This window comes from Mercenaria mercenaria, chromosome 11, assembly GCF_021730395.1.
Source record: "Mercenaria mercenaria strain notata chromosome 11, MADL_Memer_1, whole genome shotgun sequence".
NCBI lineage: Eukaryota > Metazoa > Mollusca > Bivalvia > Venerida > Veneridae > Mercenaria > Mercenaria mercenaria.
The window spans coordinates 13890135-14014292 of record NC_069371.1 but is presented as its reverse complement, the minus strand read 5'-3'; the positions used below and the strand labels follow the sequence as shown (position 1 = coordinate 14014292).

Here is a 124158-nt window from a genome sequence, read left to right as displayed (position 1 = left end):
CCAATTTAATAATTATTAACTGCACAAAAAGCTTGATAATAGTCCCGCTTACAAATATGACTACAAAATAGTACCTCTGAAAAAATAATTAATGTCAAACGCGGTGTCTGGAATATTTTAAACAAAATAAATAGTACTTTTGTTTGCAACCTGAAAGATCAATATAGCATACTCATGTAAAGCACCAATTTAAAGACCTTGTTTGGTGCAGGTTCTATTTACATTGCAAAAAAATCAGACCAAATCCTATGAAGAGCAAATCTGAGATCACAACGCTGTATTTGCTGCGCCACCTCCGTTATACGAGATAGGTGTATTTTACTCGACGTTTTGACGGTACTTATGAAGTATAAGTCTCATAGTCCATTTCGTATTAAAAAACGACAGCATTAGCTCGCACATCTGAACGAATTGTGGGAAAAGACGCACTGGAGACACAATGAATATTTCTTCTTAATAGAAGGAGTCGCATTTGAAAATATTGCGACGAATTCGTTGAATAGATTGACCTATGAAAGTTTAAATATGTATTTAGGAGGTAAAGTTACTTGACACAGCTGTTTTTGATATGCATTCGCATTGCTAAGAACCTTTTAAAAAGACTTGTTGGGTGAGACGAATAAGTATGTACGTATATACAAATAAATGGATCGAGGCAAAACTTTGGGAAAATATGAAACAGTTTATGTTTTATGGAATTAAAAAAAAAACTCTTTCTTGTGCAAAATTTCAACATTTAATGGAATAATTGTATACTGAAAGAGCATAAAGGAAATACAAAATTGAAACATCTTTAAATATTTAAAAAATATCTGTGATCTTTTCAATTTGGAGAAACATAAAAATATGTTTGAGCTATTTGTCATTTCTAGTACAGAACTGCATGGGTAAAAGGCTAGTCCTTAAAATTATATCAATATTTGTATTTCGGATGACAGATACATACTTCCACATTTTTTCAGAGGATTTAACAGGCAAACTTTCTCACAACAATATCAAAGAGCTGAAATAATAAGATTTGAATGAACAGTGTTCAACTTATGCTAAAATTGTGAACACTTTTTCGGTACCGTGATAACTACAAACATATTTTTCTTCGGTTCGTATTATATTATAGATGCAAGGGATACAGCTAATTCATTAGTACAGAATGTTGTTTTTCATAATATCGAGTGGAACAAAATACGTCAGAAGCTAAAATATCTAAAATGTTCTACCATTGCAAATAATACCTGTACAAAATAATTACACTGTATCATGCGGTGCATAAAGTTCTTGACAAAAAAGTAAACAACAATTAGTTATAATGTATTATTTCATATATAATTTGAAAGCAGTACAAAATTGAATTTTAGCAAAAATTAATCCCACTTTACCAGGTTGCTCTAGTCTGGAAACCGTGAGTAGGTTATCAATTAAAGTTCTCTACATTTGAATTAACGTTTTTAGACCATGTAATTAGATTTCCTAATTTCCAGCTGTTCTGCAGCGTAATTGGGCTTGGTTTTCTAACGATAAAGATCTTAATTTCCCCTCACACTGAGAAGGAAATAAAAGCCTGTACCGTAAAGATAGATCAGCTATCTCAACATTTAATATAACGTTTCTCAAAAAAATCGATTGGTAGATTCTTTAGACAGCAATGCAATTATAAAAAAGTAAATTTCTAAATGTATTGTTAACGCAATATTTGCCAACATGAATTCAATTGATTATGCGAATTAACTACGGTGGCACAGAGAGTGACATGCACTACTCTTTTTTTTTTAATTGCACTTCTCTTTCTTTATGTCGCTCCCACGAGATACTAACTCAGGGGAAAGACTTAGTATGTCGTGGTAACGAGTTACTAAGTCGTGGGAACGACATAAAAAAGAGAAGTGCAATTTAAAAAATGTTTCGCATTGAAAAAAAAACCGAGTAGCGCAATAAAAAGAGTAGTGTAATATAAAAAAAAAAGAATAGTACAATAAATAAAGAGTAGTGCATGCTAGCTATGTCGAGGGAACGACTTAGTAACTCGTGGGAACGACTTACTATATCGTTTCCACGAGATAGTAAGTCGTTATCACGGCATAACCATCTCGTTCCCACGAGTTAGTCAACCAATCAAATTTTGCGTTACATGCATAATTTATATTTATTTGCTAAAATGATAAGTTACTTCCCTTTTAAAGTAAACCCTGGGAGAGAAAATACCAAGGTCCCTTAGCTATCATAAGAACTGTCCCTACTCCAAGAATGGTCAGCAGCCCAACACTTACCATAAAGCAACCTTTAGTCAAACAAGCTGCTGACCCTTACCCGACACAGTTGCTTCTACCTGAGCCTAACAAAGGGCCTAGGCACCCTTACTGCTAGTACAAGCAGAGCTCCGGTCTCTCAGTCTGTAACAAGACCTTGCGGTGCCTGTCCTGTCCTACTAAAACTGTGAGGCCATACTTTCTCGTCTAAGGTCTCTTGGACGAGGCTTCACCGGATTAATCCATTTCAGAGTCCGATGTCCCGGAGAGGTAAGGATATGACTGAGTGCAACAGGCTTTTCAGGAGACAAAGATGAATTTCATCTTGACCTAAGTCACACTGACATAAAACACAATCTAACAAAAGAAACTGTTCCTTGTTTCACCGATTTGACTCAGCCGCCGGACTGGCACGAAACAGATCGGACCATGTCGGATCTGTCCTACCTCGTTACCAATCCAAACCAAACAGCAATTTCTCATCCTGTTTCGGCGCATCACTCAGCTTCACTACTGAGAACCACCAACCACACAGTCCCCTATTGTCCCCAAAGGTTCCTAGATCTAATACCAAGACAGAACCCTGTGGGCCAGACCTCAGACTAAGTGTATAGTCAGAGATACCAGTCATACCCAAAGATCCATTAGTTACGTATGGCTTAGATGAATCCTTCCAATCAGACGGTCCGCCTTTACAGACGACTGATCGGACGGCACAACAGGCCCTTTTGGTTCATCCTACATGGAGGATTGAACCAAAGACTGCGTGCTTGGCTGGCCCCAGCAGGTTCTGAACATGACTGTCCAAACGTGACTGTATTACCGAGGCCCAAAACAGCCTCAGCCTCAGCCTCAGTCCTTGTGGTCACCTTGTTCATGCTTACAAAAGCATCTTTAAACATATCTACCACAAAGGAGCTTACTCACACAGTGTAGTCAACATCCATACCAGCACTGGTAGGCTACTTTTCTCAGAAGGGTCATCTCACTTCTGACACCATTAAAGTAAATCCTGGGAGAGAATATACTAAGGTCCATACTGGGGCTCAAACCCCGGGCCGTGTGATCTGTAGGCGGACACATAACCACGTCGCGAAAGGGTTAACCCAACAGCAAGGCTGTTGTAAGTGGTCTATAAACCTATTATCACTACACTTCTCTCCCTTTACTTTTCAGATCTTACCAGCTCTCCAGAATGACACTCCATGCCCACTGCATTGGTCCGTCAAACACTTCTGACACCATTATTAAAGTAAATCCTAGGAGAGAAAATACCAAGGTCCCTACTGGGGCTCGAACCCCGGACCTCGAGATCTGTGGGCGGCGGACACTAAACCATGTTGCTAAAGGGTCAACCCTTTAGCGACAGGGTCAACCCTATAGCGACGTGGTTAGAGTGTCCGCTTTAGGATCACAAGATCTAGAGTTCGAGCCCCAGAAGGGACCTTGGTATTTTCTCTCCCAGGGTTTACTTTAAGTTGGAAGGAACTTATCATTTGTAGCAAATAAAAATAAATTATACACGTAACGCAAAATTTGATTGGTTGACTAACTCGTGGGAACGAGATAGCTATGTCGTGGAAACGACTTACCTGTGCCACCGTAATTAACGGATAAGGTACGCGTAAAGTAGATTGGATGCGAGGGTATAGTGCGTTTTGTTCGACCTGGCGGGGCGGAGTTAATCTCTGACTTATGAAAATAATGATTATCTCAAAAAAAAAAACGAGCAAAGTAGGTAGAGCTACATTGGTAACAGTGTCAGGTAGATGACCAGTGAATAAGAAATCAAGTTGCCGAATATACTACATATCCTGCACAATAGTGAAGCGGACCGTCGCGAAACCCCGCCCCGCCAGGTCGATTAAAACGCACTATATCCGTGTGTACTTGCTAGAAACTGGTAGATATGAAAATCTTCCACTGGTTTGTACCCGTTCTGTGATACAATTGAAACATTTGCGTTTAGAATGTAAGATGTATCTCAATTATAGTTCTGTTTTTTAAGAACCATCGAAATGAACCATCGTCTCATGCGTACGAGTATGTCAGATAAACTAAGATTTATACTCTGCGACTATTCTATGTTGAAATTCTCAGCCCAAACCCGTAACTGTATATTACATTGTCATTTTAGTCAGTATATAAACTTTCCCCTATATTTAAGGCTAAATCAACAATTTTATTTTTAGGTTATACCTGTCTTACTATAGTTATTCATATAGATAAGACAGGGAAGAAATTGTCATTTGTGGGGGTAGATACAATTACTGGTCAAGTAATTTCATTTTATATGTCATGCAATTAACTTTCAGGCCACATACTTTTACCCAAGCATACATCAGTGACTACTAGATACTGTCCTTACGCCAGTTATCACTCAGCACACATACACCACTAGCAATATTGTATGCTTTTTGCATCATTCATTTTTCGTATATACCTCTTTTATTATATTTGATGTATGATAGTTTTCTTTAATAACTGATATGTATAGCTTTAGTGCTATGTTTTTAAATAGTTTCTAATAATTCTTATGAGAATGGTCATTCAAATGTTTTATTGGTGTATTATATACTGTTATATTTTGTGTTTTGTAAATGAATGAGACTCTAATAAATAAATAAATCTAAATCTTGGTTCCTGAAATAAATGGGTTTTGAAGTACATGTACACGAAAACAATTACTTATATCTGTTTGCCACATGTTTTCATAATAAAGTATTCATATTTGCTTATACATTAATTCAGAGAACAATTGCTAAATTATCCCGAAAATGTAAAATTAGCAAATTTTTAACCAAAGTGATGACAAACCGCATGAAAATACCTTTGGATTAAAATTGATTTTTTCAGATACCTGTAACTCTTGAATTAACAAGTCTTCAACGTAGCTGCCATAGCTTTCTGTCCAATTTCTAACTAATGTTCTGTAAATATTTCATGTATTACTGAAATAAAATATGTTTAAACTAAACTAAGTCTTCAACGCTATTCATATATTAAGTTGCATATTTCAACAAATATCTATATTTTACATAAAATTAAGTATTATTGTGCCATATATATCCGGCTTAACCCTTATCATGCTGGACGCGATTGATTCTGCATGTGCGACCAGTAAATATCATTATCAGCCTGCACATCCGTGCAGTCTGATCAAGATCTTCAACGTTCACCATTCAGTCAGTATCTTCTTGATAAGCACCCCTTTAATTAACAGTTAATGGTATTGTCCTGATTGAAAGATGGACACGTTCATTTTAGAAATTTAGCAGGGTAAGGGTTAAAAGTCAAAATGCAAAAATAGCTTGTTTCTGCAAAACATTATAAAATGTACATTTCCAGTCTCGTTATCTTTAGACATATGACTAATTGCATCATTTGTGTATTGTATGACAGATAACGACAGTAAACAAGTGTGTGAAGTTTCAATCCATTCCCATCAGTGGAAAAACTGAAATACCAGCTTACTTACAAAACCTCAAGCAAAATTTTCTAAGTTGAAAGTTAGTATTTTTCCGTACAATTGAAGAAGAAATGATAAGCTACCTTGCAAGTATATAATTTAAGTACACCAATTCCATTGCACATACTAAAACAGCCATCTGCAGACATGCTGCTTCTAATTTAGCGTTTTTTGTGATTTTAAAACAAAACCTGAATTCCTGGCATTTTTGTTAACCTCATGTTTAAAAAAAAACTGAGCGTACTTTGGTTCCGTTCACTTTGAAGTTCAAACATCAAATAACAGACAAAATTAGGTTGATCTTTATCAGGTCAGAGCATCTTCTGTTTTCCTTTACTTCTATTAACCGACATTAGATCATATTTTACATTGATCATACACTCTTTTTAATTATTTAGCGGTTTCCACAAATCCTCATTACCTCTAGTTGAATTTGCAAAGATGGCTGGTAGTTTGTCACCTCTTGCTTTTATTTCAGTAATTACTTTATTTTCATTTGGATGGTGCATGAACTTCGATGACATTATTGAAGACGGACTAAGTAAATTAGAGAATACTTCTGAAATTAATTTATCTGTTTTAGAGCGAAAAATAACAGATGAATCTATCGAAATCCAGGAATGGCTCTTACGTATAGGCGAGTTGGAGAGACATGTGAATGTTCTTAAAAAGGATAAAATGGAAGGTGAGTGTTGTATCTTTGTTTTGCTAGATATTAAGTGTCAGGTCAGATGTGATTTTTTACAGCGTTAACAAAAATATAGCAAATAATCATAAACAAATTCAACGTAAATAATACCCTGAATAATTCAATCAATAATACCTTGAACTACTCTTTGAATAATACGCTGAGTAGCATCGTGGATAAAACCATAATGGTATCTGTTTTCAATTGCTATTCAGAACTGTTATTCGCCCACGGCCATTGAAAAACACGAACTTTGCATACATCATTCTAATGGCACGATTTGACTGGCAGTATAAATGATGAAGAGGCGCGGACCGGTGAGAGAACATTGTGGGGTCAATTATGACGTTAAATTGTTGTATGTCGTCAGGTTAATTACTAATCCATCATGATTTTTGCCCGCTTAGCTCAATGTGAGAGCATAGATCTACGTATTACGGGGTCGTAGATCCACCAAGGAATGAAATATTTTCTATGTATTTTTATTTGTAGGCGAATTCAACGGAGAAATGACATTCAGATTCTACCGCATTAGGTTTCAAAACATCTGTCAAATTTGAACAATTCCAACAATAATTAAAATATGTTAATTTCATAATTGCCTCTTGTTGCATTAGTAGGCACTTCATTAAGATAATTTGTATAACAGACATCTGATTTTCAATTCGTATTCTCTTAGACGTATGGTATATAAAACTTAAAGTTTTAAAACAAGTTTACATTTGTTTTATCTTGAAGTGCAACTAGCAACTCCAAATGGCGGGAAATGTTGTATATAAATGTATTACTTTTATAAATATTCAGGACATGAAATGCATTTTGTATGGATGTTTTGCGAATCAACAATTGCTTTATATTGTAACAAAAAAATCCTAACCTTCCCTCATATGTACTCTTTTAACATCAGAATGCTATTATGGACTGGATGCATCACGTTGGTATCTTGATAAATCTCCGCCAACAATATATATTAACCCTTACTCTGCTAAATTTCAATAATGAATTTGTCAATCAGTACCATTAATTGTTAAAAGGGGCGTTTACCAAAAGGATACAGACTGAATGGCGAACAGTGCAGATTTTGATCAGACTGCACAGATGTGCAGGCTGATCATGATGTACACTGGTCGCAAAGGCAGAATCAATCGTGTCCATTATAATATTAAGGGCTAAATGGCGTACATATAGAGAACAATATCAACACAACTTTTTTGAAGACTTAAAACAGCTTAGGAAAATAATAAGACCCCCTCTTCTCAAGAAACTTTGGTTCAGTACAGTGTAATAATACAGCTAGAAAACTAAATTGACTTTGTCTGTATTTAACGTTCTGGTAATTCAGGCGGAGTCTGGTTTAGACGGGCGTTTCTGGACAGTCTGAAAGATCTACAACACGTTTTAGCCACGTGTCGTATTTTTGATTTCAGCGTAATGCCTGAAAGTTAGTTAACATAAAACGCATGTCAAAATATTTGACAGATATAAATGCAATATATTTCATTAAAATATCTTGCTAGTTAAAATCGTTTAATTTCTCGCAAAGATAAAGCTTTCTTAATTTACTCTTATTTGCATATCTATGCAATGTTATGAAAAATTCCAAAGACAAAAATAGCTATTACGAATTATCTGATTTTCTTGTGCACTGCAATTATCAAGAAATTTTCTCTTTTCAAACCCAAATGATTACACTTTTCTGATGCATAGAGCATTGCTCATCTAATTAAAAAGAAAAAAAAAAAAGTCTAGATACAAAAACATGTATCTGTGCTCCTAGCATATTGAGTTTCAGATGTTTTCACTCGTGCAATATAATAATGAAGGTTGCCTATAATGCTTAGTGACATTTATTCGCTAAAATGTTCAAAGATTTTCATTACATATAAAGTATATAAACCTACATATTTTTGAAAAGATCTTACAAAATGCCTAACCAGTCGTCAGTTTTTGAACATGTCTTACACTTTAGCGGTAAATCCATATACTTAAAAGTTTAATTACTTTTATGCACCGTCTCCTAGCTTGACAGAATTTTAGAAAACTTAGTTGTTCAATTTCATTTCCTTTTCATATATGGTTTAGCGAGAATGACTCTCAGTACCAGCACATACAATCGAAATTCTGTAAAAGGGATAGGTTCTCTCCAGCAGGAAATACTATATAAAACGCAGTAAGAACATTGTACATGTTGTATAGGGGGTCATTTCTTGCTGTTAAACATGTTCAAAAATTAATGATTTTATTCTTTTAAGCTGTATATCTCTTTGTAGTAAAAATCTCAATTAACAGTTTTGTTTGATCTTTTTCTATTTCCAAAAATACAGGTTTACTATTTAGTCTTCCCTAGTTGTGTAATTTTTTGCTTAGAAAACTACAATGTCGTTCTGCATACAGGGTCATTTATGTAAAAGTAAAGTTAATACCTGATGATAAGATATTTTAGTGAAAAATGCGTGTAGTATATTCAGCCTCTCATGCGCACGCGCGTTAACGGTTAGCCCCACATTTTGAGAAAAAAAATCAAATAACACCAAATCATAGAAAGAAAGGGTTGTTTTACATGAACACCTAATACATTACGTGTGTGTTACATGTTTTCTACAAAACAATTGTCAGTTAATTGTGATATACATTGAATTCCGGGACAAGGACCGCATATAGGGACCACACTATTCGACAGTCCGACGCCTTTAAAACTCTCCATTTTCAAAGAACTGATGCATTTGCAATAATTCCCAATGCTGAAATTTCAAATGTCTAGGTGCAGTGTTGTTTTCAGCAAGTGTGTTCTTTTAGATTTCTTTACAATTGGCATTCCTTTTTGAAAGAGGACAACATTTTTATGAAGAATATTTAAGTATAGTGTTGTGGGATCGTACAGTTGAACATGTAATGGACTGGTAGATTGTTTGAATATATGTTGCTCGTTTACCAATTGATTCTGTATTTTGATAATAAACTTCTAAACCTTAACCATATGTACTTATAGAGACAGTAAAATATAATCCCTTGATTATAGATAGAAAAGAAATGTTACGATGTTTACCTTGTATTTTGGTCTAGAAAATAAAGAAGAAAGATTCGCAAGGTGAGGTATAGAAATACCGATTGAAGAGTCTCGCGAGTGGTTATAAGAGTTTATACAAATATTAGTAAGAAACGAATGGATCAGCAAACTTGAGATGTTTTAATTAATTTTGCTAAAGATAATTGCTGAACAACGTGACTGAAATACGTATTTTAACCACCAATAATAACTCATGGCAGATGTCATGTTCTCAGCCTAAACCTTCCCAGTCTTTACAAAGAACTCAACAGTATTAAAAAATCAGACAATGTCTGATACAAATCGTTTTTTGTTGTCAATAACAAAGGGAACCTTCTTCGCAATACTTAAAACATAACAGAGGAGCAATCGATAAGAAAACGTAGTCCTGTAATATAGGCCGTTGTCCTCGTGATAATATTTCGAGACTGAGGTCTCATAAAATTGTTCTAAGTCCGTTTAAACTGTAATATCTACCTAGACCGAACATAAATGTTGTAATCTATAGTCTAATATGCTTGTCTCTGTTTAAACACTCTTACGCAAGAATGACGTCACGCTAACGTGCGATGACGTCAGTGTTTTTGTTGCGACCCAAAAAAAAGTGCGCTACTATATTTGATCTACATTTTTAGATTAATGGTATATTAGAATCGAAATAATTTATACCAAAAACCGTATTTTAACACAATTTATGCACTCGGGCGGTTATACGTCGTACAAATAATTTTGCGCGCTCGTGAAAATATTACGCCCGATGCATAAACGCCCATCGTGCATAAATAAGTGTTAAAACACTCTTCAGCTATAGATTATTTCTTAATTGATCGTAGGGACTTCTATCCTCTTGGAAAAAAGACTTCAGTGTATGAGCAGTCTTTAAGTGTACAAGGAGACATCGAAACGCCTTTAAGCCGCTTCAAAATCTGAAAACAATAAGAATCTAACAATCAAGAGTTACTACAAATTAAATCATAATTTCAGTATATATTCCTTTTTCAGCATTGCGGCGTAGGAAAAGAGCGTTAAAAGGTCCACGACTTGGCATGTTCGTTGGAAAACCTGGACACACAGGTAAGACTTGTCGGCCATTTATACTATTAGTAAAATGATCGATAACAGTACATGCATTTGTATGATTAATTGTTAGTAGTTAGAATTTTATTCCGTAACCAAGATGTTTTAAAGTAAACATTTACTTAATAAATTAGTACTTTCAGGGTACATGTACTTGTAACAGATTGTGAAATAAATGCAAACTTTAAGTTCAGTTTAAATGCCTATTTTCAAACTCATGCCGTGTCTATTTTCTTTTGCCCAAACGACACCTTTTAAGGGACTTAGCTCTTATTAGACCCTAAAGACACATTATATCACACGTGCATTGATTGATTTGTCGGCTAAGATAAAAGCTAACAAATAAAGAATTCGGTTTAAAAAAATAATCTCATTAAGCGTGTAAGTGAAATTTGAAATGATGCACTCTGTTTGAAATCTACTTTGCTTGAAATATTATGAAAAACAGTTGTATGTATTTAAAAAGGAAATATGTTATCTTTGTTTAGGTCGCCCTGGAACTCCTGGGAGGCCTGGAACTATGGGTAAACGTGGCGAAAAGGGTCACAAAGGTATTGCCGGTCCACCCGGACTACGTGGGCCCATAGGGCCGTATGGACCACCAGGATGGATAGGCCCTCCGGGATTCATTGGTGCAAAAGGAAATAAAGGTGAAAAGGGGGAGAAAGGATTCGATGGTATCACTGGTTTAACAGGAGATGTTGGATTGATTGGGTATAACGGAGAGCATGGTCAGATGGGTCCACCAGGAATGATGGGTCATATTGGCTTCCTCGGTATGCCAGGCCCGCCAGGAATAAGTGGAGATATGGGTGAAATTGGAAGCATTGGTAACCCCGGTGAACCTGGTCGACCTGGAGTTCCTGGTCCAGTAGGGATTTATGGAGAGCCTGGACTGATGGGTGAAACTGGGTTAATGGGACCACCTGGTGAAATAGGATATATGGGCGATAAAGGGGAAATTGGAATGCCAGGAGATATTGGGCCATGGGGTCCAGTTGGACTTCCTGGTCCTGTCTATGATCCGTATGCAGCTATGATGGCTCCGATGGTTGTTATGGCAGAGGGAGCGCCTGGAGCAGAAAACTGCTCAGATCTTGATGGTGGTGTACGTAATTGTTCATCTTTTGATGGAAAATTGGCAATCCAGTACAACAGCAAATCTTTACCAGCCTTCTACCATCCACCACCTGGAGCCCATGTGATGCCTGCTGAGCCGATGATGGAAAAATCTCAAATGGCGTATGGACCGCAAGCTGGAAAATCCCAGGCTATGTATGGACCCCCGGTCTATGGTAAGTACTACTCAGCAGCATACGGACATAACATTGAGTACTTTGATGAAGCAGATAAGGATATTTTGAATGAAAAAGATTTTAATGAGCTTATCAACAGTACAAATCCAGATCTCAAGGGTAATGATGATGATAATGTAACTGAAAGTGGTAATCTAAGTACAAGTGGCAAGGAACAAGCTCTTCTAGATGATAATACTATAGAAGATGAAAACAACGGCGAAGTTGCCAACGTAGTAACAAGCACCAATAAAACCATCTTCACCTCTGATGAAGTAAGCTCGGAAGAAGAAGAAGAGCAGACATCCGCAGAAGACAGTGAGCAAGACTCTACAGAAAACTCTACAGAAGAAACCCATTCAGAAGAAGATATTTCAAAAGAAGAGAGCAAAACAGGGTTAGAAGAAAATAAACAAAACTTAGGAGGAAATGGTTTGGAAACTTCAGACGAAACTGGGCCAGAGATTGTACAAAACGTTAAGTAAGAATATAAGAAGGAAATGTTGACTCCCGAACAAATGATCAGAATCTCTACCAACAGAATTTGAACAAAAACGGGTCAGTAAATCATATGAGGATATTCAAGGCACAAAATACCGATTGTATCAAGCATTGTAGACTGTATGAGATGAAACAAACAAAAATGCTGTACGAGATTTATTCATTTGGTACCGTAAAATAAACAAAATCCCGAATTTTCGTGATATATTTATTTTTTGCTATTTGTAAAAGTGCATTACTGTTGTAATTAGTTTATATCCTTCCTCGCGAACTTTCTCTCATTTTATAAAATAGCGAACTTCAACGTCGCGAAAATATCTGCTTTTACAGTTCATTTGAAAAGACTTTGGTAAAATTGTTTCAACTATTCTTCCTATATACATTTCAACGACACATAATTATTTTCAACTGATAGTAACGCATTATTTTGTGTTAACCCTATTATTGATATCAGTTAATTGAGTTTTATTACATGTTTTTTTGGTAAATTAACGAAATATTAGAATGAAATATGTCTGTTATTTTCACAGTACAAAAAAAATCAAATCAAATTTTCACTAGTAAGAAACTATAAAATGGGTACATATAGTTAAAACTTGAAATCAAGGAGAATTTGTTTCTTTTTTATGTAATTTCAAAATATCAGTCACATTTGAACACCATACCTTACATGTTCACTCGTGGTTATGCAACTCATGACACTATTGCACCTTGTGTTCACTCTGGAAAGACATTTCAATCCTACCCTGGTACAAACTGATATCCTCTGTATCTATCCATGTTTAAAAAGAAAAACTGGTATAACTTTCAGACTTTCTTTTCTTCTTGTTTGTATCTTATTTTTGTATCATCAGTCATTACTAGTGACGATATTTACGAGTATAGTCTGGTCGGCTATTTCAAAATTTTATTGACGTTTTAATTATAGCGACCATCAGGTTTCATATTTTACAAATTAAATTGTAATTTATCGTAGTCAGAAAAGTATATATGGTTTTCTACCTTTGCTTTGCCATAATCACAGTGCATCATCCAATAAATTCAATTTACCGTTTTTTCTTTTATTTTATGTCATTTACTAGTTATTACACTTACATAATACGTTCTTCATTTAATACAATTTTGTGCACTTGTGTATGTGTCGGGGTGGAGGGTAATTAGTAATTAAAAATAATGTAAGTTTGAATATCAATATTCCATTAATGACAGTGGATTTCTAAAAACTTGCTTTTTTATTCTTGGATTTTACAGAATACCGTTTATGGTGTCCACTTAAATACCGTAGCATTTACCCAGTTACTCTCAGAACGATAATTGAAAATTGAAAAGATATGCATTTTCTTCAAAAGCGTACCAAACCAAATGAAAGAAGCTTTCGTTGTTCAGTATACGTTACGGTAAAGATCGACTAAATAAATGCAAGCTATAAAAATTAAAAGGTAAGTGTAGTTTTTCTAGAAGCACTGATCACAGTTAACACAGCTAGAGCCATATGCCGCAAAATATGACCTACCAGAAAAACGTGGGGATATAAATGGACCGTTTTTGGATTACCAATGAGGGTATACAGTTGTTTTCTGATAGTGCTGGGGCTGAAGGTTTGGGCTTCGGAATTTATTTTAAAGGTCACTGGGGTCATGCAAAATGGCCGGACATACATGCGGCATAACGTCTGACATAATTGTTCTAGAACTATTCCCCATTTGGGTTGCGTTATACATTTGGGGTACCGACTTGACGTATAAAGAAATCAAATTAAACTGCAATAATATGTCTGTGGTTCAATTTTAAATAAGCTGTCTTCTAAGTCGAGTCAGGTCATATGCCTTGTTTTTAACTCTAAGGTGCCTTCACTTAAATATCTTAATCAAAGCCAATCACGTGCCCGGTCGTTCTAATGACATCGCTTTCAGCTGGAAAAAGGGTATTTGAACTATTTAGACAGTCATATAACCTGTTGAAAGTATGGTCTATACCTTTTGAACACGTCATTTTATTCATGACGTATGGTTTTGTGAAAGGGTTCTCATCAAAATCTATCATAACTTACATTGCCGGTTTGAACTATTTTTCACAAGCTATTTGGATGTCATTTCGTTTGTTATAAGTAATCTATTAGAGGGTTGTAGAAACAGAATCGAATCCAATTAGATGGCGGTATGTAATGTTTTATCACACATTTATTATGACAACTTCGAATCAAGCCTGTTTACCTGTCCAGAATAAGTGAGCACTGGCCGGGTCGGGATCACCTAAAACCCGTGACAATCTTGAATTCCGTGATGTCCGTGACGACATAAATACGTGACATACACGTAATATCCGTGACACATTGAATTTTCCGTGATGGACTACTTAAAGTACTTAACACCGTGACGCTATCTATTTTTAGAAATACGATCGTATTCGGCAAACTACGGAACGCTCCGTATAACAATAGACGGACAAGACTCGGTGATTTACGGAACGTTTCGTAGGTTTCCGGTGATTGGTTTCTTTATAAGAGAATTTTTTGGTTTGATTTTTCCATGAATTTGCATTCATTCTCAAGGTACACCTATTTCACAATGATTCTGCTTTGTTTTGGTGCAAACTATTGAGAAAATGTAGAGAAATGACAATTCATTACAGGTCACCCCCATCCCCAAAAATATGCAAAATCTAGCCCTGTGCAAGCAATATTTCAATTAATTTTACCTTATTCGTGGAATTTACATTTAACATCCATTTAATCGTTACGATGTTTGTCATTTTCATTCAGAAACATGCTAATTTCAATATTATTTAGAAAACTGAAGTGCTAAAATGCGAGAAAAGACATTTACTAGGCCCTAAAACGAACCAAAATAGTGCCACCTGGTCGAAAATTCGATCTAAATTCCAAAAACACAAGAAATTTAAGCGTTTTCAGCCATTTGTTACCGTTTTACATCATAAAGAATAGATTAATGGCATTTCCATTCATTTTCGAGGGGTTTCAGAAAATAACATGTGTTGCCCCTTATAGGCTGAATACCACTAAATCCAGCTGTTCTTTATTTCATATAAAATCCACTCACTTCATAACGGTGTTTCGACATTTTCTAGCATATCAGATTTTCAGAGACTTATATTCCCATAAAGAACTAGATCGCTACTTTAGAAAAACAAAAAGAAAAGGGGGTGTTAACTTTTATATAAGAAAACTACAGTTTGTTAAATACAACCCGCTGATTTTACTACTTTTCGTTTCTTTCAATTTCTCTTTTCGTGACATTAAATTCTTACGCCGCCATTTTTATCTAGCAGGCAATAGGAACATGCCGATTTCATTAGAATGCAAAGTGATACATACTGAAACGCGGTAGGGTAAAAGTAAGCACGTTGCTGCCGAGAAAATGCACTAGGAAAGGAAAAAAGATTAGTACTATTTATATTTGGACTACTTGTAACTAGACCTGCGGAGGCTTACATTCTATTTGGTAGTGATCAGCCTTTATATCTGGTTAAACATTGACCACAAAATCGTGATTATTGACATTTTTATTAACAATAACAAATCTTAGAATATACAATCATTTTCTTTTCGTGCGTTTTCTATTTGGCTTTTTGGGGTGTGTGCATTTTTTACAATAGTAGGGAACGTCATCTGCTGGTATGTCGTCTTTTTGTAGTCCCTCGCATTCAGGGTGGTACCATATTTTACATTTATCACAAACATCTTCAGGCATTCTACATGAACAAAATACTTTTAGATAAGCGGTGTATCTAACACCACTTGCATGCTCAAGAGTCCTAGAACCGGCAGGAAATGGTGTTAGTTTACCTTTTTCTAAACAATGAATTAAATGACCACGTTAATGTTCTACATTATATCTTTGAGTACATTGGTCTATTCCGTTTGCTTCTGCAGTGGCATTTGCAATCGCATACAGACCGCAGACATTCCCGTTTTCCTGAAAAGCACAGTCCATGAATTTTAACAAAATTTTGTCAGACTTCTTTGGTGGGGTATCCTTCCTAAGTAAATTACACACCACTTGTTGAACTGGAAAACTTAAAGATGTAAAGCTGGAATCGTATATTTTTATTTCCGATTTATTGTTCGCTTTCATGGTTGACAAAGTAAACCAATGGGATCCACCGTGCTCTGGAGGTCTGTTAACAATCTGGATAAAATTACCATATGCACGGGGAAAAGTCAGATTGACCGCATTTAAACAACTGTCCAAACCCCATATATGTGGAAATTGTCTCTTCAGGAGAATCACTGCTGCGTCTATAATCCGATCATTAAGTATTCTGTTGGTGAATAAAGAATTTTTTTTTCTTCGTCCTTAAGTTTAAGGTTTCCAATATCTAACCAATCAGGTCCACTGACAGATGTGTTTGACGCAACTGGCTGTCCAGGTTCTATGTTTTCTTCAATATATATAGTGCATAAAGGTTCTGCCACGGATGACTACATTCCGTGACGGGTCTTTTGTCACGGGTTTTTCATGTTCGCTTATGACCGGTTCCGTGACGGAAGAATCTAATATCCGTGACGCCTCTCTTGTCATGGATTTTTCATGTTCAGTAATGACCGGGTCCGTCACAGAAGAATCTAATTTCCGTGACGCCTCTTTTGTCACGGGTTTTGTCCGGGGAGCTCTCGTAGTCGTAGTCTCCTACCCTCGGCCGTTTCCTTCCCGCCTTTTTCTTTTCATCAAGGCCGCGTAGGATAGTCAGGTTTGGCTTCGCTTTTGAGTTTAAGTCCATGCCCAAAGACTTCTTCACAGCTATTAAATGACAGCATTTTGTGCATCCGCATGAACATGACTCTGGGAATATTGTGACTACTCGAGCCTTGTCATCCTGGCCGGGTATTGTAAATGTTCCTTGTCTTGGAGCAAAATCTATTCTGTCATTGTTTATGAGTTCATCGGCTCGAGAAATGTTAATGTCAACCCTTTGGGTATGGGCTTCTGGTAGCATTGGTTCTATTGAACAGACAGACCTGTCTTTCACTGACAAGTATTTGGTTATACGTTTAAGACATTCTTAAACAAACCAGAAAGGGAACCCTATTTTGTTGAAAATACAAAGAGAAACCAAGTAAGTGCAGTTATCTTGTCAATTATCAGGTTACAAATATATTGACTGTAGACCAAGTGTTGCGTTTCTAGGTGTACTCAGTATATATTTTACACTTACCGCTTGAAAAGACGGATTAGGCTGTTGACACCAGTTCCAAATACCTTTTGATGAGAGGATGGCGTTCGTTTGAGTGAGGCCAGGTTCGAGATTTGCATCGGTTACTTAAAAGATGCTTTGGTAGATAAAATCGTACGTCTTATTCTTCAGTCTGTTGATTTTGGGGTATAAAGTTTTGCAAAATTTATTGTGGCGGAAAAATCAATTGATCGAGAGGAGATGGGGCGCCTGACGCTTGTCGAACAGCTTTGCAGCACTGAGTGTTTGGCAGTAGCCCTTGACTACGTGGGTAGCCGTTGTAAGCCGAGGTCTACTTTCATACATGTGCTGGGTGCCGTCTGCGGGTTTTTAGGGTCATCGCATCGCGTGTTGTTTCATGCTTGCGCCTGGTCTCTCACTTGAAGATACAGCGGCCAAAAACATGCCAACGTAACCTTTCAGGTTTTCTCAGATTTAGTGATAATGCTAACTTAATCTTTCAAAGTTTTCTCAGATTTATTGATGCATTTACCTTAGCAGATGTAGAATATATTAGTTAAAAATTAAGAAATTTAAGTTATTTGTTCGTCATATGTATGTATTACGTTATATGATCTTAAACTATTTAACAGTGTAACATTGAGGTAAATAAAACAAAGAATAATACATGTTCTTATTTTATATCGAGTAATATGAAATAATGGGATTTTCATACTATCCTTCTTGGGAAAATTCGAAAGAGATATTATGTACCTACAGTTTTACAGGAACATTTTGTTTTTATGCAGAGCAAGATATTCTGAGTGTAAGGATCCGATCACAAATGGAGTCAGATTTACATTATTTTGTATTTTTGTAGCTAAAAGTTTTCACATCAAAATATTTTCATACTTTACTGTTAGAAATATCTGAAGTTACTGACAGTGTCAGATTCGCCGTGACATGACCAAGCATTCTTAACCTTAGAAAAAAAGATTATCAGTCATGCCGTCAATGACGAGGTTGCTTTCACACTTGTACGTGTACGTTAAGTATCAGTTGTGTTTTTCAGTAAGCGCTTGCGGTATCTAAATAACAGGTCAATATGGTATCTGAAGATTTACTTGTAACGCGCAACTCAGTTAAAACTCTCGGAGATATTTTAGCTTAGCAGAGACGTTATTATTATTGTTATTATTAAACCTATTATCATTATTATCCGGTACTGTATATTGAACCGAGACTGCATTTTGAAATGGAGGCTATTCCTGGTAACGGGTCAAATGGCTGTTTTGTTATGTAAGTAAACGAAATAGAAAGTAAAAATGTAAGTAAATTTAACTACGTCGTCTGATTGGGGCGTTTAATTGCTTAGACGGTGCGCATGCGTGTAAAACTGGGATAAAACATACACAAGATATATCGGTCCATGGTTCGAATCCCTCTCGAATAGTTTTCTGGTAATATTTTGACCCTATACTTACATTAAACAGACAGCTCTTGTTAGTTGGAGAGTAAATGCTGTCAGCTTAAAGGAATACAAGATGTTGGAAGATGTTAAGAAAAAGTGGCAGTGGGCGTGTATGACTGCTAAGATGTTGGAAGCAGCTAGGGCTTCGTTAGTAGAAGAATTGAAAGACTGGCAGAAGATTGTGAGTGTAACACTTTCTCTGGGGCTTTTAACCTGTATCAATCTTTCATGTTTTAGTTCTTCCTTAAAATCTTTTAATGTGTTTACTTTTTGAACCATTATTTTCTCATGAAGCATGAAGCTTTTAAACCTGCTTGGAAAATTGAAAAAGCATTGAATTAATTAATCAGTTAACATTTCAATAGTTTGACTGAAGGAGTTACAGAAATATAATGTTTAATGAGACTTTAGTTTTTTTTTTGTGCTATGACAATAATCCTCTCTATACCATTGTTTGTGTTCATGCTGTCTGGTGCAAGCATTAGATTTTGTTTGGCAGCCAATTGGGATCAACAATGGGTCTGGGCAGATCCAGCATTCATGTTACTTGAACTGATATGATAGTTATCTAGGCCTTGGAACTAAAATTGTATTCCCAGTATTCACTCTTTAAAGTAAAAGTATGTGTTCAATATTTTTAGAAATAATGACAAAATCATTTTCTGAAAAGGAGTTATTAGAGACTGGTACATTTCATATTCTACAAACTTTGCAGTGCTTAGCTCATCTGTGCAAATAAGGCTTGCTGAGTTTTTTTTACATCACTTACTGTCTGTGGTCACCACTTTCTTAAACGAAATCATTAGATAGAAGTTGATGGAATTTATGGCTTGGATTTTCCATTAATAGTTCTCTATGAAAGGTGTTTACAGAAATACATCCATGTGGAATTCTGGTTGTTACTGAAAATCGGATCGGAAAGAAACCATTTGCTTGTGATATTTCGAAGACAAAAATGGTGGATTGTTCAGAAGATAACAGGTAAGGGTAGATTTCTCGGAAGCACAGAGCACTAAAACACAGCCTCAGAGCCACACATTTGCAAAGTAAGCCCACAACAAAAAGAAGCTGTAACGGAAAATATATCAGACGGGTTGCTTCAAAAATGTAACAAGTACATATAAATTTATGTCAAATATAGATAGAGAAGGGGGGGGGGGGGGGGGTGAAGGGGCAAGGGGTACAAAGTGGGGACGGAGGTTGAAGGGGAATGTAGAACAAGGATGATTATACAAAGGGGATGCTACGTTCCTCAATCACAGTACACTACAACGTAAACCACAATAGTGCAGACATTCATGTAACAAAGATAAACACACAGCCACAGCCAACATACTAACATAGAAAAACAGACAACAATACTGTAGGGCACCGCTTTAGACACACAAGCACATAAACGCACATCCATAAGCAGGAAAAAACAAACGTGTACCGCCTTAGGATTCCGGCAGCCAACATAAAGCGGGGCACGAAAACTAGTGAGTGAGTGACTTGGGTTTTACGGCGAATCAACACAAAATGAAATGGTCATATATCGCCGAGAAGAAGTCATATTGCAAACGCCAACTGTAAAAAACAAAGACAAATATGAAACAGGGAATGCCACGTACCAAAAACGCAGCCTCCCTAAAACGAAACCTACAGCACGCAGACGTGCACACCACAAACACACACACATAAACGCGCACACACACAAAGCCAACACATGAGGACAAAACGAACAAACAAAGGAACACAGTGGGGCATCGCCTTGGAACGGTCAGTGGCAAAAACACCATTGGGGAGCTTAAACCGGTTTATGGTGCGCACCCAACCTCAGTCTTACCCCCACCATGTTCCAAAGACACGGGACAGTGTAAATAAAAGTAATCCCCTCTATGTGAATCTCTAACACACGTTATGGAAACAGAAAGGCATGGCATGTAAAACACAAAATGCCCGTGTATAAATATATAAAAAGCAAACCTTTAGAACCAAAAACGTATGTACTCAGTGCCTTTTCAGAAGACAGAGCAACAAGAGAAACACCCTTAAGGGCCCGACGAAACAGGCCAGAAGACAGATATCAAAACAGTTCAGTCCCAGTAGGATTTAAAAATTGCTTGTCATAGAGTCCCCCCCCTCTTCCGTCAGACACAATCAAAGAGGGAAGCGTAGTGTCCAACTGTAAACGGGTTGAACACTAAACATGAGGTATATCTCAAAACAGTTGGGTCGTAACCTCTTTTATTAAAACGTTTTATAATTTTACCAAATACATTTGGAAAATTACCATGACCCAAGATCTTACGAAGTTTGTAAACCACATCGCCATAAAAACGGGTTTAGAAATACCTTCTCGCAGAATTGTCTTTAAATTAGTATTGAATTTTAAAACTAAATCAGAATTACGATAGTAAAATTTAGCGAAATATTTACGCAATTTGTAATAACGGTAGCCTTGCTGAAGAAGTTTACTTGTAATATATTGATTACGTTCATTGAAATGCCTGTCATGACTACACGCTCTGGCAAACCGAATTAATTGAGAAATATAAACCCCATAAGATGAAGCCTGAGGTACATCCCCATCCAAATGGGGAAAATTTACAATACTAAAATTAAAATCATCCCTCTTGTCATAAATGTTGGTATGTATAATATTGTCATAAATAGAGAGATGTAAATCTAAAAATGAAGCATCAGTATCCGAATTGTTAGTTTTTATTAACTGAAGCTCCCTAGGAAAAATAGTACCCACCAACTGACCAAAAAACGGATTATCCATATTAAGAATATCATCCAGATAGCGTGATGCATTATTAAATGCAGTTATAATATCTGCCTGCGTATCTGGAGAAAGGCTCAACATAAAGTCTCTTTCATAACAATATAAAAACAGATCTGCAACAAGGGGTGCACAATTTGTTCCCATGGGAATACCAACTACTTGTCTAAAAACTGCATTCCCAAACCTGATGTAAATGTTGTTCAATAAAACGGAAAGGGCTTTACAAACTTCGTCACAGGTCCACATTGTATAATGTTTAACAATATTGCTAGTAAAAAAAGCTTTATCAAAATTGCAAGCGAGAAATGTAGCATTCTCTCTGGCAAAAGACTTTTGAATTAGGGCAGTTAGTTTGTCATTTATTAAGTTATGCACAGACACTTGGGGTTCGGACCTCCACACACCCCATTCTCCTACGCCCCTGGTTAAGTTTAGCCAATATATGTTAGCATTTTACCATGTATTGAGCATAGGCGACGATCATAAAACGCATTTTGTAACATTTCAGCGTGTTTTTAAAAAATGCATTTTTACCATCAATGCTCTCAATACTAGAAGACATGCAACTTCTCACGAACAATGGGAACACTTGCTTGCGCTGGACCCTCGCTTTGTGTAGTGCATATCATAAACCGGGAACCAAAATTGTTACTCTTACGGCTATGTTAAACCAGATCATCACTTCTTTATGTAAACAAACCTCGTGTATTGTCCGTAAGTATTGATCTGGCACTCATTAATCTTCGCCAATATTTTCGGGCGTTTTCGTTATTTCACGTGATATTCGTGTACTGAAAATGTCTAGATTTATCAAAATAATCAATTTAGAGAACCAACGGCACAGTGGTGTAGTGGTAAGCTCTCCGACTTGAAAACACGTTACCATGGGTTCGAATTCTTTTCTAACCATTTTTTAAAATATAATTCCTTGTGTTTGTATTTGTATCTATGATTATATATTTTTTCATGAAACATTGCATTTTGTATCGCTAACAACAGTTCTTTGAATTGTCCGTGCTTGTCCGGTCCTGAAGATTTTAAACGACATTTTGTAGAACGGTTTTATGTATGTAGAAGAATGGTAATCGATAGTAGAGTATTTCGTTGATAAAACATGACAAGTGTGACAAGTTTCCGTCTTTTACAGATAAAATCATAAAAAAATAATTTGGTCAGTCAGAGGACTCGAACACTCAACCCTGAGATTAGTGGCAAAACGCTTTGTCCGCACAGCTATATCTGCACATGATACGTGATGGTATATAATTCGCTTTTCAATAGCAATATCATTGTTTGGGTTCGTACACCGAAAATTAATTTACGGAAACATACGGAATATTCATGAGTGCCAGGTCAATACTTACGGACAATAACACGTGGTGAAGCGATAACCCGGTATAATGCGTCGAAACGGTATCAATTTTCACACCCTGGTACCGGCGCTCCCAAGTACAGGTGGCACTCACACATTCAGCGCTTGATAAGCAATTTTGGAGGAGTGGCGGTGTAAGTATTTCTTATTGTATCTCCGGTAATTCAAAACTTTTTGTAAAATGAAAGATATCTGAGCCCTGGTGAATAATTGATGATTATGTTCCGTGAGTGTCACAACATTTCATCTTAAAATAAACAAAATACGGCGAGTTAAACGTGAACGTTTGACTCAAAAATGTCAAATGTAAAAAAAAAACACGTAAAATACTCAGTAAATACTCCAGATGTATTCATTTTGATACATCTTCATATAGTCATATCTTCCTACAATAACCAGTTCAAATTCTAAGACTTAATTTGTTATATTTAAAGAATGACTCGTGTTTAAAGAAGGTAAGTGGTTTCAAAACGGCACTCACATCGCACAGGTGTGTATTTTTTTGACGCTCACCAAGTACAGCTAGAGACAGTTCTTCAGAAATGTGGAGAAATCGTCAGCTCTAAGGCAACTACAACGGAAAAGAGATGAATCGGACTGGTTAGTTATGTGTGGTAGATATTACACCACCAAGAACAGTTTGATGTTGGATTAAACAGTAGTTAATGGAACTAGTCATTACGTCTCATGTCTGCTATTAAATCGGAATGACTCACATCGGTTCCTGAGAGAGCCAAACAAGAACTCATTAATTGATAAATTCATTGAATTAATAAGATATTAAAATATGAGAGTCTTTTGTACCGAACAGACATTTTAACAAAATTCTTTGGTGGCTGATATATGCCATTCCGCTAATTTTAGGCGCCGATTTATAACGTAAATATCGACTTTTCGCTCAGCGCCCCCCACTAATTATCATGTTTTCAATCTACGCTCCCGCCCTTTCTTATTCCTAGTATTTTCTGTATGGAAAATCGCAGACAAAAAGTTTAGATTTAATATGTAAAACGTCGTGGGGAGTCGAGCGAAAACTGGCTGATCAGCGGGCTCCGAGCAAGAAGTTGAGGTTTGAAAGGCATAACATTGGTGGGCACCCGGGCACCCAGCCGCTTTACATCTTGAATCTCACTCAACGCCAGCACCCACTCCCCCCTCCCTCCCCCATCCCCATAATCGTGTTTTCGCTCCGCGTCGCCACATGTTATCGGATTTTTGCTCGCTAACCACTCCGCGTTTAACTTTTTTTAATTCTCGTGTTTTCGCTCGACGGGGTCGCGTGGCAAATTGATGAAATGGTATAAAACATCCACTGTAAAAACCTATTTTTCTGTTATGAGTGTTTACTGAATCTTAAATCTAATGAAACAAGTAAAATATGTTTCGTAAAAAGTTCAACATTTATTATACATTCAATGTAGGCGTATGGTAAGTTGTTAAAATTAAAGAAAATAATAGAAAACTTGTCAGTCCGTTATAAATGAGTTTTACTAACTCTATGATTAAACATTTATTCCACACCCCAACAAAAAACGTATCGACCTGGCTCTATATATATCATACGGATGCTCATGGCATTATACTGGTACTCAAAAACGTTGAGATTGACCTGAAATATTGTTTAGTAACGGCGTTTAACCAAACGCAAACGCACGCACAAACGCACGCAAGCACACACATATCTTCTTGCAAACCTCACCGTCCACTGATCCCACTGAGTCATATGAATGTTTTGAAGCACGTTTTTCATTTTTCAACGAAATCCTAGGACATATCAAATTTTAGCATTAATCAGTTTTCAAGAAGCTTTTTAATAACAAAAATAATGTTGAAATATTGTCGCTGTAAGTTTTAACATAGAAAGGTCGACTTCTACAGTCAGTTTTTTAACGGTATAAAGATTTATGATCATACAGGCACCACACTGAGAGTAAACAACAACAAGGTCTACGTTTCTGAAGACTTTTCTCTAGCTGTACTTGTTGAGCGCCAAAAAAATTAACACCTGTGCCATGTGAGTGCCGTTTTGAAATCCCATACCATCTTTAAACACCAGTCATTCTTTAAATATAACAAATTAAGTCTTGGAATTTGAACTGGTTATAGAAGGAAGACATGGCTATACGATACTGTATCAAAAATGAATACATTTGGAATATTTACTGAGTATTTTACGTGTTGTTTTGACATTTGACATTTTTGAGTCAAACGTTCACGTTTAACTCGCCGTATTTTGTTTATTTCAAGATGAAATGTTGTGACACTCACATAACATAGTCACCAATTATTCATCAGGGCGCAGATATCTTTCATTTTAAGAAAAGTTTTGAATTATCGGAGATACAATGAGAAATACTTACACCACCGCTCCTCTAAAATCACTTATCGAGCGCTGTATGTGTGAGTGCCACCTGTACTTGGGAGCGCCGGTACCAGGGTGTGATTTTGGTACCCGGCAATGATATGCGCAGTTCAAAGCAGGGATCTATTCGCAAGGAAGTGTTCCATAGAATTTAGATAGATTGATTTATATTATTTATTGATTTCTCGTCGGAATTCAAACGACAGTTGTCGGGACCGGTGTCATTTAACAGAATGGTAACACATCTGACGATTGATACCAGTGATTCATTGCTAGGGGTTCATTTAAACGTTTAACTGGCTATTGTTTCCCTAGTGTTCGTGAGAAGTTGCATATCTTCTAGTATTGAGAGCATTGATGGTAAAAATGCATTTTTTAAAAACACGCTGAAATGTTACAAAATGCGTTTTATGATCGTCACCTATGCTCAATACATGGTAAAATATATTGGCTAAACTTAACCAGGGGCGTAGGAGAATGGGGTGTGTGGAGGTCCGAACCCCAAGTGTCTGTGAAGTTATGTGGTAAAGTGGTAGAAAAATCGTATGTACTGACTGTAGATACCTTGTAATTATTAATTTTAAACTTGTCCAGGATTTCGCCAGAATTTTTAATCGACCAAAATAAGTGTTTACCAGAGCTTTCGTATACTTTATCACAGTATCTTTCCACGTGGGCTTTCACAGCAGTTAGACATGATATTAATAGTTTCGAAATATTTGTAGTTGTACAAGAGCTTGGATTAGCGATGACGCGAGCTTTAAATGGTTGTTTATGCAATTTAGGAATCCAGTACATGGTTGGTAGTTTAATTTGTTGATCGTCTATACGAACTTTTAAATTAGAAACTTCAGTGATGTGATCAGTGACCAAATTATTTTCAACAGAGGGACTCAATGTATAAGTTTTAGTGCTATTTAGTTCGTTTTGTAAAACATTAATATAATGTAGGCGTCAACTGATGATAATATTGTTGACCGCCTTGTCTGCTGGAACTAAGGCATACTTAGAATAAAATTCTTGGATTTCCTTTTTCAAATGACTTAAAGTAAACTTGGGTTTTGGTGGAAGTAGGTGTTCATTAGTTTGATAAAATTTTATTCGAGAATCAACAATGTTAAAACTATTTCGTTTCCAAGATGTTAATGCATTGGGATCAGCATTCTCACGACGACACCATTTAACACAAAAAGTTTCGATAGATTCCGCAATCTGACCACGACAAGCATCAAAATCAATAGTTGAAGAAATTCTATATTTAGGTCCTTTAAAGAATAAATTACGAATACGTTTGTCTTTAATAATATCAAAATTACCAGTGATGACATGACCGGCATCTGAATAGCAAAAGTTTGAGTTTTTACATTCGCAGTAAGAAGCGGTATTTGTTTGAACATCTAAGTCGGAAACAATTTTATTGTAATTGAATATAACATTTCTAACAGTTGTTTTATATTCCTAACAGATAATAGGAACTTCGGAGTTTCTGAAATATTTAGGTAGCAAAGTCCACACAGTCGATTAAAATATATTTAATAGTTACCGGTGTTTGACATGGTACTAATTTGACTTGATCGTCTTTATTCAAAAGATAAGAATGAGTCAAACGGGTATGACCTATTGGACAGCAAGAAAGAACGACTTCCTCTCTGCGAACAGATCTGTTCCCTTGGTGTCATTCCCCCAGAGTAGGTTTGATATCCTGAGGTTTATTGAATGAAGCATCCTCTCGTATCTTGACAAATCTAAGATTATTTGTTCCTTGACGATTGCCATTTAGATAAAATGTATTTCTTTATACTGGACCTAAAATCGGTATGTGGTAATTTTAAATTAGATTGCAGTATCAGCATCCTCGTTTCCATGAATACCCACCTGACTGGGAATCCAACAAAATATGATAGACTTTTATTAAAGATAGTTCATGAAACCCGAGAAGAATATTTTGAATGAATGGATTTTCCATATTTCGGTTATGAATTGACTGTAAAACAGAAAGCGAGTCAAGTTTCTGATTTTTATTATGAGCATTCGTGTATGTGTATCACATTTTATATATATCTCCGATTCAGCTTGTTTACTTTTTATAGTGTCTTAAGTTACTTAGTCTTGTATAATCAATGATATACATAAATCAAATTTGCCATTCAGCTATCTGTTTGTACTTATTACATCATTCAATCATGAATCAAATTTATCTGTTTAAACTATTTAGATATATATGTTTTTTGCATGTTATCCACGAATAAAACCGTTAAAAGATAATCCTACCGTGTAAGCTCATGGAAAGCATGCAGTCATAAATGTTTTTTTAAAGCTTGGATTTCATTTCTAAAACAGACATGATATTGCACGTCTGCCAATTTCACCCTTTCTTTGCACAGTTTGGAAACCATGCTGCATCTTTTATTTTTCTAACGGTTGCATAGTAATGCCTGTTTTGCGTTTCCAGTATTTTAAGCTAAATTTTATGGCAGTTTTTTATCTACAAAAGATTAACGAAATGGATTCAAGTTTTAATTATGTAAAATATATCAAATATGCATAGATTTAGATTACAATAGTAGATGTAAATAATACATAGGGGATTGGATTAGAGGGTATATGTTTATCCTTTAATATAATAGTAATAACCCTTTTGTGATAGCGTACAATATGGGTTTTTTACAAGTGCAATATAATGTGGAGTTTGTTTTATATGATATAATCTCTGATATAAATTATATCATGATATATAGTCTCAAGTAACTCAGTATTGAATGGCAGCATTAAATATGTTTTAAGATATTATATGTAATACAAATATGTACTGTGATTTATGTATGCCGGTGAGACTTGAATAAAATAATATGTAATTACGTACAATATAAGAATACCCAAGTTCTGTAGATACGTTGCGCTGAAATCATTTGATTATGTCAGTACATTGTTTGCAAAAATAGCTTCACTGTCTCAACAATGAATCGATAAAATCGAATGATGCTCCCCGATTCAAGTGTTTGTCCCAATATAAGTAAAAACAAATAAGAAGCAAACAAAAATGGCCTCTATCATTTTGTGAAGTTTCAATGAAATGTCATTAATAATTTCCACGTAATGCTCCGGACAAGCCTTATTTTGTATAATAAAGGGAGATAGGTCAAACACTAGATAAGATAGAGTCATGATTCTTTGACACTGCACTTTGTCTCAATGATTATGTGAACTTTCAATCAAATACCATTAATACATTTCAAGCTATACTCTGGACAAAAGTATGTCGGACTAACGGACGGACTGAAGGACGGACAAAGCGGCAACTATATGCTCATCCTTAAAATCTGCAAATTATGAGTAAAACGCAGACTGAGGAAACTTAAAACATATTTTTAATGAAAAAGGATGTTGATATTTCGTTGAAATATGCCATAATTTAAATAGTTAAACTTATATGTGGATGCCCAATGCATCATTAGCTAGACTCTCTTGAAGAATCGTATGTTAATAAAATTCTAAAAGATATATGAAAATAAAGTTACCTGTTAATGACATGTTTCCATTTGACATATTACCTTGCGTATGACTATCGACAGATACTTCATAGTTTGGTAAATTTAGGTCACCAATTTGTACACTGTTGTCAGACCAGTTTAATATGATTTTGTCCACGGTAAAAGCATCTGTAAACAATAAATCAATGACGAATCATAATGCGTTGGTAATGGCTTTACTGTGTCAAAACTAAATTAATTTAAGATTTGAATTTCGTACAAGTGACATTTGTTAAAAGGGACATTATGGAATATAGCCCGGCTTATAAATCCTAAAATATGGCCGAACCTTGCACATTTTAGTACAGACTTAAGATAATATATTTCTTGAAGAACAATACCAGAAGATAAATTCTGGATATGGAACACTCGAATCAGTCAACCATGAAAGCATGGGCAAACTGTTTTATGACGTCATCTTTAGGACTATTGAATTTGTAAAAATAATTTGAATATTTTCAGCAACGTTAAGAATTTTATCGCCCTTTTCGAAATTTCTAATAATCTGGTGACAAAACACTTGGGCTATGTAGAGCTTCTCAAAGTTACATTATTTTAAGAATTATCAAAGCAAGGTTACTTTTGAAATAATTTGTACGAACAGGGATAAATCATCTAAAACGACGTATCACATTTCTTAAACTTTACATCCTGTTTTCAAACAATGACATTTTTTTATAAAACAGTGTTATGAATAAGAGGAAACATGTGTTTATAATTAGATTATATCGCTTTAGAATTTTTCTGACTATAAATGTCTTTTCGGGTCATTTTAAACTTGTCCAAACATACGGAAGAAATGCCTCATATTTTGCTCATTCTAAATGTTGTACATTTCTTTCTTGTGGATACGAACTAAAACTCGTATTTATGTAATAATCAATTCATACGTAACAATAAAATAACAGTCGATCTTGATACAAGTTTTAAACATGTACATTTTATTTTCTAAATGTATACTTTTAAAAATTTAACTGTCTACCTCTCGTTCTTGGAATCTGCAGGAAAAAAGACCGCTCCTGAAGCGTGGGCTGTTCATATATGGGGTAAAATGTAGTGGGCGGTTCTAAATTTTTGAAACGGATTATTTGATTGGATCTTGGGAACCATGCGGTCGCGTGCAAAATAAATGTTGTTCACGTTATATGTCGTAAACATTTTATTCTTACTTTGAATCAAATTCTTTTCTAAACTTTTGCAGCGATATATTACTTTATATGATATAACGAAGAACAATGCAGAGTGGTTAGTTTCATGACTATTTCGTAACAGAGCTAGGCTAAGGGAAGGTATATAAAATACTAAGAAAAACAGACCCTTTCTAATTATTAAAAAGCAAGAAACGTATATAAAACTGAAAGAAGAAATATTTCCTTCAAGAATATTTGTAGGTATAGATCAGAGAGATTTTATTCGTACCACAATGTTGCATATAGCTATAAACTGTTTGACAACATACACTCACCAAATCTTCTGGCGTCATACTTCGACTTTTTCAAGTAACTTTCAAATAACTACATGTACATATTTTTACTCATTTAGAAAAGTATATTGTTAGTAAAATGTCAAACTTACAGCTAATTGAAACATGCAATATCAAATACTTCTATTCACATCAATGCCTCAACCCATTTAGAAACGGCTCAATAAAAAACTTAATATATTTTAGTATCTAGCTCATATTTTATTATTTATTATAGTCATTTAAAACATTTGTTTAGAACTCTGTTTTTAAAAGTGGCATGTGAAATAATGTTTTGACACGAACTAATGCAAGTTGATCCAGATAAGATAAAAAATCCGGAAAGAAGGTATGTGTGTTGGTGTATTGCGTGTGTGGTGTGGGACGGGGGAGGTACTCATCTGAATATACATTTTAACTGATGAATAAAACTGAACATTTGCGCATGATTGAAAAGATTTACTTACTAAATTTCAAATTTCATTTTTGGAGTGTTTTACTTGTCAGAGATACATTATTCTATTATATAAATTAATAAGAAAAAATGTATGATGATTGCTTAATATTGTGGCGACTTTGATCTAACATATTTATATCAAACTGCATTTCACCAGTGAGATGATATACTGTGCCAGTCTATCGTATGACTGTAGACAAATTATTTATAAATGTACTTTTACGTATGTTTCTAAGTCAACAAATACATTACAATTTGGACAGTCTACTTCATTAGTATATGTTAAAATTGCTTCTGCATTATAAACCATAAACCTATGTCTTTACGTAAAGGTGGAACAATTGCGGTATGGTAAATATGTATGTTACCGGATGTGACCAATGGGAAAAGTGCATTGTGACACCACATTTATACATTTGCTGTAGGGTTCTCGAAAAGTATAACTCCCAAAATATGTAAAATTAGACTGAATATTTGAAGTAGTAGTTATAAGATACACATCACCATCGTGGTTTACAAATTTATATGAAATACATGATTTTATTTAAAGCGCGTGTGAAGACTACCGCCTTTTGTAAGCTAAACTAAACCTGTCCATACGTTTCATACCCAGATGTGAACCACTAAACCACAGTCTATTTCTTAAATGAAAGGGAGTGTAAGATGAACATAAGCATTTTTACAAAACTTAGTTCTCTAGAACGATTGTATTTGGGATACAAATATCAGACCGTTTGGATGTACGATTGCTTACAGACGTCGCATCGTCACTCTTTTGTGATTACTAGACGTAAGTCATAAGACACTTTCATGATGATGCATGCTAGTATAGATATATGCCGTAAATTGAAAAGTTTATTTATAAAAATGTTAAAATAATGCAAAACTGAATCAGTTTAAACAATGTTAAGACAAATAAAAATGTGCTTATATGATATAAATAGCAAATTAGCAGTTTCCATTTTGGTATGTTCTACATTGATGCGTTCGAAACACGCACTCCTTAATATTTAAAACACGAATATATTTAGCTGATTTTTATTTTACACTTTGGCCTTATACCTATAGGATGATAGTTCAAAAACAACTGAAAGACGATAGGTCAATAACAACTCTCTGAGATTTTTTCATGCTTTGTGTGATTAAATTATGTTCTGATGTCAGTTTTATTTCAATCTAAAACATTCGTTTGTCAGATATAAATACAGTTTGGTTAGCATAAGAAATAAATCGCGACTTCGTGTATGTGTGTGTGTGTTCGGGTTTAACGTCTTTTTCAACAATTTTTCAGTCATATAAACGACGGCGGGACTTCGTACGTTTCATTTGAGTATACCTTTTATTACGTTAGTTTGCAAAATTATACAGAATGATACACAAACCATGCCGTTACAAAAAGACTAAAACGGCATTGCAAAATTTATAGAAACATTTTACTTAAAATATCACATCCATGTCTTTATATAAATCACGCTGTTAAGAATATCGCATTTTATTTTATGCTCTTCAGTGAAATACTGAAATTTATCGATGAAATAAAATTGATATTTTCACTGTTTAAAACAGTGAAAATATCATTTTTTATTTTTGCACTGGTCTACGGAACTACACTTAAATGCGAAATAATATGAATTATCGGTTGTAAAATACATATATTTTCCTACGCCCTTTTTCTATGAGTTTTGGTCTAATATTTTTATTATACACTTTTTAGCTCATCAGAGGATGAAGAGGTCAAGTTGGGCTATTGTGACCAATCATTTTCCGGCGCCCGTCGTCGTGCGTCATACGGCAACATTTGCCTTGTTAACACTCTAGAGGCCACATTTGCAACTCAATCTTTATGAAACTTGGTAAAAGAATTTATTAAACTCGGTTATAAGGGATTTTCTTTTACTTAGAAACTCATCGGAATTAGTCAGAATGTTTGTCTTGATGACCTCTTGGTCAAACATGAATCAGGGTCATGTAGGATCAAAAGCTAAGTCACCCGTTATAATCAAAGGAAAAGTTTTGTTAACAATCTAGAGGCTAAACTTTATCAACTTATCTCTATGAAAATTAGTCTGAATGCTTGTCTTGATAATTTCTATGTCAACTGTAAAACTGGATCATGTGGATTTAAAAACTAGATCACTAGGCTAGATCGAAGGAAAATCTTGTAAGAGTCCACAGTTTAAGTTTGAAAGTAATGAGAATTGATCAGAAATTTGGCTTGATGACCTCTGGGTCATGTGGGGTCAATAACTAGGTCAGTCAATGAAATCTTGTTAAAATTCTCGAGGTCACATTTATGACCCTATCTTCATAAGACTTGGTCAGAACGTTTGTCTTGATGATTTTCAGGTCAAGTTTATATTTTGATTTTTTGGGTCACCTGATCAAATCAAAGGAAACGTTTTTAACTCTAAAGAGGCTAGATTAATGGCCATATATTTATGACCCTTGGCCAGTTTGTTTATTTTAACAATCTCTAGGCCAAGTTCAAAACAGGGTTATGTAGGGTCAAAAACTAAGTCACTAGGTCAGTTCAAAGGAAAGGTTTGTCAACACTCTTGAGGCCACATTTGTGACCCAATCTTCAAGCATCTTGGTCAGAATGTTTATCTTGATGATAGCTAGGTAAAGTTTAAATATGACTCACTTGAGATTGAAAACTAGGTCACATGCTCAAATCGAATAATAAGCTTGTTAACACGCTGTAAGACCAGATTTATGATCCGTTTTCATAAAAAACAAAGACAAATATCAAACAGGGAATGCCACGCACCTAAAACGCAGCCTCCTCAAAACGAAACCCCCAGCACGCAGACGCGTGCACCAAACACACACACACACATACACTCAAAGCCAACATACAAGGACAAAACGAACACCGCATTGGAACGGTCAGTGGCAAAACACCACTGGGGAGCTTAAACCGGTTTATGGTGCGCACCCAACCTCACTCTTACCCCCACCATGTTCCAAAGACACGGGACAGTTTAAATAAAAGTAATCCCCTCCAGGTGAACCTCTTACACACGTAATGGAAACAAAAAGGCATGGCATATAAAACACAAAAATGCTCGTGTATAGATATATAAAAAGCAAACCTTAAGAACCAAAAGCGTATGTACTCAATGCTTTTTCAGAAGACAGAGCAACAAGAGAAACAGCCTTAGAATGTTTGTCTTCATGATCTCTAGGTCAAATTTGAAATTGGGTCATATGGGTATAAAACTAGGCTAGTAGGCCAAATAAACTATGTTTAGCGAACAAAGGCCATTATGGCCCTCTTGTATTTAAATAGATTAGTTTCCGAATAAATAATTTGCAAGAAAAGGTTCCATCGCCTTCCATTAATGTTGCCGAATGGTAAATAACGAACTAATAATTCTAATTTTCGGTTGTAAAATACATAAATTTTCCTACCCCTGGTTAAAACCTTTTAGATACTCCTCATTCATCTTTATATTGTCGTACATATAGATTATATTGTACACATGATACAAAGCATATATTTTTATCGATTTTTTTTTTTTTTTTTTTTTTTTTTGCATTATATAAAGTGTGTGGGGTACATAAAATACCCTGGATTTACGTATTTCTCAGCCTGAAGTATTTAGATTATTTTCCTTTCCTACGGACTATTTCGCAGCGGAATTAATAAACGACATTGAGAAATAAGACCGTTTAAAAAATTATTACTTCATACTATACTTTGTACGTTAAATATTTACATATTGTTCTCTGGTATTTTAAATGTCACTTTTGTAATAAAATGTACAAAAATTAGCACATTTTGCCTATTTTTCAATATGTATATTTTTCACAGTGTCTGCTTTACAGGAATTAGAAGATATTATCATAAGTAACCATTATTTAAATTTGAATTTGATATTAAATGGTGATTTAAATGCTCGAACTGCCAGTGAAAATGATTTTGTTAGCGTATTCTAGAACTAAATGAGTTTGAAGACGTAATTCGTAGTGGTGTATGTACTGTGCGACACATTTTAGGTATCAAAATAAACTACTGATGTTTTGCCGAACACACTCATTCAGTATTTTAAACTTCCGGTTTGGACGCGAGAGCGAAAGCTTTACCTTTGTTAGTCAGAACGGAAGTAGTATTATTGATTATTTTATTTTAACTAATACTATATTTGATATGACCAAGTCCTTTGAAATATTATCTCGGGTTGAGAGTAGTCATATGCCTCTGCTTTTATCTATTAAAGTGCCAATAACACAATATCCTCAAGAAACTCGAATGGATGGTAGTAATAAAGGTGAATCGAAAAACAGTATTTCAGAGAGCAGTAAGGATAAATATAATAGAATTTTAGCCGAGGGCATAATAAATTGTTGTTTTAATTCAGTAGAAGTTATGCTGAACGATGGCAGCAGTGATATAAACGTACTTGTAGGTGAATTTGAGACTGCGATATTAAGAAGCAGTGAACAGTTTCGTCACTGTAAGAAACGCATTACTGGTGGTACAAAGAAAACATGGTTTGTCAAAGACTGTAAAATATCCAAGTCTGAATTAAGGAGGCTTTTAACACTTTATCGTTCGAATCGTTCTGAACAAATCTAAATTAATTTTAAACAGCAAATATTAATATAAAAATATGTGTAAACAGAAACGTAACTTGTATAATAAGGTGACGCTTACAAAGTTTGAGCGGAATACTGGAGACCCCAGGTCTTTTTGTCAGGAGACTAAAAGGCTCTGCGGTAAACCTCGCTCTGCGCCATATATTCCACTGAACAGATGGTATAACCATTTCAGTAGTTTATTTACGGTTGATCCTGATCAAAATAATGAAAGTTTAGATCATGCCACAGTGTATGATGTTGATCTGGATGAAATAGAGCAACTTGTATTTAACTCTAGTATTACGGACACTGAAGTAGTTAGCAGTATAAAATCGTTGAAACTAAATAAAGCTGTAAATGGAGATATTATTCCTCAACATAGTTTATGGTGTCAATGTGTTATTGCCTTTTATTGTTATGCTTTTCAACAGGCTAAATTTCAAAAGGCGAATTCCCGGAACAGTGGACCCAATCAGTTATAATCCCAATACTTAAAAAGGGGGATGTTAATAACCCAGATAACTATCGGGGAATAGCTTTTTTGGAAGCGTTGAGTAAAGTTTACATTTCTGTAATAACTAAGCGTTTACCTTTTTATGTAAATGCATACAATAAAATCTGTGAGTCACAGTGTGACCTAAGAGCTAGCTATTGCAAAATTGATAATGGTTTTATACTCTATTCTATCGTCTCAAAGTACTTTTGTATGAAGAAAAAGCCTGCATATGTAGCCTTTATTGGTTTTCTGAAGGCCTTTGATTCTGTTGATAGGTCTTTGCTGTATCAGATTTTAAGAAGAAAAAAAGGTGTAAAGGGTAATTTATCTAAGTCTATACAAGCGATATACGTTTCAGTGAAAGCATGTGTTAAAACAGATAATTGTGTTACTCGTAATTTTTAATGTCCAATTGATGCAGCCTGAGCCCAATATTGTTTGTAATGTTTATTGATGAATTATACATCCTATTTAGTGAAAACAATATCCGGGGAATTCAGTTATTTCCAAGTATTGTAGAAATATTTTACTGATGTTTGCTGATGATATTGCGCTTCTCTCTGATACTATTTCAGGTTTACAGAAAGAACTGAACTTGTCATACCAATTTAGTAATCAATACAAGTTAAATGTTAATATAACAAAAACAAAAGGTCAAAAGAGGCGGAAGATTAAGTAGAAGAGAGAAGTGGAAATATGGAGGTAGCTATCTTGAAATTGATAATGGTTTTACTTATGCTGGAGTTTACATCTCAAATAGATTATCTTTATACAAAATGGCAGAAAGTATGTCTGTTAAAGCCATAAAAAGTTTTTCTTTATATGTTAAACTCATTACAGCAGTTTCAATTAATGCCATATAAGACTTATTTTAAAATATTTGATATCAAAATTGCACCAATTGTATTGTATGGGGCAGAGATTTGGTGATTGAAAAGGTCACAAAGTGTTGAAAATGTACAAGTAACTGCAAGTAAACGTTTTTTAAACGTTGGTGAAAATGCTTGTAACGATGCAGTAATAGGCGATGTCGGTAGATATCCAATGTATATATTTGCTGCTAAACGATGTATTAAGTTTTGGATTAGGCTTTTAAATATGCAGTCACAGATATATCCGGCTTTGTTATGAAATGTTACTGTACTTGGACAGATTAGGTTATAGTAACTGGGTTACGGAGGTGATAACTAACCTTTTTTGAAAAGGGGTTCGGGTATGTTTGGGAAGAACAAACAGTAGCACATTCAGAAAAGTGTTTAATGATATATGTTCAGCGATTAAAAGACCAGTATATACAATCTCGGAAAGTTAAATGTGAACAAAATGCAAAACTAAATTATTACGTGTACTCTAAAACCTCTCATACTGTTGATAAATATAAACATGTTGTTGATGTTATAGAATATAGAAAGCAACTTGCTATGTTTCGAAGCTCAAACCATAATCTAATGGTTGGAAAATGTAGGCATTATGGTATTTTGACAGAGAATATCGGCATTTTTCCTTTTGTGAAAGTTTACTGGAGGATGAGCTTCATTTTACATAAGTTTGTCCTCTGTATAATGACATCAGAGCAAAATATATCTCAGACTTTTACAGTATATATGCGAATGAAGAAAAGTTTAATATTTCGAACGGAAATGTCTAAACAACCCGGAATCTTTCAATGTATTTGTATTATGCCTTTCAGAAGAGAGAAAAATACCTGTCTATATTAAAAATAGTTTATTGAACACGGAAATAAAACATATCTTTTTATATAGAATGATTGTAATATGCTGGCTTGTAACTGTCACTGTATATTATGATGTTTATACTGTATGCATATTTGTGTATGGGCCGGAGGCCTTATGTACAATCAAAAAAAATAAAAGAACTGAACTGATTTTAGAAACATGATGTCATATTTTGTCAGTTAACCAGACGGTCATGACAACCCTTTGTTGCTCACCTTAGTTATATGAGCTAAATGTATCAAATGTCAAACTGATGCTAAATTATTAAGTAAGTTGGTCAGTAGCTCATATTCATTGTCACTAAAAGTCAGTTTTAAAATCGGTGTACAAAGCAGTACTAATCATCCAAGGCTGTATCTTCAGAAACAAGAAAGAAGGTAAGTAGGTCACATTCACGGTCACTAAAAGTCAGTATTAAGATCGCTGTGACCCGTGCCAAGGCAGGGCCATATTTTACCCTATGAAGATATTTTGAATATAATTGGTAGGGGCCCATAGTTGATAGTACATATAAAATACTAAAGTCATAGGCCCTGTGATTAAGGACAAGATTTTTTCAAAGTTTTTCTCTATATATTAAGTCTATATTAACGACATGACCCCCAGGGTGGGGGTCATAATTGACCCTAGGGAGATAACTAGAAACAAATTGGTAGAGGACTGTTTAATGATGCTATAAGGTATCAAATAACAAAGCACAAGCCCCTAAGTTTTCGGAAAAGAAGAAGTTTCAAGTTTTTCCCTACATATGTATATATAAACCATGTGACCTCCGGAGTCGGGGCCATATTTAACCTTAGAGAAATAATTTGATCAATATCATTAGAGGATCACTAGACCATGTAACATTAAAGTATCAAAGCCCTTGCTACCAGGTTAAGTCTATATGAACAATGTGACCTCTGGTTTGAGTAATCTTGGTAGAGTACCACTAGATGATGTTACATATCAAATATCAAAGTCTTAAGCCCTGTTGTTTTGGACAAGAAGATTTTCAAACTGCCTTCCTTTATAAATCTATGTGAACGATGTGACACCCACCAGGGCGGAGCCATATTGGACCCTAGGGGATAATTTGATTTTTTGTTTGTTAAGGGACGACTGACGAAGACGGGCGATGGACAATCACTGACAACAAAATCTCAGCCTTGAGCATTTCGTTCTCAGGTCAGGTGAGCTAAAAACCTTTTGAATCTAAATAAACTGCAAATATACAGAGTTATTCTCAAGTTTTGCAAAAGCTTTTGTTTTGCAGGCCCGATTTTTCTTATCCGCAAGACATTGTCATTTCATATGTATAGAAGCAGACTATAACATGATCGGACAGGTAAATCAATTTTCCCCTGCCTTTGTTTCCCGTTTTACATTTATAATTGGATGAATAAAGAATAACATGTACTTACAGCTCTGTATTGTAACATCACACGTTTGAACATCGAATGGGTAAAGTTTCAAATCCATGTGGCAATTACTTGTCATCGAAAGCCTGAAAACAAAAGATGCGATAATCTGAATATCAAGAGCATCACTAACCGAATAGAGAGAATTTTATTGCTACGGAAAAGAGCACCGGAAACATATTGCATTACTACAATATTTTTTCGCAGCAATCCACGGTCATTTACAGAATGCCAAACAAACAAAATCATCTAACAAAAATTAAAACAAGAGCTGTCGAAGCACAGCAACGATCGACTATTCAACAGCATTGTTAATTGAATGAATACTAAAGTCGAAAAAAGGGCATACTTTTTTAAATTTCGAAAGTGTGTGGAGTTTCAATCCTTTCCCTAAAGTGGATACTGAAATACCAGTTTACATCCAAAAAATAACCAAAACCTGTTAAGTCGGAAAAGGGGCATAATTTTGAAAACCAAGAGGACCATGAAGGCCCTGTATCGCTCACCAGACCTATTGACCTAAAGATAATCAAGATTAACATTCTGACCAAATTCATAAAGATATGGTCATAAATGTGGCCTCTAGAGCGTTAACTAGTTTTTCCTTTAATCTGACCTAGTTACCTAGTTTTTGACCCACATCGCTCAGAATTGAACTTGATCTGAAGATCATAAAGATCTACATTCTGACCAAATTTCATGAAGATACAGTCATAAATGCGGCTTCTAGATTGTTAACAAGCTTTACTTTTTATTTGACCTGGTGATTTAGTTTTAAACCCCACCTGACCCAGATTGGAACTTAACCTTATGATCATTAAGATTAATTTCTGACCAAGTTTCATAAAAATATGGTCATAGAATAAATGTTGTATCTAGAGTTCACTACTTTTTCTTTGATTTGACCTGATGACCTAGTTTTTGACTCTATATGACCCAGATTCCAACTTGGCCTAAAGATCATCAAGTTTAACATTAGACCAAGTTTCATGAAGATAAATAAAATCTGGAAAGTAGATCCCTCGGAAGCACCGAGAACAAGGCAAATAGTGAAAATTGCAGACTCGGTTTGATTGAGTCTGTTCATGGACAGTAATGGAAAAAGCAACACTGTCCACGCCCCCTAGCACTGGCTTAAGCAGTATTCAATCTTCAAATCTAAATGAGTTGAAAGCAATGATCCCGAAGGACCAGAAAATATAACAACACTGAGATGAAGTCGGGGCGAGTTTTTACGGCCGCCACACAGCACTTAACACCGCTGTTGTGAAGTAAATAAAATCTGGAGAGTAGATCCCTCGGAAGCACCGAGATCAAGGCAAATAGTAAAGTCAGAAATTTGACATCTAATTTGTTAACAAGCTTAACCTTTGATTTGATCTGGTGACCTAGTTTTTACTCCACCTTAATTAGATTTAAACTTGACCTAAAAATCCTCAAGATTAACCTTTTGACCAAGTTTGATTAAGATATGGTCATAATAAGGCCTCTAAAATGTTAACAAGCTTTTCCTTTTATCTGATCTGGTCAGCTGTTTTTTTATCCCACATGACTCAGATTCAAACTTGGCCTAAAGATCATCAAGGTTAACATTCTGACTAAGTTTCATGAAGATATATTCACAAATGAGGCCTCTGTGGTAATAACAAGCTTTTCCTTTGATTTGACCTGGAGACCTAGTTTTTAACCCTTATGTGATCCAGATTCAAATTTGACTTAAAGATCATCAAGATTAACATTCTGACAGTGTTTCATGAAGATACAGCCATAAATGTGGCCTCTGGATTTTTAACAAGTTTTTCCTTAGGTTTGACCAGGTGACCTAGTTTTTGATCCCAGATAATCCAATATTAAACTTCTCCAAGATTTTATTGAGTGTTACATTCTGGTCAGGTTTAAATAAGATTGGACCAAAATTGTGACCTCTAGAATGTCAACAAGGTTTTCTTTGATTTGACCTGGTGACCTAGTTTTTGATCCCAGATGACCCAAATTTATATTCCTACAAGATTTTACTAAGGGTAACATTCTGACCAAGTTTCATTAAGACTGAGCCAAAATTGTGACCTGTAGAGTGTTAATAGTCAAATTGTTGATGACTGACGGACGACTGACGACGGACGGACGACGGACGACACCGGACGACGACGGAAACAAGGCGATCACAAAAGCCCACATTGGGCACTTCGTGCTCAGGTGAGCTAAAAATGTTAAGTTCAACTTTGGGATCTACACAGTGAAGATAATGTTAGATAATGACTGTGAACAAGTGTGTGAAGTTTCAATCCATTCTCATTATTGGATACTGAGATACCAGCGTACATACAAAAACTTAACAAAAAACTGCTAAGTCAGAACAAGGGGCATAATTTTGAAAAATGCATAGTAGAGTTATGGGTCCTATACAGTGCATGTCAGATGATGACAGTGAACAAGTGTGTGAAGTTTCAGTCCATTCCCATTAGTGGGTACTGAGATACCAGCTTACATACAAAATCTTAACAAAGAAAAGTCGGAAAAGGGGCATAATTTTGTAAAAGAGCAAAAACGAGTTATGGAACCTGTGCAGTGTAGGTCAGTTTATCACAGTGAGTAAGTGTGTGAAGTTTCAATCCATTTCAGTGGGTACTGAGATACTAGGTTACATACAAAACCTTAACCAAGAATTTCTCTTCTTCTTCCATTTGTGTACAGGTCCCACTCTGGGGCAACGTCTATGTCGAAAAGGGCGCATAATTTTGTAAAAATAGAAGCAAAAACAGAGTTTTGAAACATGTGCAAAGTAGGTCAGTTTATCACAGTGAATAAGTGTGTGAAGTTTCAATCCATTCCCACAAGTGGTTACTAAGATACCAGCTTACAAACAAAAACCTTGACCAAAGCAGGACGCCGACAAAGCCGCCGACGCCCGCGCATGGGTGAGTTCAATAGCTCTACTATTCCTTGAATAATCGAGCTAAAAATGAATATAATAATGTTCTATTAAGTGTAAGCCAATTCAGCTAACATAACGATAATGGACATTTTACTTGTTCTCAGCTTAATACGTCTTTAAACCATTGGAAACTTTATGGTTTGGACGAACTATTGGTTGGACTGGCAGACAGAGATTGATTTACGCTTGAAAGTTAATATCTTATGTTCTTTTTCCGAGTGTTGTCCTATTAATATTATCGACATACACATTGCTGAAACGATATGTTTTGATATTCTGTCAAAGGAAAAATGTACTTTCTTTGAAAACTGTAATACGATACTGACAATAGAATAATACCGTATGCTAAAGGACACTACTCCTTTTGGATCAATGTAGACAAGCTCCTCGTGTTTTACTAATGAATGAGCATCAGTTTTCCTCTCATTGCTTATATATAGGTCCGGTGTCCAAACCAAGTTGATCATATCTCCTGTTAAATCAAGTCGGCTGTAATTCGCAAGTTGAAAGTAGGCCAGCCTATCATCTTGCCATTGCATTCTCATTAGCATCATAATACTGAATTCCTTTAATCATAAATATCTTTGGTTATACCATTTGAAACATTAGGAAGTGCGATTTTGATTTGAGTTTTACACATTTTCACAAATATCAGTTATATTAACTTTTTCATCAACAATGCCATCAGTATTTGAAAATCGATCTGAAAATGATTCAGCACCCTTTCGCCTGCTATAAGGACGCGCCGATGTTCCGATTAAAAGGGGCCATGATGATATTATGGCGCATGAGGCACGGCTGTGATGATCGTTTTCAACGGCATATTTGTCACTACTTGTAGAAATGTATATATATATTATAATAAGTAAGATATCAAAACTGATTCTAATTATGGGCGAGCGCCTGACATAGACTGAATGATACCATGGTTACAAAACGGAAATTATTTACCATATTTTGATCACTGATTGAAGTCAAATCAAATATGTCCATTTGCACTTTCACTACATTCGCATTTCCTGAAAATTTAGACATAAACGGAAAGTCAAGATTAGTTTGATACAAAATGCCAAGGTTTCACAAAGTTTTAATTAATATCTAATATGGTCATGTTAACACACACATGAAGAAGAAGAAGACGAAGAAGAACAAATTTTTATTCCAGATTCAATAGGCCCACTTAGCTCAATAGGGAAAGCGCAGATCTACGGATCTCGAGGTAGTGAGTTCGTTTCCTGGGCGAGGCGTATGTTCTCTGTGACGATTTGATAAAAGACATTGTGTCTGAAATCATTCGTCCTCCACCACTGATTCATGTGGGGAAGTTGGCAGTTACATGCGGAGAACAGATTTGTACTTGTACAGAATCCAGGAACACTGGTTAGGTTAACTGACTGAAATACTGTTGAAAAACGATGTTAAACTCAAAACAAACAAACAAAAATAATAGGCCTATGTGAAAATCGAGCAATAGCAAGTCACGTAACAAAAACATTGTGTTGATATAAACCAGCTTTAAAAAGAGCATGTATAAACACAAAGGACGTTCTGTGCAGAATAAATAGGAACAGGATATTGTAAAGTAACAAAAACTGTAGCACTAAGTAAAAATGATTAAGGGTTCAGCTGTTCATCTGGTAAGGCACACTATGCGGAGAGTGTCATTTTTATTGTGTTATAACTAGTTGAGTATGAATTTATATGAACACAAAGTTACATAAAAAAGTCATCAGTTTTAATAATGACAGCGAATACAAAAGTAAAATGACAAAGATAGTTTCAATTGCAATATCATCTTTTCATAAGACCTGTATATCATAGCATCATCTGCAACCGCGCTAGAAATATTAGCGAGGCAGATTTTGCATTTACGATATTAAAGTTGAAACATATCTGGATTTAAATATCAAGTGGCAGTTGTATGCTTCACATTTATATACATCACTCCAAGGTCAGTGGAGTAATATCATTTGACCTCAATAGTCAGGCAAATGTTTCTTTTGTGTATAATGAAGCAAACGTGTATCACTTTTCGTTCTATCAAATGATACAACCAAAGTGGATTTAAGTTTAAGATGTTGTTTTTTTTTTCTTTGCTCTATGTATATGTGACGAGTCTTAAGGAACTATTTTACTTTGACCCTAGTATCTTTAATCAATACTGCTCTGCCTTTTAATAGGCTACATTAAAGAAGCCGAAAAGGTTCCTCTATGCTTGCATGTCTCTTTTAAATTTGATAAATGAATGCAAAGTGGATATGCTTCAATTTAGTGATGAAGTTATACATGTATTATTTTTGTATTTATTAAGATATTGTTTAACATCACAAATTATACCTTTATAGGTAGTATTTCACTCGACTCCTAGTCTTGTGTATACCTATGATGTTTTGCACGAATCTGTATATAATGCTATGCTTATTACAAATAAATTATAGAAAAAGCAAAATAATTACAGTAACAACGGTCATTTGAATATATTTATATTTGTTATGCTTTAAACGAGAACCAAGAAAATGAGCTGTTCGTTATTCGTGAACATTACCATCAGGGATGTGCTTAATTATAATTGTAATTTAATTAATTATAATTAATTACAAATTTTGATCTAATTGAAAATAATGAATAATTAAGCACAAACTAAATTAAAGTAATTGAAATTAATTAATTACTGACTCAGATTTGGGTTGTAATTGTCAATTAAATCTAATTACTTTCAATTACTTTGGCTTTTTTACTGATCAATGGGCATGTGAAATTTTTATAGTGACAGTAAATAGCTGACAGGTATTGTTGTATCATAACATAACATAACATAACATATTCTTTATTCGACATAAAATTGCAAACATACAGTTTATAGTCTATACAAACAGCACAATTTTGTAAAGCATAACACATGCCTGTAGTTTCCAAACATTTAACTGAGAAGTTCAGTAGATTAACACCTATTACATGTACACTTCTATATCATAACTCCCGACAAAAAAAGGGTATGAAAGAGAACCTGATCATAATTTACTCTTATCTACACAACTAAGAGCAGGGTAAGGACAAGTAACTTTTGATTGTAATATATGACAACTTGCAGAGGTTATTTCCCCTGCATCGTTTAACTATAACGGGTATTATTGGACCTTGCATTGAGAAAGTGACGCTAAGGAGTATCAACGGCTCATTGTTCGAAATTAATCACTACATAAATAAAATAAGCCACGAATTGCCATTACAATATACATCGGTTTCGAAATCACATTATTTCTTGTTTCATCCTCTAAACTGAATGATGTTATGAAAAGAAATTTTTAATACGAGAACATCCGCAAATAGATTTACGCTGAAGCATTAATCAGAGATTTAGCTACGATATATTAAAGCTAGTTCCTTGACAGATATGTCCAAAAGTCAAGGTGTGGACGATGTTGTAAATATTTTCGGATATGATTTATGTCTATGGACCAAACTTCGGTTGGCCTTTCCGAAAACCAAAAATAAAAGACCAGTTCGTTGGTCTATGTAAGATTAAATCTACTACCTGCGGAATTTATTCAACTTTGTATTAATAACGTTCTCGGATGATGACGTATATCATATACATAGAATACCATTGTATTTATGTAAGGCATTCGTATTTACAAACACAATGTATGAAATCATTTGGCTCAGAAGTCGCCACAGAACACAATCCCGGAAGATACACAAACTAGCAAACACTGAAAGCATCTATCGTTTAGTCGAAGTAAAATGAGTAAAAATATAATCTAAGTTCATTCGTTGAAAGCATGATATAAGTAAGCTGCCAGGTTATTTAATAGCTTAACATTTGTACTTGACATAAGTGATTCAAACTTCTGTATTGTAGACCATCTACAAAAATATGGTTTGAAAAATTTCCTTCGCAGTTCATAGTATTTCGGACATACTAGTAAAAAGTGATACTCTGTCTCTATCAAATTTAAAGGACAATTTCGACATTTCCTATGTTCTCTGGGGATATTTTCATGTCGACCCCTTTCTATTTCTAAATTATGAGCTGATGTTCTAAATTTAGTTAAAGCGATTCTATGTTTGTTATTGTTTATTATGTTAAGATATTTTTCTAGTTCAAATGTGCTATAAGATGAAAGACTATTGGAATTATTTATGTTTGCGTACCAGCTTTGTTTATAAGTATCTAGTATTCTAAGTTAAATTATTTGTAAATTAATATCAAGTCTATCTTGCTGTAACCAAATATTTGACAGACCTATTTAATTTAACAAAGTTTTTATGTGAAAAGCCCAGTTTTTTTCCATTATATGACATGTTATTATCTGCATCTTCTTTAAGCATGTTATATAGTTAAACAAAGATTAACAGATCAATTTATTCAAAATTGGCATAGTAGATTAAATGATTCTAGTAGAGCTTTGTTTTACAAAAATATTGCGTCTTTCAATTTTCAAACATATTTAGACTGCTTTTCAGTAAATAAATTTTGTCAAGCATTAGCTAGGTTAAGAGTTTCTTCGCATAGGTTACAAATCGAGTCTGGAAGATGGATAAAACCAATACGTATTCCTGTAAATGAAAGAAAATGTTGCATTTGTAATGTGCTTGAAGATGAATTTCATTTTGTAATTGAATGTCCATTATACAATGACTTACGAAAACAATTCATACCGTCTTACTTTTGGAAAAGACCAAACATGATGAAGTTTATAGATCTGATTAAGTCTGAAAATAGAATCGTGATAAAGAAGTTAGGAATGTATGTTCACAATGCATTTACCGTAATAAATGAATATGTGTTTAGACGTTAGGGCTAGAAATTGTTGTAAACATGTTTATATCTATATATATTCTGTGAGTTATGTAATTACGTTAGATGTTTTGGTTGTATGGAAATATTACCCCGGTTGCAAAGACTTAGTCATATCGTTTTAAAAATATGTTATTACTTCATTGTCTCTGTGAGACACATCCCTTAAAGATTAATTATACATATGAGAATAGCCAACATGTTAACCTTTATGTGTTTCGTTTTCGATAAAGGTCGACTGTAGTTTGGAGTACTATTCCCACTATACGCTAGATACACCTTTTACGTCATATTAGAATTACGTATTTTCCTGTTCCTTTTAATTTAATAATTTTCTAAAAATGTTAATAACGTATTAGTATATAACACTTTGTTATTGATATGAATGTAACCTTCTCCGACATGCAATGTATGATATATGTATGTACTATGTATTTGCATTTTTCGCTGTTCGTCATACATGTATTGAACTGTTGTCCTCATGGGCTTATGAGCCTAATGGATCTAATAAATAAACTTAAACTTAAACATATGTTTTTTTAAGTATGCAGTTATTGTTTAATTTTAGTATTTTAATTTTAGTATTGTTGTATCAACAATCAGGTGTTAGAGGTGTTAATCCCTATTCAGTTCTGTTAAGTGTGATACATTTTAGTCACTAAACCTAATAATTAGGAATGTACAGAAAAACTGATATTGAAACGTGTCATTCTGTCGTGGTGCACATCATGAATTCATCAGCGCTCAAATAGTTTATCCTTCCAAAGGAGAGATAAAATAATTAATCATAATTAATTACTTTTGGCAAAATAATTGTAATTAATTAATTACTTTTTGAAAATGGCTTGTAATTTAATTTAATTTAATTTAATTAGCAATTTTCTCACTGTAATTGGAATTAATTAATTATTTTTCAAAATAATTAGGCACATCCCTGATTACCATTATATATTTATGTGATACAATGCTTTAAATATATATCTCGCATCTTAACCTACATGAGCTATCTATTATTTTGCTTATTCCATACAGTAAGTAGTGTTAGGAAAAAATAACACTTTTATCATTATTAAAATATTATACCCCATTCATATAGCACTCTTTTCATACAAAATATGTGCGTTCAAAAGTGCTTTACAAAGACATTAAAGAACACATACATACATACATACATATACATGTAAATACATTGGTAAAAGATTAAAGGAATAGAAAATAAAACAAGATCAATCTTAAATTTTGCTCAACGTTAATTCACATTACATAAGCGACCCCTTTCTCAACACGAAACAAACCTGTCATGATTTTGTTATTTTTGTCTGTTTATTTATTTATTTATCTTTTTTGATTTTTTTTCTTTGGTTTAACGCCATCCTCAACAGGTTTTCAGATTTTGTTATTTATATAACATGTGTGAAAGAGATGTGTTTTCAAAGATTTTTTGAAATGCGGACAGTAAGCTTGAACCTCTTGAAGGGCAGTCCAAAACTTTGGAGCTGCATGCTTGAAACTTCTGTCACCATACTTTACTGTTCGACTACTCGGAACAACCAAAGACACTGGGCCATCTGCCGATCTTATGTCTCTACAAGGCTTGTACACGTCTGTACTTGGGGGACTCATTGTGCATGGCTTTGTTTGTAAGCGTCAAGATTTTGAACTCAATTTGCAACTGAACGGAAGCCAATGCAACTCCTTCATGACTGGTGTGATGTGATTGTATCGCGGAGTCTTAGTTATGATGCGGCCCACTGTATTTTATACACATAGAAGATTTTGCTGTGTGTATTTGGAAATTCCATACAGCAGCAAATCACAGTAGTCTACTTTCGATGTAACCAGAGAGTTCACAAGAGACTTGGTAGCATCAGCTGTGATGTACTGCCTAATGTGGCATATTTGTCGAAGTTGTGCATAACTAGCTCTACATAGAGTTAACATGCTGTGTTATGACCATGTTTGAATCCATTCTAGCATCGAGATTCTTCACAAAATGATGGTTTAATCCGAGAGGGTCCTACTTTCCTTTTGGGTAATGTAAACAAATATATGTTTTCAATATTCAATCGTTTGATGTCCAGCACATAATAGTCGGTAAAATTCACTGTTAAAATATCATTCTACTCTAAGTAATTACATGTAACAATGACAACATAGATGTACCTGACTGCATGTTACAATGACAACATAGATGTACCTGACTGTAACTGACTGCATGTTATAATGACAACATGGATGTGACTGACTGTATGTTACAATGACAACATAGATGTAACTGACTGTAACTGACTGCATGTTATAATGACAACATGGATGTAACTGACTGTATGTTACAATGACAACATAGATGTAACTGACTGCATGTTATAATGACAACATGGATGTGACTGACTGTATGTTACAATGACAACATAGATGTAACTGACTGTAACTGACTGCATGTTATAATGACAACATGGATGTAACTGACTGTATGTTACAATGACAACATAGATGTACCTGACTGTAACTGACTGCATGTTATAATGACAACATGGATGTGACTGACTGTATGTTACAATGACAACATAGATGTAACTGACTGTAACTGACTGCATGTTATAATGACAACATGGATGTAACTGACTGTATGTTACAATGACAACATAGATGTAACTGACTGTAACTGACTGCATGTTATAATGACAACATGGATGTAACTGACTGTATGTTACAATGACAACATAGATGTACCTGACTGTAACTGACTGCATGTTATAATGACAACATGGATGTGACTGACTGTATGTTACAATGACAACATAGATGTAACTGACTGTAACTGACTGCATGTTATAATGACAACATGGATGTAACTGACTGTATGCTACCATGACAACATAGACCTTGTTCAGGAAATAATTATAGATCTTCCTTATATATTTACCAAACCAATCTAAAAAAGCAAACTAACATATAGCAGTATGTGCAAGTTCCATAGTGCCTTAAATTTTATTTTAAAGACAGATGAAAAAGCTGGCAAAATACATGATATGCAAAATTACATTAGAAAAGCGCTGCCCTGAATACGACACAAAAAGTTTTACAGTTAGAGCCATAAAGGGAGGTAATCAAAAACAACAGAGTCAATAAAACCTTCTTGTCATTAGTTTTTATCGTTGCCATTAGAGCTATGTATCTTCTGTAAGGTAGAACCTTTCAGGTTACATGTCTACAGCTTCATCCAAGGAAATGTGGGCTGTACATATTGTATTAGTTTGAATGTTTATTATATCATGTACATTTTTGTTTATTATATGGAAAGTGTATAGACCTTTTTACTCTGTACTAATTCCTTAGCAACGGGAAACAATTTTCGCGCATGCGCAATCTACGTACGTAGGGCAAAAAGACATGACTGCACAATGTAAATTACGTTAGAGTTATACTTTATTCTGAGTTTGTTTTATAGTAAATATCCACTAAAAGACAAAGGAAAATATACGTAGCTCTTTGCAAACTCACAGCTGATATAGTTTAACTAATGCGCATTATCTACCTTTGATGATTTTGGATTAATAAACATTTTTTCAGCAAGGTTGTCTGGACAAATTCAGGTCAAGAAAAATGAAAAAAAAAAAATGGAATTTTCCATGAATTAATAAAGTTGTTGGTCTATTTCCTAACATGGTCTCATATAACTTACAACCTGTCGCAATTAGCTTACATGATTCTTCAAATATAATTTATTGTCTCAGTCGTAAATAACAAAGTTCAGCCTTTGATTTTTTTTTTATCCAATCATACTGATCAATTCATTCCGAATTCAAAGAAAAAAAATAAAATGAATAAATAAAAACCATAAATATAATAATCATCATTTTAAAACTGTTATTTTTTATTTCTATTGATTCTTCGAATTTGAAAGTTTTTATATGACACTATCGAATTGGTTCGGACGCGGTCAGATTAAATAGAGATGGTGCGTGTAGCGGGGAGGGGTGTTCTACATTTACATTCTTTATCTGTTCTATTTTTTTGCGGAATTCAAGTTTATCATAATTATTCTATTGAATTACGAATAATGACTTCTGCTCACGATACTTTTTCGATATGAAAATGATCTAGCATGTAAACATAAGAAATAAAATAATTACAGCTTTATATTAGGTGTTTTCCTTCAGTGTGTAGTTATTGTCCTGGATTTGATTCATATCTTACGAATTTAGATTTTTTTGTAACTACACTTTTATAGTTTTAAATGAAAATGTCCATTAAAGTTCCAAGATATATTCTTATAGAACTTAAAATACTAGGTACCTCGTTAAATGTTTATTTTCCGCCACGTGTTATATTAATCCGAGTGCGTTCTTGTATTATGGCATTGATTACCGAATGCATTAAAGTACATCACATCAAAGCGATCTTACATGCTTCAGTAAATTTTATGATCCGCTCTAATAAGGGGACACCCCTGAAAGGATCTTTATTATCATGACGTCCTATGTTTTATCATGTCATTTACATAATAGTTACGTAACGATTTCCGATAGATCACTTAAAACAGCAACCTCAGTGACATGGAGCCGCGCGACCCCCAAGTATGCAGATATCATTCAGGTCGGAGAAAAACATATACAACAACGATTTGAAGCTGTGGGAAAAATAGATATAATGAAAAAATATGACATTTTTAAATGTAAGGAACAAGTTTTATATTAGTATGATGTGTGGAAATGGACAGGAAATGCTTGTTCTCTTCTGTCGAAAATATGAATAAAGCAGGCTTTTCAGGTAAGATATGATTAAAAACATACATGTCTTTAATCAAAGCATACTGTATAATAAATTACTTGACTGAAATCAACCTTATAGTGGCAAAACAATTCGTAATAAAATGATGATTTTGTGTAGGTTTTCTTATCGTTGAGAGTTTTTTTTTTTTGCCACACGTAAAGAGCGCATGCGCGATAAAATCAAAACATCTGTGAAATTTGCATAGTTACCGTAGTTTGGGTAAAAAAGGTCTATTGTTATGTCGCTTATTAACCAGGTTTTCAACGAAAACCTGAGTTATTAGATTGGGGTAGATGTCGGTCGGGCGGGCGGGCGGCAGCGGCGGCGTCAAACTGGTGTTTCCGGTCAATAACTTTTGTTTCGGTAAAGATATTTGAATAAAACTTGGTATGTATGTAGCTTATATCAAGACAAAGGCTGGGATTGATTTTGGGGTTTCTGGGGTCAAGGTCAAGGTCACTGTTACTTAAAATAGAAAAAGGGTTTCCGGTCAATAACTTAACTTAGGAATGAGCTATCATGATGAAACTTGGTGTATAGAAAACTTATATAAAGTTGTAGCTTGGAATTGATTTTGGGGTTTCTGGGATCAAGGTCAAGGTCATTGTTACTAAAAATAGGGTTAGGGTTAGGGTTAGCATATCTTCTACATGCATGGAGGGATTTTGATGAAAGTTGGCACAATTGTTCACCATCATGAGACGGAGTGTCATGCGCAAGAACCAGGTCCCTAGGTCTAAGGTCAAGGTCACACTTCAAAGGATACAAGAATGAAAACTTTGTCCGGAGCATATCTTCTTCATGCATAGAGGGATTTTGATGTAACTTGGCACAATTATACACCATCATGAGACGAAGTGTCTTGCGCAGTTCCCTTCTTTAGAATTACTTCCCTTTGTTGTTACTATAAATAGCTTATATTGTAACTTTTTCATTACTAGACATAGGGAAAAATCGAGACCACTTTTCTGTAGTACAACAGTTTTTTTTTTTTGTTTTTTTTTTCTTTTTTTAAGATTAACTTCCCTTAGTTGTTACTATAAATAACTTATATTGTAACTTTTTTATAACTGACCGTAGGGAAAAACCAAGACCACTTTTCTGTGGTACAACATAGTTGTTACTTTCTAATTTTAGGTGTATTTTAAGGTATCTCTACCTGGTAAGGAGTTTTTTTGTGGACTTAGAAAAACAAAAGAATTACAATGATTACTAAACAACCACAAAATTAAAATTACATCTGCAAATACAGGTGCTAGATTAAAGAAATTTGCTGTGACGGGCGTATATTGTGACATTCTGGCACTCTTGTTTATTCTTATGAAAAGTGTTGAAAACTTGGTTTCGTGGCATTGCCGCGTTTCTTGTTTTTATTATATAGAAGGTTCAGTGTGTGCATTCGTTATCACTTTAAGCGAAAAGTTCATCATATGAGCCGCGCCGTGACGGAAAACCAACATATATATATATATATAATGGCTTTGTGACCAGCATGAATCCAGACCAGCCTGCGCATCCGCGCAGTCTGGTCAGGATCCATGCTGTTCGCTTATGGTTTCTCTAATTGCAATGGACTTTAACAGCGAGCAGCATGGATTCTGACCAGACTGCGCGGATGCGCAGGCTGGTCTGGATCCATGCTGATCGCAAAGCCACTATGTTGGTTTTCTCATGGCACGGCTCATATAATGTCAATTCTTTTCGACGTTTCGGGAAGGTTGGAAACTGTAATAAACCCCATAAAATAACCTCGAACAGTCCTTGGTTTAATCAGGCATTAATTACATGTTACTGTACTTGACTGACTATCAAGATATCAAGCGACTATCTTATTCTCGTTTCAAGTATGACCAAAGTCTGTTTCATCAGTAGCCGAATATTGCAAGGATGATTAGTTCCCCTAACTTGCACAGCGTGAATTTGAAACCGTACAACTGACGATGAAACATATTCAACGTACAGAAGTTCAATAAATCACATCAACCCACGTATGAAATATAGCTGACTGTAAGACTAAATACTAAACGTTTTGCCGTTGCAACGTCATGACGATATTTATTGATCGCGGCCGATTTCATGATGGACCTGTGAATTCTTTACTTGTGGGTGAAACAGGTCTCATAAGCGTAAATACGACTAGCTTCTACTGATTATAAAACATACCGTACGATTTGTTGTGAATTAACTGTTGTTGTACATTTAGTAGTTCAACCACCACCCTTGTTTAAGAGCAACATTTAAAAAACACTTTTTTTTTCATCCTCAAGTAATAAGTAAGTAGACTCGCCCAGTTTAATCAATCTAGACGCATAGGGTCATAGAGCGCTTACTTCACCCGATTTACATTCGGAACATTTTCACGCGTTTCGGGCTTTATCGTATGTTTAACCGTCCAAAGATGTTGGAAATGTTTGTCTCATTGTTTTGTTTGTTGTTTTTTTTTAATAAAAATGTTACTGCTTTCATTTTCTACCACTTTTTTTCCACCCTTGCCTGAAAAAAACAGTAATGAGTTTGTACACTGTTCGGACAATTGTGCTCTGTTGAAAAGTTTACCTGCATAAACAGAAAGCGAGATATGTCACCATGCGCGGATCCAGGGGATGGGGGGGGGGGCGTGGTCCGGACTCCCTCTGGAAAATCTTTAAAAAAGGAAAGAAGACAAGAAGGAAAGAAAATGTTTTTCGAAAAAGGCAACATTAGGACTGCATGTAAAGTATATGCGGCTGCTGCTACATACGGCCCCGCATAATTCATATTATTTATCTAAAAGAAACTAAGAATTTTACCTTCAAGGAAGCTTGATTTTATCATTTTTCCCAAATTTAACAGGTTAGTCCATAAAACTGCCCCAGAATGCAAAAAATGAAGTGTTAAATTTCAAAATTTCCAGGGTGGGGGTGGGGTGCAGGGGATCGGACCCCCTCTGAGAAAATTGGCAGTGTCCGTGCATGGTCACTATACCTGTCTAGTACTGGACATTATGGTAAACGCTTCTTTCCTGCACAAATGACAATTTCGCAACTTCTGTCCGGTTTGTACAAATTTCTGGCCGCGATAAACCATTTGACTTGTCTTTGTAATGAAATAGTTTAGTTCCTTTACACGTAAAATGAAAAAGCGTACATGTACATATTCTTGTAAGAAAGCATTACATATATCTAATAACATGTATACATATGATGATTTTAATTTTAGGCATAAATGTAACTTGAGAGCATGGCAGGTTGAAATGTTGCATGATAAGCAAAGGAAACACCGCTTGCACCAGATAAGCGAGTAAAATTAGCACAGAGGGCAAATAAATGGAAATGAGGTAAAGTAAGAGACGGTTTTTCATGGCCACTACACTCGTTACTATTTCAATATATTTCATTAAAACACGACTACTAATAAATCGCCAGTCCAGAGTTTGTGCTATATGGCCGGTCTTTGTTCAACATATCAAGTCAAATCTTGGAAAAAATCCTCTAGTAATTGGTTAGAAATTATTAATAGAATGTTTCGTGATATCATGAAAATGCTTAATGATATTTCACATACCTTTATCATAACCTGACGGGTAATTCGAGTCATATGTAGATACGTTTGTCAAGTACTTTAGCAGTTCATGTCTATAAAATAAGAAACGTGTTACAATATTTAGTTCTAGATTTAACATATTTATCCCAAATGGTAGACATATATACATTGAGTCATAAACTGAATATGTTGACTCCTGAAAGGATAAGAATGAAACAGATGTTTAAGATATGTTGAATAAATACATTAGTATCAGTATTGCTTACCGAAAACAGATGTATCTCGGTAAAGACCTACCTCTTTTTTCAATTCTTAATTTTTCTTATCTTCTTTTGATTTATTTTGAAACATGTAATTGTAATTGCGTAACGTAGTTCTTAATGAAATGATATTGGACATATTAAGCTAAACGTGTCAATGAGGGACGGGCTAAAATGGCGAATGCAAAAACGTTGCATGGGTCTCAGGTTAGTATAAGATAGTACTTTTGAAACAGACGCCATTGGTTCGAAAATTAAAAAAAAAAAAGACACATTTAAAAGTAAGCAAATCTTTCTTGCTATAAAGATCGGTTATGTCAATAATAAGGTATTTGAAAGTCTACGTGACCTACACAAGAGTAAGTGCAGAGGAGTGGGTCAGCCCATCCCCACCTAAATTTTGCCAAGTTCTTTTTACAAGAAAAGTCAATGAAATGTTTAGTTGGCCGGTCCCCAGTTGCCCCCATCCCTCCACAATGTCGAGATAGCTTCTACATCAATAACCTATAGGCCCACTACTGTATGCAAATTACACTCCAACGTGATAAAATGTAATAGATCTAGAAATTTGAAAACTTTCAAAAAACCTATTTGACAATCTTTCCACATAGATTATCATATCACGTGACGTTGCACAGGTAAATGTTTGTAATTATTTAAAAACATTGAACAGACAAAAAAAAAATTAATTGTAAGTTCTAAATAGGTTTCACTCGCCAACACCATATTTAGCATTTTTACTCGTGGCGCAAAAAAGGCATATGGTGTTCACTCGGTGAAATCTATTTCGATCTTACACAGAAACAAACAAAGAAGTTATCCTCTCAATAGATCTATATATGAAAGCTCATGTAATTTGATCAATGCCAATTATATTTTGACCTACCTTGTAAAATTAGCTGCATGAATTTCGCAAAAATGTACCAGAAGAAAAAGGAACAGAGAAAACTTTGCAATCCTCCCCATCGTGCAAGTTACTCTTCAAAATAAGTAGGAGCAATCATACAAATACGGCCAGTGACAGCTCGAGATAATGCCTTTGATAATGTGAAATGCTTAAGTTGGATTTATCATACACTCATCATAGTTTGTAACCGGCCGTCTGGCTTCTCAAGTATTTGAGATAATCTGATTGATATCTTCATACATCTTAAGAACGTTATATTTAATATATACACAGATGATTTCAATTGAAACAAGCAAATTCGATGAATTGGTATCCCCCGCCGAAAGGGTTTGTGGTGAGAAATGGCAAAAAAATATATCCAGCAAAAAGTTAAGGATGTTACTAAGAAGCAAATAATTTCATTAGTCAAAATCTATTTAACAGAAAACAAATGTTTAATTAAAAAGTACATAATAAATGTATGATACTTTGATCCTGACTAAAGAATTTATTTTGAATGGGATATGCTTACTGTAATTAGCTCAGCTTTTAAAATTAAATGCAGTTAATTGAAATGTGAGCTTGAAGTTTAACTGGAACGAAATATTGTCTTTGAGTGGTTTGGCACCAAGTGTTGCTGTTTAACATGTACATTTTAACTTAAAAGAACAGATGTCCTTAAGAGAACACAATCAAGTAAGATATCTTGAACATGGCTGAGGGCAAGATGTGTGCAGTCACAACTTAACATGTTGAAGGTTTTAACTTTTTTTTTTTAAAGAAAAAAGGAATGGAAATATAATGTTTATATATAAATATGTGTTATATTTAATTTTTTAGGGGGTCGGGGACGGATGAAGAAACAAAATTTCACATGTTGATTATAAATATTGATGGAAAATTAAAAATGAAAAAAAAAAGTGAAGTGGGGGTGGGGGCAGAGGATACATGATCAGTGGTGGGCATGGCTGGGTGGAGGAGCGAGGTGGGGGAATGGTACAACTTACATGTTGATAAATATTCATGGAAAGTTTGAAAAAAAAATAATGAATGAAAAAAAAAACATTTTGGGGGGGGGGGGGGGGGGGGGGGGGGGGGGGGGGGGTGTGACAAAGGCAAGTGGGTGACCAGGTATGGGTGCACAACTTAACTTGTTAATTTAATGAAATTCTGCCAAATGGTAAGTTTGTTATGTACATATATGTGGAATTTTAGACAACTAAAGGGCAATAACTCTGAAGTTACAAAAGAGATCCGTACGAAATTGTGTGTGCACAACCACATCATAGTGCTCTAAATTCTGTTTAAGTTTCATAGTTCAAGGTCAAATATATCAAAAGTTATGATGCAGAAATTACCATATCTATAGTACCCTATATAGTTAACACTAGAAACTTCTAAGGGCCATAACTCTGGTGTTACTTGGGCAATCTGACTGAAACTTAATTGGCCCCATAACCTCATAGTGGTGAACATGTATATGAAGTTGGTTTGAAAAAAATCTAAATTAAAGATGATTTTTTTTGAAGGGTGGGGGGGGGGGGGGGCGGGGATCAAGGTAAGGGAGTGACCAGGTGTGGGTACACCGCTTCACATGTTTACAATAAATGTTCATGGAAAAGAATGAAAGAAATTTAATGAAATTCTATCAAATGGTAAGTTTCTTATGTACAAATATGTGGATTTTTATACAATTAAAGGGCAATAACTCTTAATTTACAGAACAAATCAGAACGAAGTTGTGTGTACACAACCACATTATGGTGATCTAAATTCTGTTTAAGTGTCATAGTTCTAGGTCAAATATATCAAAAGTCATGATGCAGAAATTGCCATATTTATAGTACCCTATATAGTTAACACCAGAAACTTCTAAGGGCCATAACTCTTGTGTTACTAAGGCAATCTGACTGAAACTTGGCGGGCCACAAAATTCATGGTGGTGAACATGTATATGAAGTTTTATATAAATATTCCATACCATTTCCTAGATATGGCTCCGGACGGACGGACGGACGGACAACGCCAAAACTATATATAATATATGTGAAGTTGCATCATTAGAGTTGATCAATAAAATGTACCGCGCTCATAACCTGTGTCAGAAGCACGTCACGACGTCTTACTCCGCCCAGTCTTTTCTCAAGGTAAAACTGCTGCTGACATCGAAACTTTAAAACTTGGCCATGGAATTGCTCTTCACCTGCCAACAATTGTGTTCTTCATTTTCTAGTGATCAAACATTCTAGTCACATTGTTATGGCGGAATATTGTATACGATATCAAAGGTTAGTTGTCTGTGGTGTCACTGATTTTTCTTCGTGCAACAATCCGGCAGGTTCTAATTTCCGGCCTGGACAGGCCTGGCCTGGCCCGATGAGCCCACTTTTCGACTGGGCTAGCCCGGCCAGGCCATAGATTTCAATTTTATTAAAGGTGAAAGTGATTTCTACAGCATCTTTAAAATCTGACTTTTGAACTCGTTAATTGAAGAATATGTTTGGATAATTCAGACATTATATAAATACATTCTGAATTCCTACTCAGCAAAATTATACACCTGGGAATAAGCCTGTAGCTAACAAAACTATTAAGTCTAATTTAAAGGTGATGCCTGGATTAAATGTTACGACTATTTTCAAGGGGATCTCCACCTCAATTCTCTCTTGACTGGTGTCTTGGTTTAATCCCAGTTGAATAACCTACCTACATGTATTTTTTTTATCTATTGAGGATTATTTAGTATTGTCCGAAACTATTGAACTGTCACTCAAGAATATTCCGTATACTTCCGTAAATAAATTTTCAGTGCCCAAACTTAAATAAAATATAAATATTGAAAACCAAATAAAATATAAACATTTCTTTATCACCAGGTCGTATATGCAGATTATAGTTGTGCTGACAAAACGTTCAGCTACCAATCTCGGGGATATGAGTTCGGGACACCTGTTTGACCATTTTCATTTTTTGTTTAAATTTCATCTGTAAACTTAGAATGCAGGAAAACTGTCACACTTATCGTGATTTATTGTTCATTTATTGAAAGAAATACACAAGTTTTTTTACATTCTTCTACGTACAATTTATTACCAAGAGTGTTAGATATATTTGATAAAATGTTGTAAGAATAAAAACAGTATCGATAAAATGACATTATATCTAATTAATGAAAACAGTCTGAATTGAAATCAAACCCATAGTAACGTGCGTGAAAGTCGGAGAACTTATCACTACGCCACTGTGTCATTGGTAAACCATGCAGGTTATTTTGATCAATTTAGATATTTTCGGTTACAAATATGGTGTAAAATAAAGAAAACGCCCGAAAATATCAGCGATGATTAATATACTAATCAAGAATAAAGATTACGTTGCTTCACATATCAACCACTACTTCTCTTTCATAATTTGCAAAGTAAAAACATAAAACAGGACTCATCTAAAAAAAATAATCACTGAAACAAAGATGAGAGGGAGCTGTGAAGGGACATTTAAAGACTAATTGAAAACCATTACTTCCTTCCGGACAGACAGATGAACAGACAAATGCCGGCGCCGGTGGTGGGGTGGGGGGGGGGTGTTCAGCTCTGTTATAGCTCTCGTGACTTTATCACAGAAAGTGAAAAGAAAACTTAGATGCACTATTAATTTTTGTGTTAGAAAACTATCAAATAATCTAAAATGCCAACACCCTGACCACTTATAAGAGGCCCCACAATGAATATTGGTTTTATTACTCATCCATAAATTGAACATAAGCTTGATTAAACCAAACACTCATTAAAAGTTCAACTGAACAGTTAAGAGGTTAAGAGGTCAGCTAAGGATAGTATGGACAAAACCTGTAATTACAATTCCCAAAGAGATGCATTTACTGCATGAAAATATTCAGTTATATTGCAGCAGGTAAACATATTAATGAAATTATCCATTAGTTTTAAAACTAAATGTTATAGTTGACTTTAAATAATTTGATTACAGAAAAAAACCCAGTAGTTATCATTACACCATTTTCTTCAGTGCAAATCCGTATTTCAAATAAGATGAAAGATGGCTAACTAATGATTCTCCAGAGGACTAATTTCTCATTCAGTTTGACCTGCAGCAAGTAATCTAATTGTATATTTAGATTTTATGCCATTCAGTTCTATATGTACAATAAAATGTGGCCTGGCCTGGCCTGGCCCAGTCGAAAATTGAGCTCATCGGGCCAGGCCGAGCCGGGCCAGGCCAGAGATTAGAACATGCCAAACAATCCTTATTTCTTTATGATTGAATTTTGCTGTTCAGTCCAACCGAAAATAGAAAATGTACAGTTATCTTGTAATAATCACAGAAGAGGGTCATGATGGCCCTAGATCGCTCACCTGAGTTTCTCACTATATTGGAAAAACAAACGCAAGGAAAATGTCTGTGAAATCGAGTCAACGGTTTCTGACAGAAGGTGTTTTAAAGTACCAACAATATACATATAGTACGTCAGAGAATTAGTACCAAGTTTATACCACTTGTTAACTCGAAATTATTTCGAGATACTAACTACCATAGTATACGTAGATGTATAGGTGCTGGGTAAAGACATATTTTGGTTGGCCTTAAATCTCCCACATTGAGTATATGCATGCATTGAATGTACACTATTAAACCTATATGAAAGATATCCAATGATTATATGTCACTTAAACATTTTATATTTAGATATTTACTACAAAAAGTGACTCGAATGTTGAAGCCCAAAAGAAAACAATGTCGAGCCCATTGTTTGATGTCACACCACCCGAATGGCGCAAGTATTTCAGCCAAACAAGTTTCATTTCAATATCTTGTCACAAACTAAAGTTATTTAACAGAAACGATCATCCAAAATCAAACTAAATAATTCTAAGTCCACAAAACATCTTTACCACGTAGTGATATGACAGAATACACATAAATATTTGACGTACCAATAATTTTATACCAACGTAAAGTGGTGTTTGTTTTTTCGTAGCCAATAAAAAAAGAGTTACAAAATAAGATATTTATAGGAACAACAAAAAGAAGTAATACTGAAATGAAAACAAAAATTCTCAGTCCAAAAAAGACATCCTTACCAGGAACAGATGTGTCAAAATAAACCTGAAAATTTGAGGTACCATTCAGATTGTACCACAGACACGTTGTCTCTGTTTTTTCCCAAGGAACAAGTGGGATTCAACGTGAGAACTGTTTAATTACTCCCAGTAGTAGCCAACGATTTGAATCAGGTCATTACTCAGCATAACATGAGGATTCCGATACGACACGCAAAAATATTTACAATCCCTGATGAACAGAGATCTAACATTGATGATCACCTATTTCTTGGACACCTTCCAGAACGAATCATCATTGGTATATGAATGGAAGACCTGGCACTAATCCATTTGATTTCAAAAATTTCAATTTTTATAAACTGGAAGCCAGTCTTGATAGTAAAACCATTCACAACCAAGCTTTTCAAACGGATTTTGAAAATGGAGAAGTCTTGATAGTAAAACCATTCACAACCAAGCTTTTCAAACGGATTTTGAAAATGGAGAATGTATGCGATTCTACAGTCATGTCACTCTACCAGGCAACAGGAGCTCTTGGAATCAACCGATCGATTGGATTGACCTTGGCAGGATATAGAAGTGACTACACTCTCTTGGTTTTTGATCTAACCACAGAACAAGGTTGCAAGAAAGGTCAACTTCACCCTGTTACACGGGAAACGAGGATCTTCAGTTTGCACATGCACTTCCTACCGACTACACTAGCAAATAGACTGATAAAAATATATTTCTACATGTTCCCCCTTTTTGTCGAATTCAATTCCATAGAGACAAAAGCCAGTCTATTTTAGAGATTTTCACAAAGGAATGATGTTACAATTATTGGACATAGGACATAAACTGACTCAGTTCACTACATTCAGTCAGACATTAAAAAGATATATCATAGTGTAGGAGCTAGTCTACCTACCGTCGTGATAGTGTATGCAGAATTTGACAATCAAATTGAAATCAACGGGCTGACAGAAGTAATCACAGATTATTAAACATGAATGGTTAGAAGCATTGGAGAAGATGCTGAAAAAGTGAAATATCACGAAACTATATCCAAAAAAAACTGCAGAATATTCGATACACCTTAAACAATTGTGTTGTAGATGAACTTAAAACACTTATCTTCGATGAAGTATATACGAACTATTTTGGGTGTCAAGTGGATCATACGGATATGTACGGACGAGTGGGTGGAGTTGTACATTGAAAAAGCTCCTCAGTCAAATGTTACGGAAAAGTGGTATCCAAAACTATAGCTCATGGAATTCCATGGCGTGAGAATGTACAAGCCTGACATATGTGGTTAGATATAAGGAGGAAGTTAGACCGCCATCATTCAGGAAAGCAATATGAGAATATGGACAGAACAGGTGAAATACGCCTGGAATATTGAATAACCATTAACTTCAGTACATCTATATTGAGAACACTACATGGAGAAGTGCGACCAGATAATCATCTACCAAAGCAGAAACCCTGTCATAGCAGAGCTTACATAGTGAACACACATGACTCAGATCAACCCGGAGACCATTGGCTGGCTATTTACTTAAAGCCTGTCTCACACAGAACACACGGCTTATACGGTTGGCCACCCGTGTAAACCGTACATACAACCGAACCAACCGTGGCCTTATCCGAGTTACACTCGGGCCATTCGAGTGTATTCGTGAAGGCCGTGTATGATTTTTAAAACTTTTAAAAAACTGGCACGGGTGCCATGTCCGTGTATGATCGTATTAGCGATCGTACAAGACCGTGAGAGACCGTGTGAGACCGTACGAGACCGTATATACAACCGCACATGAAGTCCACTCCACGAGTGAGCTCAACCGTGTCAATATCGTATATAAATCGTATTGAATCGTGTGAAACCGTTCCCAAGTCCTACATCCAACACCCGGATTAACACTCGAATGTCACACGATCACCGTACGATTCACACGAGTGTACACACGGTTTTATACGATCGCCATACGACCAATAAGGTTTCATACGATCGCCATACGACCAATACGGTTCAAGTACGAATTATACATGGTCAAGTACGACCAGACACGGTCTCTACGTCTGTACAAAGCTCGTGTATGATCATACAGCACTCGAACACAACAGAAAACACAACTACCTGCTGCCACCTTGAAACAACAGAGTACTTGCTACATAATGCCTCCAAAGAAGAAGAAGGTCCCCAAAAGAATCCCCATGGAAGATTTTCCCAGCGAGAATACAAAAAGGGCCACCAAGGCCCTCCGACCACTTCAACCTGTTGACCCTGTCGACCCTGATGAGCTGCAGGACCCGCTGGCACCACCTGACGAGATACCCAGAGATTCAGACTCGGATGCCAGCTCGATGGGCCCTCCAGGAACTGCTGCACCCTCGAAAAAAAGGTACATTTTACATTGCTTCACATTTTTATTTATTTATATATTTATTTATTTTTAATTTTTATCTATGTAACATGGAGTAAATATTGATATCAATGATTCTCAGTATGTAGATATTATTTTTGACAAATTGACAACTATAATTGTTTTAACTTAAATAAATTAACAGTATGTTTATTCAGTTTATTAATTTTTTTTTTGTCTAATTGCAGAACCATCCAGCGCATCACCCGAAAACTCACCGATGCCGAGGAAGTCGATGTGATAGAGTGGATCCAGGCTAACCCCAGTATTTTCAACAAGGCGCATGCTGATTACAAAAACACGAAGAAGCGGGACCAGTTGTTCGCCGACTAAGCCGACCAGCTTGGAGAGGGGTTGACCGGACAGGACCTATACAAATGGTATCTTGGGCAGCGTACGGCGTTTACAAAGTTGATCAAGCGTCCGGCCAGTGGCAGTGGTACAGTCTTGATGACCGCCCGACAGCAGTTGGTGGTAGAGAGCATGTCCTTCCTCAAGTGGCATTGTACATCGATCCCCGTACGGAAAGGTGTGGATGTGAGTATTTTTTTTTAAATATTTATTCTTTTTTAAATTTTATTTTGTTTATTAATGAAGAATGTAACTGTAAGAATAATGTATGTAACCAACCAGTTTGATTTTTGTTAATAAAATATGATATTTGTCTTTTGCAGTTGACTGCTGCCAGGAAGAAGCGGTACGGCGATGCACCCTCACAGAACATACCAGCCTCAGACCCAGCTGCACCAGAAGATGCACCGTCTACACCTTCTACAGCTTCAGTCCACTCAGATTCAGATCTGCTAGAAGAGAGGGAAGCTGTAAGTATTATTAACCACAGAATGTTTTCAGCAACTTTGAACATATGTAAAATATAAATTGTCGATCGCATATTGTAGCCAAAGTATTAACTGGCCTGCATAGCTCAGTGGATAATGCGCTTGCCGTGTAATCCATAGTTCGATCCCGGGTCGGGGCACACACATATATGCCAGTCATATTGCAGCATAATGCTGACTGACAAATCAAGGCTACGTCCGGCACATTTTTTAAATAAATCTACCAACAAATATTTTAGAATCAATGAATTTTAGAGTAAATTAAGTAATAAATATTTGAGAAAATTATTTAAATATCTTACTTTAATAGCTATGTTTTGATTTCTTTACAGTTGACACAGGAGTTGAGACAACTGAGGCAAGAAAGGACTGACGCGGCAGCTGTCACCACCAGACAACTGACACACCTAATGCGCCAAATGACGCCATCTCTCCGGGATCAGTTCATGACCGAAACCCTTGCCTCCGCCGTGCGTTATGTGGACCTCTCCAGGGAGCAGACCAAGCAGCTGCCACCCCAGCAGCTTCCCTCTGTACCAGCACAGCAGCATCAGCCCATCCTCCAGGACTTCAGGACCCCTCAACGCCCAATGCACCAGGCACAGCAGCAGCCACCACAGTATGCCCAGGACCACGCACAGCAACTGAATCCCCCCACCACTGAGACAGAGAGACGACACTTCTTCACCACACTTCAAGGCTGCTATCCAGATTTTACTGGATCTTCATGTCCACCACCAGCCCCTACCTATGCAACACTAACTGTTCGTCGCACCCCAACAGCCACAGTGACCACAGATGGTATCATTGCAGGTGCTGCTGCTGCTGCAGGAATACCTTCATTTTCTACTACCATCGTCCAAAGTCCCACCGTGAGCACACCACAGATGGCCAGTACACCCACCACTCAGCCTGCTGACGCAAGTCAGAACATGTCTTCGTTTATGAGGGATATGATTCAGGACGGTGACGAGACTACCTCATACTGAACCAAGACACCAAGAACTGTTTCCGGGAATTTGTTATTATGGCAATTTTTAAATGATTTTTAATCAAGGAGTCTAATTTGAAATTATTATAAGACAGTCATTGGAGTCTAATGACTATTTTGTGTTGTTTAAATTTTTTTTTAAATGATTATGCTGACAAACATGATGCTGATGTTGTGATTTTGATTGTCATATTTTTTTCAAGTGGTTAAACTTAAAATAAAGTTTATTGTTGAAATGTAAAACATGTATTTCTTTTTCGTTGAATATTATAAATATTTAGGAAGTAGTTCTTTTATAACGGGGAGATTTCTTTGAAATAAGATTGGCTTTATTATAAATGCACTGCTTATTATTAAATATTTTATTATTATCACTTTGCAAAAATAAAATTAAAGGTTCCCATAGAAAAAAATAAGATGTACCTTTATAAGCGAGCAGTGGTTATTTTTCTTAGATATTTTCTTTGAAATAACATTTGCTCCCTTATAAAGGTACATCTTATCTTATTATTCATTTTTCCCCTTTGAAGAAATAACTACTTTGTCCCTGGTCCAAAAATTAAGTTACCAGTTAGGAAGCTGTACTCTTATCAAACCACTTTGAGCTCAAAAGTGCTATTACACTTTCCAAACACGATATCTAGCAAATGTAACTGTGTATAAAGAAGCAAAGAACATCAAACTGACTGTATATACAAATATTTTATCCCAAGATTACGCGTTGCTTTTTCAAAGCGGTGTTTAATCTGGGGCTTACATATTTGTAATCATGCCTATAGACGACATTGGCATTTAAAGAATTAAACCATATGATGGCAATCATAGAACTTTTGGATTGTTCTTGGCAGGATTATATTTTATACTGGAAAAAGGTTAAATTTTATTTATTGTATAACGTTTAAAGCAATTCAACACTTACTTAACTCTTTTGACACTAATTTATTAAAATCTCTTTGAAGACTTGAAAAAAACCCTGCTAAACTTTCAAATCATGATATCATGATATCTAGCAAATCAAATATGATTGTATGTATAATGAGTCCGAGCAGTTAGATTCCAATATCAATTCATGAAATGATATACAAAGGTTACTAGTCTATATCAACTGCAAAAGTCACCAGTCTATTATATCATCTGTTCTTGCCATGGAACCGAACCAGCTTCCGACATGAAGTAATCCCTGAGGTAGTTTCTTTGTTGCTTTCCAAGGTTGTGGTCTACGTTGCGGCCAGCATGTCCTCCTGCGTCCACTAGTTGACTCTCCTCTCGCCATACCCCGGGTACTAGGGCATGGTTTTGGTCCTCATGGTCGGCATTGGCTGGTACACCAGGGTAACGTATCCTCAAAAGGTTGTGCAACATGACACAAGCAAGGACTAAGGACTTCACACTTTCTGTTTTCTTATAAACTGTTGCATTCAACAGACATTGAAATGTGTTGGCCAATATTCCGAATGCATTCTCCACCACCCTTCTGGCACGAGACAGCCTGTAGTTAAATATGCGCTCATCGTGGCCAAGGCCCATCCTTGAGTAGGGTTTCATCATCCATGTCCTCAAGGGAAATGCTTCGTCTCCCAGGAAGAAGTAGGGCAGGTTTTCCGTCAGGCCTGGCAGTGGCTCTGGATCAGGGAAGCCTAGCTCACCTCCTTCCACCAATTCCCTTAATTCAGATTCGTTGAACACTTGGCAATCGGATGCTGAGCCATACTCCGCCACTGATACCCATATAAACTTGTAGGCGGCATCTGCCAATGCCAGAAGGATCATGGAGAAGAAGCCCTTTTAGTTGTGGTAGAGTGATCCAGAATTTGGTGGGGCCTTGATAGGAATATGCTTGCCATCCAGGGCACCACAAGCATGAGGGAAATTCCACTTGGTGTTGAACCTGGTACTGACTTCCCTCCATTCATCTGGCTCAATAAGTGGTGGCATAACTTCGGCTTGGAATGTGTCGACTATAGCCTCCAGGACTGTCGGTATGAATGTTGAGATTGTGTTGTCTGCTACCCGGAAACTGTACATCAACTCTCTGAATGTAGCACCAGTGGCCATGTGTCTGAGTGTGATTGCAAGCTTCAATCCAGGGTCCAATGGCTCTCTGAAAATAAATAAAAGTAAAAAATTATTAATCATCGACATGTGTTTTACAATTCTCACATTTAGATTTATTATTGAATATGTTGCTATTCCCTGAAAAATAGATATTATTGTTTACCTCCAATTGGTTGTTTTCTTGGTTATTTGTGGCCCGACACGTCTCACAAACTCCTGAAACAAGTCAGCATCAACACGGAGGAAGTTCTTGTAACACCTGGGGTCCTCTCTGTTTAGTTCATGTAACAGAGTATCATATTGACCAAACATGACCCTTCTTTTGAGCCATTCTCTTGTCCAAACTTGCCTCCTTCTTCTTCTCCTTCTGTTGGCTTGTTCTTGTCTCCCCTCACGCCTTCTGGCCAAAATAATCTCAATGTCTATCAGTCTTATCATGATTTCTAATTCCCTTATTCTGTCATCTGCCATTTTGATAACTTCTCTGTTGAAAGTTCGAAAATTTATGAAGCCAAGCCATCAAAACGAGTCAATTTATATCAAAACATACACTAATGTGTGATAATTCGAGCATAACTCCAACAAAAGTCGGTGGGACCGTATGTAAACCCTGTAAGTGTCCAGTTAATCGAGTAAAAGTCGTGTTTAATCGTACTAGGCCGTAACAGACCGTACTATACCGTACTTGGAACCGTACAACAATCGTATGAAAATCGTTTTGCAAATCGTGTTCCAACCGTGACAAACCTTGCTTGACCGAGTATATCCGTGCTTTGTTCGTACATACTCGTGCTACATTCGAGTCTAAATCGTACCAACTCATCCCCAGGCACGGTTGGAGCTCAATACTCGTACCAGTCAACCCGTGTATAACCGAGTATACCGTATTGGAACCGTGTGCCCAACCGTGTTCTGTGTGAGACAGGCTTAAGAGAAAATACAGTCATCTACAACGTGTACTTTGAGCCTTATGGATAACCACCCTTAGAAGAAGTTACTAAAGTATTCGACAATATGATAAGCTTTTGCTCTGGACGCTTTAGTCAAAGGATGTGGTTTAGAGTATATTTTGACTATCAAATTTCGTTTAGAGCCAAGATATTGGCATCTCAAAGACAAAGACGTTGGAACTTGGTTTAAATAATTCTATGGACACTTGTATGCAAAAGCTAAATCACTAGCTAAACTTGAACATTTTGAGTATTGTACAGTAGATCATCTGATAAACTTGTTTTACCTTTGATACAGTTACTTGTTCAGTAAAAAGATTTTACACACAATATTCTTGTTTTGTTATTCTTTTCCCTATCTAGGGGTAGTAGTAAGGTGCCATAAAGTTTCCTGTAAAAAACATCAGCTGTCCTGGTCTTTTGTTTATCAGCTTAACCATGTAGATGTTGGTCTTCCACATCAGGTCAAATTTCACATTATTATTTGTATTTTACAAGAATCTAACTTTAAATTACAACATTTGAAAGCAAAACACGTTGGTGGAGAGATCTATTTGCATCTATTCCCGTCTAGTTGTTCTTTTGTGAACACCCGGGCTATGTATAACATATTTGTAGACAAATCGAGCACGACTTTAAACGGTGTTAATGCCGTATATTCAGGCATAGATTCTGTATTTAACAGCTGTTTATACAGAACATGCTAAAGAACGTTTCTGTTCACTAGATAATTGTATTACATGTACCTGCAGAATATTAAAATATTTCTTTCGATTTTACACTCTGAAGTTTTCACTTTATGTTCGGATGTTAATCTCTAATGATTACGCCTGCTTCCAGACGTGGCTGGGTTGGACGAAGGCTATCAGACTAAAATAAAATGAAAGTGATAGTCACGTCACGAGTTGGGCTAATAATCTATCAGTAACTAAATTTTAAAGCCTTCTTTGGACAGTGGCTTTGGAAATATAACAATAATTTCCTGATTTCGAAAACCTTTTCCCTTTTTTATATCATGCCTTTAATTAGTGGAAATGGTTGAATCAAACAATATTTCTCCATATGTGGAATCTACATTTACTCAAAAATTGAATCAAATCTTTGCTTTCAATAGATTTTGTTAGACTATATAGAACACTAGATGTTATATGACATATACGGAGATGATCTCTTTGATTGGAGAATATAACCAGTCATATTTTTCTATTTATGCGTCTGTATCGGCATTGATATTAAGAGTTTGATAGAAAATGAATGCTGACGTCGATATTGTAGACACATATCAACATAGTAGGCTCTCCATACAATCGTCCTGGACCAGGAACTCCAGATCGACCCGGTTCACCGGGGTTATCAATGCTTCCAATTTCACCCATATCTCCACTTATTCCTGGCGGGCCTGGCATACCGAGGAAGCCAATATGACCCATCATACCTGGTGGACCCATCTGACCATGCTCTCCGTTATACCCAGTCAATCCAACAACTCCTATTAGACCACTGATACCATCGAATCCCTTCTCCCTTTTTTCACCTTGAACTCCTTATGCACAAATGAATCCAGGAGGGCCTATCCTCCTGTAGAATTATATAAAAAGCAAACCTTAAGAACCAAAAACGTCGTCGAAAAGTTGTTCTCGTACTGCCTCTTCAAGTTTTCGCATTGTTCTGCTAAAGAAGCTAAGCGGCCCTCTCTCAATGCTTGTAGATACTAGAAATTCATTATGGTATTGACACAAAATCTGTGAGGACGTGGGCGTCAATGATATGCATAATAATCGTTGATAATGTGATAGATCTCAAAAAGTGTTTGTTCTTAAATAATAAAATCATTGTTTGTCGTTTACATGCATACACATACCACTTTTAATAAAATTCCTCCGCGTCTTACTCCAAATAATGATCTTTTTATTCAACGACAAATGACTGTTTTAGATATATCATTTCTTAAATAAAAGTGACTTGTTATATTTTGTGATTTTGACTAATACCCATATGATTTATTGCATATAAGTTTGATCAGAAATTTAACGGTATTTTTCTAAAATTTTGCTTAAATAATAACAGCAAAAATGCATATGACACGTTCTTAGTCGACGCATATTACTACGCACAGACAACTGTATTGCTTTTGACGATGAATAATACCTAGTATTTATAAGGCCGTATTCAGCAATGTTTAAAGTGTGAAACGGTGTGCCTACAGTCTTAAAACGTCCTGAAACAAGTAAAAACGTCCTGGAAAGTACTTGATTTTTTCCTGACTAGCATTATACTTAAAAGAAAATGACACAAAGAAATAATTACGAATAATTTTATCATTAAGAAAACTCTCTATATACTTGTAACACAGCAGGCTAGTATGTCAGAGATAAAAAGAAATACAAACTAGACTGACTACCACTGTTTTACAGACGCACATGGCATTAAAAACACTCTTTATTAAACACAAGTATTAGAAATGCTTACTGAAATAGCTCTACGATGTTTTCTCTGTCGTAAACGGCATCCTGTATTTTGACTCCTCGGCCTGGTAGACAACATTTAAAATGTCGTTGGAACTTGGTTTAAATAATTCTATGGACACTTGTATGCAAAAGCTAGATCACTAGCTAAACTTTAACATTTTGTGTGTTGTACAGCAGATCAGTCTGATAAACTTGTTTTATTTTTAATACAATTACTTGTTCAATAAAAAATGTTAACACAATATATTCTTGTTTTGTTATTCTTTTCCCTATCTAAGGGTAGTAGTAAGGTGCCATAAAGTTTCCTTTAAAAACGTCAGCGGTCCTGGCCTTTTGTTTATCAACGTAACCATGTAGATGTTGGTCTTCCACTTCAGTTCAAATTTCACATTATTATTTGTATTTTACAAGAATCTAACTTTAAAGCAAAACACGTTGGTGGAGAGATCTATTTACATCTATTCCCGTCTAGTTGTTCTTTTGTGAACACCCGTGATAACGTTTTGTTGACAAATCGAGCACGACTTTAAAATGTACTAAATGCCATATGTTCCAGCATAGATTCTGTATTTAACACCGTTCAGTAGATAATTGTATTACATGTACCTGCAGAATATTAAAATATTTCTTTCGAGTTTACACTCTGAAGCTTACACTTTATGTTCGGATGTTAATCTCTAATGATTACGTCTGCTTTCAGACGTGGCTGGGTTGGACGAAAGCTATCAGCCTAAAATACAGACGTACATTGCATTAAAAACACTCTTTATTAAACATAAGTATAAGAAATGCTTACTGAAATAGCTCTACGATGTTTTCTCTGCCGTAAACGGCAACCTGTATTTTGACTCCTCGTCGTGGTGGACAACATTTAACATGTCCCTCTGCAGTAAAGTGTATCATACATGTCCATATCTGGGTCACTTTGGAGGGTCCGACCGTCGGTGCAGAAGTACGGACAGACTTGCAACTTGTCAGGATTGATGTTTAGGGTAAAAATGTTCAAGGTTTATTGTAAACATCTGAATACAGAATACCGTATCATTTACAATAAAAGTCCTGCTGAATGGGTTCATTAAACTCCTACAATTAATGGACACAAAAATAAGGATTGTTTCAAGTATTTTTAAGAGACAGTTGAATCTTTTTGAAGACAACAGTAGAACTTTATATAAGTTGTTACCTCGTGTGAAATTTGATAAATAGTTACTCGTAAACCTAGCACCATGTTAGTGCTAAATCATTATTCAAAGCTTGGTACATATACGAAACAAACAAATAGGATTTAACAAGAAATAGACATATGTTATATTACATTATAAGTAAATCGAGAAATTATTATTTTGAGCCTTTAAAGGAGACCATCTGAGCAGTTTTGAGGGAAGACTTTATAAGCGAGCTACAGATCAAGCCCGGGAAAGACCAATCAAATGGTTCAATAAGAAACTGGTTAAAGTGTCATATATTTTTGGCCCAAATAAGGAGCCAAGCAGAACTATTTGAACAAACTTGAAAGATGATACAGACGAAGTTTGGTGAAGATCATTCAAGTCGTTCATGAGAGGACATTTCAAGATTTATCTATTTCTGGCCCTGGCAGCCTCCAAAAGAGGTTGGTAGAACCTTTAGAACAAACTTGAGAGATGACCTTACAAGGATCTTACTGGAGTTTGAAGTTTGGTGATGATTCATCTTGTGCTTGGCGATACGAGTTGTTTTAATGATGTCAATCACATTCAAAAGCAACATCTTATTATCTTTTTCACTTTTCATATATTCTGTAATAAGTTATATTTTTGGAACAAGAAACGCCCTTTACATAAAGTTAATAGAACTGAATGTTTACCAGACTTCTATAAAATTTTGTAAAACGGTCCAATCGAAACCATTTCAAGGAACTTGAGAGGACAATACCAGGATGCAACAGTTACAGAAATACATTTATTTTATGCTAACTGATGAAAAACTGTGTTTTATTATATAGCTATATAAATTCTGTAAAAATTCGGCTTGTATTTCACAATTAAATATGAACATACAGACAAAAATTCCGTATTGAACCTTTAAAATTCCGTATTGTACCTTTAAAATTCCGTATTGTACCTTCCGTATTGTATGCTGCCGGACTATTTTCATAAATATGCATTACCTGACACATTTCTATAAATAGCGCACATAAAAACTTCACTTAGTTCCATTTAATATCGATAAACTTTAAGATTTCGTTCAAGAACGAAACAAGAATCAAAATGGTAAAGGTATATAATAAAAGGGTCATTACAACAGTAGCTAGATCTGGGACTTTGTATTCGGCTCTCGTGGATTTTGCAAGGTCGGATCACACTCGGCGCTTGCGCGCCTCGTGAGATCCGATCTGGCAAAATCCATTCGAGCCGATTACTGCATCCCAGATCAAGCTACTGTTATAATAACGGTTATTGTAGTCGCACTTTGTTCTTTATATTATATTTCTCGATTCAAATTATTTTACTTAATGAGAAATTCATAACGTTATGCAGCAAAAAATAAAATAAAATGGAACTTTGTTGTGTGCCTCTTTCAAACGGCACAACACGTCTAACGTCATGTCTATTTACGTGCGTCTGTTTCCCGCGCTGAGATTAAGATTTGTTGCAAAGTGCACATTTCAACGTAATTAAGCATAAAATGAAAAGAAAATTCGTTTGTTCTGAGTGCATATGGAGTATATCTCACCTCGAAGTGAGAAAAAATTCGCATTTTCACTGGCGCTACGCGCTCGTGAAAATATTTGAAATTTTCTCACTTCTCAGTGAGATATATTCCATATTCACTCAAAATAAACAAATATCTTCTATATATCTGCGTGTAACAGCCCAAGAATGACGAAGTAGGATATATCACCAGGAAATTGCCGACAGTCTTTATACGGGTTAACTACAGTAACAGACAATGATGATTTTTTTCTTTTCCTGTATTTAGGTTTTATTAGTGACTGTTTTTAACAAATCAAAACAACTTAAACAATCTTGGTCGAGGGGCCACCACGGAACATTTCTGAGAAATTATTTCAAAATTGAATCGGCGATTTAGGAGAGAATATCATTCTTTGACTCTTGCAACCATGCTTTTTGACGAATCAGGAAAACTTGAATTGATTAGGTGAGGAGGTTTTGCAAGGAACATTTCTGTGAAATAATTTTACCACCAGATCATTGGTTAAAAGAGAGGTCGTTTGAATATATATTTTAGCTCTGGCAGTAATTTTTTCCTACAAATCCGAACAATTTGAACAATCTTTGTCAATCAATGAACATTTTGTCCAAAAATAAGTTTGACAAGATTCTCAAAAGTTCCCACTAAACCCCGATAAGGAAAAACTATCCCATCCCTTGGTGAACATGTTTTTTTGAAATAGTGAAATCATGTGAAGGAAATTGGTAGGTCACCCAAGGAATAATCGAGTGATATAAATCTAAAACGAAGCTAACGAGAGTTGATTTTCAAAGTTTACCATATATGGAGAATATTAGCCCTGCCCCTTGTGACCTTGCTTTTTTCCACAAATCAACATAACCTGAAGGAATTTTCTTGGTGGGTCACACAAAGGACATCTCAGCGAAATTATTTTATTCCCTTAAGTTTTTTCATATATCCATACAGAGAAAATTAGCCCCATCTTTAGTGACCAAGTTTTTAGACATATCACAGTAACTTGGAGGAATATAACAGATGCTCACCCCAAAGAACACTGCAGTGAAATATTTTTAAAACTGGACCAGTAGTTTCAGAGATTTTTGAAGTCTTCCATAATGCGATTTAGAGAAAACTAGCTCCTCTCCCCAGTCTGAGGCCATGTTTTAGAGAAATCAAAACTAGAGCTATCAATGAAAGTGATGAATATACCCCCTCCCCCCACGCACTGATACAGTACATTGCAATTTGACGTAAACAAGATTGCATAATTGTAGACTGTATGTATATAGTAACGTAAAACAAAACTAAGTCCCACAACCCTGCAGAATATTTTTCTGAAGAACTTAACATGCACCATGCAAAAGTAAGGCTGGTACTGATCACTTGTGTGAAGTTTCATCAAGTTGTGTGCAATGGTTCGAGAGATTATGCGCGCACAAGATTGCATATGCAGGTTCTATGCATAGTAACAAAAAACAAAGTCTCATTTATCGCTGCAAAATATTTATCTAAAAAACATGTACCATGCACAACTAGGGTTGGTAATGATCACTTGTGTAAAGTTTCAATTGTGTGCAAGGGTTCGGGAGATAAGGCACACACAAAATTGCATATGCAGACTATAGGATATTAACAACAAGAGGATCATGATGACCCTGGATCGCTCACCAGAATAATATGAGCTACATGTTTGAAATGTCAAACTGATGATTTTTAGAATTTTTTTGGAAGATTTTCCGATGTACTATCAAGTAACCCCTGGGGCAGGGCCAAGTTTACCCCGGGGGTCATGATTTGAACAAAGTTTGTAGAAGTCTACTAGGAAATGTTACATATCAAATATCTAAGATCTAGACCTGGTTTATTTTTAGAAAATTTATGAAGATTTCCCTATGTACAATCAAGTAACCCCTGGGGCTAGGTCAATTTGACCCTGGGGGGTCAAGATTTGAACAACTTTTGTAGAGGTCCACTAGGCAATGCTACATGTCAAATATCTAAGCTCTTACTAAGGCCTTCTGGTTTATTTTTAGAAAATTTTGAAGATTTTTCTATGTACAATAAAGTAACCCAATGGGGCGGGGTCAATTTGGCCCTCGGGGTCATGATTTGAACAAATTTTGTAGAAGTCTACTAGGCAATGCTACATGTCAAATATCTAAGATCTAGGCCTTCTGGTTTATTTTTAGAAAAATTTTAAAGATTTTTCCATGTAAAATCAAGTGACCCCTGGGGCGGGGTCAACTTTGACCCCGGGGATCATGATTTGAACAAATTTTGTAGAGGTCCACTAGGCAATGCTACATGTCAAATATATTAGCTCTAGGCCTTCTGGTTTATTTATAGAAAATTTTGAAGATTTTTCTATGTACAATCAAGTAACCCCATGGAGCGGGGTCAACTTGACCCCGGGGGTCATGATTTGACCAAATTTTGTAGAAATCTACTAGGCAATGCTACACATCAAATATCTAAGATCTAGGCCTTTTGGTTTACTTTTAGAAATTTTTTGAAGATCTTCCTATGTAAAATCAAGTGACCCCTGGGCGGGTCAATTTTGACCCCGGGGTCATGATTTGAAAAATTTTTGTAGAGGTCCACTAGGCAATGCTACACGTGAAATATCTAAGCTCTAGGCCTTCTGGTTTATTTTTAGAAAATTTTTGAAGATTTTCTTATGTAAAATCAAGTGACAGACCCCTGGAGCGGGGTCAATTTTGACCCCGGGGTCATGATTTGAACAACTTTAGTAGAGGTCCACTATGCAATGCTACATGTCATGGGCTCTAGGGCTTCTGATTTTTGAGAAGAAGATTATTTAAGATTTTTCTATGTAAAATCAAGTGACCCCTGGGGCGGGGTCAATTTTGACCCCGGGGTTATGATTTGAACAAAACTGGTAGAGGTCCACCAGGCAATGCTTCACACCAAATATCTAAGCTCTAGGGCTTCTGGTTTTTGAAAAGAAGATTTTTAAAGTTTTTCCTTTCGGTTGCCATGGCAACCAGAGTTCTGCATGGAATTCAATTCTTTGAACAATTTTTGTAGAGCTTCACCCAAGGAACATTCCTGTGAAGTTTGGATGAAATTTGCCTAGCGGTTTATGAGGAGATGCCGTTTGAAGTAAAAAGTTTACGGACGACGGACGACGGACAACGGACGCCGGACGGTGACCCATCCTAATAGCTCACTCTGAGCCTTTGGCTCTGGTGAGCTAAAAAAAAAAACAGAACAGCAGACTTTTTTCTGAAAGAACGTAACATGCACCATGCACAACCCTATACCATGCACAACTAGGGTTGTGCTAAGTTTCATTCAATTGTGTGCATTGGTTCAGGAGACGAGGCGTGCACAAGATTGCATATGCAGACTCTACGTATATAGTATAATAACAAAAAACAAAGTCCCGTAATTGCGAAACAATTCTGAAAGAACCCAACATGCACCATTACTGATCACTTGTGTGAAGTTTCATCAAACTGTGCCAAGGGCATGAAGAGAGATGGTGCACACAAGTTTGTGTCTACGAACAGACGGACGACCAGAAACCAGTATACCCCCATTGCAACTTCGTTGTTTGTGGGGTATAATAATCAGGACAAAATTAGTAAATGGTCACCCCAAGGAAAATTGCTGTAGTTATTTTGAGATCTGGCCTGTAGTTTCCAGATTTTTAGACCAGTACAGAGAAAACTAGCCCTGCCCCCCTAGCAGCCATGTTTCAATGGAACCGGATGGTTTAAAGGAACTTTGTACATCGCCTGAGGAGCATTACTGTGAAATCATTTTAATATTCGGCCAGCAGTTTCTGAGGAGATATTTTAAGTTTTTCCTTCTGGTTGCTTTGGCAAGAATGACTTAGATTTGAAGATATCTAAAAGGGGACCACCCAGGGAACGTTATGTAAGTTTGGATCAAATAGGCTTGGTGGCTTAGATTAAAGACGTTGTGGACAATAGACTGATGAAAACACCCAACAACCCTAATAGCTCTCTATGAGCACTGTTTCAGAAAAAAATGTTGCAGTATATGAGCAGCTTTTTGCTACCTGAAACAAATTAACAACATAGGCATTCTTTTTCCTATACTTTATTCATGATCGAGTCTTACAAATGACAAAATCAAAGTTTCATAAAACATGTGATCTTTTTTAAGTCAAAGGATTCAGGATTTTCAAGCATATTCAAAATACAGTGTATTACATAGAGGATATTACACAGGTATTTTTTTCATATGGACTTAATTACAAGTCAAAGAAAATACAAAATATTACTTATTTCAGCTAGCTGGTATAATACCCCTTCTTAAAAGTATTATAAAAGACCTTTTGCTATCAATAAGTTGGATTATGTAAATGAATTTAGATAAAAAGATTTCAGTATTGTAGAAATGTATCCAAAAGGAGAAAAAATTACCAACTGTTCCAACGGTGCTCAGTTTTGAAATCAACACATTTTCCTTTTAGGTAAAATACTTGCTCAAAAATGTAATTAAGTGAAATAATTCCAATATCACATTACATGTACAACTGACATTCAAATAAGTTAAAACTTCAATGTTCATTGTGAATTCTACAAACAAAAAAATGACTTCAATATCTAGTATCCCTACACAGAGCAGTAAAAACTTACTTTCTGTTTGCAAATGTTTACCCCCTTTGACTTTGTCCAAGATGCGTAAATGTACAGCACTTTTCAAAGCTTCAAACCAACTTACAGTTGTTGAGAACAAATACAAATGGTAAGTTACAAGACTTAATCATATAAATATTTTTAACATAACCAATAGCATAATGTAGCATAATGACAAATGTATAATAATTGAACAAGTATACCAAGGGTACTGCTTTGTAAACATTATCAATGATTTTATCAGTTATCAAATCCTGATTTAAAAATAGTCTTTTTTATGAAATGGTCGATGAAGTTAATGAAATTTTTAGAACTTTTGCAGATTCAAATGATCTACTTGCAACAATTTCATTTTTCTACCCAGTCTGTGATTGTCCAAACATTTTACTTCTTGAATGACGACAAATGATTTAAGACAATGTTGAAAGCACAATCACAATATGTAATCCAGTTCGTATCTGAGAAAGTTATTTTTAGCATCATTAGGAACCCTGGGATAAGCTGGTATCATGCCATCTTGTGCTCCGATATATACAGTATTATATACTTTCCAATAGACATCCCGAACTTTACGCGCTGGATGAAACAAACCCTGTAATGGAAAATGTATTTCTTAATAAATAATTCAGAAAAAAAGCTTTTGGTACATTATTTTTCTGGACCGGGTGTTAAATTTTATTTGTTATTGTTTTACAGTCTCAAATTTTAAGTGACAGACATACATCTAAGGAGACATGCCATTTTAAATCCACAACTATCTTAAATGTTTGATATAATAAAATACTTCTTGCTGTCATACATACTAGAAAGACTTTGTAAATGCAGGAAAGGCAACAAATGTAATAAATTCCCAATAATCTGACTCTAAGAAAACGAGACCTCATAGAACACAAAATGTCCCCCCTTGATGCAGTCAGTATTTGCACAAGGACAGAAATTATTTGGTCACTATGCACAATAGTTCTACTGTTCTTGGTCAAAGTGACCTTGACCTTTGACCTTCTGACCTCGAAATCAATAGGGATCTGCTGGTCATGATCAAACTCACTACCTAGGCCCAAGCATTCTCAAGTTATCATTTTGAAACGGTTTTACCTTTCTGAGTCACTGTGCCCTTGACCTTTGGCCTTCTGACCTCAAAATCAATATGGGTCATCTGCTGGTCATGACCAACCTCCCTACCAACTTTCGTTCTCCTTGGCCCAAGCGTTCTATAGTTATCATCTGGAAACTGTTAAACTGTTCCTGGTTACTATGACCTTGACCTTTGGCCTACTGACCTCAAAATCAATAGGGGTCATCTGCCAGTCATGACCAACCTCCCTATCAACTTTCATGATACTAGGCCCAAGTGTTCTTGAGTTATCATCTGGAAACCATTTAACAGTGACCTTGACCTTTGCTCTACTGATCTCAAAATCAAGAGGGGTCATCTCCTGGTTATGCTCAACCAGCGTATCAACTTTAGTGATCCTTGGCCCAATCGTTCTGGAGTTATCATCCAGAAACCATTTAATTGTTCTGGGTCCCTGTGACCTTGACCTTTGACCTGCTGATCTCAAAATCAAGAGAGGTCATCTGCTGATTATGACCAACCACTCTATCAACTTTCATGATCCTAGGCCCAAGTGTTCTTGAATCATCATCTGGAAACGGATTGGTCTACATACCGACCAACCAGCCAACAGACATCTGCGACACAATATAACCCTCATTCTTCCAATCGGGCATAATCAACCACATGTAACAAAAGCAAACATATTCTATACACAGAATTCCAATATTTTCATCTAAGCTACTCCATTTATCCTAATACCTGGCAAAAATGTATAAATGAAAAAAGACTCCTATATAAATCATAAATTGCATAGACAAATTTAAAGTTAAATGAAATTTATCTAACCTGTAAAGCATATTGCAGTACTTTTGAAGGTCCCACACCAACTCTCATGCCCTCAATGGCCCCCATAAATGCCTGAACAACATGTGGTGAGGTTTCAAACACATTAGGCCACACATAGTTCATCAGGTGAACAAGGGCATCCTCACACCCAAAACCAAACACACCAAGGGCCATGTGCTGGATGGCTGACATGGAAGTCTGTCTATGTACCAGATCTCTGAAAACATTATAACATAATTAATAACTTTTATTTTGTTGGGTTTAACATCACACCAACAAAATTTTAAGTTATATGGCAACTTCCCTGTTTTTCATGGTGAAGGAACACACCAGATGCCTTTCAAGGCATTATTTCAGGCATGGGTGGGTATCTGGTAAGAATCACCAACATCTATAAGAAGCCAGCTAGATGGCTTCCTCACATGAAAAAATTCTACATCCCAACCTAAAGTGGTGAAGTGTAAGTGATTTGAAGTCAGAACCTTAATTTTGAATTTCTTTCAATGGCAAAACAGGCTCAGAAATAGATGAGTTCTTTCTTGTAACATGACTTCCAGATCTCATGCAGGGCCAATTTCATTAAATGGCTGGTTACAAAAGACCTTGCATTTAGACACGATTTTGATTCAAGTGCCCCTTCATGAACTCTAGTTACTGTATCAGCAGAAAAGCTATCTTTTTTGCTGGGTTTAACATCACACCTACACTATTATGTCATATGGTGATTTTCTAGCTTTTGATGGTGGAAGAAAACCCCAGGTGTCCCATGGGCATTATTTCATCACAGGCAGTCACCAACCTTCTATAAGCCAGTCAGATGGCTTCTTCACATGAAAAGACCAAGTAAAAAGAGATATTAACAACAGTTACTGCTTACCTGTCCATTAGAGCATCTTCTAACAGTGGTGTTACAGCATAAATATAATCTTTTCCCATTTCACCAATGTATTCAAACATAAAGGATAGAGATTTGAGCACACCATTTTGTACATTCAGTTCTGGTACACGATATTCATTCATTAAAGCGGGTAACACAGTGAATGGTGAACATGTTTCTGCTACAATAGCTATAGCTACGGTCGTACACACACGATTCTGTCGTTCCTGTACCTTCAGATTGTTGAGTAATGTAGCTAACACGTCATGGGGACTGAGAAAGAAAAGAAAGTTTTAAATAAAAATACAGTTTTTACAAAACAGTACTGTATTCAAGCAATCCCGACATAATGAAGTACCTTCTCAAAAAGCAGCTGAGTAAAAACTTGATTCTGACATTATTTGGCTAGGTTCTAGATGTGAAAAACATAGACTGGAATGAAACAGATATAAGAACTGACACAGCAGATAGAGAGCTCAGCCATTTCAATGCTACATAGTACAATAGCGGATAACTGAGGAATCTGAAACTATGACTGTTAGACAACAGTTTATGTCATTTAGCAATAACAAAGATAGATTGAAAGTGTATTAAAGTATAGAAGGGAAGGGAGATTATATTTCTTTATTTTATGTTTTTCGGTGGTTTATCGAAATATAACGGTGAATTATATCCTGATAAACTCACTGGCCACTCAGTGAAAATTATCAAATCTGATAGCCGGATTAACGTCAAAAAGTTTACCGAGCGTACTGAAAGCCGGAAACAATATGACGATGACGTGGTTAAAATGACGTCATCTTTGCGATGCTTCCTGATAAAATTTCCCGCAAATTTCGACATTTTATTGAAATAAACACAACAAAAGTAGAGTTTTAGACATAAAATAAACAGAAAAATTGTTGGTATCGATGTAATATCACGGTAATTTCACTCGTGAACACCAAAAGTTGTTATTTTCACTCGTGGCTGCGCCACTCGTGAAAATATCACTTTTGGTGCCCACTCGGTGAAATTATAACGTGATATTACACCGAAACCAACAATTATCCTCTATGTAAAAATAATGCACCTTGTATCATATGATGTGGCTGATGATGTGGAACAACTATGTCAAATTTTAAATCAAATCCAATTCCAAATCAGGCATATAAAAAAGGGGGAAATAATTCATAACATACTGGTGCAAGGGTAATTGAGGGTGAGGATGAGGAAGTTTGAAGCAAATGCATGAAGTAATAACAGAGATAATTTGAAAGAAAATCAGAACTTTCAAAGGTGCAGACTTGGCTGAAAGTAAGATACAGCTCTCCATTTACTTCATATAGATGAACTAAAAATTCATATTACAGAATAGGAAAAAAGACACACTTTGCAAAAGGCTGTTTGTTGCCTAGCTTCAAGTTGTTTATGAGAATTTCAGTCTGTAATAAGTAAATCAAAGGCCTGAATGGCCTGAGTCGGCTAATGATTGATGTACTGACAGTATAGTCTACCAGTTTCAGTTTGTTTTTAGTTTTTTTTCTTAAAATTTCATAACACAGCTCGATATTTACCCAAAATATTATATCCGGATACGATTACACTTTTCTCCAGTTTGAACAATATATTTTACAAATTGTGATGATACGAAGACATTTAGCAGCAATTGGCAGTATCTGACATTGAAGTTTACGGTTAAATTACCTCTTATTTAAATCTTTTGATAAAAAAGTTGTTTCATTTCGCCAAACATAGACGATCTACTTTCGATTTCAAAAACTACAAGAAAATACAATTTAATGTTTCGCCGATTTGTTTATTTCTCGAAAAATAAGAATTAAAATCATTTTTAATATCTGTAGTAACTAAACAAACCAGTAAGAGCTTCTTCTTCCGATAATTTATCCGTTTACTGACTGCAAAATTCATGTGTGTGTGTAGAAACCCACGCAAAGTTTATAGAAATCATACGATGCATGTATACGTTCAATGTGGGAGAATTAAGGCTGATCGGGATCGGCTATGTTACCTAACGCATCCAGATGATTCAGATTTTGTTTTTAAAAAAGCATTGTGTGCATTTCTGTAATTTTATATACGTTTAGAAATTATTAGACATGCGTATTTGCATTATTTCTATACGTAATTTACGCTAATACGCATCTTATCTGGAGCCCTGTGGAACTATTTTTTGTCTTTCGCTGGATGTTACGCAAGCTTTGTAAGCCTGCGCAATTCATAAAATGCACATTTATGCTTAATGAGTTACATTCGAGTATTGCACAATTACAAGTCATAAATATGACAGATTACATCGTATATTGGTCATAGCAAAGGGAATTCACGCAACTTAATTTCATTCTTGCAGTGAACTGTTTGAAGTTTGAGAAATCTAATGGAACTACATCGCTTCACTGTGTTATTTGGTCCATTTAGACTTAGAGAATCGCTGGATAGCAAGGACTCGTCAAAACGATTACATCGTTTAGCCGACTCAAAAAAGATAATCACAATAAAATCTGAAATTGCTTTGAATACAAGAAAATGCCAAAGCAGCAGAAATTGGTAATTTAAACATTATCAAGCCTATACTTACCCAATAGCTTTTGCAATATAACCAAATGTGTTAACTGTTGCTCTTCTGATAGCTTTCTTGTGAGCTTTCAAGAGTTCTAACAATTCAAAACAGATTCTCATCCATTCTCTAGCTGACACATATTCCGCTCCACGGTCAGCGATACGACCTACCAGATCTATACAGTTCTCTTGTACCTTTTCATGTCTGCAAGGGAAAAATCAACTTTTAAGATTCTCTTTTATATTTATAGGTTATCTATAGGTCAAACTCCATTTTTCTACAGTATTTCCCATAATGTAAAGCAGCCAGTGAACATCTAACCAGTTGTCCTTATTTTGTCTTCTTGCTAACTGAGAAGAAATGTTGGAGATGAATGACCTTGACATGTCTTCTGTCCAATCATCATTAAAAACTTTAACCTTACACTGATATAGAAGCAACTGTGACCTTTAGGTCCAGTCTTTTCTTCTATCTTTCGAGCTTTTTGGGCAGGTCTTTAAGGTCTTTAGGTTTCACACACAGTTTTAAGACCATAACTTATGCTGTCACTACACATAAAGATGAAACTAAATAAGCCTTACATATAACTGCCTACTTTTTGAAGTTCTAAAATCCATATTAAGTATATAAAACATTGTATTTCTTTACTTTAATGAGATTTACATACTTTTCAATGGTATTACAGTTTTTCTTTGATTGTTTTTGGTTAACTGCCATTTTTCAACAGTATTTCATTAATGTAATGGTAGCCATTGCTCCTGGATTCTGTACCAGAACTAACCTATTTTCTGCAAGTTGACTGTCAACTTCCCCACAAATGTGAGAGGTGGAGAACAAATGATTTCTGATAAAATACTGTAATGGAAACATATAAACAAAGAAACCTTTACCTGTTTTTCAGGATAGGTGTAAGTCTAGGTAGCAGATCTTTGATGGGTGGGGTCATTTTTGTCATACCAATCACATTCACAATGGCCTTCAAGGCTCCGAGAATACTTCCCAACACTTCTGGGTATTCTTCTCCCAGGTACTCGTATAACACTACACCGAGATGGCCCATCAACTTCTCCTGTAAAACATAACAGAACATTTGAGGGCAATACAACATCCTAGTAGATTCTTTACAGAATTCAACAGTCTATCAGTGACTATCTCAAACAAGCAGAAACTATTTCTCAGAAAATAACAGACACCTTCCCTTATAATAAATCTACAGCAAGGGACACCAATCTTTAAGAACAGCAACAGTCCCAAGACTTCCTAGTTAAAAATTACATATAGCACTTGACATAACGCTATATGACAACTAAAATTTCTGAGTTGTTCCTTTGGTTTAATGCTGCTTTTGCAGCAGTACTTTTTTGGAAGTATAACTGTCTTATCATTTCCTCACAAAGAACCAACAACTTCTCTACATTAATTATTGTTTACATATTTTCTTCAGTCAATCATCAAAGAACATTCTCCTTGCCCAGGGCTCAAACCTACAAACACCTGTTAAGAAATCACAAGGTCTACAGAGCTGAGCAAGTGGTCTCTACCCCTTTAAATTGAATCAAAAAGCTTAGACAGATATGCAATGCCTATCTCTCACCAAAATATTTTAGATATTTACTTCAAATGTAGAAATTCACATCTAATAATCATTATTATATGTAAATCTATGTGTATACACAGCTACATTTATGAATATATGACATAATGTTAGGAAGTAGATTTCCATTGTTTGAAAAGCTTACATTCTTTTAGAGGTAGAACACATTTTATACTGTGTTTAGCTACAAATGTGTATTGTGTACTATTTTGAGCCTAATGCATAGTACTGTCAAAACACAAACATTTTAATCACCACGTTTACATAATTTGTATGTAGTATTTGCTCCCATTTTCAAATAATGAAAAATTTGGGTCCAGTATACCTATAAGAAATTGCTACAATGGAGCTAAATCAAATCCGTATAAAACTGAAGGTTACGCTGAAGATGTAAGACTACATACCTCCTGACATGTTTTCATGACGATGGCAATCCTCGAGATAAGATCAGCCGCCTGTTGTCGCACCTTGGCTGATTTATTGTTGAGACGCCAGAGAATAGTACCGCAGATCTGAGGCAGGTATGGTTTCACACGTTTACCAAGGGCGTTTACAACAGTACCAAAACCATTCAACATTACAACATCCTGGAACAAATCAAACAATGTTTACATGATGAAAAACATATATATATAATTTTTTTAGAATTGTTGATAATTTTTAAACCATGTGTGTTTAAAATGTTGGTATTAAATTTAAAAACTGGAATGCAGTAAATCATGTTCAATCAAATATCACACCAATATTAAAATTTTATCAGTTATAAAATAAATCACTGAAAAATTCTAAATATGTACACTACTGAAATGGAACTACTTTGAGTTTCTTATTGCCTGTCATAAAATTTTATTTTTAGTAATATTTTGCTAAGTTTTTAAACAACATGTTTTACAAAACATACCCAGTATCACCTTCAATTTCGAAAAAGAATTCATGGATTATACTATCAATTCTCATCATTCAACAGTCTAGTATCAAACTACGATATCCTACCTCTGTTGTTTGTTCCTGGAAGGCATACAGGATACCGTCAATCAACTGTTCTTCCAGTCTTGAGTCAATATCTGCAGCTCCCTGATTTGCCATCACCTTCTCAATTGTCTCCATTACCATCTTCCTGTACTGTTCTGCTTCATCTTTCAGGTCATCAACAACTCGTCCAATAATCTCTGCAGCACCTACTTTGTTCGCTATCTCCACTGTAGTGTCTACAAGCTGTCATTGCCAAAAAAGATAAAAATAACTGGTTAATATCTTTATTTCAATAATATACAGTAACATGAACAGATATAATCAGTAAAATTGTTTTAAGAAATTTCTCACATACAGTATATACAAGGAAACAAGTAGAGCAATAAGTATATGTCAGAAAAAAAAGTTCAATGGACAGGTTTCCAGATTTGTCAAAATTTTCAAAATATAGAAAGTACATTCAAACTCTATATTACTTGTTGCAAATGTGATGTTAAATAAGATGAATTTGACAGTAGCTTATGACCTACTCTTAAATCATCAACGTAAATATTTATTTGTGATTTATTATATTTTACAATTATTTATATACTGTTGTCTTTGATGTTTACCTGCGGGCAAGCTGACTCAAAAATAAGAAATATTTACATAAATAATATAACTAAATCACAAATGTAACAAATTCTGAATAACTGCATGATGCTAAGATGCTCTTATTTAAGAATATAAGCAGGGATGTTTATTATCCTTAACTGATCACCTAAACAAAAGATTAAAAACATTTCTCTTAAGTGATGCTCGTTTCCAAGACAACCTTCTCATCACTGTATCTGGAAAACATTCAGTGACAGAAAAACATATTAACAGTTACAGAATGTAGAGGCTACCAACTTTGTATGAAATCAACAGTAAAATGTCCACATGAATTCTATTTTTAAATTTCCCTTCCGTTTCACATAACTAAATGGTTTAAAAACACTGCAAACTAGGTATTTTCTTTTTCTCTTATTATATTCAAAAATACATTAAATTCTTTCCTCATCAATGTCTCCATGTTGGGACTTAAACACAACTTTCACCATTTCTGAAATTAGTATTAATATCGTTCCCTTTTAAAACTCTCTGGTATTCAGAATGACATTGAGGATAAAAATGTTTACAGCGCGGAAAAACAATACTAATTCTCTTGACAACCTGTCGATAATTTCTCCTGTCGAGAGCCATGCGCTGGTTCCAGAAATGTTTGAAGAATGGTGGCAAAATTTCGTCTTTAATGTACTGAGGCTCAACACCATCTGTGGCACAACACTGTTTAACGACTTTCAACACAATCTTCTTCATTTCCTCGTCGGGAGACTGAAACTCTCGGATAAGAATCAACATCACTTCCCTGGTGTAGTAGTTAGCATATTCTGCATCCATCAATGGGATCAAGTAACCAATGGCTTTCAAGAAAGCAGCAAGTCCCTACAAATATACAAAACAGGTCACTGAAAACAATTCCAAAATGTATTCAAATTATTTGTGTGCAAAAGAAAACAGTTTTTCATCATCCTTAATAATGTTCACTGAAGCAGTCCATATTTCTTCATGAATTCTCAAGTCCTTTTTTTTCATCAATTCAGGAATGCCAACAACACCAGTGAAATTAAGAAAGTGTCCTTGAAACTGTCTTAATTGGGAAAAACTGAAACATCATAATATATTGAAAGATTTTTTTGGGTATTATTTGCTGGAGTGGCATTTTCATAGTTGTTCAAAAGTAATTTTGTTAACCTAAATACACATAAAAAGTTTACAAAGTTGCAAAACAACCTCACATTTAACAAACATTTGGAAAATTAAAGTTGATGGGCAAAATCTTTTTTGCCGTAAGACTGCCCAGCTTTATAGGGAAAAACAGCCCAGAATTCGTTATCGCTAATTTGTCCAGCACACAGAGGCTACTTAAAAGTGGTAAGTAAAATGGTGCAACAAAACTGTTATAATTAAAATAAACAGACTTGTAAGTAAGTCTCTTAAAAGTTTTAACATCAGTTTCTTATTTTGCTGAAATTTGATTTGTTACATTGACTGAAATGTTTCCAATACAGTAAAATCAGTATTATTTGTGGGGACTAATTTTCATCATTGCTTCAGTTCAACTGAAGTTATATCCCAATGAATAAATTACTTTTGATTAACTTCATTTTCAAAATTTGAAAATCACCAATTCAAGTTCCCATGAAAAAGCACTTCTGACAGCAACTGTGGACTGATACGCAAATGTAATTACAATAAAACACTAATCTGTCAAAGTTGCAAGAGGACAAACAAAATGCTCAAGTGATCTACAGTTTCGACAGACCCAAACATAGAAAATAGATGGAAAGCAGCAGGGATAACATGCATTCTTCAAGTGAGCCAGTGTTATTGAGGAATAAGGTGAGTAATTCGGTCGGAAATGTGCTTCCGTGGTGTAGTCGAAAGAAGTCCATAATAAATAGATCCCAATTTTCCCATTTTTTGCGCAAATTCGTGTAGAACGAGTGCTTTAATCACCATTTTTCACTACTAGAATACATTCTGCATGAAATGAGACTGTTTTCATGTTCATACACCCCACATGGCAAGTTTTGCAGATCGAAACCGGAAGTAGGTGTTTACTGTGCGGACGAGAGCAAATATGCGCCGTTTTTAGGGTAGCAGACCACAACTGACTGGCATTTCACTAGGAACTATATAACCCCCTATTTTTTTTCATTTTTTTGTTAATTTGTGATAGAACTTTCATGAAAAATAGGTGTAGGAAAAAGTGATGTTCTCTAAAGATAGGTAAAGACGACCTGAAGTTGTCATTTTTTATACGAAACAAAGAAGGATTTGAATTACTGATCTTTAACCTTTAAGAGCTGAAATAAGACTTTTCTCGAAACACATATCGCAATTAGTCTTAATAGTCATAAATCGGTTGTATATGATATAAAATGGTGTTTCCAATGCAAAATAATAATGAAATTTGAAAATCTTTGAATTTTGACCATATTTTGAGTAGAATGCACCTATTTCAGCAGCGATTTCTGGGATTTAAAAGCCAACATTTTGTCTCCAGAATGTCAGAAAATGCACAAAATGCATCCTTCTGGGTATTATTCATGACGGAATGAATGATATTTCAGAATCCCAGTGAAAAATAATGCAAACAAGTGAAACTTTTACCAAAATATACAATAAAAGGACCATAGGGCCAAAATTTAGCCCAGTAAATGGGTAGGGGGTGGCTTCTATTAAATGTCTATATTTCTCTAAAATCTCGAAATTTCACAATGAAACTTGGCAATATGTTTGGTATTACATCTTTCTTGAAAATAGAGATGAAAATGGTGTGAAATTTGATAAGAAACATTTCTTATAGGAATAAGGAAAGTAATTCGGTTGAAAATGTGCTTCCGTGGTGTAGTCGAAAGAAGTCCATAATAAATAGATCCTAATTTCCCCATTTTTTGCGCAAATTCGTGTAGAACGAGTGCTTTAATCACCAGTTTTCACTACTAGAATACATTCTGCATGAAACGAGACTGTTTTCATGTTCATACACCCCACATGGCAAGTTTTGCAGATCGAAACCGGTAGGTGTTTACTGCGCGGACGAGAGCAAATATGCGCCGTTTTTAGGGTGGCAGACCACAACTGACTGGCATTTCACTAGGACCTACATAACCCCCTATTTTTTTTTCATTTTTTCGTTAATTTGTGATAGAACTTTCATGAAAAATAGGTGTAGGAAAAAGTGAAGTTCTCTAAAGATACGTAAAGACGACCTGAAGTTGTCGTTTTTTTATAAAACAAAGAAGGATTTGAATTATTGACCTTTAACCTTGAGGCACTACTGTTTCACTGTTTACGATTTCATAATAATTTATTAAATTAATTTATGAACTTTAAGTGTGCATCCATTCAACAAGAAACAACAGAAGCTCATGACAAATAGTTTACTATACCTTTCCTCTATGTTGTCTGATACCCTTCCATAAAGGTTTGAGCACACTGTCGAAGGATTCAATACCGTATGGTGTAGCTGCCTCGGCCAGGGCAGCCAGGGCCAAAGCTGTGATGGTACGTACTTTCTGCTGCTCATCAACTAGACCTGTAAAATACAACTAGTTTAAAGCAAAGGCAATCTCACTGAGTTAATGCAAACCTTATCAAGCAAATACCATAGCCTATTTATATATCTGTTTAAGGTATTAGATCACTAATAGCGAACCTCCTTTTTGAAGAGTATTCAATTCCTACCATAAACCTACTTTGACAACAATTGTTAGGGGTGCGTAGGTTCAAGCCCTACTGGGACCAAATTTTTTTCCCCTTATTTTCCTTTTTTTCTAGTAAGTTTTTACTTCTTTCAAGACTTATTATTGATTTCTTGTACAAAAATGGGAAAAGATGAATCTTATAAGCGATTTCTTGGTGTTCAAAGTGAATTTACTACTTAAACAGAAGGGGTAGAGCTACACATCTTCAAAAATATCGAGTCACACGCGGTGAAAGTTCTCTATTTTGCTTTCACTCTTAGATTATATATTGTGGAAGAAAGTTGGGTAGGTTTTACATCTGTCCTAAGGTTATTTTTAAATGGAGTAAGCAAAATTCAAAACAGAAACACAGCATTCAACCTTATTTTTTCAATGTCGAAGTATGAATTCTGTCTCATTAAATCCGTTTACTTGAGGCACCATAGAAACAAGAGCACCGCCTTGCGGGTGCTGACGCTCATCTGATTTTTTTTGTATAATAGAAATATTGTCCTACCCATGATTTTCTAAGTCTAAAAAGGGCCATCACTCTTGCAAAAAGCAGGATAGAGTTATGTTTCTTGATGTACAGTGTCCACTTATGATGGTGAAAAACTGTTGCAAGTTTTAAAGCAATAGCTTTGATCGTTTATGAGAAAAGTTGACTTAAACATAATATTCAACCAAGAAAATGATTTTTCTAAGTCCAAAAGGGGCAATAATTATTGCAAAAAGCAGGATGGAGTTATGTTGCTTGCTGTACAGGGTCAGCTTATGATGGTGAACAAGAGTTGCAAGTTTTAAAGCAATAGCTTTGATAGTTTAAGAGAAAAGTTGACCTAAACATAAAACTTAACCAAGAAATCTGATATTTTCTAAGTCCAAAAGGGGCCATAAATCTTGCAAAAAGCAGGATGGAGTTATGTTTCTTGCTGTACAGGGTCAGCTTATGATGGTGAACAAGTGTTGCAAGTTTTAAAGGAATAGCTTTGATAGTTTAGGATAAAAGCTGACCTAAACATAAAACTTAACCAAGAAAACTGATTTTCTAAGTCCAAAAGGGGCAATAATTCTTGCAAAAAGCAAGATGGAGTTATGTTTCTTGATGTACAGGGTCTGCTTATGATGGTGAACAAGTATTCCAAGTTTCAAAGCAAAAGCTTTGATAGTTTAGGAGAAAAGTTGACCTAAACATAAAACTTAACCAAGAAATCTGATATTTTCTAAGTACAAAAGGGGCCATAAATCTTGCAAAAAGCAAGATGGAGTTATGTTTCTTGCTATACAGGGTCAGCTTATGATGGTGAACAAGTATTCCAAGTTTCAAAGCAATAGCTTTGATAGTTTAGGAGAAAAGCTGACCTAAACATAAAACTTAACCAGGCAACGCCGACGCAGACGCCGACGCCGACAACCGCTCAAGTGATGACAATAACTCATCATTTTTTTTCAAAAAATCAGATGAGCTAATGAGTTCTCTGCAAACGTTTTGGATAGTGGCTATCACTTTGAAATTTGTCTGTACTTGAGCTTGAGGAGATACCATAAGTTATACACAATTTATAAAAAACGGCATGGTGAAAGTTGTTTAAAAATTGCAAAATAGTGCAAAACATGGTTACCTTTCAGAATATACCAAGCAAAGGCCATTTTGTAAACATTACTATTAGAGCTCTAATACCTTAATATATTAGAGAACAAGAGGACCATGATGGTCCTAAAATCGCTCATCTATCTCCACATGACCCAGTGTTCAACTGAGTATGACATCGTTATTTCTATTATTTGACATAGTGACCTAGTTTTTGAGCACATGTGACCTAGATATCATCAAGATAATAAATTCTGACCAATTTTCATGAAGATCCATTGAAAAACATGGCCCCTAGAGAGGTCACAAGGTTTTTCTATTATTTGACCTAATGACCTAGTTTTTTAAGGCACGTGACCCACTTTTAAACTTGACCTAGATATCATCAAGGTGAACATTCTCACCAATTTTCATGAAGATCTCGTGAAAAATATGGCCTCTAGAGAGGTCACAAGGTTTTTCTATTTTTCGACCTACTGACCTAGTTTTTGACCGCACATGACCCAGTTACGAACCTGACCTAGATATCATCAAGCTGAACACTCTCACCAATTTTCATGAAGATCTATTGAGAAATATGGCCTCTAGAGAGGTCACAAGGTTTTTCTATTTTTAGACCTAATGACCTAGTTTTTGACCCCACGTGACCCAGTTTTGAATCTGACTTAGATATCATCAAGATGAACATTCTGACCAATATTCATGAAGATCTCATGAAAAATATGACCTCTAGAGAGGTCACAAGGTTTTTCTATTTTTAGATCTACTGACCTAGTTTTTAACCCCACGTGACCCAGTTTCGAACTTGACCTAGATATCTTCAAGGTAAACATTCTGACCAATTTTCATGAAGATCCATTGAAAAATATCGCCTCTAGAGAGGTCACAAGGTTTTCCTATTTTTAGACCTACTGACCTAGTTTTTGACCGCACATGACCCAGTTTCGAACTTGACCTAGATATCATCAAGGTGAACATTCTGACCAATTTTCATGAAGATCCATTGAGAAATATGGCCACTAGAGAGGTCATAAGGTTTTTCTATTTTTAGATCTACTGACCTAGTTTTTGATCCTACATGACCCAGTTTCGAACTTGACCTAGATATCATCAAGGTGAACATTCTGACCAATATTCATGAAGATCTCATGAAAAATATGGCCTCTAGAGAGGTCACAAGGTTTTTCTATTTTTAGACCTAATGACCTAGTTTTTAACCCCACGTGACCCAGTTTCGAACTTGACCTAGATATCATCAAGATGAACATTCTGACCAATTTTCATGAAGATGCATTGAGAAATATGGCCTCTAGAGAGGTCACAAGGTTTTTCTATTTTTAGACCTAATGACCTAGTTTTTGACCCTACGTGACCCAGTTTCGAACTTGACCTAGATATCATCAAGATAAACATTCTGACCAATATTCATGAAGATCTCATGAAAAATATGGCCTCTAGAGAGGTCACAAGGTTTTTCTATTTTTAGACCTACTGACCTAGTTTTTGACCCCATGTGACCCAGTTTCGAACTTGACCTAGATATCTTCAAGGTGAACATTCTGACCAATTTTCATGAAGATCTTGTGAAATATATGGCCTCTAGAGAGGTCACAACGTTTTTCTATTTTTAGACCTACTGACCTAGTTTTTTAAGGCACGTGACCCAGTTTCGAACTTGACCTAGATATCATCAAGATGAACATTCTCACCAACTTTCATAAAGATCCCATGAAAAATGTGACCTCTAGAGTGGTCACAAGCAAAAGTTTACGGACGCACGGACGACGGACACCGCGCGATCACAAAAGCTCACCTTGTCACTTTGTGACAGGTGAGCTAAAAATATATAATATTTTTAATTTTTAAGAACCGATAAGTTACTAGCTGACATATGATTATGTAAAATCTACATAACAAAGGTAGTTTTTCTGAGTCAAAAATATAATTATTACTAATCATATATTTAAGACTTCTACATGTTTTATTGGTATCAGTCGCAAAGAGAAACAAAAGTTATCAGTTGAAAAGAGAAATTATTCCAACAATTTTATAAATTAACTCAGCATACTTTTTCTCAATTTTATGTTATAAATGCTGTTCATTATCTCCACGTTTCTCGAAACTTACCTTCTACTTCAAGTACCTATTCCAGTCAACCAACATGTTTATAGCCTAAGCAACTGATTCTTAATATAAACTGTAATGTAAAAATTACCATGTTCAATAATTTCAACAAGTGACTTCAGATGTGGTAAAATGGCACATCCCATAAGAATGGCAATCTGCTGTACAATCTTGATACCAGTATGTCTAGCCTGCCACGACTTCTTACTCTTACACACAGCTTTCAAGAAGGGAAGCAGTGACGGTATGCCAAGAGCTGAGGCTACCACAGCGAAGGCTCGAGCTGTCGTGTTACGGACGTACTCGTCCATGTTGTCAATATCAGGTCTCATGGTGGAGATCATAGTGGCCAGCCCTGCAGCCTGAAAACAATTAAAACAAACTTTTCTGAAGGCATGTTGCCACATGTGTGGACATACAGTGGTGAATTAAAAAAATAATGCACAGCCTTTTTTGTCATTTTATTGCCATTTATGATTCATTATTTACATTAATATGCTATTACATGGTTGCTTAAAATCTTATCTTTTGAGGACACATACATGTTTCTTTTGTAATTTGAATACTAAATAATCAGTACGTAGTAAAAGGGTTTTTACCAGGACTCCACGTCCAAATAGAAAGGGGAAAATAATGTATGTATCTTAAATTGTAAATAGCATATAATAACTGTCACACATAGTCAGGTCCATTTTAAACAAAAATTACTTACCTTATGTGCATAAATGACCGATAAAACAAAAAAAAAAATAAAAACAAACATCAAGAAAAGTAGGATATGTATATCTTCTAAGAGAGATTTTCTATCTGACAAGTCAACACGAAGAACATCTTCCAAACTGACAGCTAAACTAGGAGTAGAAACAAATGCAAAATATCTCCTTGAAAATGTTGCCATAATGTCAGGTACAGATCCACAATGAAAGAAAAACAGAGACAGGCTCATAAATAACATGAAAATGCTACTATAACTGGGAAAAATAAGGTGATTTTCTTTCCGCCATTATCTGATAGCTCGGAAGTGCTGCTTAGCAGGGGTAACAATTGAAACTTGTTTAAATGTGGCTGTAAATGGGCTAGTTTGGTCAGATTATGATATAAAATGATAATTTCAGTGCAATATTGCAGAGAAAGTGTAGAAAACAAAAACTATTTCAATTTTACTAACAGAACAGAACAGAACAGAACTTTATTGAAGAAGCACAGATTACAAATTAACATTTTGCAATAACATGTGCGCAAAACATATATACAAGAAATTCACAAGCGGGTATTGGTATTGGTGATATATACATTTTATGTTTGTGGGGAAAGTGGTTAATCTTTTTCTTTTGTTTTGTCTAAATTTAATATAATTATTGCAGAAATACATAAAACGGACGACAAGAGTGCTTGTAGTTTGCATATACGGGCAGGTGCAGTAATCGCCGATTGTCACAGCCATTTATGTTTGTTTGTTTTTCTTAATAAAAACAACATTAACAACTACAAAAACATATAACAATGGATATACATAGATAGATACTGTAACTATAAATTTAAACTTATGAACGGACATAGACGAGTATATACTGTTACAGTACCTTTAAAATGGACTTAGGTGAATACTGTAACTTTAAATTTTAAAATTGTGAACGGACATTGATGAATACTGTAACTATAAAACGGCCATAGATGAATACTAAAACTAAAAAATTAAAGTTGTGAAAAGGCGTAGATGAATAGTCTGTAAATATAGAATTAAACTTGTAAACGGGCATACTTGAATACTGGAGCTATAAATTAAAACACGTGAACGGACATAGATGAGTACTGTATCTATAAACCGAACAAAGATTAATTCTGAAATTAAAAACATTAAAGTTGTACTATAACTCTAAATTTAAAATTGTGAACGGGCATAGATTAATACTATAACTATAAATGCTGTTTAGGGTGTATATTTTAAATGCATATTTACTGACTAAATATTGCTAAATTTTAGGTGTCAGAGGTGAGATTGGGTATATTTTACAGTAAAAGTGTCTGATTTTAGTGAAGTTTAGAGTGAAAAATTATAAAATATGGCAAAAATAAATTCCAGCAAGGAGAAGTGGTCATAAATTATGTTGTGACAGCTTTTTTGGACTAGCATACATTACCGAAAAAGCCGTAAAATATTGAAAATTGATTTTATCAAACTATAACTGGTATTTTTTCATGGAACAATTTAAGTAAAATAACACTTTTATAGTACAGAAAGTTTTACTTAAAGGAGGCATACCACCAAACAGGAAGTGACTACTCAGTGGTATATGTGAAGTAGTCCAAAATGTAGTTCCATGCTGTTGATGAAATCTGGTATAATGAATCATATGATGATGTGGCAGTTATATTTTTGGCTTTGTATTGAGAAAAGATCTAGACCATTCTAATTGTGAAATTCCAGATTTTAGTTTCAATCATTGAGAAAATGTCTACATACGCGTAATTGCTATACGGCTATTTTCATCGGAGCCTTTTCAGAGGATGATGTTTTTTCAGAACAGATTATTTTTTTTATATGTAACATAACATGTCAATTTGTTTTGATAAGAAGACATGTTATACTAAATGACCATGTATGGTTTTTCATATCATTGAAATGCTCTAAAGTACTGAAAACGAGGTCTCAATATTTCATTGTTTTATTAATATATGAAATAAAGAAGGAACTGAATTGGTATAGTGTAACCTAATTAGTACTTTTATACATTGAATCGCTCTAAAGGCTATGTTCGATTGCCTAAAATGATAAATCAAGATTATATATCTATTTAAAATGAAATATATTGGAGCTGTTGGAAAATGTATAGTTTGAAAGATATCGTTTGTTTACTAGTTTATCAAAACGCTGGTGCTAACTTAAAACATGCATTTGTTGAAAGGATTCTGATACACTAAACATGCCGATGAAAAGTTAAATAAGAAGTCCTTTAAGAAATCTGCCAGATTTGTTGGAGAATGTATTGAAACATATAATTTGTAAAATACTGAAAATGTTGGTATCAAAACAAACATTGAAAAAAATACTCACGGCATATAAAAGGTATAAATCATGACTTTCGTCCGTTCGTTATGTTATTACTGCTATTATGACTTGTATAAAAAAAAATTAACAGCTTTTTTTTTGTTATATGAAACTATGGAAAACGGTTATATTTCTTTTGTTTGCAAAGTTATGAAGAAATAATCTTGTTGATGTTTTGTTGAATTAAGCCAGTAATTCAAAACAAAATTCTAACATGAACCGATTTGTTGTTCTATAAACGAAGAAGGCCGAAACCATATGTTATTATTCAATAAAATCACTTTTTTACGTCACAGCTATTACGTCATGGCGTCATAGCAGCGCAATTAAAAAGAAAACAACAAAAACATCTAGCAGATATTTTGGGACTTTGTCTGAGATAAACATCATAATCCTTAACATCGTGTAAGAATCGAAATGATATATCTCAAACAGAGATTTTCCCTTGAATAGAATCATTGTTTAACGTTCAGATGTGTAACACACACACACACACACGACATATTTCCTTCATATCTGAACTCCAAACATTATTTCATTCAGTGACAAATCACTTTTTGGATACAAGATTTCTAAAGTAACGAATAATATACTAACCTTTCGCCTTTCAGCATATTTGAGTGTTTCTCCACATTCCTGAGTTACATTGTCTCTGGACAGAAGATTTCTGTTAGCCTGACAGGTACCGTTCAGTTCGTTAAAAAGGATCGACTGACAGTGTTCGTTTATCTCGCACAACTGAACGCATTGCGGAAAATAGCGAACAGAAGATGTCCTCAATATTTCTCCATATAGCGTGTCACATTTTAAAGTTTTAACAGCGAAGTCAGTAAACACTGTCTGGGAATGTAATTTACAGATAGAAACCATAAAAACCGTGAGCAACTTAAAAACAATCATATTTTAAACTATAACTGGAGAGCTGAAATTAAAATATTTGATACAACAGAGTTTAACTGTTTGAAAATTATGCACCTACTACAGTCCAGTGACAACTACCAATTTAAATGCAAGCGATGGAGCTATTATTATTTATCATGCATTGGTTAAGAACGTTCTCTTATAACAGCACCGAGTGTTACCAGATTAATAGGTTAATCTAAATCGATGGTAACAATTCCAATTTAATAATTATTAATTGCACCAAAAGCTAGATAATAGCCCCGCTTACAAATATGTCTACAAAATAGTACCTCTGAAAAAATAATTAATGTCAAACGCGGTGTCTGGAATATTTTAAACAAAACAAACAGTACTTTTGTTTGCAAACCTAAAAGGTCAATATAGCATACTTATGTAAAGCACCAATTTAAAGACCTTGTTTGGTGCAGGTTCTATTTACATTGGAATAAGTTCAGTCCAAATCCTAAGAAGAGCAAGTCTGAGATCACAACGCTGTATTTGCTGCGCCACCTCCGTTATACGAGGTAGGTAGTGTTATTTCTAGGGCTCAAAAAGGGCAGGGTGCTACTAAAAGGGGCAGGGGGGCATCCGTACCGCGATTAGGAAAGAAGGGCATTTTCTAACATGTTGTTTGAGAGGGCTTTAGAACAATTACACCTGATTATGGTGTTGCTTCCCTTGCATTGAAGTAAGGATTAGAATCAAATACAATATTATACAGTTCATTTCTTTAATCAGTTGAATAATTTCATATCTTTTGCAAAATTAGCATTCATATAATGTAATCTAGCAATTCTAATTGTGATGAAATTAGCTGTATCAATTTTGTCTTCAATATTTCTGTGAAAAGTATTCAGATTCGTGTTTGTTGTATAACCAAGGTCTAGTCAATGTCCATGCAGATTCAAAGCCAATCTTGTGTTTAGCTTTCAGCGTTTTCCGTTGTTTTGGTGTTGAAGTTGTTGATACTGGTGGCTGGCACCCGACGCACAGGAGCTGGATCGAATACAGCCTCGGTAGCCTGAGTTGTCTCATCACTGAAATAATACAATTAAAACCCTGTAGTACCAAAAAAAAAAAAAAAAAATTTTCCATAATAGATATCCTATGGACAACTTTAACTAAAATGATTTATCTTTAGGTATTTACTTCAAATGTATAAAGTCCTCATCAAATAAACAATATGAAGTAATTGTGCATTTTTTTAAATATGAAATTTAGATTCAATATAGATCTACCTTTATCAAGCAAAAATAAAATGCATGTGAACGCATCTATTGAATGCATCTGCAAACAATAAAATAATTTCTCTAAAAATGTTTGATCTGGTCGGTCAGTGCCTTTAATATTAAAGAATAATCTATTTATTTACCTTTCTCTAGCTCCGAAGAACGATGTCATACAATGATTATTTCTGTATCTGTATCTGTATGTTTTACAGTGTAGGGCCTGTTACAGCTTCGCACACTGGAGGGAGGCGCTTAATCGTGAAGGAGGGCAGACTTGAAGCCCTCTGTTGTCTCTGCGCGGACCACCTTATCGTCCAGGTGGTTCCATTCAATTATGGTTTTCACAAAAAAAGAGTTTTTCAACTGCTCAGATTTACAATGCTTAACACTAAACCCTCTGGTATTGTTAATTACTTGGTTTTCAACAATGTTTGACACATGGAAGTCACTATATGATTTTGCTCTGATTTGTCTTTTACGAGTTACAGTTTGTAGGTAATCCGAAGGGTGTATAGCTGGCACCAGACCCCCGGCCACTTTGTAGAGAAATACAAGTCGACTGGTTCTTCTACGATCCTGGAGTGGAGTTAGTTTGAGAGATTCCAACATGTTGTGACCGATCCTTTTTCTCTAGACCTGTAGTCGCCGGTAATAAATCTCGCTGCCTGACGCTGGATACGTTCTAACTTATTAATATCGCCTTCTAAGTAGGGGTCCCAAACGATAGCACTATATTCGAGAGTTGATCGTATTAAAGCTAAGTAGGCACTTTTTCTGCATTCTGATGGACAGTGGCGAATGTTTCTACGGAGTAGAGCTAAGGTCGAATTTGCCTTTTTTGTAATTTTATTAATGTGTTTCGTCCATGTAAGGTCTTCAGATAGTGTTAGACCAGATATGGGTTCTCAGTTACTTGCTTAAGTATATGACCACACAAAGAATAGAAGTGAGGATTTTTACATTTTACACTCATGACATAACATTTTTTTGCATTAAACTTCATGCCCCACTTATCCGCCCAGAGTTCAAGGTTTTTTAAATCACTTTGGAGTAAGTCATAATCTTTTTGGTTTTGGATCTTCCTATATAACAAACAATCATCTGCGAACAGACGTACTTGAGACGATGCTGATAGAGGTAAATCATTAATGTGGCACAGAAATAGGAGGGGCCCCAGGACTGTCCCCTGGGGTACCCCTGAGTCTACCGTTGCTCTCTCCGATGTTTCCCCATCAACTACAACTTGCATGAATCTTTTTGTTAGGAAGGTGCGTAGCCATGTATGTAGCGGTCCGTGTATGCCGTAACTAGTAAGTTTAAGTAAAAGTTCTTCATGTGGCACTGTATCGAAAGCTTTCGAAAAATCTAAGATAATAATATCTGTTTGGTTTCCATTATCGTTGTTTATAAGTAAGTCGTTCATGGTGACTAATAACTGGGTTTCACAAGAATGACCACTTCTAAATCCATGATTTAGGTTAGTAAGAATGTTGTTTTTATCCATGTGGTCAAGTAAATGTTTACAAATGATATGTTCCAGTGTCTTACATAGCACAGAAGTTAGTGACACAGGCCTATAATTTTCAGCCAAATGAACATCTCCTTTTTTAAATACAGGTGAAACATTAGCGTTTACCCAGTCGTCCGGAAGCTCTCCGTTATCCACTGATGATTGGAAGATACAAGCAATACCTGGAGCCAAATGTTCAGCACAAGTTTTCAGAATCATGTTCGAAATATTGTCAGGTCCTGTTGCTTTTGAAGTATTCAGTTTCTTTAGCAATTTTTCCACACCTTTAGTTGAGATGACAAGGTTCTGAAGATCGTGTTTGTACTTTTTTGGAAGAGGGTCAGTAATATTAAATGGTCTGGTGGTGAAGACAGAACTGAACTGATTTAGGAGTATCTGGGCTTTGTCCTTTCCTTCACTAAATAAATTTCCTTTTTGTTTTAGTGGAGCCACATCGATATTATCTTGTCGCTTGGATTTGATGAGTTTCCAAAACGGTTTGGTATTATTATTCTCAAGTCCTTCCATAATGATATTGTTTATGTAGTTTATTTCAGATTTTTTGAATTCCTTTTTGCACAATTTCTGGTATGCTTTGTAATCATTCCATTGGTTGGATTTCTTAGCAGCCCTATAAAGACGAGCTTTCTTGCGTGTCATACGTTTCAAGCGTCTGTTAAACCAAGGTAGACTACTCTTTTTCTTTGAAAGTTTAGATGGTATATTCGTGTCTATGATTGTTTGTAAAGTACTCTTGAAATTTTCCCACATATCATGTACACTGGATTGAGAATTATACATGTTGACAAGTTTATCAGACAATTTATGACATTCTTCGTAGATGGTATTCCAGTTTCCTTTACTGAATAGGTAGATTTTTCTTGGTTTACATTTATTGTAAAAAGGTTTCACATCAGAGTCAGTAACTATCATAGCATGATCACTAATACCTGGGATGCTGCTTGAAGTTTTAACTAATGATGGGTTGTTTGTAAAAACGAGATCAAGTATGTTGTCTTCACGTGTAGGTTGCATATGTACTTGTGTAAGTCCATGTTTGGTAGAAATATCAATGAGTTTTTGTTGGATATTTTTATCGCTAGAGTTTGGTTTCACTGTTAGATTTTCCCAATCTATATCTGGACAGTTAAAGTCACCTGCTAGTACAATGTGTTTACTCTTACTGCTACATTCTGAAAGTTCACACAATGATTTGTCCAAATTTTCAAGGTCATTCATATTTCTGTACGGCATATAGAAGGAGCCTAAATAAAGGTATTTTTCATTTTTCATTTTTACTTTGGACCATTCAATTTCACAAAGTGTCACCAAATTTACTTGCTCTACTGAAATCATAGATTTCCTTACACCTGTAAATACTCCACCCCCACGGGTTGATCTATCGTTACGATGTATGATATAGTCCTCTGGAAAAATTTCACTGGATTTAATAGCAGTACGTAGTGGTTCTTTTCCAGGCTTAATGCCATATAGCCATGATTCAGTTCCACAAATTAAGTCAGGTTTTACATAATCTAAACATGCTAAAAACTCTTGTTTATGTTCTTTAATGCTACAGCAATTTACAGTTAATAGCCTCATATTGGCTGATCTTGGTAATGTATCACAACTATCACTTTTAGATCTAGAGGATGTTGAAGATTTATGACGCGAAGAATTTCGACTTCTAGGACTACTAAAATGTAGTGGGCTAAACGAGGATCCCGAATATACTGAGCTGAATGATGCGTCTGTGCATGATAATGGGTAGAACATATTGGTAGTATGAAGTTCTAAACTGTTAAATGTAAAACTATCAATGTTCACACTATTACAAACACAACAGTGCCAGACAGCACTCTGTTGGTTAAGAAAGTCCATTTCCTGGGTGTCTATATTTTCACAAGATTTGTGGTGCCACACGCTACAACCATCGCAGCATACGCCTTGTTGCGACCAAGTGACCGGCTGTTCACACATCCCACAGGGGTAGATTGAAGCATTTTTCGGCCCGGGATTAATCTCAATGTCCCCGGATATAATCAGAATAAGTAACAATATAGTTTTCTTGTTCACTTGATTATTATTTACAGGAAAAAGTCTGCTGCCTTTTATAAGTTTATGTTTCTGGGATGATAAGTTGTTCACCAAGTTCAATTTCATCGAACATATTGTTGCAGATAAATTTACACAAGAATTTACGTGATGGCATTCATCTTGGCAGGTAGAAGAAATATTACACACAACAACAAGCAATAGTACTGATGATAATAATGGTACAAGAGTCAAACGAAATTTGGTCGTGGGTTTACACGTTGTTTTCATGTACGCCGCCATCTTGGATTGACATTCCTCTGTGACCGAGAGAAAGGGCCAGCTATAGTGGAAAAGTTACAGATGCATGGTCGTTAACACTGAGCAATATTATTAACAAATAATCAATAAAAGTTTTAAATGTGGTTTCAGGGTGGGTAACACTCTTTATAGTATCCAAAAGTTCAATTTTCTTTGAATTTTCTTCCCACTGGTGAAAACACGTCTGTCCCGTCCGCGCATGCGCACTCGCAATTTATTGCAATTTTAGCCCTTTCTTTCTCTAACTGAACCAATTTTCTTTTTACAGAAGGCATGTTCACTTAAACTATGAATTTATGGTTTAACTCGTCAAATTCTGAATTAAGAATGATACAAGAACATATAATTTTAGAATTCAGATTTTTACCTTTTTGTTTTCAGCACCGTAATCCATTGTCTCTTTAATAGCGTTACAAACACGGCAATATTTTGATTCTAATCAATGTTTAATTTTGCGTATTTATCACCGATCAAAGTCCTTTTATTTGTATTAATTTATACAATTAGTCGTAATCCCTTGATCCCAATTACAACTTTCAATCAAATCTCCGTACATCATTATAACGCTGACATAATTTAATCATTACACAACATGTGACCTGTAGTGTGTTCACGCTCCGTGACGTAATTATCGCCTATGTATACAACAGGCTGCTGAATCGATACGACACGCGCTTAGGTGATTATGCAAATCTGAGGCTAATGCGAAGTAACGGGGCGGAGCATAGGACCGATTTTAGGGCACTTTGACGGCAGTTGAAAAGGGCAGTAAAGGGGCGGAACATAGGACCGATTTTTGGGCAGCGTGGCGGCAGTTAAAAAGGGCGGGGCGGGGCGCCCCGCTGCGTCGCTCTAGAAATAACACTAGTAGGTGTATTTTACTCGACGTTTTGACGGTACATATGAAGTACAAGTCTCATAGTCCATTTCGTATTAAAAAAAACGGCAGCATTAGCTCGCACATCTGAACGAATTGTGGAAAAAGACGCACTGGAGACACAATGAATATTTCTTCTTAATAGAAGGAGTCGCATTTTAAAATATTGCGACGAACTCGTTGAATATATTGACCTATGAAAGTTTAAATATTCAAATTCAATTTAATTCAATTCAAATATTTTATTAAAGTCTCATTCACATTACATGTACATCACAATTTACAATTATCGAAATATCACAAGAACATGTATGTGACCAATCATAAATGATTTATATGAGACTATACATATGGCTGTTTGTACATTATGACAATAAAACAATACTATACCATAAAAACCTTATCATCATTAAAACCAATGATATACCATAAAATCACATCAAAGAATCTTAAAACGTTTCTATGACTGTTTTTAAAAAAAACCACTATTAGTTAGTGTTTGACTTTGGATTAGAGCCCTGCCAATAAAAACTTTATAAAACCCTAGCAAAAAAGAATTCTAAGTTAAAAAGGGGCATAACCCGTGTCAGAATTCAAGTATAAGCTATGGGAATTGTTTGTACTAGTGTAGACCTGAAAAAAAAAACACTAAAGGGGCATAGATCTATCAAGATTCAAATCAGAGTTACGGGTATTGTCAAGTTGGTATAGAATTGATAGTAAATAAGTATTAAGTTTCAAAGTCAATAACTCTGTTAGCAACAGAGATACTCAACCTCTATATGTATTTAGGGGGTAAAGTTACTTGACACAGCTGTTTTTGATATGCATTCGCATTGCTTAGAACCTTTTAACAAGACTTGTTGGTTGAGAACGAATAAGTATGTACGGATATACAAATAAATGGATCGAGGAAAAACTTGGGAAAGTTTATGTTTTATATAATTTTAAAAAAACACACTCTTTCTTGTGCAAAATTTCAACATTTAATGGAATAATTGTATACTGAAAGAGCATAAAGGAAAACAAAATTGAAACATCTTTAAATATTAAAAAATATCTGTGATCTTTTCAATTTGGAGAAACATAAAAATATGTTTGAGCTATTTGCCATTTCTAGTACAGAACTGCATGGGTAAAAGGCCAGTCCTTAAAATTATATCAATATTTGTATTTCGGATGACAGATACATACTTCCACAATTTTTCTGCGGATTTAACTGGCAAACTTTGTCACAACAATGTCAAAGAGCTGAAATAATAAGATTTAAATGAACAGTGTTCAACTTATGCTAAAATTATGAACACTTTTACGGTACCGTGATAAGTACCAACATATTATTTCTTCGGTTCGTATTTTATTATAGATGCAAGGGATACAGCTAATTCATTAGTACAGAATGTTGTTTTTCATAGTATCGAGTGGAACAAAATACGTCAGAAGCTAAAATATCTAAAATGTTCTACCATTGCAAACAATACCTGTACAAAATTAATTAAACGGTATCTGGCGGTGCATAAAGTTCTTGACAAAAAAGTAAACAACAATTAGTTATAATGTATTATTTCATTTATAATTTGAAAGCAGTACAAAATTTAATTTTAGCAAAAATTAATCCCCCTTTACCATAATGATAGGTTGCACTAGTCTGGAAACCGTGAGTAGGTTATCAATTATAGTTCTCTTCATTTAAATTAACGTTTTTAGACCATGTAATTAGATTTCCTAATTTCCAGCTGTTCTGCAGCGTAATTGGGCTTGGTTTTCTAACGATAAAGATCTTAATTTTCCCTCACACGGAGAAGGAAATAAAAGCCTGTACCGTAAAGATAGATCAGCTATTTCAACATTTAATATAACGTTTCTCAAAAAAAATCTATTGGTAGATTCTTTAGACAGCAATGCAATTATAAAAAAGTAAATTTCTAAATGTATTGTTAACGCAATATTTGCCAACATGAATTCAATTGATAATGCGAATTAACTGCGGTGGCACAGAGAGTGACATGCACTACTCGTTTTTTAAATTGCACTTCTCTTTCTTTATGTCGCTCCCGCGAGATACTAACTCAAGGGAACGACTTAGTATGTCGTGGTAACGAGTTACTAAGTCGTGGGAACGACATAAAAAAGAGAAGTGCAATTTAAAAAAAGTATCGCATTGAAAAAAAAAAACGAGTAGCGCAATTAAAAGAGTAATATAAAAAAAAGAATAGTACAATAAATAAAGAGTAGTGCATGCTAGCTATGTCGAGGGAACGACTTAGTAACTCGTGGGAACGACTTACTATATCGTTTCCACGAGATAGTAAGTCGTTATCACGGCATAACTATCTCGTTCCCACGAGTTAGTCAACCAATCAAATTTTGCGTTACATGCATAATTTATATTTGTTTGCTATAAATGATAAGTTACTTCCCTTTTAAAGTAAACCCTGGGAGAGAAAATACCAAGGTCCCTTAGCTATCATAAGAACTGTCCCTACTCCAAGAATGGTCAGCAGCCAAACACTTACCATAAAGCAACCTTTAGTCAAACAAGCTGCTGACCCTTACCCGACACAGTTGCTTCTACCTGAGCCTAACAAAGGGCCTAGGTACCCTTACTGCTAGTACAAGCAGAGCTCCGGTCTCTCAGTCTGTAACAAGTCCTTGCGGTGCCTGTCCTGTCCTAGTAAAACTGTGTGAGGCCATACTTTCTCGTCTAAGGTCTCTTGGACGAGGCTTCACCGGATTAATCCATTTCAGAGTCCGATGTCCCGAAGAGGTAAGGCTATGACTGAGTGCAATAGCTTCTTCCTTCAGGCTTTTCAGCAGACCAAGATGAATGTCATCTTGACCTAAGTCACACTGACATAAAACACAATCTAACAAAAGAAACTGTTCCTTGTTTCACCGATTTGACTCAGCCGCCGGACTGGCACGAAACAGATCGGACCATGTCGGATCTGTCCTACCTCGTTACCAACCCAAAACAAACAGCAATTTCTCATCCTGTTTCGGCGCATCACTCAGCTCCACTACTGAGAACCACCAACCACACAGTCCCCTATTGTCCCCAAAGGTTCCTAGATCTGATACCAAGACAAAACCCTGTGGGGCAGACCTCAGACTAAGTGTATAGTCAGAGATACCAGTCATACCCAAAAACCCATTAGTTACGTATGGCTTAGACGAATCCTTCCAATCAGACGGTCCGCTTTTACAGACGACTGATCGGACGGCACAACAGGCCCTTTTGGTTCATCCTACATGGAGGATTGAACCAAAGACTGCGTGCTTGGCTGGCCCCAGCAGGTACTGAACATGACTGTATTACCGAGGCCCAAAACAGCCTCAGCCTCAGCCTCAGTCCTTGTGGTCACCTTGTTCATGCTTACAAAAGAATCTTTAAACATTGCGAAACCCCGCCCCGCCAGGTCGATTAAAAGGCACTATATCCGTGTATACTTGCTAGAAACTGGTAGATATGAAAATCTTGCACTGGTTTGTACCTGTTCTGTGATACAATTGAAACATTTGCTTTTAGAATGTAAGATGTATCTCAATTATAATTCTGTTTTTTAAGAACCATCGAAATGAACCATTATCTCATGCGTACGAGTATGTCAGATAAACTAAGATTTATACTCTGCGACTATTCTATGTTGAAATTCACAGCCCAAACCCGTCACTGTATATTACATTGTCATTTTAGTCAGTGTATAAACTTTCCCCTATATTTAAGGCTAAATCAACAATTTTATTTTTAGGTTATACCTGTCTTACTATAGTTATTCATATAGATAAGACAAGGAAGAAATTGTCATTTGTTGGGGGTAGATACAATTACTGGTCAAGTAATTTCATTTTATATGTCATGCAATTAACTTTCAGTACACATACTTTTCCCCAAGCATACATCAGTGACTAGTAGATACTGTCCATACGCCAGTTATCACTCACCAGCACACATACACCACTAGCAATATTGTATGCTTTTTACATCATTCATTTTTCTAATATACCTCTTTTATTATATTTGATGTATGATAGTTTTCTTTTAAAATAATAACTGATATGTATAGCTTTAGTGCTATGTTTTTAAATAGTTTCTAATAATTCTTATGAGAATGGTCATTCAAATGTTTTATTGGTGTATTATATACTGTTATATTTTGTGTTTTGTAAATGGATGAGACTCTAATAAATAAATAAATCTAAATCTTGGTTCCTGAAATAAATGGGTTTTGTGAGTACATGTACACGAAAACAATTACTTATATCTGTTTGCCACATGTTTTCATAATAAAGTATTCATATTGCTAGTGCATACTTATAATATTAATTCAGAGAACAATTGCTAAATTATCTCGAAAATGTAAAATTAGCAAATTTTTAACCAAAGTAATGACAAACCGCATGAAAATACCTTTGGATAAAAATTGATTTTTTTTCCCAGATACCTGTAACTCTTAAATTAACAAGTCTTCAACGCTATTCATATATTAAGTTGCGTATTTCAACAAATATCTATATTTTACATAAAATTAAGTATTATTGTGTCATATATTTTCGGTTTAACCCTTATCATGCTGGACACGATTGATTCTGCATGTGCGACCAGTAAATATCATGATCAGCCTGCACATCCGTGCAGTCTGATCAAGATCTTCACCGTTCGCCATTCAGTGAGTATCTTTTTGATAAGCACCCCTTTAATTATTAGTTAATGGTACTGTCCAGATTGAAAGATGGACACGTTCATTTTAGAAATTTAGCAGGGTAAGGGTTAAAAGTCAAAATGCAAAAATAGCTTGTTTCCGCAGAACATTATAAAATGTACATTTCCAATCCCGTTATCTTTAGACACAGGACTGATTGCATCATTTGTGCATTGTATGACAGATAATGACAGTAAACAAGTGTGTGAAGTTTCAATACATTCCCATCAGTGGAAAAACTGAAATACCAGCTTACTTACAAAACCTCAAGCAAAATTTTCTAAGTTGAAAGTTAGTATTTGTCCGTACAATTGAAGAAGAAATGATAAGCTACCTTGCAAGTTTATAATTTAAGTACACCAATTCCCTTGCACATACTGAAACTTAGATAAAGCCATCTGCAGACATGCTACTTCTAATTTATCGTTTTTTGTGATCTTAAAACAAAACCTGAATTCCTGGCATTTTTGTTAACCTCATGTTTAAAAAAACTGAGCGAACTTTGGTTCCGTTCACTTTGAACTTCAAACATCAAATAACAGACAAAATTAGGTTAATCTTTATCAGGTCAGAGCATCTTCTGTTTTCCTTTACTTTTATTAACCGACATTAGATCACATTTTACATTGATCATACACTCTTTTTTAATTATTTAGCGGTTTCCACAAATCCTCATTACCTCTAGTTGAATTTGCAAAGATGGCTGGTAGTTTGTCACCTCTTACTTTTATTTCAGTAATTTCTTTATTTTCATTTGGATGGTGCATGAACTTCGATGACATAATTGAAGACGGACTAAGTGTGTTAGGGAATACTTTTGAAATTAATTTATCTGTTTTAGAGCAAAAAATAGCAGATGAATCTATCGAAATCCAGGAATGGCTCTTACGTATAGGCGAGTTGGAGAGACATGTGAACGTTCTTAAAAAAGATAAAATGGAAGGTGAGTGCCGTATCTTTGTTGTGCTAGATATTAAGTATCAGGTCCGATGATATGTGATTTTTACAGCATCTACAAAATATATAGCAAATAATCATAAAAAAATTCAACGTAAATAATACCCTGAATAATTCAATCAATAATACCGTGAACTATTCTTTGAATAATACGCTGAGTAGCATCCTGGATAAAACCATAATGGCATCTGTTTTCAATTACTATTCAGAACTGTTATTCGCCCACGGCCATTGAAAAACACGAACTTTGTATAAATCATTCTAATATGGCACGATTTGACTGCCAGTATAAATAAAGAAGAAGGCAACGCTCTGTATTTTCTTTGATATACAACGGTTAAGGCGCGGACCGGTAAGAGAACATTATGGGGTCAATTATGACGTCAAATTGCTGTATGTCGTCAGGTTAATTACTAGTCCATCATGATTTTTACCCGCTTAGCTCAATGTGAGAGCACAGATCTACGTATTGTGGGGTCGTAGATCCATCAAGGAATGAAATATTTTCTATGTATTTTATAGTAGGCGAATTCAACGGAGAAATGACATTCAGATTCTACCGCATTAGGTTTCAAAAAATCTGTCAAATTTGAACAATTCCAACAATAATTAAAATATGTTAATTTCATAATTGCCTCTTATTGCATTAGTAGGCACTTCATCAAGATAATTTGTAAAACAGACATCTGATTTTCATTTTGTACTCTCTTAGACGTATGGTATAAAACTTAAAGTTTTAAAACAAGTTTACATTTGTTTTATCTTGCAGTTCAATCCGCATCTGCAAATGGCGGGAAATGCTGTATATAAATGTATTACATTTATAAATATTCAGGACATGAAATGCATTTTGTACGAATGTTTTGCGAATCAACAATTGCTTTATATTGTAACAAAAAAACCTACCCTTCCCTCATATGTACTCTTTTAACAACAGACTGGTTAATATGGATGCATCACGTTGGTATCTTGATAAATCTTCGCCAACAATATATATTAACCCTTACTCTGCTAAATTTCAATAATGAATTTGTCAATCTTTCAATTTGGACAGTACCATTAATTGTTAAAAGGGGTGTTTACCAAAAGGATACAGACTGAATGGCGAACAGTGCAGATTTTGATCTGACTACACAGATGTGCAGGCTGATCATGATCTACACTGGTCGCAAAGGCAGAATCAATCCTGTCCAGTATAATAAGGGCTAAATGGCGTATATTAAGAGAACAATGTCAACACAACTTTTTTGAAGACTTAAAACAGCTTAGGAAAAAAAAATAATAAGACCCCCGCTTCTCTAGAAACTTTGGTTCAGTACAGTGTAATAATACAGCTATAAAACTAAATTGACTTTGTCTGTATTTAACGTTCTGGTAATTCAGGCGGAGTCTGGTTTAGACGGGCGTTTCTGGACAGTCTGACAGATCTACAACACGTTTTAGCCACGTGTCGTATTTTTGATTTCAGCGTAATGCCTAAAAGTTAGTTAACATAAAACGCACGTCAAAATATTTGACACTATTTCATTAAAATATCTTGCTGGTTAAAATCGTTTAATGTCTCGCAAAGATAAAGCTTTCTTAATTTACTCTCATTTGCATATCTTTGCAATGTTATGAAAAATTCAAAAGACAAAAATAGCTATTACGAATTATCTGATTTTCTTGTGCACTGCAATTATCAAGAAATTTTCTCTTTTCAAACCCAAATGATTACACTTTTCTGATGCACAGAGCAGTGCTCATCTAATTAAAAAAAAAAAAAAAAAAGTCTAGATACAAAAGCATGTATCTGTGCTCCTAGCATATTGAGTTTCAGCTGTTTTCATGCGTGCAATATAACAATGAAGGTTGCCTATAATGCTTAGTGACATTTATTCGCTAAAATGTTCAAAGATTTTCATTACATATAAAGTATATAAGCCTATATATTTTTGAAAAGATCTTACAAAATGCCTAACCACTCGTTAGTTTTTGAACATGTCATATACCTTAGCGGCAAATCCATGTACTCAAAAGTTTAATTACTTTTTTTACACCATCTCTTAGCTTGATATAATTTTAGAAAACTTAGTTGTTAAATTTCATTTCCTTTTTCATATATGGTTTAGCGAGAATAACTGTCAGTGCCAGCACATAAACGTGCAAGACAGATATCGAAATTCTTTTAAAGGGATAGGTTCTCTCTGGCAGGAAATAATATATAAAACGCAGTAAGAACATTGTATATGGGGTCATATCTTGCTGCTACATGTTCAAAAATTAATGATTTTATTCTTTTTACCTGTGCATCTCTTTGTAGTAAAAATCTCATTTGACAGTTTTGTTTCATCTGTTTATATTTCCAAAAGTACAGGTTTACAATTTAGTCTTCAATAGTTGTGTACTTTTGTGCTTGGAAAATACAATGACATCTGGAACTCAAATATAAAACAGACAATACATGAAAATATAACTGAAATTGCTAAGACATGAAAGGCTCATAATGCCTTTATAATAACTTTAAAGTTGACTATGCCTGCCAAAATTTCATATTTGAAAAAAAAAAAGAATAAACATCTATGTAAAAAGAAACTAACGTGTTTGCTGGGCCACTACAGTGACATTTAACACTTTAACTTTAAATATAACTATAATTCTATTTATATTTCTTATATTTCGTAAAAACGAAAATATTTCGTAAAATATTTATGTTAGAGATTATATTCGTTTTTGATTCGTAATTACAAAGTATTGTTTCTTTTTTTTTTCGAAATGTATCTCGTTTTTACAAAATAAAACGGATGTTTGTATGAGTGTCCGGGTTAAGCATCATTTTTAAATAATTTTTCAGTTACATAAACGGCGTTATCTACTTGCAGCAATGAGCACAATGCCCAGCTTTTTAGTGCTGCTTAATTTGTATATTACGCTATAGACACGTGACATGATACCCCAATCAGTCACATTATACTGACACCAGACTGACCAGTCCAAGAACTATCCTCGTAATGCTGAGCGCCAAGCGAGGAAGCTACTAATACCATTTTCATGTCTTTGTTATGACGAGGCCAGTGAGCGAATTTACGACTTTCCGCACTCAAACATGCGTTCTACCGCTAGGCTACCGAGGCGATCCAGAATAAATGAGAAAGTAATATCTAAAATAAAAGTACACACTATTTCGTAAAGACGCAATATTTTTCGTATTTTCGAGTAAATAGTTCGTAATTACTAAATAATATTCTCGAAATGATATTTCGTTTTTTTTACGAAATTCAATGAAACATTTAAATGTCGAAAACCGCTTTAAGTGTTCCGTACAAGTTTGCATAATCAGTGTAGTGTGTTAGGTTAGACATAATACACTTTTAAAATAAATGAATAGCTAGCCTCAGTATGACTTTGTACAACAACTTAATTATCTGACATTTAAATGTTAGTTCAGCTCTACATACACAGTCTTTTATATAAAAGTAATAATATTTTAATATTAAAGTTAATACCTGGTGATCAGATATTTTAGTGAAAAATGCGTATAGTATATTCAATGTCTCTCTTGTGTGTGCGTTAACGGTTAGTCCCACATTTTGAGAAAATAATCAAATAACACCAAATCATAGAAAGAAAGGGTTGTTTTACATGAACTTTAAACATCTAATAAAATACGTGTGTTACATGCACTCTACAAAACAATTGTCAGTTAATTGTGATATACATTGAATTCCGGGAAAATGATTGCATGTAAAGACAACACTGTCGGACAGCCAAACGCCTTTAAAACTCTCCATTTTCAAAGAACTGATGCATACCTTCATTTTGATGCATTTGCAATAACGTCCCTGTAACGTGCTGTAATTTCAAATGTCCAGGTGGAACGTTGTTTTTTACAATTGGCATTCATTTTTGAAGGACAACTTTTGAGAATATTTTAAGTATACAGTTTTGTGGGACAGTACAGTTGAACATGTAATGGACAGGTAGATTGTTGGTAGTTCATATGTTGTTTGTTTGCCAAATAATTCTGTGTTTTGAAAATAAACTTCTAAACCTTATCCATGTGTACTTTTAGAGACAGTAAAATATAATCCCTTGATTATAGATAGAAAAAAAACGTTACGATGTTTACCTTGTATTTTGGTCTAGAAAATAAAGAAGGAAGAATAGCCAGGTGAGGTATAGAAATACCGGTTGAAGAGTCTCGCGAGTGGCTATAAGAGTTTATACACTATGTTTGTTCCTGATAGAAAACAAATATTAATAAGAAAAGAATGGATCAGCAAAAATGTTTTAACTAATTTTGCCTAAAGATAATTGCTAACCAACGTGACTGAAATACCTTTTTTAACCACCAATAATAATTCATGGCAGATGTCATGTTCTCAGCCTAAACCTTCCTAGTCTTTGCAAATACTCAACAGTATTCAAATATCAGACAATGTCTGAAACAAATCGTTTTTGCTGTCAATAACAAAGAGCACTTTCTTCGCAATATTTAAAACATAACAGAGGAGCAATCGATATGAAACCGTAGTTCTGTATAAGCCGTTGTCCTCGTGATAATGTAGAGATGGTACCTAAGGCTACGTATTCGGCGACAACAACAACAAATCAAGCGCAAAACTGAAGTGCGTACCGCATACCTCACACTAGCAATATTTTAACATAGCACCGTGCAGTAAATACGGGAAAATTTGACAGCGACATCGGCTTCGTTGTTGAAGTGGATTAGCTGAAGAAAGGCGATAAATATTTCTTTTTAACTCACACAACCATTTTATTTATACTAAAGAACGTCTGCATTATATTAACAGAAGTTTTTGTAAGGGCAGATTCCGCAAGGTAAATGTGTTTCCGCACGCCTCGGTCAATATGCAAATTCTATCTATTCATCTGCCCTTGACGTCAAACCCCTTGCGGGAACGTAGACATTTTGCGCGTCAAAAGTTAAACCGTTATGTAACTGAGGTACTCCGGAATTAAGTTTTCAACAGAAAGTAATACCAGATGCAAACTGAATTTTAAGTACCATCTCTAGATAATGTTTCGAGATTGAGGTCTCAAAAAAATGTTTTAAGTCCGTTTGAACTGTAATATCTAACTAGACCGAATATAAACGGTTTAATCTATACTGATCGTGGGGACTTTGACCCGCTTGGAAAAAAAGACTTCAATGTATGAGCAGTTTTCATCTGTATAAGGAGACATCGAAATGCCTTTAAGCCGCTTCAAAATCTGAAAACAATAAGAATCTAACAATCAAGAATTATTATAAATCAAATCATAATTTCAGTGTATATTCTTTTTTTTCAGCATTCCGCCGTAGGAAAAGAGCGTTGAAAGGTCCACGACTTGGCATGTTCGTTGGAAAACCTGGACAACCAGGTAAGACTTGTCAGCCATATATACTAAAAAGACTGATTACAGTTCATGTTTTTGTTTGACTAATTGTTAGTAGTTAGAATTTTATTCCGTAACCAAGATGATTTAAAGTAAACTTTTACTTGACAAATTAATACTTTCATGGTACATGTACTTGTAATAAATTGTGAAATAAATGCAAACTTTAAGTCCAGTTTAAATGCCCATTTTCAAACTCATGCATTGTCTATTTTCTTTTGTCCAAACGACATACCTCTTATTCGACTCTAAAGACAGATTATATCACACGTGGCTTGATTGATTTGTCGGCTAAGATAAAAGCTAACAAATAAAGAATTCAGTTCTAAAAAATAATTTCATTGAGCGTTTAAGTGAAATTTGAAATGACGCACTCTGTTTGAAAATCTACTTTGAATGAAATATTATGAAAAATAGTTGTATGTATATTTAAAAAGGAAATATGTTATCTTTGTTTAGGTCGCCCTGGAACTCCTGGGAGGCCTGGAACGATGGGTAAACGTGGCGAAAAGGGTCACAAAGGTGTTGCCGGTCCACCCGGACTACGTGGGCCCATAGGGCCGTATGGACCACCAGGATGGATAGGCCCTCCGGGATTCATTGGTGCAAAAGGAAATAAAGGTGAAAAGGGGGAGAAAGGATTCGATGGTATCACTGGTCTTACGGGAGATGTTGGATTTATTGGGTATAACGGAGACCATGGTCAGATTGGTCCACCAGGTATGATAGGTCATATTGGCTTCCTCGGTATGCCAGGCCCGCCAGGATTAAGTGGAGATATGGGTGAAATTGGAAGCATTGGCAACCCCGGTGAACCGGGTCGACCTGGAGTTCCTGGTCCAGTAGGGGTTTATGGAGAACCTGGACTGATGGGTGAAACTGGATTAATGGGACCACCTGGTGAAATAGGATATATGGGCGATAAAGGGGAAATTGGAATGCCAGGAGATATTGGGCCATGGGGTCCAGTTGGGCTTCCTGGTCCTGTGTATGATCCGTATGCAGCTATGATGGCTCCGATGGTTGTTATGGCAGAGGGAGCGCCTGGAGCAGAAAACTGCTCAGATCTTGATGGTGGTGTACGTAATTGTTCATCTTTAGATGGAAAATTGGCAATCCAGTACAACAGCAAATCTTTACCAGCCTTCTACCATCCACCACCTGGAGCACATGTGATGCCTGCTGAGCCGATGATGGGAAAATCTCAAATGGCGTATGGGCCGCAAGCTGGAAAACCCCAGGCTATGTATGGACCTCCGGTCTATGGTAAATACTACTCAGCAGCATACGGACATAACATTGCGTATTTTGATGAAGAAGATAAAGACATATTGAATGAAAAAGATTTTAATGAGCTTATCAACAGTACAAATCCAGATCTCAAGGGTAACGATGATAATAATGTAACTGAAAGTGGTAATCTAAGTACAAGTGTCAATGAACAAGCCCTTCTAGATGATAATACTATAGAAGATGAAAACAACGGCGAAGTTGCCAACGTAGTAACAAGCTCCAATAAAACCATCTTCACCTCTGCTGAAGTAAGCTCAGAAGAAGAAGAGCAAACATCTGCAGAGGACGGTGCGCAAGAAAACTCTTCAGATGAAACCCATTCAGAAGACGATATTTCAGAAGAAGAGAGCAAAACAAATTTAGAAGAAAATTAGCAAAACTTATGAGGAACTGATTTGGAATCATCAGAAGAAACTGGGCCAGAAACTTTACAGAATATTAATTAAAAAACTAAGAATGAAATATATTGACTCCCGAACAAATGATCGGAATCTCTACCAACAGAATGTAACAGAAAACGGATCAGTGCATCATATGAGGATATTCAAGCTCAAAATATCGATTGTATCAAGCATTGCACACTGTATAATGATATTTACAAAAATGCTGTACGGGATTCATTCACTTGGTACCGTAAATTTTAGAAAAGAAAGTCCGAATTTTTGCGAAATATTCATTTTCGCTATTTGTAAAAGTGCATTACTGTTATAATTAGTTTTAGACTTTTAACAATCAAGTCATAGTAAATGAATATACATACTTCCTCACGAACTTTCTCTCATTTTATGAAATAGCGAACTTTAGCCTCGCGAAAGTATCTGATTTTACAGTTTATTTAAAAGGCATTTGTAGAATTGTTTAAATTAATTTTTTTATTTATACATTTTATCGACACATCATTATTTTCCTCGGATAGTAAAGCATTATTTTGTTAACCCTTTTATTAGTATCAGTTTACTGATTTTATTACATGTTTTTTTTTTTCGGTAAATTAACGACATATTAGAATGAAATATATCTGATAGTTTCACAGTGAAAAATATCAAATAAATATTTCACTTGTAAGAAACTATAAAATGGGTACATGAAATTAATACTTGAAATCAAGGAGAATTTTTTTTTCATGTAATTCCAAAATATCTGTCACATTTGAACATTATACCTTACATTTTCACTCATGGTTATGCAACTCATGTAATATTGTACCTTCTGTTCACTCTGGAAAGATGTTTCAGTATTACACTGGTACAATCAGATATCCTTGCCTAAAAAGAAAAGCCTAGTATCACTTTCAGACTTTCTTTTTTTCTTGTTTGTATCTTAGTTTTGTATAATTACTGGTCAAGATATTTACGGGTATAGTCTGGTTGGCTATTTCAAAATTTTATTGACATTTTATAGTGACCATCAGATATCGCTCTAACTTAACATCGTAATTTATCGTAGTCAGAAAAGTATAAATGGTTTTCTACCTTTGCTTTGCAAAAATCACAGTGCATCATCCAATAAATTTAATTTAACGTTTTGTTTCTTTTGTTTTATGTCATTTAATAGTTATTACACATTCATCATATGTTCTTCATTTAATATAAGTTTGTGTATGTGTGTGTGTCGGGGTGGAGGGTAATGGTAATTAAAAATAATGTAAGTTTGAAAATCGATATTCCATTGAATCAAATGACAGTTGATTTCTAAAAACTTACTTTTTTTCTTGGATTTTACAGAATGTCTTTTATGATGTCCACTTAAACAAGTAAAAATGGTCTTCAAAACATAATACTGAATGAAATACACAATACCATAGCAGTACCCGTAGCAATACCCAGTTACTTTCAGAACGATAATTGAAAAGATTTGCATTTTCTTCAAAAACGTACCAAACTAGATGAAAGAAGCTATCGTTGTTCAGTATACGTAAAGATCGACTTAATAAATGCAAGACATATCGAGGGGTGAATGCGACACAGTGCTAAGTGACATTTTTTGAAAAAATCACTTTTTTACATTTATCAAGTGTTTATGACCTTGCCCATGTCCTGTAAAAATATCAAGATTATAGCAAGTCATTAAATGAATTTATAACAAAATGGTCAAAAAGTGCTTAGTGAAAATGATATACCATTTGAATGCGACACAGTGCTAAGTGCCTTACGTCACTTGGCGCTTTTTCGCACCAAATTATATCAAGTTTGCACTCAGTATATGTACCAAGTGACAAATATTTTTCAATAATTGTGCCATTTAGTTGGTTTCTTTTTAAGTATGATATCATTATCATAATCTGGTATAAAGGATTATTATTTTTTTGACAAACAGTTGATTTTTTATTCTTCTTTTTTTTCACTTGGTACTTTTCACAGTAAACATGTGGCTGTAAACCAAGTATTGTTTACTGTGAAAAAGTGCTAAGTGACAGAATGCATTTAAAGTTCTTCAGATGAAATTGTCTGATTTTTTTTTAATTTCAAACATTTGTCTCAAGATTTTTTATCTATATGAGGACAGGGAAAAGTATATATTAGTGAAATATAATTATTTGAACTCAAAAAGTATTTCTATATGTACAACTGCACTAGTTCTGACTAACGTGTTGTAAATCTTGCCTCTTGGGTCAGGTGTACAAATGAAACACCCCCTGATCCAAGCAGTATACTCGGTTGCAACAGCTTAGGGAGAATCTGATCCCACGATGCCTGTCAAATACAATGACCTTATTCTTATTTCAGCAGCATGTCACGTGTTTCATGTGCTGCTACCACACAAAACAAAAAGTACTTAACTACATTGTAATATATGAATACTAAGAACAATCGTGTAATTTAGCACACAACTAATATGCGGAAACTGACAAATCATCATATTTTATTTTCCTTTTGTAAATTAATTATTTCTATTATATACAAATGAGTTCTGCAATAAACCCTACAAAAGTACCATTTATTCATAAAATACGGGTGTATTTCGGTTATGATAATTTCCCGCACAGTTATCGTTTTGAGTGAACGTATTTTATTTTACTTTCATATGTTAATTATTTATGATATATATGATTGAATTATATCAAAAAACCTTCAAAAATACCTCTAATTAAAAAGATGCAGGTGTATTCCAGTTATGGAAAGTGTATTCCGGTTTTTAGGTGGATTCTGGTTTAATGTGTGACCGATCGGCAAGTTATGACTGTTTGTACAGTTGTACAGTTCTTGTTTAAAGTGAATCACAGTATACAATTGTACTGTAGTATTTTAGATTTAAACAGTACAGTATTATACAACTTTTACATCAGTAGTGTTCAATGACATTTAACACAGTCATTACAGTAACTGCTATAATGATGAAACTGAAATGACTGCATGACCATGGCTTTCAGCAAATTATTAGGAACACATGTATCTTATCTTATTGTTGGTTAACTGCCTTGTATAATTATAGTGATATCTGGAGAATTTCATAGAACATGTAATGAAATCTTTGGAATCAAAGTTTAATGATCCTGAAAAGGTTCAGTGTCAGCTAAAGTGACTGTTGATTAATGCCAGCATGCCACAGAGAATATGATTGACAATTCCACACTGAAAATAAAGCTATACCTCTGGAAACTGTTTCATATTTGTAACCAAATAAAAACTCAAAATCATTAATATATCTTGAAGAAACATCTAAACATTAAAGTGGAATCTATGTTATACAATGACATGACCTGCACTGCAAAGAAATGGCAATGTGGCGTAGATTGACATTAACTCCTTATGTGTAAGTCACACTACACTGTATAGCGTTAACGGACGCCAAATGTATATAAAAACTGTGACAGAAAGTTATCCGGTGACGAAAGGCATTCCCCACTGTTGCTTGATGCTCTCGCGATCGGTGTACTGGGCGCATAAAACACACAATGACCTCAAGATTTACGCATATATACAGGACGAACAACGTTCAATTAACGGATATCACCGTACTAGTAACAGACTTGTACAGTGTAAAACAAAAGTGCAAAGCATGAGAAACTGACAAAACGTTCTTGTCAGTTATCGACCGTTGAACATACGTTACATCCGTTGCATAATCCGGTAGTGGTCCGGCCGTGAATCAGGTCCATCGGACAAGAACGAATGCGAACCTGACAAGAACGGATGCGAACCAGTTAAGTTCAGAATAGGGAACGCACGAGTAACGAACAAAACGCATATCAGCGCATTGCTACCATACATCTAACGGACAACTCTGTCCAATGGTGTACGTTCTAAATTTTGAACATGCTCAAAACCTTCCACTGGATAGAACAAATTTCGCAGAACAAGGAGTGCAGGTGCCGCATGAGAAACGGAAAAGAAACGCATGCGAATGGACACAAATGGATTGAAAATTTGTTATACGTTAAACGTCCGTTAACGCTTTACGGTGTAGTGTAACTGAGACTTAAACTCTAATAATAGATTATTTAGTCAGGTTAAGTTATTTATTTATACTGTTTTGAGAGGCTAGATCTTGAAACAAGCTTTCTTACTTATATGTATATTTCTCAATAATTAAAGTATTGAAGCTTCATTGGGCAAAAAATAAATTGAAACACTGTTTTCTGTACTCAACATTAATCTAAGTACAGAATAGGAAAATGCATGATGATTTAAACATTATTTATTGTAAACAGTTTTTTTTATAGGAAAAAAACATTTTGCTATTGAAAGAGAACTGTTTTACTGAATCAAAGCATTATACTGAACAATACCAGCTGTCTAGAAATATTTAATTCTAGTGATACAGTAATTAAGAAATAATTTACACCAAAGCAGTGTTTTAACATTATTTATGCATGATAGGTGGTTATACATCAGGTGTAATAATTTCAGGAGGGCGCAGCTCGAGTGAAATTATTTTGAACGATTATTACTGCCAGATTGTATAAATAAGTTTGCTATATAGAAAATTTCCTTTCTAATATGTCTTTGTTGTAAAATTTAGATCAATATTATGGAACTGTTTCCTCATGTATGCATGGCGTGTCATCATGCTCCTTTGTTTATACACACCAGACTGGAAATGGTAATACGTCTTGCGGAAGAGTTCAATTTGGGCGAAAATGATGGCAAATTATTCTGTAAAGCAAATATACCAGATCAGTATGTGCGTAAATTAATCTAGACAGTTGTGCAGTGTTACATTTCGTTTTAAAAATGCTATCTAAGGTAAAATACTGAATCAAATTTGAAAGCACTACATGGTGCTAAATATCATGTTGACATGATGTTAACATAATAATGTTGTGATGAATAATGCATTGCTAGTCATGTTAGAATGCAAAAATTTTTAACTCTGAGGAAAATATCATGTCTGAAATACAGTTTTTAGCTCGACTATTCGAAGAATAGTCTAGCTATTCTACTCACCCTGGCGTCGGCGGCGGCGTCACACCTTGGTTAAGTTTTTGCATGCAAGTACATACAGCCATCAATTAAAGGCATATAGCTTTGAAACTTATTTTTTCTTTTTCTAGGTCAATTACCAACCTCTGTGGGTCAAGTCCCATAACTCTGACATGTATTTTGAGCAAATTATGCCCCCTTTTGGACTTAGAAAATTTTGGTTAAAGTTATACATGCAAGTTACTATCTCCAAAACTAATGCAGATATTGATTTGAAACTTCACATGTGTCTTCGGGGTTATAAAACTAGTTGATAGCAGCAAGTCCCATAACTCTGACTTTCATTTTGGCCAAATTATGCCCCCTTTTGGACTTAGAAAATTCTGGTTAAAGTTTTGCGTGCAAGTACATACAGCTATTTCTAAAAGGCATATAGATTTGAAACTTATTTTTTCTTTTTCTAGATCAATTATCAACCTCACTGGGTCAAGTTCCATAACTCTGACATGTTTTTTGAGCAAATTATGCCCCCTTTTAGACTTAGAAAATTTTGGTTAAAGTTTTACATGCAAGTTATTATCTCCAAAACTAATGCAGATATTGATTTGAAACTTCACATGTGTCTTCGGGGTTATAAAACTAGTTGATAGCAGCAAGTCCCATAACTCTGACCTTCATTTTGGCCAAATTATGCCCCCTTTTGGACTTAGAAAATTCTGGTTAAAGTTTTGCGTGCAAGTACATACAGCTATTTCTAAAAGGCATATAGATTTGAAACTTATTTTTTCTTTTTCTAGATCAATTATCAACCTCACTGGGTCAAGTTCCATAACTCTGACATGTTTTTTGAGCAAATTATGCCCCCTTTTAGACTTAGAAAATTTTGGGTAAAGTTTTACATGCAAGTTATTATCTCCAAAACTAATGCAGATATTGATTTGAAACTTCACATGTGTCTTCGGGGTTATAAAACTAGTTGATAGCAGCAAGTCCAATAACTCTGACCTTCATTTTGGCCAAATTATGCCCCCTTTTGGACTTAGCAAATTCGGTTAAAGTTTTGCGTGCAAGTACATACAGCTGTTACTAAAAGGCATATAGATTTGAAACTTATTTTTTCTTTTTCTAGATCAATTACTAACCTCACTGGGTCAAGACCCATAACTCTGACATGTATTTTGAGGAAATTATGCCCCCTTTTAGACTTAGAAAATTCTGGTTAAAGTTTTACATGCAAGTTATTATCTCCAAAACTAATGCAGATATTGAATTGAAACTTCACATATGCCTTAGGGGTTATAAAACTAGTTGATAGCAGCAAGTCCCATAACTGATATGCATTTTGGTCAAATTATTCCCCCTTTTGAACTTATAACTCTTTTGATATTTAACCTTTTTAGGTAATATTTTCCTGCCTCTGGGACAATATTTCGAATAGTCGAGCTTGGCTGTCTTACGGACAGCTCTTGTTATAATTCTCTTAAAACTGATACACTAACTAAGCCAAAGAATATAATTTATAAAGATACATTGTGATTGGCTAGCCATTTTTGTTCAGTGTAATTGTGAGTCTGAGAAATTACTGAAGTTTAAAAGCTTTAAATAAATAAAATGGAAAACAATTATGTGTTGTTTCTTAGTGTGATAAATATTTTCATGTATTATTGAAAAGATAATCCGCAGATAAAGCAGTTTCATTCGTTATGCTATGCTCTGGACAGTGAACACTACTTTTGATTACTGTGAAAGAAATTAAAGGGCCCACTTCTTGTGTCCAGCCATCAAACACCATGTTGTTTTACTAGATATATGAAAAAATATTTCCCTCTAAAGAAAAATAAGCTCAAAAGCAAAAACTTTGGATGACCTATACATTGTAAGGGCTTACTTATAATGTCACTTAGACTCTTTTCAAAGTCACAAAGTTTTGGAATAGTAAACAAAAATGACTGCGAAAAAGTTTTAAGTGACATGGTTTCAGTAAGGTTCATTTTATTCAATGATTTCAACCACTACAAAAAACTGGGTACAAAAAGATGAATTTTATGTCCCTTTAATAATAAAATATAAAATCACTTAGAATTTTGTCGCGCTTACCTTTTTTGCAAATTTGTATCTATTTGGAGTGCGAAAAAGTTCTAAGTGACATTTTGATTAAAATTTCTTTTCTGTCAGACATTTCTTTAAAAATTCCACTAAATTTAAAAAAATAAAGTTGATTTTAATCAGATTTAAAAATATTACAACAGCCGTCAGAATAAAAAAGCAATAGGAACG

General features: G+C 35.1%; 5 protein-coding genes and 1 long non-coding RNA gene across 6 annotated transcripts; 3 read left to right on the top strand and 3 right to left on the bottom strand.

The window, feature by feature from the left end:
- Nucleotides 1–6130: 6130 nt before the first annotated feature.
- On the top strand, nucleotides 6131–13129 carry LOC123532068 (collagen alpha-1(VIII) chain-like). Its single transcript, XM_045313424.2, has 3 exons — nucleotides 6131–6397; nucleotides 10449–10520; nucleotides 11012–13129. The coding sequence occupies exons 1-3, from the start codon at nucleotides 6154–6156 to the stop codon at nucleotides 12301–12303; spliced, it is 1608 nt and encodes a 535-aa protein (XP_045169359.2). The 5' UTR covers nucleotides 6131–6153; the 3' UTR covers nucleotides 12304–13129.
- Nucleotides 13130–16873: 3744 nt separating this feature from the next.
- On the bottom strand, nucleotides 16874–56407 carry LOC128546703 (glycine receptor subunit alpha-2-like). The gene is made up of 7 exons (XM_053517961.1): nucleotides 56273–56407; nucleotides 55148–55218; nucleotides 42979–43046; nucleotides 42367–42593; nucleotides 39096–39178; nucleotides 28946–29086; nucleotides 16874–17307 (listed from the first exon to the last, which is right to left on the bottom strand). Exons 1-7 carry the CDS (start codon nucleotides 56350–56352, stop codon nucleotides 16874–16876), a joined length of 1104 nt encoding a protein of 367 aa, XP_053373936.1. The 5' UTR covers nucleotides 56353–56407.
- Nucleotides 56408–62910: 6503 nt separating this feature from the next.
- On the top strand, nucleotides 62911–65586 carry LOC128546702 (uncharacterized). The gene is made up of 5 exons (XM_053517960.1): nucleotides 62911–63302; nucleotides 63333–63737; nucleotides 63947–64295; nucleotides 64433–64579; nucleotides 64930–65586. The coding sequence occupies exons 3-5, from the start codon at nucleotides 64209–64211 to the stop codon at nucleotides 65584–65586; spliced, it is 891 nt and encodes a 296-aa protein (XP_053373935.1). The 5' UTR covers nucleotides 62911–63302; nucleotides 63333–63737; nucleotides 63947–64208.
- Nucleotides 65587–77810: 12224 nt separating this feature from the next.
- LOC128546701 (splicing factor 3B subunit 1) lies at nucleotides 77811–94670 on the bottom strand. The gene is made up of 10 exons (XM_053517959.1): nucleotides 94355–94670; nucleotides 90255–90400; nucleotides 87469–87741; nucleotides 86296–86517; nucleotides 85707–85889; nucleotides 84599–84777; nucleotides 83727–83912; nucleotides 81149–81421; nucleotides 80272–80488; nucleotides 77811–78960 (listed from the first exon to the last, which is right to left on the bottom strand). The coding sequence occupies exons 1-10, from the start codon at nucleotides 94668–94670 to the stop codon at nucleotides 78802–78804; spliced, it is 2154 nt and encodes a 717-aa protein (XP_053373934.1). The 3' UTR covers nucleotides 77811–78801.
- A 4258-nt stretch (nucleotides 94671–98928) lies between these two features.
- Nucleotides 98929–99778, bottom strand: LOC123546915 (uncharacterized). Its single transcript, XR_008366264.1, has 2 exons — nucleotides 99588–99778; nucleotides 98929–99252 (listed from the first exon to the last, which is right to left on the bottom strand). It is a non-coding gene; the product is annotated as an uncharacterized LOC123546915 (long non-coding RNA).
- A 9772-nt stretch (nucleotides 99779–109550) lies between these two features.
- Nucleotides 109551–118204, top strand: LOC128547026 (collagen alpha-1(VIII) chain-like). The gene is made up of 3 exons (XM_053518583.1): nucleotides 109551–109832; nucleotides 115139–115210; nucleotides 115685–118204. The coding sequence occupies exons 1-3, from the start codon at nucleotides 109589–109591 to the stop codon at nucleotides 116890–116892; spliced, it is 1524 nt and encodes a 507-aa protein (XP_053374558.1). The 5' UTR covers nucleotides 109551–109588; the 3' UTR covers nucleotides 116893–118204.
- Nucleotides 118205–124158: the final 5954 nt, after the last annotated feature.

What these genes read in the sequence shown, in the direction of transcription:
- LOC123532068 (XM_045313424.2), top strand. Translation starts at nt 6,154, where the DNA reads ATGGCTGGTAGTTTGTCACCTCTTGCTTTTATTTCAGTAATTACTTTA. An exon ending in TAAAAAGGATAAAATGGAAG is followed by an intron (nt 6,398 to 10,448) that starts GTGAGTGTTGTA and finishes TTCCTTTTTCAG; the next exon opens with CATTGCGGCGTAGGAAAAGA. An exon ending in TGGAAAACCTGGACACACAG is followed by an intron (nt 10,521 to 11,011) that starts GTAAGACTTGTC and finishes ATCTTTGTTTAG; the next exon opens with GTCGCCCTGGAACTCCTGGG.
- LOC128547026 (XM_053518583.1), top strand. Translation starts at nt 109,589, where the DNA reads ATGGCTGGTAGTTTGTCACCTCTTACTTTTATTTCAGTAATTTCTTTA. An exon ending in TAAAAAAGATAAAATGGAAG is followed by an intron (nt 109,833 to 115,138) that starts GTGAGTGCCGTA and finishes CTTTTTTTTCAG; the next exon opens with CATTCCGCCGTAGGAAAAGA. An exon ending in TGGAAAACCTGGACAACCAG is followed by an intron (nt 115,211 to 115,684) that starts GTAAGACTTGTC and finishes ATCTTTGTTTAG; the next exon opens with GTCGCCCTGGAACTCCTGGG.
- LOC128546702 (XM_053517960.1), top strand. Translation starts at nt 64,209, where the DNA reads ATGACCGCCCGACAGCAGTTGGTGGTAGAGAGCATGTCCTTCCTCAAG. An exon ending in CCGTACGGAAAGGTGTGGAT is followed by an intron (nt 64,296 to 64,432) that starts GTGAGTATTTTT and finishes TGTCTTTTGCAG; the next exon opens with TTGACTGCTGCCAGGAAGAA. An exon ending in TGCTAGAAGAGAGGGAAGCT is followed by an intron (nt 64,580 to 64,929) that starts GTAAGTATTATT and finishes ATTTCTTTACAG; the next exon opens with TTGACACAGGAGTTGAGACA.
- LOC128546701 (XM_053517959.1), bottom strand. Translation starts at nt 94,670, where the DNA reads ATGTGGCAACATGCCTTCAGAAAAGTTTGTTTTAATTGTTTTCAGGCT. An exon ending in ACACCTATCCTGAAAAACAG is followed by an intron (nt 83,913 to 84,598) that starts GTAAAGGTTTCT and finishes TTTCCCTTGCAG; the next exon opens with ACATGAAAAGGTACAAGAGA. An exon ending in TACTGCAATATGCTTTACAG is followed by an intron (nt 78,961 to 80,271) that starts GTTAGATAAATT and finishes TTTCCATTACAG; the next exon opens with GGTTTGTTTCATCCAGCGCG.
- LOC128546703 (XM_053517961.1), bottom strand. Translation starts at nt 56,352, where the DNA reads ATGGGGAGGATTGCAAAGTTTTCTCTGTTCCTTTTTCTTCTGGTACAT. An exon ending in GTAGTGTCCTTTAGCATACG is followed by an intron (nt 39,179 to 42,366) that starts GTATTATTCTAT and finishes TTTTGTTTTCAG; the next exon opens with GCTTTCGATGACAAGTAATT. An exon ending in TGGAAACATGTCATTAACAG is followed by an intron (nt 17,308 to 28,945) that starts GTAACTTTATTT and finishes AATACTTGTCAG; the next exon opens with TGAAAGACAGGTCTGTCTGT.